Source organism: Pecten maximus, chromosome 17 (assembly GCF_902652985.1).
Source record: "Pecten maximus chromosome 17, xPecMax1.1, whole genome shotgun sequence".
Classification (NCBI taxonomy): Eukaryota; Metazoa; Mollusca; class Bivalvia; order Pectinida; family Pectinidae; genus Pecten; species Pecten maximus.
The window spans coordinates 23,452,949-23,592,948 of record NC_047031.1 but is presented as its reverse complement, the minus strand read 5'-3'; the positions used below and the strand labels follow the sequence as shown (position 1 = coordinate 23,592,948).

Genomic DNA, 140,000 nt, shown 5'->3' with positions numbered 1-140,000 from the left:
GAATTTTAAAACCCCCAAAAAAAAAAAATTTAAAAATTTAAAATTTTTAAAACCCCAAAAACAAAATGTTTGGGAAAAAACAAAAATTTTTTAAAAAAAAAAAATTTTTTTTTTTTTAAAATTTTTTTAAAACATTTAATGAGCAAAAAAATCCTTTTTTTTTTAAAAAAACCCAAAAACTAAAGGAAAGATTTCCCAAAACCATGGTTTGGGACCTTTGGGCCGGTAAATTTTTTTTTATTTCCTTTAAAAAAAGTTTCATTTTTTAAACCATTTATAATTTGTAAAATTAAAAAGACAAAAAACTTTTTTGCCCCATTTTTTTCCTCCCCCAAAAAAAAGGGGGAAAAAAAAGTTTTAGGTATTTTGAAAAATTTTACGCGGGGTGAAAAAAAGGGGCCCCCTTTTTAAAAAGCAATTTTTGAATCTATGTATAAAATTAATTCTATAATAAACTTCGATATAAATATTGAACGGTTTTTATTCTTGAGCTAGAGATCAAATTAAAGTGTTAACGAGATCTATGAAAAAACATAACGAAAGCAATAGTGATTTCCACCAGAAGAGGAAATCGCTTATAAAACGAAGAACGATATTGACTGTATGCTATTCACAACGAGATATTTAAATACAATAACTATCCCTTTGGGAACCCCGCATGATTGCCGTATCGAAACAAATGTACACAATCCAAGATATCACGTTCTACCTAAAGGTTGAGAATCACAAAAACTGCAGTACTGTATAATTTTAAACATATATTAAACCTATCGGAATCATGCTGATCCGAGAGGTCAAGACTCCAAGTAACATGTTATCGATACAAATTCTCAGTCGACGGAAACGAAAAATGTCTGACGTAAGTGCGATACTGTTTAGTATTGTAATAGTAGCCTATGTTGACAACCGACAACACAGATGAATTGTTTGATAGTTTTGAACTGTAAACAATGCCAGATAAACATATATTAATGACATATATGATAAAACATACCTTATAAATGTCCTCCGGTTTAACGACGATGTCCTCCCAAACCGAAAGTAAAAGTTTATGGGTATTTCCACCGACACCTGATTAGGCAGTTAATGAAAGGGGCCTGCCAAGGGGAACATGAAGATGTTTTTTTTTTGTTTTTGATTTTTCTCAATTTCTTGAAGATAGTTACAAGTTCATTATGTCAAGCAATCACACATCGCGTGTAATTTCAAATAATTGATAACTTAACTACAACTCTAAACGCGAATATACATCAAGAATGGCTGGATTTAAAGGACAAATATACCGGTCAATATTTTGTATGTTTACCCAAGGATGCCTGTTACATATTTTAACCATTCTACATAATGTATGTCAATAGACAGAGACGTTTTTAACGACGATATCCTCCCAAACCGAAAGTAGGTTTATGGGTATTTCAAACGACCTCTGATTAGGCAGTAATACGAAAGGGGCCTGCAAAGCGGAACATTATTTTTTTTTTTCTAATTCCTTTAAGACATTTTCAATTTTCCAAGCTATAACACAACGCGTATGATTTCAAATAATGGATAACTTTACTAGAAATCTAGTCGCGAATATACTTCACATAAATTATAAAGGACACGTACTGGTAAGTATTATTGATGTTTACCGAAGGATGTGTGATACATATTTGTTTTATCTAACCATTTTACATAAGATATGTAAATATACAGATACTCTTTCTCTGATGAATTACTAATTAATATCAGCTATCAGCTTATTGAATAAACATATGACCTTACCATGAAAATAAAGTCAATACAACGCATTTATATTCTTGTCATCACATAAAGGAGAGTTATCTTTCCTATGATAGTGGTGTCACCGACGACTTGTGCCTCCTGCCTACACATATTAAATATGTATCAGCGTCCACAGGGGTATACCTCTTACAATCTCCACTCAAATGGAAGTATGACGATCGATTGGAAATCTTTTTTCTCTGGAGGTAGTATTTTATGAGTGTTTATAGCCAATTAAAAAACTATAAGAAACATTTGTGAATACTTAACTTTATTTCATATATATTTTGTTGTATACACAATCCAAGCAGTATCTTTTTAAAAAAATACACAATTTTCACAGCCATTGTTTATTTCTGTTGTAACTGCACAGAGGATGTAACTCGGATGAATGTTGAACAATGAATGTCCCTTCTTCCCTCGGGCTGTCAACAACTGGAATCAACTCAAAGCGATCTTAACTACAAATGACTCGCTAGACGTCTTTAAATACAGCCTTAACAACTCAACATCAACTGGATAAGCCTTCTCCACCCCTCCTCCCCTCCGCCCCTCCTCCCCTCCGCCCCTCCACTCCTCCTCCCCACCAACAATACGAGCAGGAAGTTGCATTGCAGTATAGGCAGGATCATACTCTAAATTTTCGCTGGACCTAACTAACGTTGGCTATCACAGTGTGTTGACTTACCTAGCTAGCTGCTTCAACTGAGTCATTCAGGGGCCGAAAACTGTACTCGTGATAATTAATTTCTGTATTTACATACTTGTTTATGTCAATTTCACTCTGTACATACTAGATATATTACTGTTCTGTTGTGTTTTGTTGACAACCCTACCCCTTGATGTAGCTTATATTTAAGTGTCAAGTATTCTATATTTTAATATATTACATTGCCATTTTTAAACTGTAAATGTATCGATATTATATCATCAATTTTATCCTTATATGCGTAACGAAACAGTCATCGCTCCATGCTAGGAGATATATGCCTGATGTATCAGAAACATTTTGTTACTAATTAATTTCATTCATGAAGTAAAGTAGTATTCGGTCGGTTGCAGACCTTTGATAGGCCGAGTCTGTAGCGATCCGAGTTCTTCGTTATATATATAGAGAGAGACGTGAAGTAAGTATTCGGACACGAACTATTTTCGTTTTATATTAATTTCCTGCATCATAGGTCAGCATTTAAACATTTATGGGTATATAACAAGTTATATTGTTTTTAAAAATATATAGGTCATAATGTTTAAATTTTCCTTTCCGTTATTAATACATGCTCTGGAAATGTTTGTAGACTTTATATTGTTAGGATAAAAGAAATAACGATAACAAGGAATTATATGAAGGACAACGATGACGACGACGACGATGACGATGATGATGATGATGATGATGATGATGATGATCCTCTCGATCCTCTTCTTTATCCTCGGGTGATATGAAGCTCGCATTCGACTCGAATGGTGCTGTGTATGATGGATATGGATAGCTGTGTAATTTAATGGAGGAAACTTTAGAGCAAGTAATTTGCCCAAGTACAATTGTATGATGGAGCTGTCTGGTTAAGATATTGATACTTTGATTTGACTTGTTTAACCCACTGTGACGCTTATAGTAGTTCGCGATTTAACGTGACTATATTAAGTACTCGTCTGTGTTGCGGGGACATCACGTGATTATATTAATAACCTTTGAGGTCAAGAGACGTTTGTCAACCTTTTAATATGTATTTAATATGTCATTGTTAATTTCGATATAACTATGTGCTACCGGCTTCAATGTTATCAGTGATATCTCAGGATGAATTGTGGTTAGGAATAACAACATGTACCTGTACCCCTATATATAACTATGAACAATCGTCTGTATCCCATATATAACGTTTACCTGTAGTCCACAAATAACAACATTTACCTGTTTCTCATAAGTAACTACATCCATCTGTATCCTATATATAACAACCTTCATCTGCATCCAGTAAATTACCATATTTACTCGTATTTCATTGATAACAACATCCACCTGTATCCGATAAATAACTTCATTAGCCTGTATCCCATTAATAACAGCATTCACATGTATTTGATAAATAACAGCATTTACCTGTATCCAATAAATAACTACATGTACCTGTATTCAATAAATAACTTTATTCACCTGTATCCAATAAATAACTACATTTACCTCTATCCCGTAAATAACTGCGTTGAGATGTATTCCTCAAATAACCACATTCACCTGTATCACATTAATTACTACATTTATCTTTATCCCCTTACTTACTACATTTTCCTGTATCCGAAAAATAGCATTTACCTGTATCCGATAAATAACAGCATTTACCTGTTTATCTTAACTAACAACATTAACCTGTATCCCATAAGTAACTGCATGTACCTGTATTCAATAAATAACTTTATTAACCTGCATCCAATACGTCACTATATATTTGCCTGTATCCCATAGATAACTAAATGTGTAGTTTTACCTGTTTCCAATTAATCCCTATATTTACCTGTATCCCATGGACTACATTTACCTGTATCCCATAAATAATTATATTTACTATATATAACTTTAACATGAATCAACACAATGACAGGTCAAAAGTTTACCACCATAACAATTAAGGTATCTATAAAGATCACAATATTCATATAGTTAGCCAAAAAGATACTGTTTAACAGTTTATCATCGTAATCATATATTTAGCCATACAGATATTGTTCAACAACTTATCGCTGTATACATATTGTTAGCCATCAAGATACTGTTCAATAATTAGTCACAATAATGATATAGTTAGCCATCAAGTTACAGTTCAACAATTAATCACCGTAATCATATAAGCTATAAAGATACTGTTCAATAATAAGTCACAAATTCATACAGTAAGCCATACAGATACTGTGTAATAATTTATCATCATCATTAAAAAGCGATAAATATGCTGTTCAATAATAAGTCACAATAATCATACGGTAAGCCATAAAGTAACTGCTGAAATGATAATATCAATATTAATGGTATGATGGTATATCCAGATAGGTCATATTGATATATGTATCTTACGTTAACAGTGTTGGGGTTTATCAATATTTGTATAACCACAGAGAACATTCGTTATATCTGTATCAAAGGAACTTGAGATATATGCCGGGAAAATATGCCAAAACATTTTCTCTTAATGGAAATGATGGGTGTATACAAACAAGCAAGTGGAATTGTTTTAAGGCTTTTCTGTTTAAACAAGAAGCATTTTATGGAAGTTTTTCTCTCTATGAATAAAGGCCCTGCTATTGAAAGCATTCTGCATCTAAACGAAAGGTATCATATTGAGATTGTTGCAAGGGTATAAACAAGGGTCATTCCAATAAAAAAATTGTGTCTAAACGATAGGCATTATATCGAGATTTTACCGTTTACAAATGAGGCACATTATATCGAGGTTTTACTGTATCTGAACGAGAGGCATTATATCGACATTTTACTGTATACAAATAAGGCGCAATATATCGAGGTTTAAGTCTGTATAAACAAGGGTCATTCTAATAAAAAAAATTTTATCTAAACGAGAGGCATTATATCGAGATTTTACTGTACACAAATGAGGGGCATTATATCGAGATTTTACTGTATACAAATAAGGCGCAATATATCGAGGTTTTAATGTATCTAAAAGAGAGGCAATATATCGACATTTTACTGTATACAAATGAGGGACATTATATCGAGGTTTTACTGTATCTAAACGAGAGCATTGTATCGAGATTTTACTGTATACAAATGAGGGACATTATATCGAGGTTTTAGTCTGTATAAACAAGGGTTATTCTAATAAGAAACATATGTATCTAAACGATAGGCAATATATCGAGATTTCACTGTACGTATGTTTACTGTATGAATACTGGGAACATTATATCGAAGTTTTACTATTCATAACTTTAGGGCATTCTTTAACAAATATCTAAACAGGGGCAATATGATGGGATTGTACGGTATATAAACGAGGGGCATTATATTGAGATTTTACGGTATTTAAACCAAGGGCATTGTCTCGAGTTTCTGTTGTTTTTGATGAGATCTACTATACACAATAGCGATCTGATGGTTCCAAACCACACAAGACATGATGTATTTGTGGTTTGTTCACACAATAACATCTTCTGTAGTCGTTTCAAAATTATGAAAATTAAAATCTTATTTAACTGAATATTCGGATAAATATAAGCTCGCAGGTTCAGACAATCGAACATCAATCTCATTTGTTCTTTTTAAATATAAGATAATTATTTTTTAAACTCAATGTTTTAATAAATGCAAGGTCGCATGATCAGATTACCGAATGTTCGAATGATCAAAAGTTGGGATAACTCAACGCTTGGATTGAATTGACAGGTAGGATAATCAACATGGACATAGAATAGACTGCTGATTACGAATGTTATCAAATATAAAGGATAGTATTAGATACCACACCATCAATGAGATAGTAAGATGTATACCCTATCACCGACGGTGTTTAATAGCAAACATTTGCATGGGCAGTTATAGCTTTCAACTCAAAATATGAACCGATGATGGAAAATGTTTGAATAACGAAGATATTTTTGTTTTTGGAACGATGGGAATGCGTCCGTTGTTTGAATCGATAATATTTTCAATATTTTGTTCTGCAGGTAAGTTTTGAATTACTTTTAAGTTGATATTGATTTTGAAAATGTGACGTGATAAAACGCATTTTTAATAATTACTAGCAGTAATTTAGAAACTCAAGAACTGCCAATTTTCATTTAACCTCTTTTCTGTTGCACTGTTTACATTATTAGAGACTAAGTGCATATATGCAGTGTTTGGGATTGTGGCATGTGTTATAACTATATAATATAATATATGTGAAATTGACCTCATTTCAGGTCAATTTCAGGTCAATATTTTATCAGGTAAAATTTACCTCAAAATATTTTGTCTGTATACCGAATACATATGTACAAGTGTCGACTGCTGTACTCTGCCATTCATCCGTCCCTGTCTATAACCTGTTACAGCTGAGCCAATTTAAGTACATATATCCATGGTAGCTCCACTACCTTCAGCTTATACCGACTTTTCCCTCTCGATGTATTTCCTTTAGATACACACAACATTAATAATAGCTTTGATGATTTAAAAAAAATTTTCGCAAAATAAAAAATCAAAGCAAGTAAATGACATGCTCCATTCTTCATTAATTAAAGTTATGGTACCGGATTCCCGGCTTAAAAAAGGATCGTACACAAAATATGTGTAGGGCTGCATTCACCTGATTCCTCCCAGTGATTCAGTCTTAAACTTAAGAACACCTAAGTATTTCATTGATTTTTCGTGAGTTTTATTTATTTATTTATTTTATTTTATGTTATTTTCGTTATTTTAATTTTTTTTTTTTTTTTTTTTTTTTGTAAAATTGCTTGACGACTCTGTATTTACCGCTGTATATTAAAGTGATGCATTACTTATTATATTTTTTTCAGTAGGACTGTCCCACTGCACAATTACAAAGGGAGATCTGATATATTCATCGTCACTACCATTCTCCTATCAGTTTATTTCCGAGCCTGCGACATGGAGTGCTGCTTCTCAGGTCTGCAGAAATTTCAATGGCAGTTTGGTCTCGGTAAATACAAATTCTAAATTGTCCGACGTGAAGAATATAAGAAACAGATTCAATCTAACTAACCAAGTCAACGTTTGGATTGGACTTCACAGTGTTCCTAAATGGATTTGGACCAACAGTAAGTACATACATTTGTATTACATCAAAATGTTGCAGCGATAAAGAGCGACTTTAACTTAGAATTTACCCATGTACTCAATAAATGGCGTTTTCCTGTTTTAGGTTATGAAATAAAGCTTTAATCCATACGTACATGAGAAGGCACCGGAAATTTGTATTTTAATAAAAGGTTTTGGGATTTAGAAATGTGTTCACCTCGATTGATGCTTGTAAACAATGTCACACGGGAACTTTTTTTTCTATACACAGGTAATGAGGTTTTGAATTATTTTGATTGGTATCCAGGACAACCAAACATTACGACCTTATCCAACAAGATAAATCTAAGGTATGAAAGGTTTTTTTTATCTTCTTACACATCGTGTATAATCATCGCAGAAAGATGAAGAAAAAAAATGATAGTTTTACTTGTGTGTATAGGGGATGATATTTTCTAATAAAAACAAGTCTTTTCGTTTAATACCAGAACGATCTCATGTACATATACTTATGGTAAGTAGCTAACTTCAGAGATTTAATATACGGACTGCGTGTTATTTATATTCGTCGTTATGTAATGTTTTTTTCTCTTATCTATTTAATATGTTTTCTGCAGCTTCGTGTACATGTACTCCCAAGTAACTTCGTCATATCATTGGATAGCTCTTTCTGGAAACGAAAAGGTTATCTTCCGTAATGGAATACGGACAACGAACAAATATATTTGTCAAACAAAGTCAGGTAAGTGATCTTGGCGTCTCTAGCCACGTTAAGTATCATGGAACGGTAGATTGAATTTGGATTTTAAGCATATATACTAGGTACTAATATATAAAAAAAACTTCCAAAGGATCCAAGAGCATTGGTAAGGGGCAGCGGTGAAGTCTCCCGAAACTTTATATATACCACTAAACCTCCATCTATAGGTAGCGAATTCGAAACCCACATGGGGCAGTTGCCTGGTACTGACCCTAAGTACAATGTAGGCGTTTTTCTCAGCGGGGTGAAGTTAGCAGCGGATTCGTTATTGGGGATTCGAATAACGAATCCGCTGCCAGTGGTGGTGGGGGGAGGGGGTATAGAGGAGGATATCTAACATTGTATTCAGTAATACCAAATATGTTTCACGAGAGCGGCTTATATTTTGATATTTTTGAAAAACATATTCGCAACATGAGTGAAATATATTTGGTATTACTGAAGATACTGTTAGATATTCTGTTTATTACATTTTATAGCAAAATAGACCGAGGCAGCTCATTCTCTCCCAGAATCCATTGCGGTCCCTTGTCAACGGTTTGTTTTTGTTTAACGTCCTATTAACAGCCAGGGTCATTTAAGGACGTGCCAGGTTTTGGAGGTGGAGGAAAGCCGGAGTACCCGGAGAAAAACCACCGGCCTACGGTCAGTACCTGGCAACTGCCCCACGTAGGTTTCGAACTCGCAACCCAGTGGTGGAGGGCTAGTGATAAAGTGTCGGTACACCTTAACCACTCGGCCACCGCGGCCCCTCCTTGTCAGCGGCTCACAAATATACGCCAAATCGTGACGTTATGTATTCTATCTTGTATTATAACGTCATATAACATCAAATCTTTATTTTCCGCATTGTCGTTTGTAAACAGTGTTCTGATTAGTCAAATCATAAAAAGTGATTTGTTTCACTAGTGAAAAATATCACTTTGATAGAATTGATAATTCTCGATATTTCACTGGTAAAAATGTAATGAATAGTGTTACCCGTGTCCGTCCCGTCCCGCTTCAATATTAAACTAGCATATCTATATAACTATAAAGGTGATCGTCATCAAAATTTGTTCACATAACAAACATGATGTCTACTTGCGCAGCTTATCCTTTTTTACCGGATCAAACATCCATTATTCGAATCCCCAATCTGCTACTGGCAGAGATTCGTATTTCGAATCCCCAATGCTGATGGCAGCGGATCCCTCAGCCCGCTGTTTTAGTCCAGGTATTTCGGCTTTCATCTACTTCCATCGCACGTCCTTAAATTTTCCTGACTGTTAATAGGTGATTAAACAAAATTGTTGAACAATTGTTTTGGATATATATGATTGAAAATTAGTATTTGTTGAGAAAGTATGCCTCATGGGCCTGATTTTATCAAACGAATTCACACTACCATTCTTGCGTCTAGACCTGAAATCATAGATAATGGAACATTTACTTACATGCTACCTAACAAAAACAAGAATGTTGAATGTTTTTTCTTGCCTTGTCATTTTTAGATATATTTCTAACATTTTTTTACAGTCAAGAATTGCAATTTCAAGTCATGTACGTCGAGTAGTGGAGTATGCTTGCTTCATAACGGAATGTGTTATTACTTTGGCGGGAACACATACAGTTCTACATACGATGGTATCACCTGGAGACAGGCAGAAACAAGTTGTAAAGATCAAGAGTTGAAGATTGGAACCAATGATAAACACTTAGCAATAATCAAAGACAATAGCACAGAACAAGCAATAAAGAAGTATTTATTGGAACATAGAAATTTGAACGGGAATTACTGGTTAGGTGCCACACTGAATGGCACACAGTGGATATGGCCATCAGGTAAGAACATCTTATTATTATTATTATTATTATTATAACTTAGTTTAAACTGTGTTTTATTTTTCAATTTCCATTTAACAATGTATATACAACCTATAAATTATACAAAAAGAAATCAGAAACAAGTGTCCAGTTAGAGTAGTTTTGGTGCAGGTGCGTGCGTGCGTGCGAGCTTGCGTGCGTGCGTGAGTGCGCCCGTCCGCCTTCTGTGAGACCCTTGTGTACACGATCTCATGAACCCTTGGGCATATTTAGTTGATATTTACACAATACGATAACACCCATATGTTCTAGTTTAGATTTTGATGGTCATCAGTTTATGTTAAAGGTCCAAAGATTTCGTACACATTGTCTCATAAACCCATGAACAGATTACGTTTATATTCTCATCAAAGCATTGCACAGTCCAATTTTACACCCGAGAAAATGTTGGTGGTCATAAGTCACAGGTCACGCTTGACTACTAATACAACAGCTTTTGTACAAGATATATCTTTCGAGCCCCTGGACATGTTTAGTTCATATTCACACAATAACATCACATCAAGTGGTCATTTTGTTAAAAAAACCTCATTGATGCGAATTTATATTTTAATTTGTCAGTTACATTTTGACTTTAAACTGAGCTATCTCTATAGAGCAGTGATCCTAATCGAATCAGTCTCATTTAGTTCTGTAATTATGTAAAATTAATATAATCAATCTTGCTATAGTTGCAATTGCAACCGACATATTTGTCTCATTTAAGTTATTCAATTCATTTACTCAACTTGTTAGAAGCACTTTTATTATTATATATGATATGTTGAAAAAATTTGAACAAATATACTAAATATTTAATAAAAACTCAATACGCACAATGCAGTCAAATTATTTTAACTTTTGATTTGAGATTAATAATAAAAAATACATGACATATTTTTGCTAGGTGTTCCATATGTTCGTCAAATCGATAGTCACCTTACCAATACAACAGACGGGTGTATGGTCAGCAACCTACAGGACAACATAAAACCTAAAGACTGTAGTGAACAGCATCCACTTATTTGTGAATACGGTGAGTATGACCCTTTAACCCTCATCAACTGTATGAATAATTAATTTTGTTATATATGTGATTAAATGCGTTCCGCATCTATAAGATGTGTACTTGATCTCGAAATTTGTATTCACATTCATCCGGGTCTTTTTCTCAAAGAATCCATGTTTTGGCATAAAGTACAACGCACCATTTAAACAGAATACATTATTCACCTTAACCAATCAAAATGACAACGATATCTATCAAATCAATGATATGCTACATTCGTACGTGATTGTAAATGTCTTATGGATATATATATTTCTAGATTTTCAACGACCACAGTCATCATCAGCTAAGCCAATCACAATAACTTATCCTGCAGAAACTTCTGCGAATCCATCTACGACCCTACTTACGTCAAATCAAACGATCAAATTAGTATCATCTACAACAGCAACGCTGACTACACCACCAACCAAATCCCCAATTTCGCCAACAGTTACCTTTACAACTGAAACCACTGTAACAACCACACCTACAACCACAACTTCGCCCTCTTCTAAAACCTCGCCTACAACCAAACCTAAATCCATACCTACAACCATACCTTCACCCTCTCATTCAACCATAACTTCACTCAAACCTACATCCACTCCTACAACCATACTTACACCCTCTCCTAAACTCACACCTACATCTAAACCTACATTCTCTCATGCAACGATACCTTCATCCTCTCCTAAAATCACACCTACAACCATACTTTCACCCTCTCCTAAAATCACACCTACACCAAAACCGACATTCTCTCATACAACCATACCCTCACCCAAACCTAAAATCACATCTACATCCAAACCTTCATCCTCTCCTACAACCAAAACTACATCCTCTCCTAAAATCACATCTACATCCAAACCTTCATCCTCTCCTACAACCATACCCTCACCCTCTCCTAAAATCACATCTACATCCAAACCTAAATCCTCTCCTACAACCATACCTTCATCCTCTCCTAAAACCATACCCTCACCCAAACCTAAAATCACATCTACATCCAAACCTTCATCCTCTCCTACATCCAAACCTACATCCTCTCCTACAGCCAAACATTCACCCTCTCCTAAAATCACACCTACACCAAAACCGTCATCCTCTCCTAAAACTATACCCTCACCCAAACCTAAAATCACATTTACATCCAAACCTACATCCTCTCCTACAACCAAACTTACATCCTCTCCTAAAATCACATCTACATCCAAACCTTCATCCTCTCCTACATCCAAACCTATATCCTCTCCTACAACCAAACCTACATCCTCTCCTAAAATCACATCTACATCCAAACCTTCATCCTCTCCTACAACCATACCTTCATCCTCTCCTACAACCATGCCTTCATCCTCTCCTACATCCAAACCTACATCCTCTCCTAAAATCACATCTACATCCAAACCTTCATTCTCTCCTACAACCAAACCTACATCCTCTCCTAAAATCACATCTACAACCATAACCTTCATCCTCTCCTACAACCAAACCTACATCCTCTCCTAAAATCATACCTTCATCCTCTCCTACAACCATACCCTCACCCAAACCTAAAATCACATCTACATCCAAACCTACATCCTATCCTACAACCAAACCTACATCCTCTCCTAAAATCACATCTACATCCAAACCTTCATCCTCTCCTACATCCTCTCCTACATCCTCTCCTACATCCTCTCCTAAAATCACATCTACATCCAAACCTTCATCCTCTCCTACATCCAAACCTTCATCCTCTCCTACATCCAAACCTTCATCCTCTCCTACATCCAAACCTACATCCTCTCCTACAACCAAACCTACATCCTCTCCTAAAATCACATCTACATCCAAACCTACATCCTCTCCTACAACCAAACCTACATCCTCTCCTAAAATCACATCTACATCCAAACCTACATCCACTTCTACAACCATACCTTCATCCTCTCCTTCAACCAAACCTTCATCCTCTCCTAAAATCACACCTACACCAAAACCGACATTCTCTCATACAACCATACCCTCACCCAAACCTAAAATCACATCTACATCCAAACCTTCATCCTCTCCTACAACCATACCTTCATCCTCTCTTACAACCAAACCCACATCCTCTCCTACAACCAAACCCTCACCCTCTCCTAAAATCACATCTACATCCAAACCTACATCCTCTCCTACAACCATACCTTCATCCTCTCCTAAAACCATACCCTCACCCAAACCTCAAATCACATCTACATCCAAACCTTCATCCTCTCCTACATCCAAACCTACATCCTCTCCTACAGCCAAACCTTCACCCTCTCCTAAAATCACACCTACACCCAAACCGTCATCCTCTCCTAAAACTATACCCTCACCCAAACCTAAAATCACATCTACATCCAAACCTACATCCTCTCCTACATCCAAACCTACATCCTCTCCTACATCCAAACCTTCATCCTCTCCTACATCCAAACCTACATCCTCTACTACAACCAAACCTACATCCTCTCCTAAAATCACATCTACATCCAAACCTTCATCCTCTCCTACATCCTCTCCTACATCCTCTCCTATAACCAAACCTACATCCTCTCCTAAAATCACATCTACATCCAAACCTTCATCCTCTCCTACATCCAAACCTTCATCCTCTCCTACATCCAAACCTTCATCCTCTCCTACATCCAAACCTACATCCTCTCCTACAACCAAACCGTCATCCTCTCCTACAACCAAACCTACATCCTCTCCTAAAATCACATCTACAACCATACCTTCATCCTCTCCTACAACCATGCCTTCATCCTCTCCTTCAACCAAACCTACATCCTCTCCTAAAATCACATCTACATCCTCTCCTAAAATCACATCTACATCCAAACCTACATCCACTTCTACAACCATACCTTTATCCTCTCCTACAACCAAACCTACATCCTCTCCTAAAATCATATCTACATCCAAACCTTCATCCTCTCCTACAACCAAACTTACATCCTCTCCTAAAATCACATCTACATCCAAACCTTCATCCTCTCCTACATCCAAACCTACATCCTCTCCTACAATCAAACCTACATCCTCTCCTACAACCAAACCTACATCCTCTCCTACAACCAAACCTTCATCCTCTCCTACAACCAAACCTACATCCTCTCCTAAAATCACATCTACATCCAAACCTTCATCCTCTCCTACAACCAAACCTACATCCTCTCCTAAAATCACATCTACATCCAAACCTTCATCCTCTCCTACATCCAAACCTACATCCTCTCCTACAACCAAACCTACATCCTCTCCTAAAATCACATCTACATCCAAACCTTCATCCTCTCATACAGCCAAACCTTCATCCTCTCCTTCAACCAAACCTACATCCTCTCCTAAAATCACATCTACATCCAAACCTACATCCACTTCTACAACCATACCTTCATCCTCTCCTTCAACCAAACCTACATCCTCGCCTAAAATCATATCTACATCCAAACCTTCATCCTCTCCTACAACCAAACCTACATCCTCTCCTAAAATCACATCTACATCCAAACCTACATCCACTTCTACAACCAAACCTACATCCTCTCCTACAACCATACCTTCATCCTCTCCTACAACCAAACCTACATCCTCTCCTAAAATCACATCTACATCCAAACCTTCATCCTCTCCTACATCCAAACCTACATCCTCTCCTACAACCAAACCTACATCCTCTCCTAAAATCACATCTACATCCAAACCTTCATCCTCTCCTACAGCCAAACCTTCATCCTCTCCTTCAACCAAACCTACACCCTCTCCTAAAATCACATCTACATCCAAACCTACATCCACTTCTACAACCATACCTTCATCCTCTCCTTCAACCAAACCTACATCCTCTCCTAAAATCACATCTACATCCAAACCTACATCCACTTCTACAACCAAACCTTCATCCTCTCCTACAGCCAAACCTTCATCCTCTCCTTCAACCAAACCTACACCCTCTCCTAAAATCACATCTACATCCAAACCTACATCCTCTCATACAGCCAAACCTTCATCCTCTCCTTCAACCAAACCTACATCCTCTCCTACAACCAAACCTACATCCTCTCCTAAAATCACATCTACATCCAAACCTTCATCCTCTCCTACATCCAAACCTACATCCTCTCCTACAACCAAACCTACATCCTCTCCTAAAATCACATCTACATCCAAACCTTCATCCTCTCCTACAGCCAAACCTTCATCCTCTCCTTCAACCAAACCTACATCCTCTCCTAAAATCACATCTACATCCAAACCTACATCCTCTCATACAGCCAAACCTTCATCCTCTCCTTCAACCAAACCTACATCCTCTCCTACAACCAAACCTACATCCTCTCCTAAAATCACATCTACATCCAAACCTACATCCACTCCTACAATCAAACCTACATCCTCTCCTACAACCAAACCTACATCCTCTCCTACAACCAAACCTTCATCCTCTCCTACAACCAAACCTACATCCTCTCCTAAAATCACATCTACATCCAAACCTTCATCCTCTCCTACAACCAAACCTACATCCTCTCCTAAAATCACATCTACATCCAAACCTTCATCCTCTCCTACATCCAAACCTACATCCTCTCCTACAACCAAACCTACATCCTCTCCTAAAATCACATCTACATCCAAACCTTCATCCTCTCATACAGCCAAACCTTCATCCTCTCCTTCAACCAAACCTACATCCTCTCCTAAAATCACATCTACATCCAAACCTACATCCACTTCTACAACCATACCTTCATCCTCTCCTTCAACCAAACCTACATCCTCTCCTAAAATCATATCTACATCCAAACCTTCATCCTCTCCTACAACCAAACCTACATCCTCTCCTAAAATCACATCTACATCCAAACCTACATCCACTTCTACAACCAAACCTACATCCTCTCCTACAACCATACCTTCATCCTCTCCTACAACCAAACCTACATCCTCTCCTAAAATCACATCTACATCCAAACCTTCATCCTCTCCTACATCCAAACCTACATCCTCTCCTACAACCAAACCTACATCCTCTCCTAAAATCACATCTACATCCAAACCTTCATCCTCTCCTACAGCCAAACCTTCATCCTCTCCTTCAACCAAACCTACACCCTCTCCTAAAATCACATCTACATCCAAACCTACATCCACTTCTACAACCATACCTTCATCCTCTCCTTCAACCAAACCTACATCCTCTCCTAAAATCACATCTACATCCAAACCTACATCCACTTCTACAACCAAACCTTCATCCTCTCCTACAGCCAAACCTTCATCCTCTCCTTCAACCAAACCTACACCCTCTCCTAAAATCACATCTACATCCAAACCTACATCCTCTCATACAGCCAAACCTTCATCCTCTCCTTCAACCAAACCTACATCCTCTCCTAAAATCACATCTACATCCAAACCTACATCCACTTCTACAACCAAACCTTCATCCTCTCCTTCAACCAAACCTACATCCTCTCCTAAAATCATATCTACATCCAAACCTTCATCCTCTCTTACAACCATACCTTCATCCTCTCCTACATCCAAACCTTCATCCTCTCTTACAACCAAACCTACATCCTCTCCTACAACCAAACCTACATCCTCTCCTAAAATCACATCTACATCCAAACCTTCATCCTCTCCTACAACCAAACCTTCATCCTCTCCTACAACCAAACCTACATCCTCTCCTAAAATCACATCTACATCCAAACCTACATCCTCTCCTACATCCAAACCTACATCCTCTCCTACACCCAAACCTTCATCCACTTCTACAACCATACATGTACCTTCATCCTCTCCTACAACCATACCTTCATCCTCTCCTACATCCACACCTACATCTTCTCCTAAAATCACACCTATAACCACACCTAAAATTGCAATTATTGCATTTATCCCTTCAACCACACTTACACTTAAAAGAACAAGTATATTTTCACCTACTAATATACCCACAATTGCATCTACAATATCACCTACAGCCTCAACGACAACTTCATCTTTACCCACAAGTAAAACTACAAGTACAGTTTCACCTACACGCTCAAGTACAAGTACACCCATAAGCACAGATATATATACAATAACAAGTACAACTACAACAACACTTAAAAGTAAAGATACATCTACACTCTCAATTACATTACCAACTACAAATGCAAATACAATCACAAATACAACTACATTTACTTACACACCTTCAACAAAGCCTGCAGTCGCACATACAACTAGCAACACAATTGCAACCACATATATATCTACGCCAGCCACCATCCCTGAACACACACCTACAACTACGCCATCCATGATCCCTGAAAACACATCTACAACTACGCCGGGAATAAAGAACACATTATACACATATACAAGTAGAGTACCAAAGCACACAGAACAACCAATTCGGACACCAATTGAGACAAGAAAATCTTGGAATGTGACATTATCCTCTACCGGTGTGGAATCTACAACCGGTACGATACAGGGCAGAGACGCGATTAATTCCATTAAAATAGGTAAGCTGTGATGTGAACCATTAAACATGTTTTCCATGTTTAATTGAGATATCTTATAACATACAAATATTCAAGTTTAAGCCATTATTTCTTCAAAACATTGAAACAGTAGCTTCAACTATTTGAGAGAGAGAGAGAGAGAGAGAGAGAGAGAGAGAGAGAGAGAGAGAGAGGGGGGGGGGAGGGAGAGAGGATATTTCTGAATTCGATACTTCCTTTTCACCGAACGAAAGTAAATCTATATCACATGGTATTTCTAAATTAAAAGAGATTAGATTTTCTTGCAATCGTATGTAGCCTATCACGGATTATTTTCTCAGTTCCAAAGTCATCGAAGATTTATCATCTTGCCTGATAATAATCTCCCTGGAAGGTAGACATGATGTGACAAATACAAAAAAAAAATTCTATTAGTGTTTTACAAGCATTTTCTACGGAACCACTATTTAGGAAAGTGTCATGCCAGTCACATTGTGACATGAGATTATTTAACTTAACGCAATCGACCAGACCTTATGCTTATACATATACAGATATATAAAAACACGGTAATTCTGTACTGACAATACAACCTTCATGATCACCGGCTGATCTATCAATAGTTATTATACATGAATCAATGCATGATATAGACTCATAAGATAACTATATCTAGCAAACTAGATCCGGTCTGACCTATACGTGTAGGTGCAAGTATTTCATTAAATTATGATAACTTTTATATCTAAGGAAATATGGTTTTGTGTAACAGAGAGCAAGTCTAAATTATGATTGTCAGTAATAACCAGATTAGGTGAAATTTCGAGAGCAATATGTATGGATGCTCGCAGATTATTTCAAAATGGCGTGACCGCATTTTCGGGTCTATATACACAGGCAATGCTCCTTCACGTGAAATTCACATGAAATCCATGTAATTTTCACGTGAAAAGGGCAAATATTGAAATTCACATGAAATTTTTCACGTGAACGAATGTTGCCTGTGTACGGTACAAATAATAAAATTTGCCTCCTGCATTGTAAGTTGTATCGAAATTGCTTCATCACCAGAATGTTCAAGGTTTACTTAACGACTTACTATTAACAAGCTAGTCACATAAACACACAAACACCACCGGCAAAGTTTCTATTTAATCGTAAGGGGAAAGGAATGAACTTTTTTATTGGTTCTCGCAAGAAGGTATTCGAAAGCATACATTTTTTTTATTCTTAAAGTTCAATTTTAAAAGTGTTTAGTTGTGGCTTCATAAGAGAAAAATAAACAGTTAAAAAGTAAATTTTCCCAATCTTATACGACTCCAAATTGTTACCTCCTTTAACGGACTCGATCAAAGGTTACAATAAGAGCCGTCTTTTTTATCATGGAATAAGGACATTCTTTTAACCTATGAACATGTTTTTTTCGACTGAATAATAAACATATTCTATTAGAGACTTACGAAATTATGATATAAATGTGCACTAAAAGATATTTTTGACCATTAGTTCATAAATTCTAATGGATGTTTTAATGTGTCTGTAATGCTATTTAAATGAGATGTTCCACATGTTTGCTTATGTATCAGTTCACAGTACGTGACTGTATATATTCCACATTAACCCTATGGTATCCCACATTAACCCTATGATATTCCACATTAACCCTAAGTTATTCCACATTAACCCTATGATATTCCAAATTAACCCTATGGTATCCCACATTAACCCTATGATATCCCACATTTACCCTATGATATTCCACATTAACCCTATGATATTCCACATTAACCCAATGATATCCCACAATAACCCTATGATATCCCACATTAACCCTATGATATCCCACATTAACCCTATGATATTCCACATTAACCCTATGATATTCCACATTTACCCTATGATATTCCACATTAACCCTATGATATTCCACATTAACCCTATGGTATCCCACATTAACCCTATGATATTCCACATTAACCCTATGATATTCCACATTAACCCTATGATATCCCACATTAACCCTATGATATTCCACATTAACCCTATGGTATCCCACATTAACCCAATGATATCCCACATTAACCCTATGATATTCCACATTAACCTATGATATTCCACATTTACCAAATGATATTCCACATTAACCCTATGATATCCCACATTAACCCTATGATATCCCACATTAACCCTATGATATCCCACATCAACCCTATGATATTCCACATTAACCCAATGGTATCCCACATTAACCCTATGATATTCCACATTAACCCAATGATATTCCACATTAACCCAATGATATCCCACAATAACCCTATGATATTCCACATTGACCCTATGATATCCCACATTAACCCTATGATATCCACATTAACCCTATGATATTCCACATTAACCCTATGATATCCCACATTAACCCTATGATATTCCACATTAACCCTATGATATTCCACGTTAACCCTATGATATCCCACATTAACCCTATGATATCCCACATTAACCCTATGATATTCCACATTAACCCTATGAAATTCCACATTAACCCTATGATATCCCACATTAACCCTATGATATTCCACATTAACCCTATGATATTCCACATTGACCCTATGATATCCCACATTAATCCTATGATATCCCACATTAACCTTATGATATTCCACATTAACCCTATGATATTCCACGTTAACCCTATGATATTCCACATTAATCCTATGATATCCCACATTAACCCTATGATATTCCACATTGACCCTATGATATTCCACATTAACCCTATGATATTCCTTCCGACAGACATACTGATGTACACGGGTGTAGCTATGCTTTGTGTCATCGTTTTGCTGGCAGTATTGGGCTGTATTCTGAGGTAAGTATCTGATGATTCGTAAGAGGCAACTAAATACCGGATCTTATTTTCAAATTTTCAAATAACGGAAGAATGCATGATTAATATATTTTTGTTAAAATTTGTTTATTCAAAATAAATTTGAGCTGACTAAGTACAGTTATATGATTCGATACGTATTTACATATGCTGTCTATGTCGCTACTACATTTACAATTTGCCTCTAAGTTCCCAAAAGTGGTGATCCAGACCATAATAAGGAAATGTTATCAGCAAACAATTTAGGAAGAGTTTCCATGCATTTAATTTATGTATGTATGTATATATGATAAAAGAGTATAGAACCTAATACCGAACCTTTGGGTACGCCGGCATGAGTAGTTTTAACGGAAGAATTGCTATTTCCAACAAAACCTTGCCGTTCACAATTACTGAGATAGTAATTTAAGCAATCTAGAGTTAGCGAGTTCCACTTTCAGTTCATTGTGCCACACACGATCGAACGCATTATTTAGAAATATCGCAAAAAGGCTAAGCACACTGGGTGCAATTGTTTTCTTAAATTTTTCTGATTTGATACATATTTAATTTCCTTCAAACCCATAAAGGATTAATCACAAGTTAATACAACATTACTAAGGCCTTCTTTACAATACATATTACTTCAATTAAGAAATAGCATAATATTATCACAATGAACACCATCTTTATAAAAAAAAACCATAACAACAACAACAACAACAACAACAACACAACAACAACAACAAACATCAATCATATTACCTTTGGCTGGATTTTATATACATTTTTCACACAGTTTATGATAAAATTCTGTAATTTGATGAACACTAGAATGTCAATATTGAAACCAACATTAGTATTTATATATAAGTGAATTTTCAAGAAAATGGATTGATGAAATATTGTACAACTAAACATACACGTAGCCAACGATACTAGTATCCAATATAGCTATAGCTACTGCGGTGTTTTAACATATTATGGAAATTCCACCATGGTCTATAACTTTATTGATAGATAAAGATTAAGAATATACCAGTACTGTCGTTCAGTAGAAAGTGTATGTCGGATATTGTAGCGTCTGTCCTCAGCTCTACCTTTGGAGTGGCAATGGCTGTAACGTCAATAGTAGAGATGGAAACAAAATGATCATATAATATATTTGATTTATCATTATCGGCCATGCATTTTGGTTCGCGAAGCTCCAGATTTTCACCTATTGCAAAATAAATCAGAGAGAGAAAAAAACTTTTCTATTTCATTTTATTCCTCATTCAGCTTTCATATTATTACTTATATAAAATCTACAAATTAAGAGTTAACACAAAGTACATAACTTAAACAATCAAGGGGAAATACAAAAAAAAAGGAAATATTTTTACCGGGAACAGACATTGAGCGCAAAACGCGGTAATCCGTCTATAACAGAAAAAAAACCCCAGCAATTTAAGCATTTTTATCACATCCGATGACAGCATTTTATCACACCCGATGACAGCATTTTATCACACCCGATGACTGAATTTTATCACACCCGATGACAGCATTTTATCACACCCGATGACAGAATTTTATCATACCCGATGACAGCATTTTATCACACCCGATGACAGCATTTTATCACACCCGATGACAGCATTTTATCACACCCGATGACAGCATTTTATCACACCCGATGACAGCATTTTATCACACCTGATGACAGCATTTTTATCACACCTGATGACAGCATTTTTATCACCATTATTATTCCAGGAAGCGTATGAAAAAACATGAAACTACCTCCTACGACGAAATCGAACTCCCTGTGACGTCAGAATGGATCGCAGAAACACAGCGCCATATCTACGATACAATAGATCGTGGGACTTTCTCTCCTGAGCAATGTCGGCCACCTTCACAATACGACAATTTTGACATATCACAAATACACGGCCCAACGACGAAGTTCAACCCTTTGTTTGACTGTGATTTTGGACCTACATATGATTATGACTCTCAGAAGTACAGATATGCTTCGGGCAACGGGCCGCTGTCCGATTATGACGCGGTTTCTTTGGAAGGGACGAACCATCATCAAAGTTTATCCAATGCCAACGTGAGGTCGTTCGGGTTTGAATCGCAATATATGCCCCCTGTTGATTACAGCTGAATACTGACTGTTGTAATACATAGACTCTTAATAAGTTTTATAAGTGTTATGTTACATTATTTGTAGTAATATGCAAGTGTGTATGAATGTTGGCTTTGTTTTTTTTTTGTCATGTGAGCTATCATATGCTGAAAGTTTGAATGAAATTAAAAAAAAAAAAGTCACATTTTTCTGAAAAATATCTTTTAACTTTTTATCTTTAATACGCGCAGGTTAATTGTAAACATATATTGATTTGTAATAGCTATATACAGGTATATTTACACTTGCAAAGTTTTGTCACTATATAACAATACCAGACCGATTTGTTTACCATTCTTGCATGGAAACATTGACCTTTGAACTTGCGTATGAAAATATGACAGGGTATGGGAACTACTTTCGCCAAACACATGGCTTTGTTTACATTTACAATTTAAGTTACAAAGGGCTATTTTTTATTTGAAATCTAACATGTTTGACAATATTAAATATGATCTATCAAAATGTTTTTATTATTTATGTTAATATCATAATAAAAACAGAACTATTTTTTACCGCGGAAAAAAAGTCTCAATTTGTTGTGAAGCGTCACCATTGGCTGTTCTAATAATTGAATCCTCCCACTGTGTCCGACTTTTATATGATTTTTTTTATTTACAAAGAAAAAATATTGTAATCACAAAGACTGATAGAAACAACATCCGTAAGTGTAAAATATAGGGATTGGATTTCACTTTTATGTTAACCATGCTTTTATGGAGCAATTCATCTAAGAATATATTCTAAATGGGGCGCTAGCGCGCGCCCCATAGAATATATTCTTAGAGGAATTGCTCCATAAAAGCATGGTTAACATAAAAGTGAAATCCAATCCCTATGTAGTAGGCTACTAGTAGCTTTCTTTTGAGAATATCTATTGTTAATAATTTCGCGCTTATTTTGTGCCTGAATTCTAATATCCCAAAAGCAACAAGATTCAAAGTACTGAAAGTATGACATCCTGCTATTGACAATGGTGACACATTTGTGTGAAAATAAGGGTGATATACACCTTTCGACAGAAAATATATACTGGAATCCTGTTAACGACAATGGTGACATAGGAAACAATTACGACACATTCGTGTGAATATAAGATTTATATATACAGTGTACCTTTCGACATATAATTTACATTCATGCCATTTCGTGGTTAGAGTCCAGTTTTGAAAAAGTAGTATGCCTTATAATATTAAATCCAAGTCCCATTTTCATTAACGTTCTTTAACTGAATGAAATTCCTAACCTTTTCCCCATAGGAAAGATATTACCGAATTTAACTTAAAACATCTTCGTTAAGGAACATTGCTTAAATTCTGTGATGACTTCCTCGGAAACATCTCAAGTGAGGAAATATGAATGAAACTGGTCCCTTTGGTTCTAAATGTTAAAGTTTTTTTGGGGGAAAATGTACTCCTTCCGTCCTTTTGACAAAGTGAGTTGCCTCTGTCGTCCTCAAAAGGTTCATCAAAATTCACTCCTGCTGAAGATGTGGAAAGAATACAAGCTGAAAAACAACAGACGAAGCTAAGAATAATTCTAAGAAAGGTGACATAAAGACGAAGTAAATATTTTGTGTGATGAATTTTTCTGTATGTTTCCAAAGTTTCCATACAGAAATATCATGGATCGTCTTCCTCTCAATTCTGCCACTAGGGATGTAGAAGGATATCTGGTATAGTGAAGACTTGGACAATGTAATATTTCCGAATGAAGTGAACGATTTTGCCAACAATTTTATTGGAAAAAGTATTATCTAGAAGTCATATAACCGTCAGAAACAAGTTAACACCCCAGATATATGTCAAAGGTCTACTAAGTATTGAATAAAATGGGGTTAATAAAGTGATCTAGGGGTCATATTCTGGGATTAATTCGATGATCAAGAAGTTGGAAACTGGAATTAATTGAGTGATCTAGGGGTTAGTCCCTGGGGTTAATTGATTGATCTAGCGATCTGACCTTGGGATTAATTGTGTGATCTAGCGGTCAGACCCTGGGATTAATTGTGTGATCTAGGGGGTCAGACCCTGGGATTAGTTTGTGATCTCGGGGTCAGACTCTGGGATTAATTGTGTGATCTCGGCGTCAAACCCTGGGATTAATTGTATGATCTAGCGGCCAGATCCCGGGATTAATTGTGTGATCTTGGGGTCAAACCCTGTGGTTAATTCGGTGATCTAGTGGTCAGACCCTGGGATTAATTGTGTGATCTAGCGGCCAGATCCCGGGATTAATTGTGTGATCTCGGGGTCAGACCCTGGGATTAATTGTGTGATCTAGCGGTCAGACCCTGGGATTAATTGTGTGATCTCGGGATCAGACCCTGGGATTAATTGAGTGATCTAGCGGTCAGACCCTGGGGTTAATTGAGTGATATAGGGGTCAGACCCTGGGGTTAATTCGGTGATCTAGGGGTCAGACCCTGGGATTAATTCGGTGATCTAGGGGTCAGTCCCTGGGATTAATTGAGTTAACGTTGGGTCAAACCCTGGGATTAATTCGGTGATCTAGCGGTCAGACCCTGGGATTAATTTGGTAATCTCGTGGTCAGACCCTGGGATCAATTGTGTGATCTCGGCGTCAAACCCTGGGATTAATTGTAAGATCTAGCGGTCAGAACCTGGGATTAATTGAGTTAACTTTGGGTCAAACCCAGGGCTTAATTCGGTGATCTGTAAATTAGAAACTGGGATAAGTTGAGTGATCTCGGGGTCAGACCCTGGGATTAATTGTGTGATCTCGTGGTCAGACCCGGTGATTAATTGTGTGATCTATGGGTCCGACCCCTTGATTAATTATGTGAGTTAGGGGTCAGGTTTTTAGGATAACTGAGCGATCTAGGTAACAAACCCTGAGATTAATTGTAAGATCTAGCGGTCAGACCCTGGGATTAAATGTGTGATCTTGGGGGTCAAACCCTGGGATTCATTCGGTGATCTAGGGGTCAGACCTTGGGGTTAATTGAGTAATCTAGGGGTCAGACCCGTTGATTAATTGTGTGATCTATGGGTCCGACCCCTTGATTAATTATGTGAGTTACGGGTCAGGTTTTAAGGATGATTGAGTGATCTAGGGTCAGACCCTGGGATTAATTGTGTGATCTAGGGTCAGACCCTGGGATTAATTGAGTGATCTAGGGGTCAGACCCTAGCTGGGATTAATTGAGTGATCTAGCGGTCAGACCCTGGGATTAATTGTGTGATCTAGCGGTCAGACCCTGGGATTAATTGTGTGATCTAGCGGTCAGACCCTGGGATTAATTGTGTGATCTAGCGGTCAGACCCTGGGATTAATTGAGTTAACTTTGGGTCAAACCCAGGGCTTAATTCGGTGATCTATAAATTAGAAACTGTGATAAGTTGAGTGATCTAAGGGTCAGACCCGGGGGTGAAGTTGATTGATCAATGGATCAGACCCTGGGTTTAATTGTGTGATCTAGCGGTCAGACCTTGGGATTAATTATATGTGATTTATAGGGATCATATTCTGTGATTAATTAAGCGATCTAGGGATCAAACTCTGGGATTAATTAAGTGATCTAGGGGTTAGACCCTGCATGGGGTTAACTAAGTGATCTAGCGGGTCAAGCCATGGGATTTATTTAGTGATCTAGCGGGTCAAACCATGGAACGTATTAAGTGAACTAGTGGTCAGACCCTGGGGTTAATTAAGTGATCTCGCGGTCAGACCCTGGGATTAATTAAGTGATCTCGCGGTCAGACCCTGGGGTTAATTAAGTGATGTATTGGTCAGACCCTGGGGTTAATTAAGTGATCTAGGGATCAAACTCTGTGATCAATTAAGTGACCTCGTGGTCAGACCCTGAGATTGATTAAGTGATCCGTGTGAATGGTCAAACCAAAGGGTTCATTTTTCGTTATGGGTCATAGGAACGTGTCGAGCCCCTGTGACATATAGATAACAGGCTTCAATTCCGAGTGTTCATTAAGTTTTTGGCTCGATATATACATTGTAGGTTCGATTAGACGAAGAGGGTGTAATTCAGTTGACTTTTTCATATGAACTGTGATAATTAAGTTCATTGCTTTTGATCAGTCCTTCTTCAATCAATCTAGTCTCTTGATTTCATGAAGTTATGTCGATCCATAAACCAACGAAATTTATTATAGAAGATAATTTTATACTTTATAAAGATTTTACTATAATAAATGCGATATCTTATACACTAGATCGGCATTGCTTTGTGAATAAATGACAACTTTGCTTATCATAGGCGGTGGCTGATATTTCGTCACATAACAGCGAGAAAGACCATCTTAAAACGCTTATAATAGGCCATTACAACATAATACTGTGCTGTATATATTGGACCTTCCCCTGCATGACTGGTACAACGACATCATATTGTGATGTTGCTCCCTCCCCTCTATGGCCGCTAAAATAACGTCACATTGCGACTTTTTCATTAGTTATTAATCCAAAGAAAGTTAGTTTCTTTCTTGTGGAAACTCTCAACTATTATTTTTCTGTCTACTCGATAAGCGGTTTGAAAGTTTCCGGACCGCCAGTCAGCAGGCTGATTTAATTATTAGTTTGCCCGTTGTTGTTATTGCTATGGTGAGCGTACACACAACGTCACTTCCGTAAATAAGGGTGGACGGCTGCTAGAATTTTCCGCTGATTCGACTGGAGTCTTCGCTGCAACATTCCAATTTAAAACACCAAGGTAATTATATATCCTTTGATAAATAGCCTGATGTGTAAATGTGATTCCTCAAATTACTAAAACTACCGTAACATAGGGCATTTACAACGGGCACCTGTTCAGCAGACAGTGACACTAATGTAACCTCGTTCATGTTTCGGTATTTTTTTATAAACATGGCCCCTGGATTATTATGAATATCGAAGTGTCTTTTAGGTCAGTAGTTTACGGTTATTATGTCCGGTTGCATCAAAAATTATCTTCTTGATTAGTCTAGCATCAGTGTTAACGTTTAATGAGACGCTAAGCGGAAGTCAAGTGACGCTTGATTTCCTCAAACTAGGCTATAATTAACCATCCGGTGTGATAATGATTTTGTGTTTCGTCACACCTGTAATTTCATGTTTTCCCTAACTACATAACATATTTAGAACAGCACATTAGCAACAAAATTATAGATCACTTTAGAAATCTTCATCAATATATTCACTGTTCAGACCAGTTTATCTAATTACAGTATGTAATATTAATTAGTCCAGGCTATTGCGAAATACATGTGCATTCATTTGTAAACATGTCCATTTATATTTCGAAATATATTCTAGAGTTTTTGTCTGATTGCATTGCGCATGTCCTGCCCTGTCGTGTCCGTCAGTGGTCAAACCAGTTTATCTCAGATATCAAGTAAAACCAGTAACAAATTCGATACATTTAATATATTTATTAATGGCGTATGTTTTGGCCACAGCTTCCTGACTTTTAATTGGACCGCCGCCCTTCAATAGGTATATGGCAAGTCCCAATCAATCAATCAAACAATCAATCAATGCAAATCAATAATCCATACAAATCAATCAATCAATATTTCATCAAATTATTAAGCTCTGAACCCCGTGATATTTACAGGTAGCTCTGAACTTCAGTATCCATACAATGTTAAATAATATTATTCCAAGTGTTAAAATTCTCAAGCTCTGAACCCCGTGATATTTACCGGTAGCTCTGAACTTTGAATGTCCAATGTCAACGCACTTGTATCACTGTATAACCAAATTGTTATACCACAATTTTATTTCATTGTTTATGTTTATATCTTGTGTACGCGCCATCGCCATATGAATGGCCATTGCTCAACTTACTAGATAAGCAATGGACATTCACCGCCTTCCGTCAGTGGTCAAACCAGTTTATTACAAACATACATCACACGAACATACTCTCCGGACATTCACGAACCACACATACAAAGCACATAACTGACAGCTACCTGTAACACAGCATAGGATACACACTGCGTGACAATCACACGACGAGTACAGAACATTTACCTAACAGCCACAAACACGACGTGGGATACGAACAGCACAAATACAACACAACGAGCAGTAATAAAAGTGATTCAGTTAAAATAACCAAAATTAACAGGGTGCCACATAATCAGTGATTAAAATATCATATTGATAAAATTATTGTATATATATCAATAAAGAACTTTTTTTAGATACTAACAGCATTATATATAACTTAAAAAAATGATTGACCTAGATAAGTTCGAATATTGATGTAGAGACATTAAAACAAAGTGCATACTGATTAAACTTGGAAATGTTTTGTGTAAAGGGTTGCTACATATTGCCTGTAACATTAGCAGGGATTTTCCTACAAAATTACCCGCACATTCCCCTAAAAATATTTTGTGAAAATTCCCAATTTGTCACTGAAAAATTCCCAATAGAAGTCTTTTTTGAATGATTAAGTTCGTTTTATATACAAAGACCTATATAAAGGTAATTTGAAAAAAAAAAATAAAACAGCAACAAATAACAAAATGAAATCAAAAAATAATATAAAGGCAATATTCATCCAAGAAAAACTATATAAATTTCACTATTTTCTGTTTTCCCAATGTCACATTTTGTCGCATAGAAATTCCCAATTCAATGGACCGTGGACTCAGTTGAAATGTAGGAAAATCCCTGAATTGTGGAAAAATGCAACGACCAGATTAGTACAGTCCTCAAACCCAGGATCTCTGACCTCTAAACTCTAAACAGATGCTGTAACCATTTAAACTACCTGGCCACTCCATGTTCAACAAAGCCAGGCCACACAATGTTTAACCAAGCCAGGTCACTCGATGGTTAACCAAGCCAGGTCACTCGATGGTTAACCAAGCCAGGTCACTCGATGGTTAACCAAGCCAGGTCACTCGATGGTTAACCAAGCCTATAGCCACTCAATGTTTAACCTAGCCTGGCCACTCGATGTTTAACCAAGCCAGGTCACTCGATGGTTAACCAAGCCAGGTCACTCGATGTTTAACCAAGCCAGGTCACTCGATGGTTAACAAAGCCAGGTCACTCGATGTTTAACCAAGCCTGGCCATTCGATGGTTAAACAAGCCAGGTCACTAGATGGTTAACCATGCCTGGTCACTCAATGTTTAACCAAGCATGGCCACTCGATGTTTAACCAAGCCTGGTCACTCAATGTTTAACCAAGCCTGGTCACTCGATGGTTAACCAAGCCAGGTCACTCAATGGTTAACCAAGCCTGGCCACTCGATGTTTAACCAAGCCTGGCCACTCGATGTTTAACCAAGCCAGGTCACTCGATGTTTAACCTAGCCTGGTCACTCGATGGTTAACCAAGCCAGGTCACTCGATGGTTAACCAAGCCTGGCCAATCGATGGTTAACCAAGTCTGGCAACTCGATGGTTAACCAAGTCAGGTCACTCGATGGTTAACCAAGCCAGGTCACTCGATGGTTAACCAAGCATATAGCCACTCAATGTTTAACCTAGCCTGGCCACTCGATGTTTAACCAAGCCAGGTCACTCGATGGTTAACCAAGCCAGGTCACTCGATGTTTAACCAAGCCAGGTCACTCGATGGTTAACAAAGCCAGGTCACTCGATGTTTAACCAAGCCTGACCATTCGATGGTTAAACAAGCCAGGTCACTAGATGGTTAACCATGCCTGGTCACTCAATGTTTAACCAAGCATGGCCACTCGATGTTTAACCAAGCCTGGTCACTCAATGTTTAACCAAGCCTGGTCACTCGATGGTTAACCAAGCCAGGTCACTCGATGGTTAACCAAGCCTGGCCACTCGATGTTTAACCAAGCCTGGCCACTCGATGTTTAACCAAGCCAGGTCACTCGATGTTTAACCAAGCCAGGTCACTCGATGGTTAACCAAGCCAGGTCACTCGATGTTTAACCAAGTCTGGTCACTCGATGTTTAACCAAGCCTGGCCACTCGATGTTTAACCAAGCCAGGTCACTCGATGTTTAACCAAGTCTATAGCCACTCGATGGTTAACCAAGCCAGGTCACTCGATGTTTAACCAAGCCTGGCCATTCGATGGTTAACCAAGCCAGGTCACTCGATGGTTAACCAAGCCTGGCCAATCGATGGTTAACCAAGTCTGGCAACTCGATGGTTAACCAAGTCAGGTCACTCGATGGTTAACCAAGCCTGGTCACTAATGGTTAACCAAGCCAGGTCACTCGATGGTTAACCAAGCCAGGTCACTCGATGGTTAACCAAGCCAGGTCACTCGATGTTTAACCAAGTCTGGTCACTCGATGTTTAACCAAGCCTGGCCACTCGATGTTTAACAAGCCTGGCTACCCGATGGTTAACCAAGCCTGGCCACACAATGTTTAACCAAGCCAGGTCACTCAATGTTTAACCAAGCCTATAGCCACTCAATGTTTAACCAAGCCAGGTCACTCGATGGTTAACAAAGCCAGGTCACTCGATGTTTAACCAAGCCAGGTCACTCGATGGTTAACCAAGCCTGGTCACTCAATGTTTAACCAAGCCAGGTCACTCGATGGTTAACAAAGCCAGGTCACTCGATGTTTAACCAAGCCTGGCCATTCGATGGTTAAACAAGCCAGGTCACTCAATGTTTAACTAAAGCCTGGCCACTCGATGATTAACTAAAGCTTGGTCACTCAATGTTTAACTAAAGCTTGGCCACTCAATGTTTAAACAAGCCTGGCCACTCGATGTTTAACCAAGTCTGGTCATTCGATGGTTAACCAAGCCAGGTCACTCGATGGTTAACCAAGCCAGGTCACTTGATGGTTAACCAAGCCAGGTCACTCGATGGTTAACCAAGCCTGGCCACTCGATGGTTAACCAAGCCAGGTCACTTGATGGTTAACCAAGCCAGGTCACTCGATGGTTAACCAAGCCTGGCCACTCGATGGTTAACGAAGTCTGGCCACTCAATGTTTAACCAAGCCTGGCCACTCGATGGTTAACCAAGCCTGGCCACTCATTGTTTAACTAAGCCTGGCCGTTCAATGTTTAACCAAGCCTGGCCACTCGATGGTTAACCAAGCCTGGCCGTTCGATGTTCAACAAAGCCCAGTTCCTTTACATGTTCCTTATAGTTAGACAATATTTATCATCAATTTCAATCCTTATGGTTAAATTCTAAAACTAAAAAGCAAATCTTCCCTAAAAAAATATATTTGATTTTCTACATGAAAAGCATTTTGTCTGTGATGCAATGATTTACATGTGTAAAAACTTAATTACGTCGTATTGTAGACAAAATTATAATTCAGTTGACATATCAGCATTGCCTTGCAGGTTGATTTGTCATGTGATATCAAAATAAAACAGCAATTTACAAATGTAGTTTTAGATAAAAGGGAGACATCCGGTATGTATATTAACCCAAGTTTGAAGACGCGTGCTAGTTAGAAAAGGTACTTTAAACCAATTGGTATTCAGGAAGTCTGGTCGTCTTGTCAAATAATTTGAGCTGTGTATATTGTATTTAGATTTTAACTTTTTATTGATATTTTTTTTTGTTTACACAGATTTAATTGGAACTTCTCGGTGCTGACAACAACAAACAACCATGGAAATATCTGTGGAAAAAATCAACAAGTACATCACATTGGACAACCAGATTCATGAACTGGAGTTAAAAAACACACGGAAGAAGTTTGAAGATCTTCAGAGACGTCTGATAACTCTTCAGGAACAAAACAAAAGCCTGAAAGCTGATTTGGCCAAAAAATCTAAAAAGATGTATGCATATATCCTTCCATTTTTCCCTAGACCAGAAAAAAAAACACTTTTGCAGTGTATTCCTGTTTTCATTTGTAACCTTGCTATTTCATTTTAAGTTTCACAGAAAAAATAACATTATATAGATAAATATCAAATCAGATCAACTATTAAATCAAAACTTAACACATTTTGTTGAAAAATGATAATGGAGCTAAGCAATATTAATGGGATAACTAATAAGCTAGCGAGCCAGAAAGTTTGCTGCGCAAGGGTTTTGCTTTGTTTTGTTAGGTCAACCACAGGGGCATGTCTAGTTTTATGTTACAAAAAATAGTCAGAAATACCTATATATATTGACTATTTTTGTGTCGCCTTTGAAAAAGGAGACATATAGGTATTACTTTTCGGCGTCGTCGGCGTCGTCCGGAAAATGGTTTTCGTGCGATAACTTTAGTAGTTTAGAACGGATTAATTCGAAACTTCATGGGAAGGTTCATTACTATGATAGCTCGGACAAGTTCGATAACCAAAATTATTCGCACCATTTTAAAAGAGTTATGGCCCTTTAATTTTTTGCGAAAATGGTTTCCACTCAATAACTTGAATAATTATTACTGGATTAATTTGAAACTGCATGGGAAGGTTCGTTACCATAATACTGTGGACAAGTTCGTTAACCAAATTTATTCGGACCTTTTTAAAAGAGTTATAGCCCTTTAATTTTTTTTGCGAAAATAGAATGTTCGTTACCATAATACTGTGGACAAGTTTGTTATTGTTTTTTTTTATTCAAGTCCTAGTTTTAAAGAGTTATGGCCCTTTAATTACTGGAATTAATTCAAAATTTCATGGGAAGTCTTTCGCAAGTTTTTAAAAGAGTTATAGCCATTTATTTTTTCAAGTCCTGATTTTAAAGAGTTATGACCCTTTAATTATTCGCATACACAGGCGACACCTCCACTTCCGTGGAATTCTTGTTTGTAATATAAAACTAGACATGCCCCTGTGGGTCAACTGTCGCTGAGCATTTGGCATTGGGCGGTGTCTGTCTGTCTGCCGTCTATTAACATTTGCTTCCAACTGCTATTACCGATAGTAAAAAAGTCCTTAATGGAATTGAACCAAATTTGGTCAGAAAGATCCTTGGGGAAGCTATAGGGAACAGATTTTGCATAAGTGGTGGCTCTGACCCTGTTGGCGCTGGAGGAGTGGGGCCCGATAGGGGAAATTGAGGTATTGTTCTTTAAATCACTGCTAGTCATAAAGTACTGAATTTATTTGAACTAAATTTGGTCAGAAGATCCTTGTGAGAAAGGGAAAGGTAAATCCTTTTAATCGCTGCTTGTTGCAAAGCGCTGAATTGATTTTAACCAAATTTGGCCAGAAACATCCTTGGGGAAAAGAGAACACGTTTTGCATAAATGGTGAATCTGACACCCCCTACTGGGCCTCAACCCTCTGGTCAGGGAGGAGGGGTAGGCTACCCCTCCCCCATGACCAGAGGGGTGAGGTCCAGTGGGAAAATTGAGATTAATCCTTTAAATCCCTACTTATCCTGATTAAGTGAATGAATTTCGATTAAATTTGGTCTTATGCAGTATTCAGCAAGATATTTAATGTTGTACAAACAGAGGTTGTGGTTCTCTTGGGTCTAAAGCCGAATAGGGAAATTGCCTAAAATACTTTTTAAATGGCTGCTATTCCTGAGCAATTTGAAATGATTTCAATGAAATTTAGACTGGAGCATTATTGGGCCAAAAATATCTAATGTTGTATATACAGAGGGGTTTATATGTCCCTTGGGACCAGAGAGAGGGGCCATATATAGGGAAAAACCCTCCTTCTTCCTTCTTGTTGAATGACAGAATTTGGGTTCATATTTGGTTTAAAGTATAGTTATAAGATGAGTAAAAAAGGCAGAAAAATGATTTTAATGTAGCCCCAATTTTATTTTCATTTTTTACTAAGATAACTGAAATAACCAGGGTAGGGATACAGGCACTTTGGCCCTCTTGTTTTGTATTTTTTGATATTTTGATATCCTATTAAACCTCTTAGGTCATGTAAGGATGGCTAGCGCCCCCCCCCCCCCCCCCCCTTGTTTTTGTATCCTTGTCATAGCTAGCACAGAACTGATCCTCACTCAAGCATACTGCTGGAGACCAATTCTCCGTACAAGGACCCGCTTGCACAAAACTTCTTAACTCCATTTTCAATGCTAATTAACTTTGAGTTTATAGAATTTAATATAAATAAATGCTATAAAATTGGATGCTTAAAAAAATTGATTATCCATTTTCAAATCTAAAGTTGAGAACAAACTGATATTTGAGAACTGTCCTTATGCATATATATTGACTCGGGACTCGGGGGAAATCAACAATGGCATTGATGGATTCAAATGAGACTGCATGCATGAATTTGTACACAACCCACTAAAACATGAAATTTTCTCGTTTACAGTTCAATTTCATGATTTCTTAGATTCTAAAATTATCTGCCTTATTGTTTCTAAAAATACAAATTTCAATGAAAAAAACAAGTGTTTTGTGTGACTTCAATACAGCTGTCACTTTCCTGCAGTGTTGTTATTGTCCACGCTATATTATATCATCGTGGGTAATTATTACACGGTTTTCTGTGGTGTGTGTAATTTTAAAGAGGTCTGCCTCCGATTGCTTCATACCGGTATTTATTCTTGTTTTAATTTGTTTATCTGGCAGGGAAGCAGAGAAAGCAGATGTTGACAATCTCAGTAAGGCTATGGAACAGACAGTATTAGCTAAAGGAAAGGATGGATACAAAGAGGAAATGCAAAAAGAAGAGGTAATCTTTTATTTTTTATATACATGTATATCATTTTATTATCTATGTAATGCGGAAATGACATATTTTTTATAACAAATGATTTAGACAAAATAATTGGTTGTTAAACTTAATTATCCTGAATATTGTAGTTCGGTTTGTGTTGTATTAATACACTGATAAGTGTAGCGTGTGATGGATAGCATTTAAAAGTACATTGTACATCAATGCCAGAGCTCTCAAACAGACTATATAGTGACAATGCCAGACAAATGTAAATATATATAAATATACTAAGTGTATATTTGTCAAGTAGTGATAAAGAGAGTAGAGACAAGGAAATTGTTGAATTTTCGAGGCAATCTGCCCCTTTATCAACACAGGTAAATTACAAATGATCACATATAGACATAGGACAGTTCTATATGTAATCGTTTGTAATTTACCTGTGTCTTGATATTAAGGGGTCGATTGTCTAAAAAACTTTACAATTTACTTGTCTGTACTGTTGTTATTACTACTTGACAATTATCTATTTCTAGTAATACGCATCCAACGAACATCTGTTTGTTAGGATCCAGTACCTATATTGGATTATACGATTGTTATTAATTACTAGACCCTATATACTTAAGTATATAAAATAAACATTATATAAAATGAAACGGGGGTTAAGAATACGGGACAAATCCCTGTGCTATTTGTTGGTTATCTGATAGGAAGGTATCATACATGTATTTGTTTGATTGAAGGCAGAATATTTGGAGGCGTTGGCCGCACAGGAAACGACCCATAAATTTCTGACTCAGAATGAGGACGAAATCAAAATGATTGAGGAGAAAACAGCACAAGCAAAGATAGAATTTGAAAAACTGGACAAGTTATGCCAGGAGCATGAAGAAAATATCAGTATGTATACATACAGTTATTGACTTGATATGAAGTGAACTTAGACATTTGTTAACCTATAATTCAAAATTAAATTGAAGATACAGACAAGGAAATCAACATCACTGTGATGTAGGTGTCAACCATCCCGGATTACGTGGGAAGTGCCCGGAAAATCATTAAAATTTCCCCTAAATCCCGATTTGGTACATTTCCCGAATCGGGGTTAAATTTCTCCCGGATTTGAGCAGTCTTCCCTCATAAAACCCCGGAAATCTCAGACACTTTGACCCTGAACTGATTATGTAAACAAAACACCCTTACCACCTGTGTATACGTAGCTGCCCTGGCCTGGGGCTTGGTGAGAGAGGGGACTCGGTCACTGGTCACCATATAATTGACATATGCGTGCCTGTCGACTGGTGTATACATTATAACCCATGTGGCTTCATTTGACATGGTCAATTAATTTTGTGATTACAACTAGGATACATCACTTCAAGAACAAACACTGATACTATCTGTCAACAAGATTTACTCACATGAAAGCCAATAATGCCTTTCTTAATCGTAGCTGTCAGTACTAGCGTTTGTACTGCCGCCATCTTTAATTGGACAATTATATAATATAAAGTCGTAAACTGCCACAAAAATCCGGCTTTCAATTTGAGTCAGAAAAAAATAAAAAGACTTTTTAAGAAGTTTGTTTAATGTCATAATAGAACTACTAGTAAAACAAAAATTAATAAATTACTGTGTAATTATTATTTGAGTAAGGAAGGGAGATAATTTGATAAATACATTTAGAAATATTTCAGAACAAAATTGAAAATAATAAAAAAAAATTCAGGAGATAAGTAGTTGCTTTGTATACTGGTTGCAAATTTCAAGTGACCACATCATTAATAATATAATTCACTAAATACAGTTTTTAAATGAATTTATCTTTTTTTTTTTTTTTTTTTTAAATATTATTATTCTTTAAAATTAACCATTGTTGTCGAATTTGAATATCAAAATGTATAGCCTGAGGTAATTTACACCTGCGCAAGCCCATGAGGAACATCACCTAAAGTAACAAAAATGACGCGATTTTTTTTTCACGCACTTTCTCCTCATTTTGGATGTGGAATGAGGGAGATCTCCCTCATTGGAGGTTTCAGAGGTTGACATGATCACAAAAAATCATAATTATACCATAGTAAATCCACGGGGTTAACACATCAAAACTGTGATACAAGTATAGCATGTGGGTTATTGCATTTGACAGTAACAAGGTATTTCTTAGCTTGCATATTTTTTCATGATTATATAAGTGAAATCATATAGCTCTGCAACACATTATGGCACATTGTAACCTATGCATTCCAATTATACTTCAAAACTTTAATATATTGTTGTAGTATTGAAGCTTTTGTGCCAGGAACATTACTGTCATAAATCTGTGTGCAGATTGAAATGGTGCTCATTTATGCTAAAATCTTTTAAATGTGTTCTTGAGGACCAACAAAAAGAAACAATATATATTTAACCTATTACATACTGGAATGAACACACTGACCTCATATTCAAGGTTACAGGAATCATATCTTCTAAAATATCTAAATTGTTAAGGCCATATGGGCCTCTTGTTTGCATAGCATTGTCACAGGACCTCCTCAAACTGTCCACTTCCAATGTGTGTGAAAAGATCGGCCCATTTATGCACAATAAGTATTTAAATGACAGCTGCACTATTGTTTTCCAGATTCCATCTTCAAGGGAAGCTATGGTAGTACCCTGGAAAACAAACTTGAGGCAGACCTTGACATGTATCTGGGAAAGCAACGTTTAATTGGCATTGCTCATTATAAGTGGACAAATGGACGAGTGTTACTTAAGCATTCTTATTCTCAACTATCAATGGCCACAAAAACCTGGGAGAAAATGAAAACAGTTCCATTTAGGTAACATATCGATCCTATCGTAACAAACTAAGTCGTTGCAAACAATATGAACCCCCTCCTGTGCTTAACATACCCACTGATATTCTGCAATAAGCCTTAAGACAAATTAACTAATGCAAGGTATCTCCATTGCCGGATATCGACTTGACTTCACTGCGCTATGCTACACTTGATCTTAGACCCTGAAATACATTCTCTTTTGATGTATTCTCATTCTTGATTCCATGAAGTTTGATCAAAACTAGTTTAATAATAGGAGACACCGTGTGGCCTAGTGGTAGGACACACGGTTACTTGACAAAAGGGTAGCTATTTGGAGTCCCTGCATGGGTGCTCTGTTACATCCTTGAACAATATACTCTACTTCCGTTGTGTTCCAGTCGACTCAACTGTAATTGAGTATGTGGTAGGGCAGTGTAAGAAATGTACGCTGTTAGAACAAAATGGCAGCTCCGACTGCATGCTCCCAATGGAGTATAGGATTTGGTTTGGTTTGTTTTTGTTTAACGTCCTATTAACAGCCAGGGTCATTTGAGGACGTGCCAGGTTTTGAAGGTGGAAGAAAGTGGGAGTACCCGGAGAAAAACCACCGGCCTACGGTCAGTACCTGGCAACTGCCACAGGGGGCCCCTTATATAGGAAGACATTAGCTAGTTGCTAAAGGCCCAATAACCTCAGCAAATGATTTCTGAATTGCGTTTAGACAGCTGTGTTGCTATGTGATATACCTAGCAGTATATAAACGTACTCCAAAACTTCATTATTATCATTATAATGATGTCGGTAGATTGACGACGTGAAGGAAACGCACAATACCAACAAAAGGTGATATTTCTTCTCTAATTTCGCCTTGAGGAAATGATAGAGGAAACTTTTTAAACTCCCAAGAATATTTAGGCTGATCATCATTCCTCCTTCATGTTTGTAGTACGCGACGAACGTTCTACCCTAAACAAATTATTCACAAGATATAACAACAAATCCTTTCATGGTTCATAGATAATTATTCCTGCCACACAGTGACCTTATTAATATGAATACTTATTTTGCTGTTAACCTTTAGATAAATAACAAAATTTGAATAAATTTCTGAAATTATTTTTCTGCTTCGATGGTGGCCAAACTGCGGAATATTAAAGGACCAGTCCACAAAATTTTTCCATTAAACAATTATTATTGATTTATAATTAACTTCTATCCTTGGCCATTAATGCCCCTGCCATGAAATAGGAGGGTTTGTAGTGTTACCTATGCCCATGCAGTCCCGTCCCGTCCCATCCCGTCCCGTCCTAATCTCAGGAACTGCTGATACAATCCTTACAGACTTTTTCTAGTTTTATTAATAAAAATGTATAATATTTTCTATTTTGTTACATAGTGACACAAACAAGCGATACCAAGAAGCAACCAAAGTGCGGAACAACTTGATCGCGGCCATCTTGAACATTACCAATACTCATTCCTATCTTGATAAAATCAAGTTTCCTTACTTGAGTATTCAAGAAATCCAAACACTACAAAAGGCGACAGATAATATTTACGCAGATATGACCAATCAGGATAGGGTTGAGCATGCATATAAATGCTACGACACAACACTTCAACGGTGTGATGCACTTCTTCAATGGTTTGAAAAGGTAAGTATTTCATCAACTTACTTATACACAAGAATAATTTCTGGTGTCAGAGCCAGAGGAAACTCGGACAAGCTTATCCGTAGCCTGAGTTTCCTCTTAACACCATGTCTGGTGTCAGAGCCAAAGGAAACTGGGGCCAGCTAATCTGTAGCCCGAGTTTCCTTTTAACACAATGTCTGGTGTCAGGGCCAGAGGAAACTCAGGTCTGTTAATCTGTAACCTGAGTTTCCTCTTAACACCATGTCTGGTGTCAGAGCCAGAGAAAACTCGGACCAGCTAATACGTAGCCTGAGTTTCCTCTTAACACAATGTCTGGTGTCAGGGTCAGAAGGAACTCGGACTATCTAATCTGTAGCCTGAGTTTCATCTAAAGACCATGTCTGGTGCATCAGGGCCTAGAGGAAACTCGGGCTAGCTAATCTGTAGCCTGAGTTTCCTCTTAACACCATGTCTGGTGTCAGGGCCATAGGAAACTCGGGCTAGCTAATCTGTAGCCTGAGTTTCCTCTTAACACCATGTCTGGTGTCAGGGCCATAGGAAACTTGGGCTAGCTAATCTGTAGCCTGAGTTTCCTCTTAACACCATGTCTGGTGTCAGGGCCAGAGGAAACTCGGGCCAGCTAATCCATAGCCTGAGTTTCCTCTAAACACTATGTCTGGTGTCAGGGCCAGAGGAAACTCGGACCAGCTAATCTGTAGCCTGAGTTTCCTCTAAACACCATTTCAGGCATCAGGGCTAGAGGAAACTCGGGCCAGCTAATCTGTAGCCTGAGTTTCCTCTAAACACCATGTCTGGTGTCAGGGCCAGAGGAAACTCGGACCAGCTAATACGTAGCCTGAGTTTCCTCTTAACACCATGTCTGGTGTCAGAGCCAGAGGAAACTCGGACCAGCTAATACGTAGCCTGAGTTTCCTCTTAACACAATGTCTGGTATCAGGGTCAGAAGGAACTCGGACCAGCTAATCTGTAGCCTGAGTTTTCTCTAAACACCATGTCTGGTGTCAGAGCCAGAGGAAACTAGGACCAGCTAATCTGTAGCCCGAGTTTCCTCTAAACACCATTTCTGGCATCAGGGCTAGAGGAAACTCGGGCCAGCTAATCTGTAGCCTGAGTTTCCTCTAAACACCATGTCTGGTGTCAGGGCCAGAGGAAACTCGGACCAGCTAATACGTAGCCTGAGTTTCCTCTTAACACCATGTCTGGTGTCAGAGCCAGAGGAAACTCGGACCAGCTAATCTGTAGCCTGAGTTTCCTCTTAACACCATGTCTGGTGTCAGGGCCAGAGGAAACTCGGACCAGCTAATACGTAGCCTGAGTTTCCTCTTAACACCATGTCTGGTGTCAGAGCCAGAGGAAACTCGGACCAGCTAATTTGTAGCCTGAGTTTCCTCTTAACACCATGTCTGGTGTCAGGGCCAGAGGAAACTAGGACCAGCTAATCTGTAGCCTGAGTTTCCTCTTAACACCATGTCTGGTGTCAGAGCCAGAGGAAACTCGGACCAGCTAATCTGTAGCCTGAGTTTCCTCTTAACACCATGTCTGGTGTCAGGGCCAGAGCAAACTCGGGCCAGCTAATTTGTAGCATGAGTTTCCTCTAAACACCATGTCTGGTGTCAGGGCCATAGGAAACTCGGGCTAGCTAATCTGTAGCCTGAGTTTCCTCTTAACACCATGTCTGGTGTCAGGGCCATAGGAAACTTGGGCTAGCTAATTTGTAGCCTGAGTTTCCTCTTAACACCATGTCTGGTGTCAATGCCAGAGGAAACTCGAACCAGCTGATCTGTAGCCTGAGTTTCCTCTTAACACCATGTCTGGTGTCAGAGCCAGAGGAAACTCGGACCAGCTAATCTGTAGCCCGAGTTTCCTCTAAACACCATTTCTGGCATCAGGGCTAGAGGAAACTCGGGCCAGCTAATCTGTAGCCTGAGTTTCCTCTAAACACCATGTCTGGTGTCAGGGCCAGAGGAAACTCGGACCAGCTAATACGTAGCCTGAGTTTCCTCTTAACACCATGTCTGGTGTCAGAGCCAGAGGAAACTCGGACCAGCTAATCTGTAGCCTGAGTTTCCTCTTAACACCATGTCTGGTGTCAGGGCCAGAGGAAACTCGGACCAGCTAATACGTAGCCTGAGTTTCCTCTTAACACCATGTCTGGTGTCAGAGCCAGAGGAAACTCGGACCAGCTAATTTGTAGCCTGAGTTTCCTCTTAACACCATGTCTGGTGTCAGGGCCAGAGGAAACTAGGACCAGCTAATATGTAGCCTGAGTTTCCTCTTAACACCATGTCTGGTGTCAGAGCCAGAGGAAACTCGGACCAGCTAATCTGTAGCCTGAGTTTCCTCTTAACACCATGTCTGGTGTCAGGGCCAGAGCAAACTCGGGCCAGCTAATCTGTAGCCTGAGTTTCCTCTAAACACCATGTCTGGTGTCAGGGCCATAGGAAACTCGGGCTAGCTAATCTGTAGCCTGAGTTTCCTCTTAACACCATGTCTGGTGTCAGGGCCATAGGAAACTTGGGCTAGCTAATTTGTAGCCTGAGTTTCCTCTTAACACCATGTCTGGTGTCAATGCCAGAGGAAACTCGAACCAGCTGATCTGTAGCCTGAGTTTCCTCTTAACACCATGTCTGGTGTCAGAGCCAGAGGAAACTCGGACCAGCTAATCTGTAGCCTGAGTTTCCTCTTAACACCATGACTGGTGTCAGGGCCAGAGGAAACTCGGACCAGCTAATACGTAGCCTGAGTTTCCTCTTAACACCATGTCTGGTGTCAGAGCCAGAGGAAACTCGGACCAGCTAATACGTAGCCTGAGTTTCCTCTTAACACCATGTCTGGTGTCAGAGCCAGAGGAAACTCGGACCAGCTAATCTGTAGCCTGAGTTTCCTCTTAACACCATGTCTGGTGTCAGGGCCAGAGCAAACTCGGGCCAGCTAATCTGTAGCCTGAGTTTCCTCTAAACACCATGTCTGGTGTCAGGGCCAGATGAAAATTCGGACCAGCTAATACGTAGCCTGAGTTTCCTCTTAACACCATGTCTGGTGTCAGGGCCAGTGGAAACTCGGACCAGCTAATACGTAGCCCAAGTGTCCTCTTAACACCATGTCTGGTGTCAGAGCCAGAGGAAACTTGGACCAGATAATCTGTAGCCCGAGTTTCCTCTAAACGCCATGTCTGGTGTCAGGGCCAGAGGAAACTCGGACCAGCTAATACGTAGCCCAAGTTTCCTCTAAACGGCATGTCTGGTGTCAGGGCCAGAGGAAACTCGGACCAGCTAATCCGTAGTCGGGCCGGCTGGGATCATCCATGTGTCAAGTCTCAAACCCTTTGTTCATTTAAGGTATGGCACGTTTAATTAATGTTTGTGAATAAAATTACAGACAATCACTTCAAAAATAAACACTTATAATGACTGACAATGATTTACTCACATAAAAATGATGAATGTGGAAACATAATACTGACAGCAACAAGACATTTCTATCGACCGCCATCTTTGACTGGGTAATTGTAAAAGAGCGAGAAGCCACTATTAAGTATTCAGTTCCAGATTTTTTATATCATGTTTAGATAGAGGGAGTTGATTAAAAAAATAGATAAATGAGAAAGATATCTTAATAAGATAGAGAAAAAAAAACATTGAGAAGTTAAATGATTAAAACAATCATTAGTTAAGACCAAAACTAAAAATTAAAAAAAAAAAAAAAAAAAAAAATACAGTAATATTGCATATCAAAAGCATGTACTGCAGCAGTAGGTATAGGCCTATATGTAACTGCTTTGAATCAGATACTGATCATTAAAAATGCATGACAAAATCACTTTTTTTTCTTAATATCACTTACCTTATGGCATCTAGATGTGTATTTTAAAATATTTAATTCTTAATTATGATTATTTTTCCATACTATGTTTGGATCATTATTTATTATTATTTCTAATACTTCTTTACATACATTTTATTTATTAATTTCATGTAGGTTATCAACGACACAATAGAGATGGACATGAAATTAAATAAGGAGCAAGTTGAAGAGACTCAGAAACATCTGAGGGCCGAGAGGATGAGACTGATGAAGGAATTGGCTGACCAACACCAAATAGCGTTTGATGTGGACCAATCAGGTAATTATGTCTGAAGTCTTAACTAAGGCATTGGCTACCTACTTATAACATTAATAATACTTTTTATAATACTAGCTGAATTAATGTTTTCATCATTCCCATTCATTTTAATTGAGTCGTCTGTTCAAAGGTCAAGGTAAGTGGGTCAAAGGTCAAGGCCAAGGATCTCTCAACTAGTAGGTATTTGCTTTGACAACATGATCAATCTATATATTCCAACAAGTTATTTGACCAAATTCAATGTCATTACTGCAAATCTGTTAAACATGGCAGTTTGTCAATTAGAGGCACAGTTTGTTGTATCCAAACAAAAGTTGACTTGATTAAGCATCAAGGTCAATTCAATTCAGGTCAAGGTCCTCGAAATCATTGTTTTTGTATCACATAGCATGTAAACATTATGGTAGGACATTATAAAGTAGTCTTAAGGATAAATGTAGTCAATATTAATTGATCTTTGGTCAATATACCTCAGAGTATGTCAGCTGCCAACGTGAATTTCTACCTCGAAATTGAAGCAGCTGTACTAGGTGCTGCTCCGTGATCATTGAGGATACCAGCTAGGCATATGTTTGATTAATATTAATTTTCAATGAAGAGATATAATGTTTTATTATTAGTCCCCTGCCGTTTGAAAAACGGGGGGACTATAGGTTTACCCTCCGTCCATCTGTCTGTCTGTCACGCAATAGTTGTCCGGACAACTCCCTCTAAAGTACTACTCCGATTTTAATGAAACTTGGTATACATGATCAGTATAACATGTAGTTGTGCATCCCACATTTTTTTCTTCGAAAAACCAATTTTCAAAATGGCCGCCAACTTCTCATTGGTTGAGATTTGTCCTGACAACTCCTCTTAAAGTACTACTCAGATTTTAACAAAACTTGGTATACATGATCAGTATAACATGTAGTTGTGCATCCCACATTTTTTTTCTTCAAAAAATTATTTTTCAAAATGGCTGCCGGCTTCTCATTGGTTGAGGCTTGTCCGGACAACTCCTCCTAAAGTACTATGATTTTAACGAAACTTGATATTCATGATCAGTATAACATGTAGTTGTGCATCCCACATTTTTTTTCTTCAAAAAATTATTTTTCAAAATGGCTGCCGGCTTCTCATTGGTTGAGGCTTGTCCGGACAACTCATCCTAAAGTACTAGGATTTTAACGAAACTTGGTATTCATGATCAGTATAACATGTAGTTGTGCATCCTACATTTTTTTTTCTTCGAAATTTTTTTTTTCAAAATGGCCGCCAACTTCTCATTGGTGGAGGCGTGTCCGGACAATCCGAAAGTACTACTCCGTTTTTAACAAAACTTGGTATACGTGATCAGTATAACACATAGTTTAAAAAATGGGAAATAAATAGTTGCACTCCTGGTTCAGGCAGGGGACTTTGTATTGCTGTTGCAATACTATCCATCCTTGTTCTATTACTGCCATTGAGATATAACAAAGCCTACTAATATTTTGTTTTAACTCGCTTTTCTTTTAATTTTATTTGAAAATAAAAATCAATATTTGATTCAAGCTGCCATATATGTACTGATAGAACTTGAATTATAACTCTTTTTTCATCCACTGTGAGAATGTTGATTTCCCAAAATTACTTCTAATGCTTTAATATGTTACTTTAAGCTTTTGAGATGGGAGGTATGTATTTAGCACAAGCTTTTGTAGACATATTTCTGATAGCAAACCTTTTTTCATATTAATTGTCGTTTGTGCATTTCATATTAATATCATAGATCTTAAGGAGTTTCTAAATACTTCTTGCAATCAGCTAATACAATCAAAATTCTTTTTCTTTTAGATTTTGTTTCCCTTCATTTATTCATTTATTTATTTGTTGTTTGTTTTTATTTTGTTGTTGTAATTTGTATTTTTTTAATTAGATTTTGAAAATTAAAAAAAAATCTTATAATAGAAACAGCCATTTCTATAGAAAAGTGAATTTCTTGTATACTTGTATACTCCCTTCCCAGTTGTCTAGTATAATTGACAAGGTTTTGGGTACTCCCTTTCCTGTTATCTTGTTAACTGACAAGTTTTGTTACTCCATTGCCTGTTATCTAGTTAACTGACAAGTCTGGTTACTCCCTTCCCTGTTATCTAGTTAACTGACAAGTTTGTTTCCTCCCTTCCCTGTTATCTAGTTAACTGATAAGTCTGGTTACTCCCTTCCCTGTTATCTAGTTAACTGACAAGTCTGGTTAATCCCTTTCCTGTTATCTAGTTAACTGACAAGTCTGGTTAATGCCTTCCCTGTTATCTAATTAACTGACAGGTTTGTTTCCTCCCTTCCCTGTTATCTAGTTAACTGATAAGTCTGGTTACTCCCTTCCCTGATATCTAGTTAACTGACAAGTTTGTTTCCTCCCTTCCCTGTTATCTAGTTAACTGATAAGTCTGGTTACTCCCTTCCCTGATATCTAGTTAACTGACAGGTTTGTTTCCTCCCTTCCCTGATATCTAGTTAACTGACAAGTTTTGTTACTCCCTTCCCTGATATCTAGTTAACTGACAAGTTTGTTTCCTCCCTTCCCTGTTATCTAGTTAACTGATAAGTCTGGTTACTCCCTTCCCTGTTATCTAGTTAACTGACAAGTCTGGTTAATCCCTTTTCTGTTATCTAGTTAACTGACAAGTCTGGTTAATGCCTTCCCTGTTATCTAGTTAACTGACAGGTTTGTTTCCTCCCTTCCCTGTTATCTAGTTAACTGACAAGTCTGGTTACTCCCTTCCCTGTTATCTAGTTAACTGACAAGTTTGTTTCCTCCCTTCCCTGTTATCTAGTTAACTGACAAGTTTGTTTCCTCCCTTCCCTGATATCTAGTTAACTGACAAGTTTGGTTACTCCCTTCCCTGTTATCTAGTTAACTGACAAGTTTGTTTCCTCCCTTCCCTGTTATCTAGTTAACTGACACGTTTGGTTTCTCCCTTCCCTGTTATCTAGTTAACTGACCAGTTTGGTTACTCCCTTCCCTGATATGTAGTTAACTGACAGGTTTGTTTCCTCCCTTCCCTGATATCTAGTTAACTGACAAGTTTTGTTACTCCCTTCCCTGTTATCTAGTTAACTGACAAGTCTGGTTACTGCCTTCCCTGTTATCTAGTTAACTGACAAGTCTGGTTACTGCCTTCCCTGTTATCTAGTTAACTGACAAGTCTGGTTACTCCCTTCCCTGTTATCTAGTTAACTGACAAGTTTGGTTACTCCCTTCCCTGTTATCTAGTTAACTGACAAGGTTGGTTACTCCCTTTCCTGTTATCTAGTTAACTGACAAGTCTGGTTACTCCCTTCCCTGTTATCTAGTTAACTGACAGGTTTGTTTCCTCCCTTCCCTGTTATCTAGTTAACTGACAAGTTTGTTTCCTCCCTTCCCTGTTATCTAGTTAACTGACAAGTCTGGTTAATCCCTTCCCTGTTATCTAGTTAACTGACAAGTTTTGTTACTCCCTCCCCTGTTATCTAGTTAACTGACAAGTTTGGTTACTCCCTTCCCTGTTATCTAGTTAACTGACAAGTTCAGTTACTCCCTTCCCTGTTATCTAGTTAACTGCCAATTTTGTTTCCTTCCTTCCCTGTTATCTAGTTAACTGACAAGTTTGGTTACTGCCTTCCCTGTTATCTAGTTAACTGACAAGTTTTGTTACTGCCTTCCCTGTTATCTAGTTAACTGACAGGTTTGTTTCCTCCCTTCCCTGTTATCTAGTTAACTGACAAGTTTGGTTACTCCCCTTCCCTTTTATCTAGTTAACTGACAAGTTTGGTTACTCCCTTCACTGTTATCTAGTTAACTGACAAGTTTGTTTCCTCCCTTCCCTGTTATCTAGTTAACTGACAAGTTTAGTTACTCCCTTCACTGTTATCTAGTTAACTGATAAGTTTGTTTCCTCCCTTCCCTGTTATCTAGTTAACTGACAGGTTTGTTTCCTCCCTTCCCTGTTATCTAGTTAACTGACAAGTTTGTTTCCTCCCTTCCCTGTTATCTAGTTAACTGACAAGTTTGTTTCCTCCCTTCCCTGTTATCTAGTTAACTGACAGGTTTGTTTCCTCCCTTCCCTGTTATCTAGTTACCTGTCAAGTTTGTTTCCTCCTTTCCCTGTTATCTAGTTAACTGTCAAGTTTGTTTCCTCCTTTCCCTGTTATCTAGTTAACTGACAGGTTTGTTTCCTCCCTTCCCTGTTATCTAGTTAACTGACAAGTCGGGTGAATCCCTTCCCTGTTATCTAGTTAACTGACAAGTTTGCTTACTTCCTTCCCTGTTATCTAGTTAACTGACAAGTTTGTTTCCTCCCTTCCCTGTTATCTAGTTAACTGACAAGTTTGTTTCCTCCCTTCCCTGTTATCTAGTTAACTGACAAGTTTGTTTCCTCCCTTCCCTGTTATCTAGTTAACTGACAAGTCGGGTTAATCCCTTCCCTGTTATCCAGTTAACTGACAAGTTTGGTTACTTCCTTCCCTGTTATCTAGTTAACTGACAAGTCTGGTTACTCCCTTCCCTGTTATCTAGTTAACTGACAGGTTTGTTTCCTCCCTTCCCTGTTATCTAGTTAACTGACAAGTTTGTTTCCTCCCTTCCCTGTTATCTAGTTAACTGACAAGTCTGGTTACTTCCTTCCCTGTTATCTAGTTAACTGACAAGTTTGTTTCCTCCCTTCCCTGTTATCTAGTTAACTAACAAGTTTGGTTACTTCCTTCCCTGTTATCTAGTTAACTGACAAGTTTTGTTACTCCCTTCCCTGTTATCTAGTTAACTGACAGGTTTGTTTCCTCCCTTCCCTGTTATCTAGTTAACTGACAAGTTTGTTTCCTCCCTTCCCTGTTATCTAGTTAACTGACAAGTTTGTTTCCTCCCTTCCCTGTTATCTAGTTAACTAACAAGTCTGGTTACTGCCTTCCCTGTTATCTAGTTAACTGACAAGTTTGTTTCCTCCCTTCCCTGTTATCTAGTTAACTGACAAGTCTGGTTACTTCCTTCCCTGTTATCTAGTTAACTGACAAGTTTGTTTCCTCCCTTCCCTGTTATCTAGTTAACTGACAAGTTTGGTTACTTCCTTCCCTGTTATCTAGTTAACTGACAAGTTTTGTTACTCCCTTCCCTGTTATCTAGTTAACTGACAAGTTTGGTTACTCCATTCCCTGCTATCTAGTTAACTGATAAGTTTGGTTACTCCCTTCCCTGTTATCTAGTTAACTGACAAGTTTGGTTACTGTCTTCCCTGTTATCTAGTTAACTGACAAGTTTGTTTCCTCCCTTCCCTGTTATCTAGTTAACTGACAAGTCTGGTTACTCCCTTCCCTGTTATCTAGTTAACTGAAAAGTTTGTTTCCTCCCTTCCCTGTTATCTAGTTAACTGACAAGTCTGGTTACTCCCTTCCCTGTTATCTAGTTAACTGACAAGTTTGGTTACTTCCTTCCCTGTTATCTAGTTAACTGACAAGTTTGTTTCCTCCCTTCCCTGTTATCTAGTTAACTGACAAGTTTGTTTCCTCCCTTCCCTGTTATCTAGTTAACTGACAAGTCGGGTTAATCCCTTCCCTGTTATCCAGTTAACTGACAAGTCTGGTTACTCCCTTCCCTGTTATCTAGTTAACTGACAGGTTTGTTTCCTCCCTTCCCTGTTATCTAGTTAACTGACAAGTTTGTTTCCTCCCTTCCCTGTTATCTAGTTAACTGACAAGTTTGGTTACTCCATTCCCTGCTATCTAGTTAAGTGAAAAGTTTGGTTACTCCCTTCCCTGTTATCTAGTTAACTGACAAGTTTGGTTACTGTCTTCCCTGTTATCTAGTTAACTGACAAGTTTTGTTACTCCCTTCCCTGTTATCTAGTTAACTGACAAGTTTGGTTACTGTCTTCCCTGTTATCTAGTTAACTGACAAGTTTGTTTCCTCCCTTCCCTGTTATCTAGTTAACTGACAAGTCTGGTTACTCCCTTCCCTGTTATCTAGTTAACTGACAAGTTTGTTTCCTCCCTTCCCTGTTATCTAGTTAACTGACAAGTCTGGTTACTCCCTTCCCTGTTATCTAGTTAACTGACAAGTCGGGTTACTCCCTTCCCTGTTATCTTGTTAACTGACAGGTTTGTTTCCTTCCTTCCCTGTTATTTAGTTAACTGACAAGTCGGGTTACTCCCTTCCCTGTTATCTAGTTAACTGACAAGTTTTGTTACTCCCTTCCCTGTTATTTAGTTAACTGACAAGTTTGGTTACTCCCTTCCCTGTTATCTAGTTAACTGACAAGTCTGGTTACTCCCTTCCCTGTTATCTAGTTAACTGACAAGTTTGTTTCCCCCTTCCCTGTTATCTAGTTAACTGACAAGTTTGTTTCCTCCCTTCCCTGTTATCTAGTTAACTGACAAGTCTGGTTACTGCCTTTCCTGTTATCTAGTTAACTGACAAGTTTGTTTCCTCCCTTCCCTGTTATCTAGTTAACTGACAAGTCTGGTTACTGCCTTTCCTGTTATCTAGTTAACTGACAAGTCTGGTTTCTCCCTTCCCTGTTATCTAGTTAACTGACAAGTCTGGTTACTGCCTTCCCTGTTATCTAGTTAACTGACAAGTTTGTTTCCTCCCTTCCCTGTTATCTAGTTAACTGACAAGTCTGGTTACTTCCTTCCCTGTTATCTAGTTAACTGACAAGTTTGTTTCCTCCCTTCCCTGTTATCTAGTTAACTGACAAGTTTGGTTACTTCCTTCCCTGTTATCTAGTTAACTGACAAGTTTTGTTACTCCCTTCCCTGTTATCTAGTTAACTGACAAGTTTGGTTACTCCATTCCCTGCTATCTAGTTAACTGATAAGTTTGGTTACTCCCTTCCCTGTTATCTAGTTAACTGACAAGTTTGGTTACTGTCTTCCCTGTTATCTAGTTAACTGACAAGTTTGTTTCCTCCCTTCCCTGTTATCTAGTTAACTGACAAGTCTGGTTACTCCCTTCCCTGTTATCTAGTTAACTGAAAAGTTTGTTTCCTCCCTTCCCTGTTATCTAGTTAACTGACAAGTCTGGTTACTCCCTTCCCTGTTATCTAGTTAACTGACAAGTTTGGTTACTTCCTTCCCTGTTATCTAGTTAACTGACAAGTTTGTTTCCTCCCTTCCCTGTTATCTAGTTAACTGACAAGTTTGTTTCCTCCCTTCCCTGTTATCTAGTTAACTGACAAGTCGGGTTACTCCCTTCCCTGTTATCCAGTTAACTGACAAGTCTGGTTACTCCCTTCCCTGTTATCTAGTTAACTGACAGGTTTGTTTCCTCCCTTCCCTGTTATCTAGTTAACTGACAAGTTTGTTTCCTCCCTTCCCTGTTATCTAGTTAACTGACAAGTTTGGTTACTCCATTCCCTGCTATCTAGTTAAGTGAAAAGTTTGGTTACTCCCTTCCCTGTTATCTAGTTAACTGACAAGTTTGGTTACTGTCTTCCCTGTTATCTAGTTAACTGACAAGTTTTGTTACTCCCTTCCCTGTTATCTAGTTAACTGACAAGTTTGGTTACTGTCTTCCCTGTTATCTAGTTAACTGACAAGTTTGTTTCCTCCCTTCCCTGTTATCTAGTTAACTGACAAGTCTGGTTACTCCCTTCCCTGTTATCTAGTTAACTGACAAGTTTGTTTCCTCCCTTCCCTGTTATCTAGTTAACTGACAAGTCTGGTTACTCCCTTCCCTGTTATCTAGTTAACTGACAAGTCGGGTTACTCCCTTCCCTGTTATCTTGTTAACTGACAGGTTTGTTTCCTTCCTTCCCTGTTATTTAGTTAACTGACAAGTCGGGTTACTCCCTTCCCTGTTATCTAGTTAACTGACAAGTTTTGTTACTCCCTTCCCTGTTATTTAGTTAACTGACAAGTTTGGTTACTCCCTTCCCTGATATCTAGTTAACTGACAAGTCTGGTTACTCCCTTCCCTGTTATCTAGTTAACTGACAAGTTTGTTTCCCCCTTCCCTGTTATCTAGTTAACTGACAAGTTTGTTTCCTCCCTTCCCTGTTATCTAGTTAACTGACAAGTCTGGTTACTGCCTTTCCTGTTATCTAGTTAACTGACAAGTTTGTTTCCTCCCTTCCCTGTTATCTAGTTAACTGACAAGTCTGGTTACTGCCTTTCCTGTTATCTAGTTAACTGACAAGTCTGGTTTCTCACTTCCCTGTTATCTAGTTAACTGATAAGTCTGGTTACTGCCTTCCCTGTTATCTAGTTAACTGACAAGTTTGTTTCCTCCCTTCCCTGTTATCTAGTTAACTGACAAGTCTGGTTACTGCCTTCCCTGTTATCTAGTTAACTGACAAGTTTGTTTCCCCCTTCCCTAATATCTAGTTAACTGACAAGTTTGTTTCCTCCCTTCCCTGTTATCTAGTTAACTGACAAGTCTGGTTACTGCCTTTCCTGTTATCTAGTTAACTGACAAGTTTGTTTCCTCCCTTCCCTGTTATCTAGTTAACTGACAAGTCTGGTTACTGCCTTTCCTGTTATCTAGTTAACTGACAAGTCTGGTTTCTCCCTTCCCTGTTATCTAGTTAACTGACAAGTCTGGTTACTGCCTTCCCTGTTATCTAGTTAACTGACAAGTCTGGTTACTTCCTTCCCTGTTATCTAGTTAACTGACAAGTTTGGTTACTTCCTTCCCTGTTATCTAGTTAACTGACAAGTTTTGTTACTCCCTTCCCTGTTATCTAGTTAACTGACAAGTTTGGTTACTCCATTCCCTGCTATCTAGTTAACTGATAAGTTTGGTTACTCCCTTCCCTGTTATCTAGTTAACTGACAAGTTTGGTTACTGTCTTCCCTGTTATCTAGTTAACTGACAAGTTTGTTTCCTCCCTTCCCTGTTATCTAGTTAACTGACAAGTCTGGTTACTCCCTTCCCTGTTATCTAGTTAACTGAAAAGTTTGTTTCCTCCCTTCCCTGTTATCTAGTTAACTGACAAGTCTGGTTACTCCCTTCCCTGTTATCTAGTTAACTGACAAGTTTGGTTACTTCCTTCCCTGTTATCTAGTTAACTGACAAGTCTGGTTACTGCCTTTCCTGTTATCTAGTTAACTGACAAGTTTGTTTCCTCCCTTCCCTGTTATCTAGTTAACTGACAAGTCTGGTTACTGCCTTTCCTGTTATCTAGTTAACTGACAAGTCTGGTTTCTCACTTCCCTGTTATCTAGTTAACTGACAAGTCTGGTTACTGCCTTCCCTGTTATCTAGTTAACTGACAAGTTTGTTTCCTCCCTTCCCTGTTATCTAGTTAACTGACAAGTCTGGTTACTGCCTTCCCTGTTATCTAGTTAACTGACAAGTTTGTTTCCCCCTTCCCTAATATCTAGTTAACTGACAAGTTTGTTTCCTCCCTTCCCTGTTATCTAGTTAACTGACAAGTCTGGTTACTGCCTTTCCTGTTATCTAGTTAACTGACAAGTTTGTTTCCTCCCTTCCCTGTTATCTAGTTAACTGACAAGTCTGGTTACTGCCTTTCCTGTTATCTAGTTAACTGACAAGTCTGGTTTCTCCCTTCCCTGTTATCTAGTTAACTGACAAGTCTGGTTACTGCCTTCCCTGTTATCTAGTTAACTGACAAGTCTGGTTACTTCCTTCCCTGTTATCTAGTTAACTGACAAGTTTGGTTACTTCCTTCCCTGTTATCTAGTTAACTGACAAGTTTTGTTACTCCCTTCCCTGTTATCTAGTTAACTGACAAGTTTGGTTACTCCCTTCCCTGTTATCTAGTTAACTGATAAGTTTGGTTACTCCCTTCCCTGTTATCTAGTTAACTGACAAGTTTGGTTACTGTCTTCCCTGTTATCTAGTTAACTGACAAGTTTGTTTCCTCCCTTCCCTGTTATCTAGTTAACTGACAAGTCTGGTTACTCCCTTCCCTGTTATCTAGTTAACTGACAAGTTTGTTTCCTCCCTTCCCTGTTATCTAGTTAACTGACAAGTCTGGTTACTCCCTTCCCTGTTATCTAGTTAACTGACAAGTTTGGTTACTTCCTTCCCTGTTATCTAGTTAACTGACAAGTTTGTTTCCTCCCTTCCCTGTTATCTAGTTAACTGACAAGTTTGTTTCCTCCCTTCCCTGTTATCTAGTTAACTGACAAGTCGGGTTAATCCCTTCCCTGTTATCCAGTTAACTGACAAGTCTGGTTACTCCCTTCCCTGTTATCTAGTTAACTGACAGGTTTGTTTCCTCCCTTCCCTGTTATCTAGTTAACTGACAAGTTTGTTTCCTCCCTTCCCTGTTATCTAGTTAACTGACAAGTTTGGTTACTCCATTCCCTGCTATCTAGTTAAGTGAAAAGTTTGGTTACTCCCTTCCCTGTTATCTAGTTAACTGACAAGTTTGGTTACTGTCTTCCCTGTTATCTAGTTAACTGACAAGTTTTGTTACTCCCTTCCCTGTTATCTAGTTAACTGACAAGTTTGGTTACTGTCTTCCCTGTTATCTAGTTAACTGACAAGTTTGTTTCCTCCCTTCCCTGTTATCTAGTTAACTGACAAGTCGGGTTACTCCCTTCCCTGTTATCTTGTTAACTGACAGGTTTGTTTCCTTCCTTCCCTGTTATTTAGTTAACTGACAAGTCGGGTTACTCCCTTCCCTGTTATCTAGTTAACTGACAAGTTTTGTTACTCCCTTCCCTGTTATTTAGTTAACTGACAAGTTTGGTTACTCCCTTCCCTGATATCTAGTTAACTGACAAGTCTGGTTACTCCCTTCCCTGTTATCTAGTTAACTGACAAGTTTGTTTCCCCCTTCCCTGTTATCTAGTTAACTGACAAGTTTGTTTCCTCCCTTCCCTGTTATCTAGTTAACTGACAAGTCTGGTTACTGCCTTTCCTGTTATCTAGTTAACTGACAAGTTTGTTTCCTCCCTTCCCTGTTATCTAGTTAACTGACAAGTCTGGTTACTGCCTTTCCTGTTATCTAGTTAACTGACAAGTCTGGTTTCTCACTTCCCTGTTATCTAGTTAACTGACAAGTCTGGTTACTGCCTTCCCTGTTATCTAGTTAACTGACAAGTTTGTTTCCTCCCTTCCCTGTTATCTAGTTAACTGACAAGTCTGGTTACTGCCTTCCCTGTTATCTAGTTAACTGACAAGTTTGTTTCCCCCTTCCCTAATATCTAGTTAACTGACAAGTTTGTTTCCTCCCTTCCCTGTTATCTAGTTAACTGACAAGTCTGGTAACTGCCTTTCCTGTTATCTAGTTAACTGACAAGTTTGTTTCCTCCCTTCCCTGTTATCTAGTTAACTGACAAGTCTGGTTACTGCCTTTCCTGTTATCTAGTTAACTGACAAGTCTGGTTTCTCCCTTCCCTGTTATCTAGTTAACTGACAAGTCTGGTTACTGCCTTCCCTGTTATCTAGTTAACTGACAAGTTTGTTTCCTCCCTTCCCTGTTATCTAGTTAACTGACAAGTCTGGTTACTTCCTTCCCTGTTATCTAGTTAACTGACAAGTTTGTTTCCTCCCTTCCCTGTTATCTAGTTAACTAACAAGTTTGGTTACTTCCTTCCCTGTTATCTAGTTAACTGACAAGTTTTGTTACTCCCTTCCCTGTTATCTAGTTAACTGACAGGTTTGTTTCCTCCCTTCCGTGTTATCTAGTTAACTGACAAGTTTGTTTCCTCCCTTCCCTGTTATCTAGTTAACTGACAAGTTTGTTTCCTCCCTTCCCTGTTATCTAGTTAACTAACAAGTCTGGTTACTGCCTTCCCTGTTATCTAGTTAACTGACAAGTTTGTTTCCTCCCTTCCCTGTTATCTAGTTAACTGACAAGTTTGGTTACTGTCTTCCCTGTTATCTAGTTAACTGACAAGTTTGTTTCCTCCCTTCCCTGTTATCTAGTTAACTGACAAGTCTGGTTACTCCCTTCCCTGTTATCTAGTTAACTGACAAGTTTGTTTCCTCCCTTCCCTGTTATCTAGTTAACTGACAAGTCTGGTTACTCCCTTCCCTGTTATCTTGTTAACTGACAGGTTTGTTTCCTCCCTTCCCTGTTATCTAGTTAACTGACAAGTCGGGTTACTCCCTTCCCTGTTATCTAGTTAACTGACAAGTTTTGTTACTGCCTTCCCTGTTATCTAGTTAACTGACAAGTCTGGTTACTGCCTTCCCTGTTATCTAGTTAACTGACAAGTTTGTTTCCTCCCTTCCTTGTTATCTAGTTAACTGACAAGTTTGGTTACTTCATTCCCTGTTATCTAGTTAACTGACAAGTTTTGTTACTCCCTTCCCTGTTATCTAGTTAACTGACAAGTCGGGTTAATCCCTTCCCTGTTATCCAGTTAAATGACAAGTTTGGTTACTTCCTTCCCTGTTATCTAGTTAACTGACAAGTCTGGTTACTCCCTTCACTGTTATCTAGTTAACTGACAAGTTTGTTTCCTCCCTTCCCTGTTATCTAGTTAACTGACAAGTTTGTTTCCTCCCTTCCCTGTTATCTAGTTAACTGACAAGTTTGTTTCCTCCCTTCCCTGTTATCTAGTTAACTGACAAATTTGGTTACTCCCTCCCCTGTTGTCTAGTTAACTGACAAGTTCGGTACTCCCTTTCCTGTTATCTAGTTAGTTAATTGACAAGTTTTGTTACTCCCTTGCCTGTTATGTAGTTAACTGACAACTTGTGCTACTGCCATCCATGTTGTCTAGTTAACTGACAAGTTTTGTTACTCCCTCCCCTGTTGTCTAGTTAGTTAACTAACAAGTTTGGTTACTCCCTTTCCTGTTATCTAGTTAACTGACAAGTTTTGTTACTCCCTTCCCTGTTATCTAGTTAACTTACAAGTTTGTTTCCTCCCTTCCCTGTTATCTAGTTAACTGACAAGTTTGGTTACTCCATTTCCTGTTATCTAGTTAACTGACAAGTTTGGTTACTCCCTTCCCTGTTATCTAGTTAACTGACAAGTTTGTTTCCTCCCTTCCCTGTTATCTAGTTAACTGACAAGTCTGGTTACTGCCTTCCCTGTTATCTAGTTAACTGACAAGTTTGTTTCCTCCCTTCCTTGTTATCTAGTTAACTGACAAGTCTGGTTACTTCCTTCCCTGTTATCTAGTTAACTGACAAGTTTGTTTCCTCCCTTCCCTGTTATCTAGTTAACTGACAAGTTTGGTTACTTCATTCCCTGTTATCTAGTTAACTGACAAGTTTTGTTACTCCCTTCCCTGTTATCTAGTTAACTGACAAGTCGGGTTAATCCCTTCCCTGTTATCCAGTTAACTGACAAGTTTGGTTACTTCCTTCCCTGTTATCTAGTTAACTGACAAGTCTGGTTACTCCCTTCACTGTTATCTAGTTAACTGACAAGTTTCTTTCCTCCCTTCCCTGTTATCTAGTTAACTGACAAGTTTGTTTCCTCCCTTCCCTGTTATCTAGTTAACTGACAAGTTTGTTTCCTCCCTTCCCTGTTATCTAGTTAACTGACAAATTTGGTTACTCCCTCCCCTGTTGTCTAGTTAACTGACAAGTCTGGTTACTCCCTTCCCTGTTATCTTGTTAACTGACAGGTTTGTTTCCTCCCTTCCCTGTTATCTAGTTAACTGACAAGTCGGGTTACTCCCTTCCCTGTTATCTAGTTAACTGACAAGTTTTGTTACTGCCTTCCCTGTTATCTAGTTAACTGACAAGTCTGGTTACTGCCTTCCCTGTTATCTAGTTAACTGACAAGTTTGTTTCCTCCCTTCCTTGTTATCTAGTTAACTGACAAGTTTGGTTACTTCATTCCCTGTTATCTAGTTAACTGACAAGTTTTGTTACTCCCTTCCCTGTTATCTAGTTAACTGACAAGTCGGGTTAATCCCTTCCCTGTTATCCAGTTAACTGACAAGTTTGGTTACTTCCTTCCCTGTTATCTAGTTAACTGACAAGTCTGGTTACTCCCTTCACTGTTATCTAGTTAACTGACAAGTTTGTTTCCTCCCTTCCCTGTTATCTAGTTAACTGACAAGTTTGTTTCCTCCCTTCCCTGTTATCTAGTTAACTGACAAGTTTGTTTCCTCCCTTCCCTGTTATCTAGTTAACTGACAAATTTGGTTACTCCCTCCCCTGTTGTCTAGTTAACTGACAAGTTCGGTACTCCCTTTCCTGTTATCTAGTTAGTTAATTGACAAGTTTTGTTACTCCCTTGCCTGTTATGTAGTTAACTGACAACTTGTGCTACTGCCATCCATGTTGTCTAGTTAACTGACAAGTTTTGTTACTCCCTCCCCTGTTGTCTAGTTAGTTAACTAACAAGTTTGGTTACTCCCTTTCCTGTTATCTAGTTAACTGACAAGTTTTGTTACTCCCTTCCCTGTTATCTAGTTAACTTACAAGTTTGTTTCCTCCCTTCCCTGTTATCTAGTTAACTGACAAGTTTGGTTACTCCATTTCCTGTTATCTAGTTAACTGACAAGTTTGGTTACTCCCTTCCCTGTTATCTAGTTAACTGACAAGTTTGTTTCCTCCCTTCCCTGTTATCTAGTTAACTGACAAGTCTGGTTACTGCCTTCCCTGTTATCTAGTTAACTGACAAGTTTGTTTCCTCCCTTCCTTGTTATCTAGTTAACTGACAAGTCTGGTTACTTCCTTCCCTGTTATCTAGTTAACTGACAAGTTTGTTTCCTCCCTTCCCTGTTATCTAGTTAACTGACAAGTTTGGTTACTTCATTCCCTGTTATCTAGTTAACTGACAAGTTTTGTTACTCCCTTCCCTGTTATCTAGTTAACTGACAAGTCGGGTTAATCCCTTCCCTGTTATCCAGTTAACTGACAAGTTTGGTTACTTCCTTCCCTGTTATCTAGTTAACTGACAAGTCTGGTTACTCCCTTCACTGTTATCTAGTTAACTGACAAGTTTCTTTCCTCCCTTCCCTGTTATCTAGTTAACTGACAAGTTTGTTTCCTCCCTTCCCTGTTATCTAGTTAACTGACAAGTTTGTTTCCTCCCTTCCCTGTTATCTAGTTAACTGACAAATTTGGTTACTCCCTCCCCTGTTGTCTAGTTAACTGACAAGTTCGGTACTCCCTTTCCTGTTATCTAGTTAGTTAATTGACAAGTTTTGTTACTCCCTTGCCTGTTATGTAGTTAACTGACAACTTGTGCTACTGCCATCCATGTTGTCTAGTTAACTGACAAGTTTTGTTACTCCCTCCCCTGTTGTCTAGTTAACTTACAAGTTTGTTTCCTCCCTTCCCTGTTATCTAGTTAACTGACAAGTTTGGTTACTCCATTTCCTGTTATCTAGTTAACTGACAAGTTTGGTTACTCCCTTCCCTGTTATCTAGTTAACTGACAGGTTTGTTTCCTCCCTTCCCTGTTATCTAGTTAACTGACAAGTTTGTTTCCTCCCTTCCCTGTTATCTAGTTAACTGACAAGTTTGGTTACTCCATTCCCTGTTATCTAGTTAACTGATAAGTTTGGTTACTCCCTTCCCTGTTATCTAGTTAACTGACAAGTTTGGTTACTGTCTTCCCTGTTATCTAGTTAACTGACAAGTCTGGTTACTCCCTTCCCTGTTATCTAGTTAACTGACAAGTTTGGTTACTGTCTTCCCTGTTATCTAGTTAACTGACAAGTTTGTTTCCTCCCTTCCCTGTTATCTAGTTAACTGACAAGTCTGGTTACTCCCTTCCCTGTTATCTAGTTAACTGACAAGTTTGTTTCCTCCCTTCCCTGTTATCTAGTTAACTGACAAGTTTGGTTACTCCATTCCCTGTTATCTAGTTAACTGATAAGTTTGGTTACTCCCTTCCCTGTTATCTAGTTAACTGACAAGTTTGGTTACTGTCTTCCCTGTTATCTAGTTAACTGACAAGTTTTGTTACTCCCTTCCCTGTTATCTAGTTAACTGACAAGTTTGGTTACTGTCTTCCCTGTTATCTAGTTAACTGACAAGTTCGTTTCCTCCCTTCCCTGTTATCTAGTTAACTGACAAGTCTGGTTACTCCCTTCCCTGTTATCTAGTTAACTGACAAGTTTGTTTCCTCCCTTCCCTGTTATCTAGTTAACTGACAAGTTTGGTTACTCCCTTCCCTGTTATCTAGTTAACTGACAAGTCGGGTTACTCCCTTCCCTGTTATCTAGTTAACTGACAGGTTTGTTTCCTCCCTTCCCTGTTATCTAGTTAACTGACAAGTCGGGTTACTCCCTTCCCTGTTATCTAGTTAACTGACAAGTTTTGTTACTGCCTTCCCTGTTATCTAGTTAACTGACAGGTTTGTTTCCTCCCTTCCCTGATATCTAGTTAACTGACAAGTCTGGTTACTCCCTTTCCTGTTATCTAGTTAACTCACAAGTTTTGTTTCCTCCCTTCCCTGTTATCTAGTTAACTGACAAGTCTGGTTACTCCCTTCACTGTTATCTAGTTAACTGACAAGTTTGTTTCCTCTCTTCCCTGTTATCTAGTTAACTGACAAGTCTGGTTACTCCCTTCACTGTTATCTAGTTAACTGACAAGTTTGTTTCCTCCCTTCCCTGTTATCTAGTTAACTGATAAGTCTGGTTACTCCCTTCCCTGTTATCTAGTTAACTGTCAAGTCTGGTTACTCCCTTCCCTGTTATCTAGTTAACTGTCAAGTCTGGTTACTCTCTTCCCTGTTATCTAGTTAACTGACAAGTTTGTTTCCTCCCTTCCCTGTTATCTAGTTAACTGACAAGTTTAGTTACTCCCTTCCCTGTTATCTAGTTAACTGACAACTCTGGTTACTGCCTTTCCTGTTATCTAGTTAACTGACAAGTCTGGTTTCTCCCTTCCCTGTTATCTAGTTAACTGACAAGTCTGGTTACTCCCTTCCCTGTTATCTAGTTAACTGACAAGTTTGGTCACTGCCTTCACTGTTATCTTGTTAACTGACAAGTTTGTTTCCTCCCTTGAATTCCCTGTTATCTAGTTAACTGACAAGTTTATTTACTCCCTTCCCTGTTATCTAGTTAACTGACAAGTTTGTTTCCTCCCTTCCATGTTATCTAGTTAACTGATAAGTCTGGTTACTCCCTTCACTGTTATCTAGTTAACTGACAGGTTTGTTTCCTCCCTTCCCTGTTATCTAGTTAACTGACAAGTCGGGTTAATCCCTTCCCTGTTATCTAGTTAACTGACAAGTTTGGTTACTCCCTTCCCTGTTATCTAGTTAACTGACAAGTCGGGTTAATCCCTTCCCTGTTATCTAGTTAACTGACAAGTTTGTTTCCTCCCTTCCCTGTTATCTAGTTAACTGACAAGTCTGGTTACTCCCTTCCCTGTTATCTAGTTAACTGACAAGTCTGGTTACTCCCTTCCCTGTTATTTAGTTAACTGACAAGTTTGGTTAATCCCTTCACTGTTATCTAGTTAACTGACAGGTTTGTTTCCTCCCTTCCCTGTTATCTAGTTAACTGACAAGTCGGGTTAATCCCTTCCCTGTTATCTAGTTAACTGACAAGTTTGGTTACTCCCTTCACTGTTATCTAGTTAACTGACAAGTCTGGTTAATGCCTTCCCTGTTATCTAGTTAACTGACAAGTTTGTTTCCTCCCTTCCCTGTTATCTAGTTAACTGACAAGTTTGGTTACTCCCTTCCCTGTTATCTAGTTAACTGAGAGGTTTGTTTCCTCCCTTCCCTGTTATCTAGTTAACTGACAAGTTTGTTTCCTCCCTTCCCTGTTATCTAGTTAACTGACAAGTTTGGTTACTTCCTTCCCTGTTATCTAGTTAACTAACAAGTTTGGTTACTTCCTTCCCTGTTATCTAGTTAACTGACAAGTTTTTTTTCTCCCTTCCCTGTTATCTAGTTAACTGACAGGTTTGTTTCCTCCCTTCCCTGTTATCTAGTTACCTGTCAAGTTTGTTTCCTCCCTGTTATCTAGTTAACTGTCAAGTTTGTTTCCTCCTTTCCCTGTTATCTAGTTAACTGACAGGTTTGTTTCCTCCCTTCCCTGTTATCTAGTTAACTGACAAGTCGGGTTAATCCCTTCCCTGTTATCTAGTTAACTGACAAGTTTGGTTACTTCCTTCCCTGTTATCTAGTTAACTGACAAGTTTGTTTCCTCCCTTCCCTGTTATCTAGTTAACTGACAAGTTTGTTTCCTCCCTTCCCTGTTATCTAGTTAACTGACAAGTTTGTTTCCTCCCTTCCCTGTTATCTAGTTAACTGACAAGTCTGGTTACTCTCTTCCCTGTTATCTAGTTAACTGACAAGTCAGGTTTCTCCCTTCCCTGTTATCTAGTTAACTGACAAGTCTGGTTAATGCCTTCCCTGTTATCTAGTTAACTGACAAGTCTGGTTAATGCCTTCCCTGTTATCTAGTTAACTGACAAGTTTGTTTCCTCCCTTCCCTGTTATCTAGTTAACTGACAAGTCTGGTTACTCCCTTCCCTGTTATCTAGTTAACTGACAAGTCTGGTTACTCCCTTCCCTGTTATCTAGTTAACTGACAAGTCGGGTTAATCCCTTCCCTGTTATCTAGTTAACTGACAAGTTTGGTTACTCCCTTCACTGTTATCTAGTTAACTGACAAGTTTGTTTCCTCCCTTCCCTGTTATCTAGTTAACTGACAAGTCTGGTTACTCCCTTCCCTGTTATCTAGTTAACTGACAAGTCGGGTTAATCCCTTCCCTGTTATCTAGTTAACTGACAAGTTTGGTTACTTCCTTCCTTACCATAACATACATGGTGTGACAATAATTCAGATGCAAATATGGAGGAAAGTTAGATGATAAGGATAACAAAAAAAAATTATTCTCATCCTAAACGCCTGCATTTTTTCTCTATTCATCTTTTGTTTGTTAGAAAACATTAAAATTTGTATTCAAGTTAATTCTGAGATGATATCTCGAAGCCTGAGTATCATATGGAGTTTATAAAACACATGTAGATAGAAAATGCACCATCACTAATACCGTGTATAAATAAATACAGAGGATGTTCTCGTCTGAAAGGGGATTAATTACTACTTCTTTACTTTCGAGCCAATTTAAAATTTGAGATGTTTTTTTAATGTCACATTTAGTTTCAAGGAAAGGTTTTAAACTATGGGAACTATATTTTGATTTTACAGAGCCAAAGAAAGATGATCAAGAACAGGGTATGCAGGGATTGGACGTTAAACCTGCCGGTGATCTGGTGAGTGATATTACTTCAGCTCACATGCTGTAGGTATATAACTACATAGGTATTATACACACATATGCAATCAATATATATATATATAGAGAGAGTGAAAGGAAATATAAACTAAACATATAGATTTGTTAGATTGTTTTGATGAATTTACAATCCATAGAACAAAAGCAAATATAAATAAAATTGATAGATTTGTGAAACTGTAATTATAGATTCACAATCAATGGAGCAAGTCAAAGGAAATATGAACAAAATTTATAGATTTGTTTCACTATAACTAGCAATCCAAAAATAGATAAAATAAAAGCAATTTCGAACAACATGTATAGATTTGCATTCACCATTTAAAACATACGAGGATGATTAAAGACCAGGCGTTCCAGGATAGTAAGCATCTTCTGTTTCATCAACAACAACCACCAAGTAAATCTAGGTCACATTCGCAGTGTGATTGGTCCCTTTCTGATGGAGATGGAAATTATTCATTTCAATTTTCAAACAAAACTTGACATCAAAATCACAAGATGATGATGATGATGATGCAAACAATGTACGTTAATATATCTTATAACTATGTTAATTTCAGTGATGATCAGTGTACCCATCCAAATCCATTATTTCAGTGTGTGAAAGAAAATGTGTGTGTGGATCTTTATGTAATGTACATAAAAAACTTTGGAAAAATAAAAAAAAAAAATATTTGAAAAAAAATCACATTTTAAATTTATCAAAATTTTATTTTGATGCTTAAATGCCAGAGTTATGAAGCTGACTTCTTCAATTTATCAATCTAAATCAAACAATTGAACAACATCGCATATTCATCAAAAACAGGTATGTAGTAATGTCAATAAAACTTTGATTTAATTCTCAATATCATTTATTTCATTCTCAACATTATTGTTTAATTCTCAACATTCTAAACCAATATTTCCTAAGGTTTTCATAGATTTATTTACAAGGTTAATGGTTTAACTATATTTATATCTATTTTTAAACCTCCATTATACATCTGAAAGAGGCTGAGAGTGTCTGATTTCTGTCTTCAGGAGCAAGAGAATACCTCGGCCCCTGTACAAAGAAAAATTGCTGATTTACCATCACAGGACCAAATCTTTGGTAAGTCACGGTTTTACTTTTAGAAAAAGATTTGTTTTTTCTTTTAAATCCAGGATTTCGCTTATATAGAAATGTTGCATGGAATATCTTAACAAAGGTTAATTCTGGTTAGGTCAGAAATTTGGAACTTTTGTTTTGTTTTTCTTCACAATCTAATACCATTGTCTAAGTCCATGTCAAACCTCACAAAAAAAGCTAGAGTTGTTTGTGTTTTTTATCAGGTGATATGGAGATGATAAAAAAGATGCATGACGAAAGGATAGATGAATACCAGAAAGTTGTAAACTTGAACAAAGCTCGTGTGGACCAGGGATTGGAGGAGAAACTGGCTGAAAGACGTCAAAAAAGAAAGATGCAAGAGGCATCCTGATTGGTTGAAAATATGTAATAAATATTAGACTACAAGACGTCAAAGAAGAATGATGCAACAGGCATCCTGATTGGTTGAAAATATATAATAAATATTAGACTGCAAGATGTCAAAGAAGAACGATGCAACAGGCATCCTGATTGGTTGAAAATTATATGAGACACACAGTTACTGGGTATTGAGATTTACTCTTGGCAATTGAAAAAAAACAATGGTAGACATAAATGTAGAAAATGTAGTTATGAACAAAATACAAAAAATGATCTGTGTCATCGTTGTGTATAAAACATCATAATTGCATTATTTTCATTAGTCAAAACTCATCATGAATACTTTGAGTCGATTACACAAGAAAATAATTAATGATGTAATACGTACAGCTTATAAATTAATTAATCTTCACAATTATTTGTTTTCATGGTTCTATCATTGACATTTCTTTTCATAATTGAATGTTCTCTTAAATATATGAAAAGGGACCATTACATATTTCTGATGTTATTGAGTGAAAACATATTCATATTTAAATATAAGAAGATTGATTTGTTTAAAAGCATTTCTCTGGTGAAATTAAGGCATCTTATTGTAATTAAATTTGCTAATTTATCAAGTGCTATTGAATTTAATTGAATTCTCAAACATTATTGAATTCCCAAACATTATTGAATTATTTGATACATTATCAAATGTTAGAATCATGTTATGATCTTGGTGACGTTAATAGCCTCATGTTGATGATGATGATGATGATGATGATGATGCACTTGATAAGCGATGTGATGAACAATTATTCAAATTATAATCCCTAGCAAGCTGAAATAACATGTCAAAAAAAAATTAAAAAAATACAAAGACAATGATGAACAATGTCAATGTTATGGTAAACCATGCTTATCAGAATCATCAGTTCATTATGTTACCTTCAATGAAGGAAACTGGATTATTCGTTTAAGCCTTGGTCCACATAACAGCAATACAATTAATCTAGTATCAAAAAGCTAGTCTACTAGCTGGCTATACAGCCTATATAGTGCATACAGTCTTAACTACATTTCAATCAAATTTTTGTTTCGCAGAAATAGCCTTTATGTGACGAACTTTATTTCTATAAAACATTCTAAAATAAATGAAATGATATATAAAAATGTTTATTACTTAGAACAACGTTTGTAACAAGTGTTTTTATTGGTCACTTAATTGTCTCCATCATTATACAAGTATTACAGTTTCCTGTGAAATATTTGGCCGAATAATTGATCAATTGACAGTTACAACTGTTTCTCTCTTTAATTCCAAATAAGAATACTTTATATAACTTAAAGTGTCTAACTTTATTAGGTATAACTTTAAATTTCTTGTAGATATTTTTAAAGAAATCTGAGATACGTGACTGCTTCTGTTTTTATTAATGATTATATCACATGTATCATATAAAGGGTAAAGGATGATTTGTTGTGTGAGACCTATAAGATGATTTGTTCCCAATGAGTTTCCCCCCTTATGATTCAGTTAGGAGATTATAGATTGAACTGTGTTATCATATATATTAGGAAATTCCTACTGACCAAAGAGGTACGACTGACAGAGTGATCTCCCTTGACAAAGCTTTTGAGAGTAAAATGCTGCCATCGGCTATTTTATCATCTCAAATTGTTGATCTGCCTTCTGAAGTGTGTTGACTGAACATACCAAGCTTTTCAAGGACCATGTTATAGGAAAACAATACATTTACCCCAATCGTCTAGCTCTTCATAAGGGAATATTTTTGATAAAAATTAATGGTTTTGATTTTTTTGTGTTGTGTGCAGCATGTGAAATTCTATAACTATAGTGACTGTAGACTTAATGAAACATGTATTAAAATGTAAATGTACGTATTTTAGAGGTGGTTTTATGTTTTGATAAATTTCGTGCTTTCAATAATGTACATTAAACGTATGACTTCCCAAAGTTATATTTCTAATGCATTAATATGTTGATCAAATTGAATTTATTGCCTCTAAAATAAATGTATTTACAGTATTTTTATATACAAGGTATCAGAGTCTGATAAACTGTTCCGTCCAGGGTAGAAAATTATAGAACAGCAGTGTAGATTACTCTAGGCTATTTACTATTTTAGAACAACAATACAAACAGATTGCTTATTTTTAATGTTTATGTCTGATTTGAATTTTCTTGTTGTTTGTAATAGAATAATTGTTTTTAAATTTCACTTGTTTAAATATGATCATATATTGCACTGATTTTTCTATAGTCATTTGTGTAATTAATTCACTGAAAAACAGAAAGAAAAATTTTCTGTAATTAATTCACAGAAAAACAGAAAGTCAAATGTACAAACCTAAGTATAATCATCAGAGTAGATGTGAGAATGTATTGTCCTGTACCAAAGCATCTTTTTATATAAGTTTAACAAAGTGTCCATGATTTCATCAATGAATCTAGGAATTCAATTGTAACAGTCAAATGGACTATAACTGTAAAAATCAATAATGGAAAATATTATCAGGCGTAATATTTTATTTTTTTTTAAATATCCTAAAACTACATATAACACTTTCCCTTAATTACGAAAATTAAGTGTCAGCAGCAGTGTTTAGGAAATACCGCGACTAGCGCAACACAATTTGGTAGGTCCTACAACAATGCATGTGTTGCCGCTCGTTAGCTCGTAAGCTTGTGACTCCTTTCGGCTTTCTGCGTGTGGCATTCTTTACGAACATCAACTGAGGTAAAACACTTTTAAAACTTGGAATTAAATATTCGTGAATACATTTTTATGGTATAGATCTGATCGTACATCGCTATATCTTAACATGATTTTACTCTTTATAGGAATAAATCACCGTTTAATGATTATGAAACTATTATAGTCAAGTTAAGTAAGATTAGTAATTACAATAGAAATTGTACTGTATACACAAACACCGTTGATACAAATTTCAGCCTTTTACGAATATATGTTCATGTACAGAAGATGTATATGAAAGTTTCGAATTCGGCTCAACCTTACATTTTTCAAAACAGTATAATGCATTTTGGATATAACGAAATATGTACTCTCGTCCCATGTAATTCATTATTAACGAGATTTATTGTGCTTTTTTTCTGCCTGAACTCTACTTTTGGTGACAAGAGTTTTTAATTAGATAGTAACATAAACCTGTTAATCATGTTTGACTTAGTAACCAAGGTTACGATATATCCATCTGACTCATCTCTAAGAATGTATATGATAATCGGACATTATGTGCTCAATATCAATGTCAACACCTAAATGTGATATATCTTTACATAAGTATTTTATTTTAGAAGATTTTACAACTTTTTTTTCCAAATATACATTCAATTTAAGTAACATGACTTCTGAAATATGTATTTTATATTGTTGGTAGTCTATTCTTATACTGTATACAGTCAAGTGTATAACCAATCGGTATGTTATATGGTAGACTTTTTATTTTGTGTGTAATTTTAGTAATATATTTGCATTTTATTAACAAAATAAAATCATTCCAACAAAACTGTAAATCTAGATTTTGTGTTATGGAATGTCTGTTATCCCCTGTACACTGTCCATTTCTATGTACCATTTTTTTCCAGCATTAAAGGTAACATCTACTGTTCTGTATACTTTGTTGTCAAGGTATTTGCGGTAATTCATACCAGTGTTTCTATTCTTACTGATTTTTCTACTGTGGTAGTTTAATCATTTGTTATTAGTAAAAGCATTTTCTGTGGAAACAGGTTTTTTTTTTTTTTTTTTTGTCTTCAATTTTAGCTCACCTGGCCCAAATGGCCATCCGGCGTCTGCTATCAGTCCGTCCGTCGTCCATCATCATTTGCTTCTAATTGCTACTATTCAAAAAGTCCTAAGATTTGAACAAAATTTGATCAGAAACATCCTTGAAGGAAGGGGAACTAGTGGGATCTTGCATAAATGTTTGCTGTGAGGCGGGGCCCAATAAGGGATATAGAAGCAAATCCTTTCAATCGTTACTAGTCATAATTACTGAATAGATTTGAACCAGATTTGGTCAGAAACATCCTTGGGGGAAGGGAAACAGATTTGCAAAAATGGTAGTTGTTACTCCCCTCTGGGGCCTGAGGGACAGGGCCCAATAATGGACAGAGAAGCAAATCCTTAAATCGCTCTTAAAGTACTATATGGATTTAAACCAAATTTTGTCAGAAACATCCTTGGGGGAAGAGTCTCAGGAACAGATTTTGCATAAATGGTGGCATTATTGGGAAAGGAGGATCAGATGTTGTATAAATCGAGGGGTATGGGTCGCTTGGGGCTGTGGTGAGGAGGCTTTACACACCCTTATACTATTGTAGTATACATACTCTGTAGCAAGTATAGTGGCACTGTTGGCCATGGCGGCCATCTTGGATTTCGGACCGACCCGAAAAATAACAACACTTGGTCTGGACCATCTAAGGAACATTTCAGATAAGTTAGAGCTGAACCCCACTGGTGGAACTTGAGAAAAAGTTTGAAATAGGTGTTGTTCAGGAAAACCATGATTGCACAATCATGTTACAAAATGGCCGTCGTGGTTGCCATGTCATTGCATGTCAAAGTTTTTACAAGGCTGAAAAATAACAATACTTTGTTGGCTCTCCTTCTTTAACATCCTCACCAATTTCAAGCTCGATGGCACCAGTGGAACTGGATATCGAAGAAGTTTGAAATGTGTTTTTCAAGATGGCTGCCACGGCGGCCATCATGGATTTTGGATTAACCCAAAAAATAATATATCTTGGTCAGAACCATCTCAAGATCATTTCAGGAAAGTTTCAGCTCAATCCCACAGTTGGAATTTGAGAAAAAGTTTGAAATGTGAAACAGAGCTTACAGAAGCACCGAGAGTTTCAGAGTAAAAACACAGTTCACAGAAGTACTGAGAGTTTTAGAGTAAAAACACAGCTTACAGAAGTACTGAGAGTTTTAGAGTTAAAACACAGCTTATAGAAGTACTGAGAGTTTTAGAGTGGAATGCCTTCGATGGAGCAACAAGTCGAGTAGACTTGGTCTGTTTCTCTGTACTCCTATATAACAAACGCCAAAGATAAATTATAAAGTTGGAATATCTTTATTAGTCTGTAAATGAATCACACGTGTCTTTGTTCCACAAAATATATAAAAAAAGACAAAACTGACTAAATGGCAAACATAAAACAATATTCACACATCGGTATCGAGAGGAAAAAAGAGAAACTATTTTGACACAATATGCTTCGGGAAAATGACATTGTCAGTCATGTTAAATCTAGGAGTTCAGTATAATCTACATAAAAATGTCAACATTTTAATCTCAAATTTGCTCAAATGCTTGAGAACAAAAAGTATTCGCATTTAATAATGGGTGTATAAATAGAGAAGGACTGTCTTCTGTTGACATACTAAATAATTAATAAATAATGAGGATGGAGTATCAACATCTGGATTCTGTAGTTTTATTAGCAGGTTGACATGTTTCGGCTAGCTAGGCTAGCCGTCATCAGAACCGGGACGTTGGTTCTCTCGCCCTAATTCAGGGAACTTTATTATCACTAAATAATTGTTAGTATATACATATCTAAAACAGAATTGATTGAAAACAGAAGTAAAGTAATTGCATTGTTTTCTCGTACATTAAATTTACATTCTCATTCAGAATCATGAGAGTTCTTCGATGAAATCCAGCATTTCTATACAAATATAATGCATTTACAACATTTCCATCTGGACATTCTGTGAGACAAAACCTCTTGGTCACTTTATTCTGTCTAATGAGACTGCCTACATGCCACAATGGTTAACTTCCATGTATCACACATGGTCTGTATCAAAACGAAAGGCAAATTAAGATGTATCATTATGTAACAGTAGAACAAAAATATTAAATATTAATGCTGATGTAGCTCAGTATAGGAAGAAGTTACGACTAGAACGTGTAAAGGGTAACCTGATTAAACGGTTAATGCTGATGTAGGTCACTGATGGGCAGGCATTCCGACTTGGTTCTCACAAGAGTGCTATCATTGTCTGGTAGCACAACAAATACGAAAAATTTATAATCTGTATACACGCCCATTCGATCATTGATAATATATGATTACACGCACTCAGTCATGACATGCTACGATCGTCTGGATTTTCCTGAGTCTCCAGCCTCATTTACATAATTTCATGATTACACTATGATTGTTCTGTCAAATCGGATGTTCTACGAGAACTTTGGACACAGACCGGAGAAGTATTAACAATATACATCGTATGTATCGACCTCCTGCTTTCATGTCCAACACATCTTTTTAAGTCAAGTTCTGGGTCAGGATGTTTGTATGTTAATCATTAATACATGTGCCGGGCTGACACAAACTAGATTTGACGATACAGAAATTTCAGATATTCAGAAATAAATGAAATGAAATAAATAATACATGAAAACAAAGTAGAGGTAAACAGATAAAAGATTGCCAACATATCTAAGTTAACATTTTGAAAGTGTATACGCTATCTTACACCTTACACTGGTGATCTCTGATATAATTCTCTCTCTGATAAAAGTCTGTCGGTGAGCGATTTCCTATGGTTGTGAATTCCATGGATGAAGTGCTGTAAACTGAAACAGGTATAGCTCATAATGACTCGATGATAACAAAATAACCAGCAACAAAATACAATTTTGACGCAAAAAAAAAAACACCAACCAGATAATGCTTACTCGTTTATGCTCAAAACGAAGCTGAATATAATTGACAAACATTTAAACAATGACCGGATATCATTCCATTTCTTATAACTTTCATTAACATTTATCACTTTCATGTATTTTAACATTTTCCTTTGTGGCATTACACATATAAAACTACTAATGTGCATCGCACTAATATCAGACCCTGGTTACGTTAATTTTCCTTAACATCAGAAAATTCTGTAACCAAACATTTTCCATAACAAAGCATCATTTGATTCGAAGGGAGAATCTCGGCTTAGAAACTTTCCTTACATTCTGTAATCCTTTCATATGGAACAAAAACACTACTGTTACAGAGTTTCCTTAAGCTAAATAGATGAAACTGGGGTCTGCAGGTCCAGTGTCATCAAGGTAAATAATTAATAATTTCAAACAATACTGTAACAACACCATATATATTCCTTGTGTAATACTGTGAATTTTGCTCTCCAACACATCTCTAATTTATGATAAGTAGCAAAAAGGTGTAAATAAAGATTATAACTTTAGTAAAAAGGTATGGCATCACCAGACTAGTATTAACACTAAATCCTGACACATAATACTGATATCGTGAGATGTTGTACTTACTAATTTTCATGTATATATATATATAATCACATCCAGCTTCTGTTAAGGATGATTTTGATTTTGTGAATTTATGTATGGCAAATTATCGGGCAAAATGTGTTTTTCTAATCTACTTCTCCAACACTAGAATTAAGAACTTTATGAATCCTGTTCACTCATTCACACAAAATGTTCTTAGTTTTACCACTTACTAAATATACGCTAAAACTTTATAAGTTGAAGTATAGAGATCTAGATTACGTTCTAGCTATATAAAACCAATGATATAATAACACTATTTTTTACAATTTTGTAACCTAATTTGTATGGTTTGACTGAATTACAAGGACATCTTATTTACAGCTTATCACACACACAAAACACGGGAATAAATTAAAAAAAACACACACACACTTTGAAAGAGATGGGATAATGGAACTAATATTTGTATTTCTTTGTTGCAGAGAAGTCTTAAATGTTTCATTTGAAGAAATTTCTGTGTTAACTAAATACAGAACAAACCGACTGCAAACTGTGATTAAATTTAGATATAAATATCTATAAAGTATTGAATCTTACTTTTCGTCAACAAAAGTAAAATACATTAAAAAAAGTGAATCAGAAACTGCATGTCATACGCTGAGTTGTGATATATATATTACAAAGACACTCTATCAAGTTCAGAAGTACATCAAGCAAAAATAAAACGACACAAAAATAATAAAAATAATAAAATATCAATAAACTAAATAAAAAATAATCCCGATTTGACACATATAACGTGGGATACTAGGAAAATGTGTGTACAATTAAAATCCTATCACATTGGGTTTTCCATCCTCCACGGAACAACCCCTGTTCCCTTAACTACAAAAGTTCCTGATTGTTAACGAATACATATATTAAATAAGGAATTATATTGTTACGGTCACAAAATACATGTTATTGTTGGTGAGTGAGATAGCTGGCCCCTACTTGTTTTGTTCTGAAAGCATATATATTACTGTATATCTGTTTCTTACATACAATACACTCAGTTACCATCAAGATGGATTTTTTCAATAATTAAAATATTCATCATTTTCCAAGTAGTTTGCTGCAAAAATATATTTTTTTCTAAAATCCTGAAATCTTTTCAAGGTATCGTCAATCTACTTTAGCGATATATAGAACACTTAAAAAATAGCAACTGTTACAGTATATCTAACAACTCACTTTCAGGGACGAATCTCATCAATTACATGTAGCCAATAGATATCAATATTTTTACAAAAACAGAAATGGACTGCGTCACTAAACTGACTCAATAAATATGAAAGAATCTTTGGAAAAAATAGACATTACATTGCTCGCTTGCTTTTCAACCTTTAAGACTAAATTCTACGTCTACAGATTTTCTAAACTCGTTTTCTTTTTATTGTTCAACCTTATTTAAAGTTGACAGTGCAAGTTAAAATGCTTTCAACTTGGGAATACAAAATGAAATTTATTCTGAATATTTCAAGGATACTGTGAGCATCAATTGAGGAACATAAAAACTATCATGATATTTAATAATAAGTTCTGCCAGACAACACCTGTACCAATGGATGTTGTCTGGTTGTCTGTACTTATCGGTCAAATGTTTCATGTACCGGACTCGTGTATTCTATTTGGAATCCATCCTACCGTACGTACAGAACTACCTATACAGATTGTTGGATCTCGTTTTCTTTGTATGACATAATATTTGGAGGTGACCCCAAAATAAGTTTTCTCCTATACCTAGCCTGGCCCAACCCGAAGATTTGTCATGGTTGTCTCGGACAAACATCCCCAAACATGGACTAGAGGACACAGCGATATGGTACATGTATGGGGTTACTGTGACACTGACATTATAGAATATCAGTAAATATACAGTCAAACTTCGTTATCCTGAACTCTGATAAAAACTTCAGATCCGACAGTAACAATTCTATATAAAGTTATTTTGTCGAATACTCAGGATAACTCCGAGGTTCTTTTCATTACCTCACTGCCTATAACATAATGATGTTCATCTTCAAAAAAAATATCCTACCTACATTAAGCCATGTTTATAAAACCTCCCAGCATGACAGTGAAAAAGGTATTAAAATTGTACAATATGCATAATAATAAATCACAATTCAATGTATATATAATTTAAATCATAATTTGTTTTAAAAGATGTCATGTTATATGAATATGGTTGTCTTGTGGTCGGGTAGTGGGTATCTCATAGGTTTAACACAGAGACCATGAGGGTTGAAATGACTTAGGGTCACCTGCTTGACTACATTAACTCCCCTGGGGACACCAGTTAACTTTACACATTCAGATCCCTACAATATATCATCCTGGACTATAAGAGTGATTGATCTAGGTTTTAAAACTTATTTTTGTTTAAAATAAAAATTAATGTATTTTCATAATGTTAAGGTCAATATTTATAGTGGCATAAATTAAAAGATACATAAAATTAAAACCATGATTAATATCAATTGATGTTAGAAACAGATATAAAGTTATCAATAGTATTGTCTATGAGTGCATACCAATTAAAAATGCTTCAAAAAGTTCATAATTAGTTAAAAAAGATATATCTTGTTCCTACATGTTCAAAGTTGACATCATGATGATAGTCCGTTTTTGTCAGAAAACATTTCCCGCATTTCGTGGAGAGTTTCAAAGAGTTGGTCCATGAATTTTCTGGCGCTTGTTCCTGGTGTAGAGTTCTTGGCAGAAACATGAAAAAACACTTTTTTGTCCCCTGGTATCATGTAGGATACACCATAACCATCGTCTGATACGGGACCAAAACCTCCTCCTGGACACAGCTGGAGAAAAAATGTGGATTAAGAAATTGTCATCTGCAATCACAGCCGATATACATATTCCATAATACACTCAAAATATAATTTTTTCCTATTTTCACATCATTAAATAACACAGAAATCGTGACAAATTGTTATATAGAGCCAATTGCTTCAATGCGGGAAGTCTTTTGGGTGTGTGAACTTCAAAGTCGAGGCTGAAATTTATTTTGTTTTATGGATAAATCGGTGAATGTGAGCTGTGTGAGAGTGATTTGTTAAGTGATTTATCTTAATTGTTTATTTTCTTTTAACAGTATGTTGATTTCTGTTGCAACTGAAGATTCTAACTAATATTAATTTTGAATATGTAGCTTACCAGACACAAGATGAAAACTTTGTTCAGGTACAAATAGCATACAGTTATGATAACTTGAGTTTTTCATCATATTTCTTACTCTTATATACATGTTTGTTATCAAAAAAAATATCTTTATAAAATATCTGTCCAATCGTTGGGTTGAGCTGTCCATTACATTATCATAAAGAGCATCATATATTACTAGATTATTGCTGTCATGTACTGTAAAAGTGGATATTCACGCCCATTGAAATTGTTCACGATGTGGGTTTTTTTGCATTGTCAGTCATACTCAAAATATATTTTATTTTGCGATGTCATTGGGCATGCATATCTGTCAGTACTGTCCTTCATTTCGTTCAACATTTTTTTGTGCCATAGTAGGTCTATACTGTAGAATGTATTTACGAGATCAACATTATTTGTACTACAATAGGTCTACCTGTTCAATGTATTCATAAGATCAACATTTCTTGTGCTGTAGTAGGTCTATATTGTACAATGTATTCATAAGATCAACATTTCTTGTGCTTTAGTAGGTCTATATTGTACAATGTATTCATAAGATCAACATTTCTTGTGCTGTAGTAGGTCTATATTGTACAATGTATTCATAAGATCAACATTTCTTGTGCTGTAGTAGGTCTATATTGTACAATGTATTCATAAGATCAACATTTCTTGTGCTGTAGTAGGTCTATATTGTACAATGTATTCATAAGATCAACATTTTTTTTTGTGCCATAGTAGGTCTATACTGTAGAATGTATTCATGAGTTCAACATTATTTGTACTATAATAGGTCTACCTGTTCAATTTATTCATGAGATCAACATTTCTTGTGCTGTAGTAGGTCTATATTGTACAATGTATTCATAAGATCAACATTTCTTGTGCTGTAGTAGGTCTATATTGTACAATGTATTCATAAGATCAACATTTCTTGTGCTGTAGTAGGTCTATATTGTACAATGTATTCATGAGATCAACATTTCTGTTCTTCACACTGTAAGTGATAATGTTTGAGTACAGCTGATTAATTAATATCAACTTGACTGTTCAAATTATTTAAAGAGTTTCTCTGCAATTAAATGTTGCACATCTCTATATCTATAGTCTGAAATCTCATTCATTTATCACTTTTAGAATTAGTATATAGTTTTATCTCAAACACTTGACCAACCATATGTATGACGTTACATAACATGGACGACATGATGCTTGAGTGCTAGGTCGAACTGGATAACCAGAATGGGCCATGAGATTCCTTTTCGAAATTGGTGGCAGCGGTGGGATGATTGATGTGCTTTGATTTGGAATTTTACATCATGTTCGAAATTGGTGGCAGCGGTGGGATGATCGATGTGTTTTGATTTGGAATTTTACATCATGTTCGAAATTGGTGGCAGCGGTGGGATGATTGATGTGTTTTGATTTGGAATTTTACATCATGTTTGATAAGTCCACATAAAACAAATCTTTTCTTATAACTTCTAGGTTCCTACTGTGTTTATACACACAGTGAGGGTCACAAGATGGGCTCTGTAAAATCTAACTACAGACAATCACAGAGTCAACATACCATATCCTTGAACTCAGGTAGATTACAGTCTGGACTTCGGGCTATCTGTTGTTGCGGCTGCTGACTAGTGGAGAGTGTCCATGGAATTGTTAATGCATTCTTCAGGAAGTCACACTCCTAAAACATTTAAGAAGAAATTCAGGAGTTTGTAATTAGGCTAGACAATAAGGTATCATATATGGCTCAGATTGCCTTAAAATCAACACACTGTTAAAATGATAAATAAAATAAAACTCCTTAATGATAATAAATATAATAGAATCTTAAAATGAAAAAAAAAATATACCGAGTGAGTTAGAGAAAAATCATAACTTAGAATTAATTCATATTCCCTGGTAATATAACTTTATATTAAGGATAAAAAGAAAACAGAAATAATTACTCAATGGAAAATCTTAAATGAAAAATTAATCACGACCACAGGTACTTTCAATATTGTGTATAAATCGGTTAAGAAGGTATGGAGTATTTGTCTGGACAATTTCTATACCATTATCTATATTGAAAAGGTAAATTCATAACTTCTTAACAAGGAAAAACACTGATGACAAGCTCAGACAGTCAAAATACAAGATGACCACCTATTGAAAATATATAGTAATAGCACTAACAAATATTGTTTAATAACAGACAAACCATGTTGAGCAATATTAACAGCCCCACTCTGGTAATAAAACAATATTCAAATACACCACCACTATATCCAGCTAGTGTACAAATTTTCACAAAATTAGGTTCAGAGTTATTTTTGGACAAATTTCTGTTAACTATATAGGTGGACATATATAACTTGTTAACTATATCGGTGGACATATATAACTTGTTAACTATATAGGTGGACATATATAACTTGTTAACTATATAGGTGGACATATATAACGTGTTAACTATATCGGTGGACATATATAACTTGTTAACTATATAGGTTTGACATATATAACTTGTTAACTATATAGGTGGACATATATAACTTGTTTACTATATATAGGTGGACATATATAACTTGTTAACTATATTGGTGAACATATATAACTTGTTAACTATATCGGTGGACATATATAACGTGTTAACTATATCGGTGGACATATATAACTTGTTAACTATATCGGTGGACATATATAACTTGTTAACTATATAGGTGGACATATATAACGTGTTAACTATATCGGTGGACATATATAACTTGTTAACTATATCGGTGGACATATATAACTTGTTAACTATATAGGTGGACATATATAACGTGTTAACTATATCGGTGGACATATATAACGTGTTAACTATATCGGTGGACATATATAACTTGTTAACTATATCGGTGGACATTTATAACTTGTTAACTATATAGGTGGACATATATAACTTGTTAACTATATCGGTGGACATATATAACTTGTTAACTATATCGGTGGACATATATAACTTGTTAACTATATCGGTGGACATATATAACTTGTTAACTATATAGGTGGACATATATAACTTGTTAACTATATAGGTTTGACATATATAACTTGTTAACTATATAGGTGGACATATATAACTTGTTAACTATATAGGTGGACATATATAACTTGTTAACTATATCGGTGGACATATATAACTTGTTAACTATATCGGTGGACATATATAACGTGTTAACTATATAGGTTTGACATATATAACTTGTTAACTATATAGGTGGACATATATAACTTGTTAACTATATAGGTGGACATATATAACTTGTTAACTATATAGGTTTGACATATATAACTTGTTAACTATATCGGTGGACATTTATAACTTGTTAACTATATAGGTTTGACATATATAACTTGTTAACTATATAGGTGGACATATATAACTTGTTAACTATATCGGTGGACATATATAACTTGTTAACTATATAGGTTTGACATATATAACTTGTTAACTATATATGTGGACATATATAACTTGTTAACTATATCGGTGGACATATATAACTTGTTAACTATATCGGTGGACATATATAACTTGTTAACTATATCGGTGGACATATATAACTTGTTAACTATATAGGTGGACATATATAACTTGTTAACTATATATGTGGACATATATAACTTGTTAACTATATAGGTTTGACATATATAACTTGTTAACTATATATGTGGACATATATAACTTGTTAACTATATCGGTGGACATATATAACTTGTTAACTATATCGGTGGACATATATAACTTGTTAACTATATCGGTGGACATATATAACTTGTTAACTATATAGGTGGACATATATAACTTGTTAACTATATATGTGGACATATATAACTTGTTAACTATATAGGTGGACATATATAACTTGATTACAGAACTCTTCCCTCCCTATTTCATCTGATGGCACTTGGAATGTATTTAAATTATTAATACAAGAGGCCCAGAGGGCCTGTATCGCTCACCTGGATTTCATGAGATATGAAACAAGAATGATGATTAAGTATATTGTCACTGGTATTGCTATGTCAATATATCATAGGCATTTTATATGGGTACGTGAGGTTTTTATGCCAAAAATGCATTAATCCATGAAATGAAATTGACTTTTGGCGCAACCCCAGATGCTACCACACAAATGTGAGCGATATCCATTGCTTAGTTTCAGAAAAAAAGTTGTTTAAACCAATTGAACCCTTTTGACTCCGCCCTCTGCACCCTGGGGTCAGTTCCTTCCGTTATAAAATTTTGAATCCCTAACCAAAAGGATGCTACCAGTCAAATATGAGCTGTTTCATAGAAGTTGTTCATATCAATTTAGCCAAATTGACCCTTTTTGGCCCCACCCCTAAGTCCCCTGGGGGGGGGGGTCAACCCCAAAATTTGTACAATTTTGAATCCCCACCCCATGACCATGCTACCATACAAATGTGATATCCATTGCTTAGTTTCAGAGAAGAAGTTGTTTATATAAATTCTGCCAAAATGACCCCTTTTGGCCCCGCCTCTTAGCTCCCCGGGGGTCAGCTCTGTCATTTATACAGTTTTGAATCCCTACCCCGGGGGTTGAACCAGGCAAATATGAGCGATATCCATAGCTTAGTTTCAGAGAAGAAGTTGTTTATATCAATTTAGCCAAATTGACCACATTTGGCCCCGCCCCTCAGGGCCCAGGTAGGTCGGCCCCACCATTTGTACAATTTTGAATCCTGGCCCCAAAGGGATGCTCAAAGTCAAATACGAGCAATATCTATTGCTTGATTTCAGAGGAGAAGTTGTTCATATCAATTTAGCCAAATTGACCCCTCTTGGCCCCGCCCCTCAGGCCCCCGTGGGGTCAGCCTCACCATTTGTACAATTTTGAATCCCCACCCCATACTGATGCTACCAGGCAAATATGAGCAATATCCATTGCTCGGTTTCAGAGGAGAAGTCGTTTATATCAATATAGCCCAATTGACCACATTTGGCCCCGCCCCTCAGGCCCCCGTGGGGTCAGCCTCACCATTTGTACAATTTTGAATCCCCATTTCATAGTGATGCTACCAGGCAAATATGAGCAATATCCATTGCTTGGTTTCAGAGAAGAAGTCGTTGATATAAATATAGGTATATTGACCCATTTTGGCCCCGCCCTCAGGCCCCCAGGGGGTCAGCCCCACCATTTGTACAATTTTGAATCCTCACCCCATAGTGATGCTACCAGGCAAATAGGAGCGATATCCTTTGCTTGGTTTCAGAGAAGAAGTCGTTTATATTAATATAGCCAAATTGACCCCTTTTGGCCCTGCCCCTCAGACCCCTGGGGGGTCAGCCCCACCATTTGTACAATTTTGAGTCCACACCCCATAGGGATGCTTCTGACAAAATTTCGTCAAATTCTGATCAGTGGTTATGAAAAAGAAGTCAATTGTTGACGGACAGACGGACCAGGTGAGCTAATAATTGTTGTGAATGTACCTAACGAGCTGATTACTCAGTGTGAGGTTTTTATGTCGGCTCGTCCTGAAGGTGATATTTGGCTGATTATGTACCCTGTACTAGTCCGACCGTAGACTACACCTGGTCAAGCTTGTATACGGACATATTTATATACCTTGCTAGCCTGACCGTAGACTACACTTGTATACGACATATTTATATACCTTGCTAGCCCGACCGTAGACTACACTTGTATACAGACATATTTATATACCTTGCTAGCCCGACCGTAGACTACACTTGTATACAGACATATTTATATACCTTGCTAGCCCGACCATAGACTACACTTGTATACAGACATATTTATATACCTTGCTAGCCCGACCGTAGACTACACTTGTATACAGACATATTTATATACCTTGCTAGCCCGACCGTAGACTACACTTGTATACAGACATATTTATATACCTAGCTAGCCCGACCGTAGACTACACTTGTATACAACATATTTATATACCTTGCTAGCCCGACCGTAGACTACACTTGTATACAGACATATTTATATACCTTGCTAGCCCGACCGTAGACTACACTTGTATACAGACATATTTATATACCTTGCTAGCCCAACCGTAGACTACACTTGAATACAGACATATTTATATACCTTGCTAGCCCGACCGTAGACTACACTTGTATACAGACATATTTATATACCTTGCTAGCCCGACCGTAGACTACACTTGTATACAGACATATTTATATACCTTGCTAGCCCGACCATAGACTACACTTGTATACAGACATATTTATATACCTTGCTAGCCCGACCGTAGACTACACTTGTATACGACATATTTATATACCTTGCTAGCCCGACCGTAGACTACACTTGTATACAGACATATTTATATACCTTGCTAGCCCGACCGTAGACTACACTTGTATACAGACATATTTAATGTGTACCTTGCTAGCCCGACCATAGACTACACTTGTATACAGACATATTTATATACCTTGCTAGCCCGACCGTAGACTACACTTGTATACAGACATATTTATATACCTAGCTAGCCCGACCGTAGACTACACTTGTATACAGACATATTTATATACCTTGCTAGCCCGACCGTAGACTACACTTGTATACAGACATATTTATATACCTTGCTAGCCCGACCGTAGACTACACTTGTATACAACATATTTATATACCTTGATAGCCCGACCGTAGACTACACTTGTATACAGACATATTTATATACCTTGCTAGCCCGACCATAGACTACACTCGCCTTTGTTGGAATAGTATACCCTGTTGTATATTGTATTGAGCCTTCTATAATTCACAATATAATTTAAGTATAAATTTGTACACTTACATATCCCAGTCCCTTGCTGACAACATAAAGGGCGAAGAGATGTCGATCGCTGGCCTGGCCTGTCATGGCATCCCGATACATTTTCTGATGAACTGTACATGCCTTTCTGAACATCTCCAGTTTCTCCTCCTTAGATATTGATGGATTGTTAAATGCTCTGTTAATATTTTAAAAATACATGATTAACAAGCATACTGAGTATTACTTAATCAATACATGCCCCCTTGGGGCCTCTGCTTAATATAGTAACAATGACCTTGACTTTGACCTTAAAACATTGAAACTGGAAATCTTATGAGATATTATAATCCTTTATCATTGTGTGAGGATAAAAAGCCCTTAAAGAGGCTTACCCGCAGACGGACCGGTAAACGGCACATCTCCGATCACTAAATAAACTTCAGTACACGTTTCTATGTGACAAAATTAGAGGCTTTCCGACTTTATTTCTTGAAAACAATTACAGAATATGTATTTAAAAGACGTTTTAAAACTCAACCTGAGAGGGAAATGTATGGATATAACGGCAAATCTTCTTTGTAAATTGCCGCTGCCTTTGAAGTTATCACGGTGCGGCACTGTGCACGTGCTTGTTTCTTTGATGTGCCAATCAAATTAGACTCCACTTTATAGCGGGGACTTATTGCGGGTTGCGATTAAATAAATAATATTTAAAAAATGAGGTTTTAATATCACTTTTCAGAATTTTATAAGGAAAATAAAATGAAAAACTCAACAATTCCAACAATCTGTCATGTGTAAAAAATCTTTTTCTATTAGCCAATTTTTCTGATCTCTCTGCGGGCAAGCCTCTTTAAGGAGTGAGACCTCTAGAGCACTGACATACACAAACTTTGATGTTATGTACGTACATACAAGACAAATGGAGAAGAAACCTATTGTCCCCCCAATTTCAATGGTACAATGTAGGTATAACTAAACATACAATGCCCCCTGATTTTGCCAGTAGGGGTTTAATAGAACTACTATGTGGAAAAGAATTAAATATAACAGATTTAATACAGCACCAATATTAATCCAGACCACTTTTTCTCCAACATGCAACAGAATCTGAACTACTTGTGTGACATGCAACTTGTTTATTTATGCAGAATAGAATAAATCACTTTTATAACAAATATGTGCTACAGGATGAAAAAGATTTCTTCTTGGAGCATGCAAGTTAAAATGTGGCCTAGTTCTGATGATTTAATCATGCTTACCTCACAAATTCCGCAGATTCACATGTCAATGACCTTACAGTCTCTGTGCGACCATTGAGGTAAAATCGTGTCATGGAGGACTCGTAAGTCAGAGCAAACTTCCCAGCATTCTTGTGATAGGTAATTTGTAGCGCCATCTGGATGTATGCATCTGGACTGACCTGCACGAGAAAGGTAAGATTTCAGTTAGAGTAAGGTGAGGATGTTAGAGTAACTACAGCTGTAGAATCACATGCTAAATCTTTGTACTTATATTATAGTTATTTTAAAAATCCATTTAAAATATGATTTGTTTGTTTGTTTGCTTTTGCTTAACGTCCTATTAACAGCCAGGGTCATTTAAGGACGTGCCAGGTTTTGGAGGTGGAGGAAAGCCAGAGTACCCGGATAAAAACCACCGGCCTACGGTCAGTACCTGGCAACTGCCCCACATAGGTTTCGAACTCGCAACCCAGAGGTGGAGGGCTAGTGATAAAGTATCGGGACACCTTAACCACTCAGCCACCGCGGCCCCTTGTACAATATGAAGCTGAGTTTTGTTGCTGTTTCTGGTAATAGTCAGGTTATGTAATTTAAGTTGATATTCATTATAAATGATCAATGAAGTCATAAAATGTTTAAAGGGTTTAACATGTGAAAATAGGTAAAATAGAAAAAAAAAAAAAAATTCCATTGAATAAATGATGTACCACAGTAGAATCCATCAGCATAAATATGAACATCTCCGTGCTAATATCGAAGGTTTTGGCTATGATCGTCAAAATTCTGTGTCTACAGACATGTATGTATATTGATGAATGGACCTGATTACAGTTAAAATTTAATTACCAGTAAATGGTCTCATATCTCACCTTGCACATTTTCATGAATCCTTTACCATAGGAATCATGGTCCCTTACACAAAGGTCAAGGTCATCTATTGCCTGGAAAAAAGGTCATTTTAAGGTTAGAAATGCAGAAGAAAGCTCAGAGGTCATATTAAATGAAAAATATATGGAAGGTGGGAGATCCAACGTCCGTGTAAACAGGTCGGTGTGGTTCTGTGTTACCCAACGGATTCCACAAGAAATACAAGAGTCTGGCCGTAAAGTTGAATAGTCAAAGGGTTAAGATGACCATGACAACGTCGTGTCTGTGTTACCCAGCCGACGGATTCCATAAGGAATACAAAAAAAATGTTACAGTGCTACAGTTTATAATTTTATCTTTACATGAATTGTATATGTTAGTTTATAGTGTGTTTTCTGTACTGGTTAACACCATGTACCTGTAGAGTCCATGTTGTCATTGTGTGTGATAGTCCATGTTGTCATGTTGTGTGATAGTCCATGTTGTGTGATAGTCCGTGTTGTGTGATAGTCCATGTTGTGTGATAGTCCATGTTGTGTGATAGTCCGTGTTGTGTAATAGTCCATGTTGTGTAATAGTCCATGTTGTGTGATAGTCCATGTTGTCATTGTGTGTGATAGTCCATGTTGTGTAATAGTCCATGTTTTGTGATAGTCCATGTTGTCATGTTGTGTGATAGTCCATGTTGTCATTGTGTGTGATAGTCCATGTTGTCATTGTGTGTGATAGTCCATGTTGTGTGATAGTCCATGTTGTCATTGTGTGTGATAGTCCATGTTGTGTGATAGTCCATGTTGTGTGATAGTCCATGTTGTCATTGTGTGTGATAGTCCATGTTGTCATGTTGTGTGATAGTCCATGTTGTGTGATAGTCCATGTTGTGTGATAGTCCATGTTGTCGTGTTGTTTGATAGTCCATGTTGTGTGATAGTCCATGTTGTGTAATAGTCCATGTTGTGTGATAGTATACAGTTATCAAATGGATATGAGGGCGATAGTAATTTTGTCCGCCCCGAAGCAACAACTGTTGCACGAGGGCTTTATATAGAGAAATAAACTTAAAGGTATAATAATCCATGTTGTGTGATAGTCCATGGTTTGCGATAGTCCATGTTGTCATGGTGTGTGATGTATGTTAGCTGTGTCCATGTATGTAGGTGTAAGATTCTTTTGAGAGCCTCGTTTTGGTTTTATTGCATTAGGAGCTATAAATCACTCGGACACAGAGGCCTTGCATTGGATGGTTGCGAACTACTCTGCAAACTTCAGTCCGTAAGAAAATGAATGTATTATGTATTTGCAACACTTTTATTCATTTATCTAACTTAAAGAACTAATATTTACTGAAATGCTATCAAATATTACCTATACCAGTATGAATATATTCATATTTTTATGAAGTGTATTTTTTTGTTTTATTTTTGAAAAATAAGTACGTATCAAGGCACTAGGCAATGAATTTCGGCAGAACATGTACATGTAAGATATATATGTACATGTATATTATAATATCAGATGTAGGAATTGAATTCTTCATTTCATTGGTAAGGGCTGTTCCAAAGATATCCATATGGGAGGGGTGGGGGACATTTTTTTCAGAGACACCATCACCCTTAAAAAATTAAAATACATTTAGCATAAAGAATTTTAGATAAATGGGGATTTAACACCAATGCCAACAACTATTTAAAACATATTTAGGCCTAGTATAACGAATTTTAGAAAAATCTGGATTTACCCCACCCATTACCCTTCAAAAATCATAATTTATCTAATATAAAGAATTCAAGAAAAAATAACATTTACCACCAATACCCATCAAATATTTAATATAAACAGTACTAGAAACATGGGGATGAAATACCACTGAATATCAAATATTACAAGAGCTGTTGGAGAACAGCATAGCTCGTCTCGCAAATGTTTGTCAATACATATTTAAAATATATTAATTGGAATGGTTTCGCAAATTGCATTAATAATATTTATATTGTTTACTTGATCAGATTATGTTTTGTGAATTCATGCAATTTTCAAAACCATACCAATTTATATATATATAAATTATTTATTGACAAACATTCGGGAGACAAGCTATGCTGTTGTAGATTAAATGAATATATTAAAAACAAATGTAATTGCTTTTGGACATATTTCTTCAATTTTTTGACACAATATTATCCTAATGAGAGTTGTCTCCCTTGAAAACTGTGGACCAGTATAAATTGTCAATTGTGAGCATTTTCACATTGTTGTATTTTCAGTTTCACCCCAAGAAGGGATAGTGTAACTCCATAGGGACTCTTTTACCAAATATCAGCACCCTAGTACAATCATAAAGTGATGTGTTTATAGCTTTCAACATTTGCACAAAAATTTTAAAAAAATGTATTTTTTCCCAAAAAAAATATTTCAGTTTAACTCTGGCAAGGGATAGTTTAACCCCCACAGGGAACCTAATACCATGTATTACTATGCCTTTCAACACTCACAACATAAACTTAACACAAAGTCCAAAGATTTAAAAAAAAAAAAAACCAAAAAAAAACCCCAGATTTAAAAAAGAAAAAATCCAATTTTTAAAAAAAAGTTTTACTCCAGGAAGGGATTGTCTTACTCCATAGGGACTCTATTGCCAAATGTCAGCACCTTAGTACAATTATAAAGTGATGTATTAATACCTTTCAACACTTGCACCAAAAACTTAATGCAAAAATATTCTAAGTCCACAAATGAAAATTCTGGTTTTTTCTCAAAACAATCTTTTAGTTTAACTCTGGCAGGGGTTAGTTTAACCCCAGAGGGACTCTATTGCCAATTATCAGCACCCTAGTACAATTATAAAGTGATGTATTAATACCTTTCAACACTTGCACCAAAAACTTAACACAAACATTTTCTAAGTCCAAAAATTTTCAAAAATCTTTTTTTTTCCAAAAAATCTTTTAGTTTAACTCTGGCAGGGGATAGTTTGACCCCACAGGGACCATATTACCATAAATTACTATGCCTTTCAACACTTGCACAAAAAATTTTACATTTGAAAAACCAACGCCGACGCCGGAGTGACGACATAAGTTCTCACTCTTCTTCGAAGAGACGAGCTAAAAACACATTAAGTATAAATAGTACTAGAAACATGGGGATGAAATACCACTGAACATCAAATATTAATACAAGTGCCTCTTATCTCTGCTACACAGATAATTCTACAAATATTTGTAACAATTCAGATGCAAATTATGTAAGAGTAAAAGTACAGCATATCAAACATGATTGTTTTATGTTTAAAACTAATCACTTTAATATTCTACTCATTTTTTTTTTCTTTGTAGAATCTTACCATGACTTTAAACATAACCAATTTTTACAATAATTCAGAATCTGATGTAACTTATAAAAAAAACTGAAACCAAATATTAGAAATTAAATTATAGATAATTTAGATATTTTAAACATATATTTTGTTTGTATAATCTTGCCATGAGTGTTGTATACATGTAAGTGACATATGAAGAAACCGATTCTTTGTTACATACCTTGGTGACTGTGCCCACAGCTCCTTTGATGACGGATGCTAGCGATCCCTCCACATCCCACAGGAGTGATGAGGGTGTGGTCCTCTCCTGGAAGGTTCCATCCTCCGGCTGTGGTTTGCAATGGCCGTCGGGCATGTATGGGTCATCAGAGATCCTAGAAGGACAATTTGAATTTGTTCTGCTATATCAGACGACAAGGAATATATTCTCTAAATAATGTTTAATAATCAAAGAATACATTTTCTTAAATTTCAGATCAAAAGATGCAGTGTATCATGAAGTATGATATTTCAGAAATTACAGAGACAGAGATATACCAGACAACATGAGAGGAAGTCGCTAAATCTTCAGATAAAATGAAGCTACAAAGAATCATGAATGAAGTCTCTAATCTTCTCAGATAAATACCAGACAACATGCAAGGCAGTCTCTAAATCTTCTGATAAAATGAAGCTTCAAGCTTAGGATTAAGAATAAAGTCTCTAATTTTCTCAAATAAACACCAGACAACATGACAGGAAGTCTCTAAATCTTCTGATAAAATGAAGCTACAAGGATCATGAATGAAGTCTCTGATCTTCTCTTACATACCAGATTACAAGATTTTTTAAATCTTGAATGCCTCATATAGCCCCAGTACCAGTTATTAGAAAACAAGGAAGGCAGTCTGTAAACCTTCAGGTAATACGAAGTTAGAAGGATCCGAAATGAAGTCTCTGATTTTCTCTCAAACTTGTATGGCACTGCTATGTGTCCAACAGTGTATCCATGTTCCAATTAGAGAAATAATGACCTTGACCTTTGAAACATGTTAACTGTACTCACTCATTGGTCATATTGAACTCAGACAGGTGACCGATCACTGGGGCGTCCGCATAGGAATGTTCACAGTTGAGTCCAAATCGTCCGTTAGGAAAGGTGATGATGTTGATGGACTTGTCAAACCAAACCGACTTACTGGTACCGCCCAGCAGAAGTCGACCCCGTTCTGTCAGGTCTTCATACGAAAAGTCATGGAGATTCACCTAAAGTAGCAAGTCAAATTAGTTTAACAGTCACTTATCATTTTTTTTTTTTTTTCACAAAAAGGAGATAAATCGGTAAGGTACTTCATTAATGTATATTCCTCAAGATGACTTCAGAAATAAAGAAATTCTATCTATGGTTTTAATCAAATCACTTCTTTAGGCAGCTCCTGTTAGACAAACCTTGAGTCCTCCCATTGGGTATATATTTGACGGGAATAGCCCTAAACGATAAAACAAGAGGCCCAATGGGTCTGTATTGATCACCTGGTATTCACTTGTTTCATGATTCTGCCTTTCATTCAGTCAAAAGAACTTCATTCTAGGTTTTTTAGATCAGAATATATGGTTCAAAGGTCATTTCTTATTGCAAACTTTGTTGGACCTTATTCAAAGATCCAATCACCCAATTATCATGACTCTGACAGTTTTGGTTATTGAGGAGATGTTGTTAAGATATTTTAAGATATTTGACCACTGTGACCTTGAATATGGGTCAAGGTCTCTTCTTTTTGCAAAAATTCCTAGGGAATCTATCAGCCAAATATCATTACTCTGAGAGTCTTAAATAGTGAAAGTATGTCATTTAAATGTTTGAAGGAGTTTTTATGATTATAGGTTATAAAATATTTGCCCCCTGTGACCTTGAACATGGAGCAAGGTCATTTTTTTTTCGCAAAATTTGCCAGTCCTAATCCAGAAAACATATTACCCAAACATCCTGACTCTGGAGCTATTGGTTATAGTGAGAAAAAGTCGATTAAATGGAAAGGTTTATGGCTGACATACAACAGAGGACTCAAGCCAGATGGGTGGACAATGGAGACTGCACCAATGCATAAGCTCACTTGGCCCTTTGAGCCAGGTGAGCTAACTAGATATTGTGAAAGACACAAATATTTTAAAGCTCTTTTTCTTAATATGTAAATGAACAACATGTAAAGATTTCTACCAATTTAGAATTTGAAAATAGTTACAGCGAAATCTTGTTAATATCTGATGTATAGCTATAATGGTATGCAGAAAATAAATTGATTAAATAAACTTAAACGGAAAGAGAAACAAAGGGAGGTAACTCACAAAGAAAATAGCCTTCTCCACCGTATCTAAAGATTCCTTGTTGATGCCATCAGAGAAGTACTCGGAGCGGATTTTATACCAGGACGTCCTGTCTATCCCTGTCAGGGCAGGAATACTCTTTTCTGCTTCACTTGTGTTGTCTGATTAAAAATCACAACCAAGCACAAATCAGAGCTGTTTCAAAATCTCACAAATGAAAACATCCTTTATCTCGGCTGGAAAATTTCATATTTATTGATTCAAGAACTTTTTTCAAATATATTTGTCAGTGGGTACAGGTATTGTTGCTATTTGTAAAACATTAAATGAGTAATAAATCTATAATTAAGTGAGATTGAATGGGATTCTAAAAAAAAAAATGTCTTTTAGGGTTAATGATTCTCTCATAACATATGGTTTTCCGAACACTTCATTATACATTGTAAATATTGTCAAAAATGTAAATGTAAATAATTCATATCATCAAATTCAAACTTTTGACTCCATCTCATGACATTTAACCTCACCAATCACTTAGCCTTTGAACTTTAACCTTTGACAACTTATCAATAACCTTTAACCCTACCAACCTTATGCCCTGACCTTTGTGAATTCCACATACAACTCACCTGTTTGTGTATCTGCGTCCTCTATGACCCACTCCAGTTGTTTTTCTAACTGTAGAGGTGTGAGTAGCTTCCCTTTCTTATCAAACACGCCAACCTTGTATATGATCCCCTTCCTCAGGACAGCCACGTGCTGAAGAAAATGTGTCTTGTTTATATTCATGGTAAAAACGGAAATCGGTTTAAAAGTATTAATAATGGTAATACATGGTAAAACATACCCAATTTTAACTTTCAATTGAAATACCCATAAATATACCAATTCTTGTCATAAATTATACTTTAAAAACATCTTCAGTCAGTGTTTTGAGTTAGGAAAATGACAAAAAATTCAAAACTCAACTGATTAATTTGCTTATCAAGTTTGACGTCAATTAACGGTTTCATTTCATTTTTCAATTATTTTCTATCATTGATCAATCACTTGTATGGTTAATTATATTATATATGCCATATACATGTATACGGGGTAGAGTAAACATCTATTAAATATTTCACGACAAGTTTGAAACAAATTATATCAACTTTATGAATGTCGCTTGTTGGCCTGGATGGAATCTGACAGGGAGTCAAGAGCAGTCTTAGAAGATATTTTGTAAAAACACATTTCCTATCTATAGGAACTTAACCTTTAAACATGATAAACAAACAATGTATGTGATTTCAGTAAACAGGGACCTGTAATGGCATTGTTAATTGCCATGGCTTTTCTTACTGGTTGTCTCATTTTGGGAAGAAAAGTGGTGAATTGGGAAAGATGTGTTTGGGGTAAACTGCATTTTTGTTTCTTAAATTTGGCTTAAATATGAAATAATTTCAATTGGTAATGGGGCCCCATTAACAATCTCCATGAGCCCTGATTGCATTTAATTTATTAGTTCAGATACCAAAACCAAATGAATATAGGTCCATATTTGTTATCTTTTTATATATGTAAATGACCTTGACCTACACGTACCTTGGACTCTGATGAATCACAATGTAACCAAGAGTCACAATCCTCTCCAGGAATTCTGAAACAAAAATCACACAATACTGTCAAATTATGAAATACCACAACAGGCATACGTTTAGTTACTGGGAAGTGGACATTTGAGGTAATACTTCTTATTTTTTTCAACTACTTAATGATGTTGATTAAACAGAATGACCTTGAACATATTCAGTCATGGAGAATGACCTTGAACATATTTAGTCATGGAGAATGACCTTGAACAGATTTAGTCATGTAGAATGACTTTGAACATAATTAGTTTCGGAAAATGACCTTGAACATATTTAGTCATGTAGAATGACCTTGAACATAATTAGTTTCGGAAAATGACCTTTCTTGTTTCAGAGAATGAATTTAGTCTAAACTTGTTGTGAAATGGGGGACCTTGACCTTAATTTAATTTAAGAAACATCCTAACATTACCTTAGTATGGAAAACTACTTTAATCATATTATTATGAAGAATGACATTGGTCATACTTTGTTGTGGAGAATGTCATTGACCTTTTTTGTTGTGGAGAATAATTGTACATAATTATATTTTGGTTTGGAGAATAAACTGACCATGACTTGTGAAGATAAACGTTTAACTAACAATTTTGTTGAGAATTACATTGACATTTCATTGTTGAGAGAAATTTGAACTTATGTTGTTATGGAGAATAACCTTGACCTTTACTTCTTGTGGAAAATGGCCTTGACCTTACCTTGTTGTTGAGAAAACCTTTTCGTACTGTGCCATACAGATTGGTATTGTATTCCTGATGACCAGTGGCTCAAGACGTTCGTGGTCAATAAGCTGCTTGAAGGTCAAGAACTGGTACATAACATTGGCTGTCCTGTAAAGCATTATCATCAATGTTAATTAATTAATTAATTATGAGTTACTAAATGGGTACTCTTCAGGCTTAATGGTATCATTTTTTTATTTCAAAATATTTTTATTCAATCAAGCATTTGAATTAATTTACATACAATATTTCATAATACAGATAGAATTTAGATATAAAAATGGAGTGGACAACAGGCTAAGCCTATACAGGTCCTTTCCGTACTTCCGTTATCATAAATATTATAAATAATCTTAGTGGTATAGTTGTATTTCTAATTATGTAACAATATATATATCAAATGTTATATGTTTATTATCAGTTAATGGAGGAAAAGAAAGATCATAATTGAGAGGAAAGTTTTGCTTTATAATAGAGAAGATAATTGATTGAAGAGAAAGTATAACAGAGAAGAGAAAAGGCCAATAAAAAATAAATAAATAAATAAATAAAAAATGAATAATAGATATAATAGTAAATAAAAGAGATGCTGAAAAAACAAAACAACAGATAATGGTATCATCAGATCTATCTGAGGGGACCAAATCCATAAACAGTTGAAACTAGACAATGTCTCCAGGACATAAATGCCCCCGCTGCCACTTGACACCCCGAAACACAGTTTGGTGAGGATCGCTTCAGCAGTTCCTGAGATTAGCTAGTTACACTGCATCGGGATGGGAAGGGGCGCAACGGGACAGACATGATATGGGTAACACTATATGCCCCCATTTCATATTTGGAAGGGGCATAAAAAGCAGCAGGTTTATGACTATTCCTTGACAATGAATTTGCAGCTTTAGTTAACATTTCTAAAGAACTGTTATGGGTAGGCTTATAACAAGGTATGGGCTTATTATATGGGTGTTCCCCCATGGAGTTTCCTCCAACAGACAACATTTATTCCCATAGTTGTGTCGTAATACCAAATCTACAGAGCTTATGTTGATAATAAACTTGTAAACGATGTGATACAAGCATACTGGGTATCACTACTGGCTAACAGCCTCTGCTAACAATAGTAACAGTGACCTTGACCCAAAAACCCTGAAACTCGAACTTGTTTGAGCTATTTCATATGAAGTTTGATAAAAATTCCCCAAGGAATGAAGCAACAAGAGCACTGACAAACTTTAGAGTTACAAGTATACATAGTACAAACATTAATATGTATAAGACAGACAGAGAGGAAACCTCAAGTCCCCTCGGCTTCACTGGTAGGGGTTTGGTTTGTTTTGTTTAACGTCCTATTAACAGCCAGGGTCATTTAAGGACCTGTCTGGATTTAGAGGTGAAGGAAACGCCCGGAGAAAAACCACTGACCTACGGCCAGTACCAAGCAATTGCCCCATGTAGGTTTCCAACTTGCAACACAGAGGTGGAGGGCTATTGATAAATTTTAAAGTGTCATAACACCTTAACCACTCAGCCATCGCGACCCCTACCTTTGGAAGGGACAAACAAAAGTTATGTCCATTTCATTATCATAATGCCGTACCTGGCCACCTGTAGTCTCGACCCGATCCAGTAACTTTGGTCCATGATATAGTAGTTACTGTTGATCAGTAAAGTACTGCGACTCTTCAGGTACACATACTTCTCCCTGAAATAATTCACAAGTTGAATCAATTTTAAATACTGCTTGGATTTTAAATTTTATTCTTCTTCAAATTGTTGATATCCCATATCATAAAGCAAAGAACACAGAAAAAATGCATCAATTTACAAATATGGAATGAATCTTTCAGAATTATTTCATTTCTAAATGCATCTTCTTTCATGAAAAGCAATATAATGAAAATAAAAGAAAGAAAAAATTTCAGGTTCAGGTTATCACATTCCACTACTTACCACCAGTCAGTGACATAGTTCTGGGCCCACCAGGATTTCAGGACCAAAACTCGTTGCAACTTTGGGCCGATATTTTTTTCGAAATCCTGACGATCCTTTGCAATTTTCTGCCATTTTTCTGTGTCCTCGCCATACAGTGGTTTCAGTGAGAGCATGAGTGTGTCGAGAGTCTGGCTGAGAGATGGCACGTTCATTCTAGGTAGGGACTGCTGACAACTGTAGAGAAGTGGATGATATCCAAACACACAGCGCACAGCTAGGCCCCACAATATAGTGGTCAATGATTGGGTCTTAGGCTGTTCATCTGTCAAAATACCATTGTCAATCATTACTACTATTTGCTTTTGAAGTGATGGCCTTTAATTCTTATTACAAATGCTATAATTGTATACACACATCTAGGATATTTCCAGCTGAGGGAATAAAATTTTTGTATCGTAAAAAAAAACTATAATTTTAATCGATCGTGCCATTGCTTAAATGGCCAAAGGGTCCGAGACCTGATGCCTCTCCAATCCGAGCCAGGCCCAACTAGCCCACTCCTAATTATGTCATTGGCTTATTGTCTTCACATCTCCTTTCTGTACATAAAAAGACATAGACCTATAGACCTAGTGTTCTAAGGGCCAGACAGGATTGAAATAGCAGGCACTGCAAAGATTCTATACAACCTGATATATTAGTGATGACTTGACACGGAGGTAGAAACTGATCAGAAGTCTAATTTTAAAAAAGATGTAAATAATCAAGTTAACCTTATTTGTATTACAATGATTGCAAAAACAAGTTATATCAACTTGTATTACTCATGCTTGTTGGCCATGATGAAATCCTGATGATCCGTTGCAATTTTTTCTGTAGGAGGAGACCAGACTATCTGTGGAAAGCCTATGTGGTCGAGCAGGTGACCGGATACCTTTTCAAGTGGGACCGAGGAATCAAACACGTCTAGGTGAAAGGCAAGGGTGTTCCTCATAAGGTCATAGTTCAAGCTCTTACTAGGTATGATACATGAGAAGAGTCCTTATAAGGTCAAAGTTCAAGCTATCAATAGGTCCCTAATCAGAATGAGCAGACTCCTAGTAAGGTCATAATTCAAGCTCTTTAATTACTAGGTACGATACATGCGTAGACTCCTAATAAGGTCAAAGTTCAAGCTCTTACTAGGTATGATACATGAGCAGACTCCTAATAAGGTCAAAGTTGAAGCTATCAATAGGTACCTAATCAGTATGAGCAGACTCCTAATAAGGTCATAATTCAAGCTATCAATAGGTACCTAAACAGTACAGACTCATCATAAGGTCAAGTTTCAAGGTCACGCTTGCCTTCAGTGTATACTTACATATCCATCCTGAATACGACAGCAGAGAACGCAGGATGAATCTACGTATGTACAACAGGGCAACAAAGAAGAGGAAGCCAGCCAAAGAACTCGTCAGGAATACTCGGATAATTACAGGAAACCCTATAACAGAGAAGGCAGTTATAATGTCTAGTTGAGCACAGCAAAGAAATCTACAGCACACAGGTCTACTAGCCATATATAAAGGCCATGAATGCCCTATGTTTTACTGTAAATCACCTAGGTATAATTTCGAGAATACTTTATTTCACGAACTTACCTCTTTCGACATATATATTATACATGAATACAATTGTACATGATTTCATGAACGCTGATCTAGAAATTACTTTAAATTTGTGAATGATGAGTTAATAGAATCAGGAACTCTGCAGTGATTCCTATATTGGTTACCAATAGCTTCATCCAGAGTTGTGATTTTTATACAAACAATCTCAAAGGAATTGAATTCACAATTGACTCTCCTCGCACATTAATTCCAAAATAAATTCTGTTGTGTATTAACGTAAAAATAAATTCCATAGGAAATATAAGTGATTTGCAGTATTGAACAAGGGATATATATGTGCGCATGTCATCAGTCTGAATGATTCTGATTGATGACCTATATACAGCTATCTACTTTTAATACAGTCACTTCAGGTGAAATAAATTAATTAGATAGATAGTCAGAATCATTTGAACTAGCATGCAATGGTATCAGCTCACTTACCACTAATACCCTTCAGAAATATCAGTCCTCAATCATACATACATACCTTCTGGTATAGACAGTGTATCGGCCAGGGTCCAGAGTCGGGAGGTCAGTCCCTTACTGACGTCCCAGTCCCCGATCATACATACCTTCTGGTATAGACAGTGTATCGGCCAGGGTCCAGAGTCGGGAGGTCAGTCCCTTACAGACGTCCCAGTCCCCAATCATACATACCTTCTGGTATAGACAGTGTATCGGCCAGGGTCCAGAGTCGGGAGGTCAGTCCCTTACTGACGTCCCAGTCCCCAATCATACATACCTTCTGGTATAGACAGTGTATCGGCCAGGGTCCAGAGTCGGGAGGTCAGTCCCTTACTGACGTCCCAGTCCCCGATCATACATACCTTCTGGTATAGACAGTGTATCGGCCAGGGTCCAGAGTCGGGAGGTCAGTCCCTTACTGACGTCCCAGTCCACGATCATACATACCTTCTGGTATAGACAGTGTATCGGCCAGGGTCCAGAGTCGGGAGGTCAGTCCCTTACTGACGTCCCAGTCCCAATCATACATACCTTCTGGTATAGACAGTGTATCGGCCAGGGTCCAGAGTCGGGAGGTCAGTCCCTTACTGACGTCCCAGTCCCCAATCATACATACCTTCTGGTATAGACAGTGTATCGGCCAGGGTCCAGAGTCGGGAGGTCAGTCCCTTACAGAAGTCCCAGTCCCAGATCATACAGCAGCTCATTATTATAACTACAACGCCCAAGTTGTACAGGGAAGTTGGCCACAAACCATTGTTGATCAAATTTCTGTAAAAAAAAAAATTAATTAAGTATCCTCAGAGCCCAAGCAAATTAAAGTGGTTATGGAAGGTCAGAAAGGCAGTTGGATGGATGCAAGACTCATTCATCGTACTTTTTTTCTTAATTATTATTCATTTCACACACCACAAAAAGTTTTCAGTAAATTATTCATAATTATTTAAAATCCAGTAATTGTATATGTTCATTAATAATTGTATTAAGTTTGCCAAAGGGAAGTCAATATAAATATATATTCTTTAAAGAAGAGGCTAGACATTTTAGAAATTTTGAGCATGCATTATCACCCAGGGCTTCTTATACAATGTATTAACGCCCCCTCCCCCCAACACACACAGATTTCATGTAGGTCTTAAGAATATGATTTTGGACTCCACAAAGTTAGATTTTCCGTGACTGAAGGGACATTGACCTATGAGTCAAGTTTTGACCCTTCAGATTTCCGGCTCTGAAATCATTTTAAGGCAAGCCTAATGTTCCATTCCATTTGAATTTTAATAAGGTTGCAATATACACATTATTCTATAATACAAGCATGTTTCTGTCAAAACAGTTACTTATTTGATAAACAGTTTTTTTCGTATTTTGCTCCATTACATAACGACAAACTTCCCCTTTAGACTGTAGATATGTTATCAATGTCTGCTTTGACCTGTAAATATTTATATAGAGTTCGCAGGCACCGACAACTGACATGTACGTGACATATTTACTACACTGTACTGATGTGACTATATACCCAGTAGTGGATGAACTTTGTAACATATGCATGTTAGTACGTTAATCATATCTATATGTTTATCATGGTGATCTAAAAACCTCTGTCTAGACTTAAAAGTTTACAGTATTTATCCGGCAAAGATCATGGTGATTAAAAAATGTACACCTCTGTCTAGAGTCGCTAATTAGTTTTACTGTATTTATCCTGCAAAGATCATGGCGATCTAAAACACCTCTGTCTAGACTAAAAGTTTACCGTATTTATCATGCGAAGATCATGGCGATCTAAAACACCTCTGTCTAAAGTCTTAAGACTTAAAGTTTACCGTATTATAATCCTGCAAAGGTCATGGTGATTAAAACACCTCTGTCCAGATTTAGAAGTTTACCTTATTTATCCGGTGTAGATCATGGTGATTAAAACACCTCTGTCCAGATTTAGAAGTTTACCTTATTTATCCGGTGTAGATCATGGTGATTAAAACACCTCTGTCCAGATTTAGAAGTTTACCGTATTTATCCTGTGTAGATCATGGTGATTAAAACACCTCTGTCTAGATTTAGAAGTTTACCGTATTTATCCTGTGTAGATCATGGTGATTAAAACACCTCTGTCCAGATTTAGAAGTTTACTGTATCTATCCTGTGTAGATCATGGTGATTAAAACACCTCTGTCTAGACTAAAAGTTTACCGTATTATAATCCTGCAAAGGTCATGGTGATTAAAACACCTCTGTCCAGATTTAGATGTTTACCGTATTTATCCGGTGTAGATCATGGTGATTAAAACACCTCTGTCCAGATTTAGAAGTTTACTGTTTTTATCCTGCAAATTAAAGATCATGGCAATCTTAAAGATCAGAAGTTAAAACAAAATAGCAGACTCCATATGCATTTTTGGTGTGCTTTTTTAATTTTCATATAAAAACACAAAGTTTAGTGATATCATTGTACATTGTTGGGAAACATTTACGCTAAATTAGATCTAGATGAGGTATTGAACACTATACAATGTCCTAGACAGTGATATCTAAAACGAAAATGTAGCAAGTCGCCATATTGTTTACATTAACAACCCATTCAGAAAATACCATCAATTACTCTGACACAAAAAAAAGTAACCTGAAATAAACACAAATTCAGCAACCAAAATATTAGTTTTAGAAGTCTTGGACATCATTTATATATGTCATGGTATCGGATTATTGCATGTGTCGCGGTTGTTTTCAACAAATACATAATTACACACAAATACACTTAAATAATGTTAGCTTGGCCTGTCAACTGTTCACGAAAGCAGGGGAGATGGATCTTGAAATAATGTCAACTGTAGTTGACAACGGTACAGAATTTGAAGAGTTAATATCACTCTCACCAAAAAGCTGCTTGTACACATATACAATGCTGTATAAACATATATGGATGCTTCTGCACCAGTGCAGCAGAAAATCACATGTAGCTTGGGCAGATGAGCTAATATAGATAAGCCTTATATCGGTAATAATCATGTACATGTACTGCAAAGTGTGCATGCTGTATTATATATATATTATATTTCCAAAATTGAGATCAAGACCTAATACATTTTCTAGTAGGTATTGATTTTTGTGACATGAAGTATTAAGATATTATACATTTCCACATGCAACATTAATCAGATTAGATGTCCTAAAACAAGGCTGAGTATTGCAAGCAAGCCATAGACGAAGTACCGGTATACTCCTCAAAATGGAATTAAAGGGAAATAACTCTGTTTATATTGGGTTACTGCATGATGACCTCATTTTGTAAGTGATACATCATGACCTTGTCTCAGGCCAAACTATTATTGATAAACATGGACAATAACTATGTTGGGTAACATTACTGATGACCTCATCATTGATACAGAATTTGACAAATGACCTAATCCCTCCTGAAGGCCAAACTTTCTTATAAAAATAAACAAGGGAAAAAACTCTGTATATGCTGGGCAAGTACGTACAATACACCGAGTTTTAAATGACATGTAGATTTAATTTTATTGAAATAGGCTGTATAGAGTAGTCTAACAAGTTGAATTCTAGTTTTATGATCAATAGCAGTTTGAGTGATGCCTAGCCCCTATCAGTTTAGGTTTAAATTCAAATCAGCTTTATTTTGTAAGTTTTACAACTTATTGCACTACTGTCAAATTGCCCATTACAAACCCATCAAAAAGCCATTACATATGTTGGGATTACTTTTGTACACCTTTAATGGCCCCTAAAGTAATGGCCAAACCCATTACAAACCCATTAAAGTTTTTCACAAAGTAATTGCCATTACAATGTAATAGGGCCATCAATAATTAGTTTTCAATGTAATGGGCATTAAACATTATGGTGTAATGGGCATTAAACATTTTGGTGTAATGTAATGGCCATTAGGTTTGGAGCAAAACCATTTTTGTAATGCCCATTAACGGTGTCATTACTTTCTGAAGTGTACTCTGTAATGGCCATTACATTTCGTCAGAAAAGGTGTAATGGCCATTAAAGGTGTACAAAACTAATAGACCCATTACAAGAAAATACACTTTAATGGCCATAATTTTTACAAATATAATGACCATTACTTTTAAAGTTCAAAAACTGTTCAGAGATCAACATAATTGTAATGGCCATTACGTTTTTACAAACAAAAGTGTAATGGCCATTATATATATACAGGTATACAAAATTAATGGACCTACATGTAACCATTACATGAGACACATTCAGAAAATTTAAAAAAATGCATTTTACCACTTAATTTCATCAAAGTTCGTCATGAACTGTATCACTATGCATGTTTGACAATATCCTTGTACTTGTAGTCCTTCCATTAAAAATTGCATTCAAATTGATCCATAATTTGTTTCAAATTTATAACTGCTTCAAAAATGGATATTGCACACAATCATGTGGACCCAAAATCCTTTTAATATTCTTCAGATACATGTAAGAGTGATTTATGTTCATTATTGCATTAATTCTCAATGTGCATATGATGTGTGTTTGTACAATTTAGATAAATAGGCAATACAATTTAAGAAATGGCAAAGCTGTTTGAATATAATGTACACTATGTAAATTTAGGTCACATGCATGGTGATTGGTTTTAAGTTAATTCTTACCTATAAACAGGTTGACATATTTCCAGAGTTGAATAAATCATTTCCTGGTAGTCTTGTATTAATCATGAACCAGGTATTAAAGATAAATACTTCCCTTCATTTGTAAAATAACATGTTGTTCATCTGTGTGAGAAAAGCCTCATGGCTGCCATGTATTGGAACTCTCCTGCTTTAAGTTATTGGGCGGGAAAAATTTGGCGGGAAAATTTGGCGGGAAATTTGAAGTTTTCTTATTGTAAAGGGGTTTAGTAAGCCTGTACAGTTTCCTTATTCTTCTTTAAAGCTAACAACAAAATTGTAATATAGACATGGAATTAAACAATAACAATATAATGAAAAATAAGATACTGAAATAATACATTAATTTAAGGCCAACAATTCATGGTAGTATATTGAATATTGTCATAATTATGTATTACAATATGATGTGATGATATTTGTAACAATTGTAATGGCCATTACATGAAAAAAATGTTACTTATGAGGAATTGCATATCAGAATAAAAAAATGTAATGGCATTACATAAAGGCACCATTCAGTAATGGCTATTGCATTATGACCATAATTTGTTATGGTCTTTAAATGGAAAATGTAATGGGCATTACATGAAGGTACCAATAAGTAATGGCCATTACATTGTGACCCTAATTTGTTATGGCCATTAAATGGAAAATGTAATGGGCATTACATGAAGTTACCAATAAGTAATGGCCATTGCATTGTGATCATAATTTGTTGTGGGCATTAAATGGAAAATGTTATGGGAGTACATAAAATCCACAGTTAGTAATGGCCATAACATTATGATGACTCCACTCTAATGGCCATTACAAACAGAATAAAGGCCATTAAAAAAAATACAAAACATGAAGTAATGGCCATTATTTTGTTAATAACCATTACAAAGAAAATATTAATAGGAAAGTAATCGAAATTTAGAAAAATAATGCCCATTACATTACTTACTCCAGGTTTGTCCCAAAAAAGGAAACGAGAAATAATGGCCAATTTTAATGGAAACAGTGTTTTTAATGGGTTTGTAATGGGTTTGTAATAGATTTGTAATGACTTTGCTGGGCAGTAGTGTTGGATAACAGACCAAAGGCACCCACTCTTACATAATCAAACATTCATTCTACAAAATAGATCTTACTGTCATCTTATACATTTACATTTAACAAAATAATTCTTACTACTGCCAAAGAACAATCACAATAAATATATTTTTGATTTAATAAGATTTGTTACATTGAAACAGAGTAGAAATAATCATTAAAAATGAATAAAACATTCTAAACAAAATTTTATAAAAAATCTTTCCTATGTTTATTTTTTAGTGATAAATATTTTCTTTTATATTTTCTAAGTTGGAGTAACTATACTACGATTTTAAAAGTAATACATGGTTTACACTGGGTGCTCCATAATCGGAGTTATATTTAGATTAATTGGGGCCAACGTCATTCAGTATAGCTTGAATAGACTTCCTGAAAAATAAGGAGGTCCTTTAGATTTGTTTCCTTTAAAAGCCTGAAGCTCTAGCTGTCAGTGCTATATCCTTAGAAGAATTTAACCAGTGTCTTATATTTCATTTAAATCAGAAATGCTATCAAATAAACATACAGCTGACCATTGCATTTTCATCTAGTCCAGTCCTAATTAATAGATATAGCTAAACATATTGTGAATTGTGTAAATTTGAAGGATATTCAACTACCATATTCAACCTACCATAAGCGAAGCTGCCCCTGTAAAAAAATGTAACTTTAGTTTATCTACAACAATTACGAAACAAGTTATATCAACTTATATTAATGTCTCTTGTTGGCCTGGATGGAAGAATGCAAGGGATCTTTACTTTGGGAGGTAACCGGAGTACCCGGGCTAAACCCATGTGGTTGGGCAGGTGACACACTACCTTTCCTCGTCCCATTGGGGAATCGAACCCACTGTGCCACCTAACCACCCAATGGCCAACACGACCCACTCTAGCCCGAGTTTCCTCTGGCCCTGACACCAGACATGATGTCAGGGCCAGAGGAAAGTCGAGCTAGACCCGCCCCTGCACACACCCATTTTTTTCAGAAGATGATGATCAGTACACTAAAGAAAAACATATAAAAAGTTCTTACCTCACTGATCTGACATATCATTTTAAATCTTTTAACCAAATTGTTTTCATTACATCAAGGTTTGTAAATGAAAAAGTAATTATTTTTTCCCATAAAGATTTCAAATGTCGACTTTTTGTACTGTAATATGTTCAGTAGCAGTTTGTATAATTATACATAGAACCTGTAAATCACCATATCTACATGTACACATTAACGTTAGCTAATTTGCCAGTAATTAGATAGACCTCGGTTCTCTAAACAACTTGGATGTTATCTAAACCATGTTCATGTAATACTAGGTGTATTCAATTATCTTTGTGTAGTTCTAATTGATCTGGTATTTGTGTGTGTTACTGTGTAAGACTTCAGGTCATGAACCCCATAACCATATTAAGTCGGGGGAAATCTATCTGACCGGCCGACGCATATTATGATAAAAGAATAGCATTTCGTTCATACTAATGGCACTCCTTCCCGTGATTTGCACGGACATGGCACTCCTCCTGTATTCGTACAGATACAACACCTTCCTGCATCTATAAACAGAGGAACCAACAATCGACGACTTTGTCATTATTCTACAACTACTCATCTATACTACAATATTCACCAAGAATTATTATACTTCATTTCATTTTCCTGTATATGGTTGTATCATGGAGTGCTATGTACAGAGGTTAATCTAGCCCATTTTTACTACCGAAATAAGGTAGTATTCCCCACTGATGTTGTTTTCCCCAATGAATAAATACAAATTCCCCATCAAGAAAAAATGTCATAAAACAGGGGAAAATTCTCTAAAACAGGGGATCTCCCCCAAATTTTGATGAAATATGTAAGAATTATAGCAAATAATAGCTGTCAAATGTTAAAATTTCAAGAATAATTCAAGACTCTATATGGCCCCTTCATTTCCCCTAAATTTTATAATAGGTAGTATTCCCCAAATCCTAGATTAGCCCCTGATGTATGTTATACCATTTCGTGTTTTTGAGTGCACAGTTCACTCATTTGGTCAAATGTGGTATTTATTACAGTAGCCTAGTGAAATTTTATACCAGCAGGTATCCTATTTTTACATGACTGCGTGTTTGTTTAGTGATAACAGCGAGCCATGAATGTTATATACAATAAAAAATTCAATGTTTTAAAAGAAAGTGATTGTTTTTTTCCTAATGATAATGAAACTTTACATCCTAGTTTTTGATGATCTCTGAAATTTTAATGTTTAACAAAAAAAAAAAAAAAAACCCGCAATCTTGTCTCGAATTTGCTCGAAGTTATGAATGGCGATGTCCCAGTAGATAACCTAAGGACTTTAACCATCTGGGACAAAGTCTACATAAATACAGGAAGTGTTTCATGTATACACAGCCAGGATATATGGGTCATACACAAGTGTGGTAACTAGTTCACATATTAATAGGTCAGTTTATAGTAACAATCATATCCTTGTAATGTTACATATATTTTAATGCACAAATCCCCTAATTTGCCAAGTTTAATACCAGCTAGCAAAATGTCTGGCAAAAAACACAGAGAACAACTTGCTTAAGATATATTCTCCTGCATGACAAATTAATAAATCACGGTCAAAATCTGTTAAAAAATCAATTTCTAGTGACTATGTTTTATAATCAATGACCAAAATCTTTCATAAAATTACATATTAATATACATGTATATGTCATGAACGGATAATATTTTCATACACCTTCAATTCGCTTTCAATTAATTATTTATTTATATATATATTTCATTAACTTTTATGACTATAAATTAAGTTGAATTGGGATCAGAATTTATACCTGTCTATATAATCTCTACCCTAAAAATTGAATCCAATTATTAACATTCTATTCCAAATATGGTTTATTATTCTTGGAATCCAGAAGTATGTAGCTAGATAGTACAATGGACAAATGTGATGTACTCCAGCTCCCCTCCAGGAAATAGCTAGTCCCATATTTTCATTGTGTAATTTATAAATACTCATCCAACAATACAATACTTGACCTAATTATCATACTGTGTACAAGGACATAAAAGGGATGTGCTTTATAAAATATGAACACACAAATTCTGTGCGAAATATTCGGGTGGGAAAAAATCACATTTCTTTCATTTATAACGTTATTTAAGTGTATGCATCATAGCTCTTTCCTGAAAAAGGTATATTACAGGGGCATGTGCAGTTATTAGGTTGAATATGGTATGTATACTTTACCAATATGTTCCTGGCCCCTACTTGGTTATTGAAAGGGTGATTAGCATATAATCAATTGATTAGGGAAATCTCATTTCTCCTTCACTTCAAAACCTGCATGTATATATATATGTAATCATTAAAATAGTCAGGTAGAAAGAAACTGACGAGTGTTATATTTTGATAAAAGTTTGTCAAATTGATTTAACCAGAAACCACTTCATCAGGGTTTTTAAATTTTTGTCAAACTCTGGTAACTTAGCATGATCACAATTTTAACATATTGGCCCTGATGTCAATATTAGACTGAGTGTTTCCACTATTATTTGTATCCTCCAGGTTACACGATTTTCTGCACTTATGCCCCATTGAATGCACCAGCTTAAAAAAATTCTCACTACATGAGTTAGTAGAAATTTGTTACTAATTTATTTCACAACTTAACCATGGTGATAATAATACAGACCTGAAAAGTACTATTATATGTAATAAATGATCATGTTTGCAAACTTCTAATGAAGCTCATTACAACTTAATCCATGAACACATAACTGTTACACCATGAACTAATAACCATGTACATTTGTATATTGCTTATTTTGATGAATGCCATGGTCAAGGTTTGGATAAGGAACTATAAATCGGTGACTGGCTGTAACATATGGTCACATTGCTCTATGTTGAGGTATTGAAGATATGAGATCTATACAATGTACATAAAACCAAACATGAAATTTATAAAACAAATTTGAGGGGTATTTCAGAGAAAATGTATACTAAAGAGATTTTTTTCAAAAATCAAGGCCCAATATATATATATATATATATATGTTACAAAAGCCAGGGGTTCTTCCGCATAATTTTTCAATTTTACATTCAAAATGCTATGGAGACAGTTTCAATGTAGATACCAATGGTAAACATTTTCCTTTCAATTTTGGATAGGCTCATTAATATTTGATGATATGCAAATGGTTTAACAAATGCCCAACAATAGTTAATATCAAGTTACTGTCACTTTGTCCTAATAATATGTTAATCAATTTTTCGATTCCTTCAAATGAAACAAAACTACCAGATCACTATATTTACTGATGATTAAATGTAATGCTTCTGGCTTAATCAATAGACTTACACTTAATTGATCAAGCTATATATACATATATTGCAGATGCATGGAATACAACTCACCAGGAAGTTTTTTTTTTTTTTTTTTTTTTAAATTTTCTGCAATGTTAACAAGTGCATTTTCATATCCTATTACATCCCCTTAATAAGGTCAAAGGTCCATTCAGGAGAGACAAAACAAAACAAATCACCTAGTAAGTGATTGCAAATTATTCATTTTCTGTTATTATTTTAAGTTTGTAGTTTCAATTATATCTATTTTTAATCAAATACGTTTTTAAAACATAGTGAAAAAAAAATTAAACTCCAGATTGGTAGCCTAGAGAAACATAATTATTGATTTGAGCCTACTGATTAATATTCCCTTCAGGCTTGAATATCGTTGCATTTCGAATTGTTTTATGTTTATATACCACTTTGATCCCTTGATCCCTGATTCGATCTATTTTCAATGTAAAATTACATAATTTACCAATCGTCAAGTTTTGTTTTGATTTTTGATTTTGTATATGCATCTTCTTCAGAAAGATAGACTTTGTCAACAGATAGACGCCAGAGAGACATTTTTGACAACAAAGATACAAAAAAATAACAGTTTTTTTTTCCACGTAGTCAACAGTAACAATCTCACCGTGTTCTGTAAAAACGACGTGCAATAGAGCGTTTCCATTCTTGAAATATATCGCGTTTTTGTTCCTCTTCAGATATAACATGAGAAACTCTAGGCTCTTCCACTGCACAGCGAGCTTCGGCCATCTCTCCTGACTCCAACGGAGAAAACACTAAATTCTGTTGTTTGCCTGTCTAATGAGGTCTAAAGTTGTCTGCTAACAGTTTCTAATTAAAATTTATAGGATTTACAAATAATTGCGGACGAGAAATTGTTATGATATGTTTCATGTTTGATCACTATTTTGAAGAAATCAGTATATATTTTTTTATAAATTCTACTTGATTATGGACAAGTGACATATTTCCTAAATAAATTTAACATATGTTCTTAATATATTACAAAACTATTCCGTTCAAATACTAAATTCTGTAAAATAATTTACATTTTGCAGGTGTCTGTGTCTATATCGGTTAAGCGTTTGTATGAAAAGCAAGTCAACCTGAGCTAAAATTAGCGTCAGAGAAACCAAGAAAAAGCCAGAATAAAACTCTCGATACCAAAGTGAAATGATCGATTATCGAAATATCCAAAATAACATCGACTATGCTTTTCAAAAACATTCACATTTAAATATGATTAATATCGAGTACTCCTTTTAATTTGCAGTGTGAAACATGTTTTTAACAAATGAAAATATTTATATCAACTATAGTCACGTGACTTTTGGTGATCGGAAGCTGGCGAGCACGGTAACAACCGAAAGGGTTTTATTGTAATTGTTCGTTAATTATGCATTGATTTTTATTCTTGATATTGCAGCACCGTACTTTTAAACTTAAACTATATGCTTTATACACAAATTACGCCAGATTATGATGTCACCTTGCAAAAAGCAACCTTGTTGTGATGAGAGGGGGTTTATTATTAATCGCCATCTTGAATAATATTTCTGTTATTTTTACAACGATTCCGCCAATTTCACATTCTTTGAGATCGGTTTTCTTCCTCCAGGAAATATTATTGTATTTAATTCCCATGATTAAGTTTTTGAGGCTATGATGTAGATTTATGGTTTCCAACTGTTTGTGAGATGGTGTTTACCTAAACCATAACATGGTAAAACAATGGGAGTTATGTCCCTGTGACCTACTTTTCTGACACATTTTAGAAAATTGAAAAATATTATTTTTTTGTGTCATTTGACAAGGACTTGTTGATTGGAATTGATTTTATCATGAATAAATACACTTTTTATTAGTTATTGTTCTACTGAATCTTTTTATGTAAAAGACGGTAATTTTTTTCCGGAAGTCCGTGGTAAAACATATTTAAAAAAAATGGAAACAACATTTTAAAAAGACAGGTTATGGATAATTCTCTGTTGTGAACACTTTCTCTAGAATTCCCTTGTAGCTTGACAATGTAATGTATATGTTCGTATTTCCTATGAAAGGGAAATCACTTTGCAAATTGGCGATAGGTATTCGTAATTAGTAATCTTACCCAAACTGGTACACAAGTGATAAAAACAATTTAGTGTTGAAAAATTCATGTGACTGAGTGTTAATATTAATTAATAATTTTTGTCTTAAAATCATTATTGAAACCTCTGTTACTAATTTATATTATTGCAAGTTTGTCCATGTGAAATTAAGTTGATTTTATAAGACAGTCAAAAGTAATTATGACAATTTGCTATCAAAGTTGTCACAATATTTTTATTAGACCAAATAATAGTTGACCAGAATTGCGATTTAAATGCTATTTTAGGAAATACTGATCAATAGAGTTATTATTTTGCATACATTTTTAACAACTGACACTAGGTGACTTCTATAATGTTAGTGATTTGAGAATAATCAGTTTATTTCACTCTATTCTATTTGTTTATTTATTCTTTTAATTTTGAATTCTCATGAGGTCCGATATATGTCCTTGTAAATTATTTTGATAAATGCTCATAAATTGTACATAGATCTATTTTTAGCCAGCATGCATTTAAATTAGATTAAATAAAGTAAACAATGTCTAGTTATTTGCACTTGATTTAGTATATATAAAATACTTTTTTTAAATCAAATATTATCGAAAATTAGCCCCACACTAATTTTCATTTAAATTAAAAAAAATCATCTTTTTTTCAGATAATATGATTTGCAATTATTCTATGATGTAGAGGCATGGCCCCTTTCTTCTGAACGTCATTGACCAGATCTGACCATTCTTTGATATAATTTGGGCGGAAATACCACAAAAGGTAAGTATATCATGTTTTTGGCGGGTACTTAAAATATCTTTCCTCTAGTATACACTTAAAAAATCACGTTATGTATGTGATTAAAAAATGATTGAGTATATTTTTACAGGTGTTTGGACTATCATAGGTTGATGGCCATGACTAATTCTAACAGTATGCCCTGGAGAATTTTATGTAGGGCTGGGAGTTGTGTGACAGGAAAGCCTTGCCCAAAATTGTCAATTCGTAACCGGAAATCGGATACGACTCCATACCCAGAATACCTTGCCAAACCCCTGCTTTTAGACTAAGAGCTAGTGCTGTGTATCGGCAACAATGTCACCATACGATACGTATCGTTGTATCGTTACAGCACTACTAAGAGCTATTACAGAATTATCTTTGTGGGAGACACCTGTATTAACATTTGACAAATTAATTTGACAAAGTCCAGGCCCAGGGGAACTATAGCTATTGCATTGCTATACCCCTGATATCATCAACAGCCATAGAAGTCTAGATTGAAGTTTTTATAAAACAGTGTTGTGTCAATATTAATGAGGATACTGCTGAGATATTTGGCCTACTTACCATGTGCATGACCTTTGACCTGCTTTTAAAAAACTGTCTTGAACTTTGGCCACTGTGTAGGGCTTTCATATTTGACGTCTTCCTTGTGACAAGAACTTCCATTGTTACATTTGTGAGCCTCTCAGCATTAGAAAATGAATTCCGAATTACAAACCACTCTAAGAGCTATGTTGTCTTCTGATAAGTCTTGTTTCCTTCAATACTAAAATATATTTCAGTATTTGATGGTTGGAGAAATTTGATGGATGATGGGGTCTGACTCCCTGAAAAAAACCTTAAGACTGCATGGGTAAATGTCCAGTGAATGCCTGTCTGAATATTTTGGGAATTCTTGTCACATGACAGGGGATTTCCCCTGAAATTGACTGCAGTATGTCTGCTTTTTGGAAAATTAAGCAATATATATTTCTGTTATTAGGAATACATTCTTAGCCATTTCTTCATTTTGGGAATTTTAAGCCTAGAGAAGTGTTCTGTATTGAAGGTTCGTATTTGTGCCCCTGCTTTTCCAGGCTAGAGGCAAAGGTATACCTATATAAATGTTAATCCTGAATTTATAGAAGATACAGATACAAATTTGTAACTTGGTATAATGATAGTGTCAAGTTTTGATTAGACTGACCTTTTTTTTCCTTCTGAGTTACAGCCATTTGACATTTTAAGAATTTTACCATATTTTACCTGGTATAAGCCCATGTTCAGGGGATAAGCCTATCCCCCCCCCCCTTTTTTTTTTTACATTTTCCCTCCATTCTGTAATAGGCAGAGTATCAAAATTTTTACCAAAAGCAGTGTGACCGAAATTGGAGAGCCTTGATCATGAATAACTATTGGGAATTAAAAAAATTGTAGTGAACTACTGTAGAATCTCTTGTTGACCATTCATTATTGTTGTTCCAATTTTTGTTACCATGTACTTCTTCTGAAAGGTCATGCAGCATGTAATAACAGTGTTTTTGCTTTATATTTTGGGAAAATGCCAATTAGCCACATTTGGAAAATTTCATGCGAAGACAGGGCATCCATTAACCCGAGACCTTGGGTCAATGACGCAGCAAAATTTAATTTGACGCACGACTTTTGCATGCAGTGCGTCAATCTGACGCTTCACATTTTGACCACCACTGTGATTAGTCTATGTGTTGTCCGATACCCAGGCTCAACAAAGGGTATATTTGCTATGGTCGGTGACACTAATTAGTAGAATACCCCTAGGAGTCAATTAAAAGAGCCACTCAACTGTGACTAATCCAACGGTCGCTGCCGTATCCACTGTACCTACCTGTAGAGGCCGATCTGCACTTTATTCTAAGCAATAACATTTTAATAATTGAAATAAGTAAGCTATAGTAGATTCCCATCCCAACAAATAAATGTAACATATGTTTTTGACAACTTTCAATCATGTACATAACAAGAATGAGATCGTAAGCAGGCCTAGTTTGCATCATGCCAACACAGGCGGCAGCCATTTTGTTGTTAACCTGAATAACCTTACATGTACATGACCTCTGCAGTGCATTTGACAGGGTGGGAAGCGTAAATCATTCCTGTTACATTTTGGCGGCAAATATGAAAACATGATATGCATACAAAAATAACCTCTAGAGGCTGAGCAGATAAAAAAAAAGAAATAAAAAGATGGTTTTACAAATTATGCTTAACCATTGTAACACATTTAAACATAATTTCAGCAAGAAAACTGTGATACAAGTTTTTTTTGTTAAAAGATTTACAAGAAATTTATTTCAGTGATTAAATTAAATAAAAAAATAATAATTATGTTTTGATTGTACTTTATTCAAACAAAAATATATAATTAAAAGAAAAGTTTAAATTTTTAAAATACTTTTTTTTATTTAATATTTAAACAAAAATTGGATAATAAATTAAGATGAACTAAGTTCTTTTGAATTTTCAATTAAATATAATGTTAAAAAAAAAGACGCTTTTATCAGTTTACATTCGGAAACGATTAACCCTCAAATTTGAGAATTTCATATTTTGACTCTCAGGATTTTGATTTGACTCTCAGGATTTCAAAGCTGAGGGTCACTGACTCTTGAGATTTTAATCCTACTGGATGCCCTGGAAGATGGTATTAAAAATTAACGTACCAATAACTGCTCAATGAGTGGCATGCTTATACCAGTTCAATAATGCAGAGTAAATTTTAGCTTTAAATGATGGCACACACCAATTTTGTTGATATACTGTCCGTTTTGTGATATATTTGCCATTGTATGATATTTGAGATTTTTGGGAGTCATATATAATTTAATCAGTCTTCAAAATTATGAGATTTTATTAAGTTCATTTTGGGGAAAATAAGGCTAAAATGGACTGGCAGTGGTATTTTTTATGGCATGGACATATCGTTAAACCTCAAAGATTATGATTTAAAGATGTTATTCTTTCTTTTACAGTCAAGATGGTGAAGAGAAACTCTGGTGGCACTCGCAATATGCCACGGCGGAGCAGTGCACGATCCATCGGACTGGAGTTGATGATGGATTGCCAGAGCGAGGATCTATCGCCAGCTCAGATTCAACACATGAAGAAATGTCGCCTTGAGTTTGATAACGCCATGGCGATGATCAAAGCTGCCCAGGCGAAGGCGCGGGCGGGAAAGGCAACCGTTTCTGTTCAAAAAGTTCACATGAAAAACATTCCACCTCCAAAACCAATTCCTGTTCTGGTCAATCAGCAAAAACAAGGTATGTATACAAATTCTTAAACTTTGTCAGGTAGCATAAAGAGAGATTATGATTAATTTGTCCAAAATAGCACTGATTTCAGTGGAATTGTGCCCACGGCAGGTACATATGTAGAGGGATTGAAAACTCACCCAGTTTGGAGACAGACGTCGTAGCATGTGCTTTTGTCATATGTGCACTGAACCATGAAAGAGTACCTACCACTATATCACACTAGTAGTACTATATTTATATCACACAGACATTAGGCAAAATTGGATATATTTCATCAGAGTCTGGTTTCATTTATGCAAAATTTAGTTAACTTTTTCAAATCTTTTGTTATTAATCTTGATCAAACAATGTAAAATGTAATCAGCTTTTAATCGATACAAGAATTTTTTTTTAAATGTTGACAAGTATTTTTTGAGAAAAGTGGGTCACCAGAAGGTAGTATATTTCGGTATTACTTACTACCAACTCTTAATGGCAATTACGTAAATTTTATGATTATTTTTGCACAAATTGAACTTAACTTGCTACTAAAACTTAATCAATGCCCATGGAATTTATTCAGCTTTGTACTAATTCAAGAATTGAAACAATTGGACGAGTATTTTTTGAGAAAAGTGGTGCACATTATGGTAAAATAAGTGTATATCGAGGACCTAATTAGATCAAACACTATCGTTTTTTTTCACACAAAACTGTTGTCAGCGAACTTAAAAATATTATGTCAATCATATCTATAAATAAATTCCTAGTTTACATGTAAAGATTTAATCTATGAAATGTTGTTCAAACAGCTGGTATAATATAAACATATGATATTATAATACTCGGTTTAAATGACTTGTTCACAAGCCAATTGGTCATGCTTTGCTATAGTGAGTGAAATCACGAGAGGCCCAGTATAAACAGGGGAAATTAACTCAATGTCATATCCCTTTGTCATTACTAGCAGATAGTGACAATTTCCAATCCCCTGTTTGTCGGGTGAAAAATGTTCTACCATTGAATACAGTATGTCACTATAGTGACAGTTGCACTATTATTAAGTATTGTAACTCAATCAAAGATGGGGGCAATAAACTGTGTCGGTGGAATTTTCCCGAGAAGTACACTGACTACAATGTTTCTGCAAAGATTAACATTGCAAAGGCAAAATGTGATGAATTGAATAAAGTGATGATGTCATCAAACGTAAACTAAAATGAAGTTCCGAGTGTTTTTGGGAGATGTAAAAAAAATCAAAGTTAACATTATATTGTTGTGTGGAAAAGTGTTCTTGCAGGGCTATTTTAGTGGTCATAGGGCCTTAAATTCAACATTGGCAACTAGTTATTGACCTATAAGGCACCTGCATGGCCTCTAAAAAATTGTGTAAATTTGCGATTTGGTTAATCTTTCAAAGGTTGTATTCAATTCTAACATGACTTTCACAATCGAAAAAAGTTACATGGATGTTATACCGATCTTAACAATAAAACAGAGTTTTTTTTTCTCAAATTTACGACAACTAGGCCGGGTGACTAACTTTTCCAATTGGCGCCTAAATGTTATTACTTGGTAGCAAAATAAGCCACCTGGTAAAAATATCACTTAGAGCCCTGTCTTGTTATTACAGAATGTTGAAATTGACATCATTTAAAAAAAATTACCTTGTTTTTTTAAGTTTCAAAAATTCACCTTCCTGTCTCATATTTTTTTGAAAAAAAATTGGCAGGAGAAACTAATGATGAATATATAGTTTTTTTGCCTTATTAAAATGCTTTGATCATCACGAGGATTTGAATATGTTGGGAAGTTTACCTAAGTCACAAATCCTCGAATCAAATACCCACTGTGTGTAGTTGGATAGAGTTTATATGGTAATTCTGATCAATTGAGTCGTGTGCAACTTAATTTGTAGAATTAACCTAATAGTATCAACTATCCCTGATGAAATTAATGAAATATATCAGAATGATTTAATCTACGTGTATTTGGTGACTTTTTACATTAAATTTTGGCTCTCATACCAGTATGCTTTGGCACACATTTATGGTTCATTTTTTTCCCATTTTGAAAAGATGACTTCAGATTTTGGCAACAGGGTCAACTTCACACTTTCAGTTAAAAATTAACATGTTATATTATGATTTAAAATAAAACATGAACTTTTTCTTTTGTAAAGCCCCACGATCAACAAGCCCTGATGTGATCTTTGTGGGTGAGAGCCCGCCCCCGCCAACTCCGAAAACTACACCAAAGCCAGCAGCACCACCGCCCCCACCACTGGTGGCTAAACCTCCTGCCATCACTACTACAATGCAGCCATCTACTCCATTGATAACAAATGTACAAGGCTCTCAGCAGTTTATCATCAGGGGCAACACTATAGGAAATACTGTGGTAGGTTGTCAAGACTCAGGGGAGATAATTTTACGGTCACTTTGACGAGGGGAGATAATTCATTCTACTATCAGGTTAACAAGAAGAGATAATCCATTATAATGTTAATTGAACAAGGGGAGAGATAAACCACAGCAGTCTAGTCTAAGGAGATAAATTCTACTGTCAGGAGAGATCAAACTTACTACGGGGGAGTGGATAGTTAGTTTATCAAGGGGAGATAATCAGTCCCATTGACAACTCTGTTAGTGGTTGCTTGCCCTAACTCCAGAGAAGATTCCAGATCTGTTTGAGGCAAAGGCTGGCTTAGTTGGTATGCTCTGTACTAACATCCTCACACCTTTTTGTGATATGTAAGTAAGATATTATATAACATTATGGACATTTCCTTCCCAGCAAGGACCATTACGACTTGTACCTCTGAGCTCAGTAGGTCAGTACCAACAGCAGCCACCTGTCCCCGTACAGTTCCAGGTGTCAAAACAAATTACAGCACCTCCAACATGTAAGATGCTTTATATTCAAGTGTGGTAATATGGTAAAATTTGCTGGTGTTTTTACCTTTAAATTGTATTAAACTTGTTAACACAGCATAAAGTCTGCAATGTGATAATGATTATCAGAAAATACCTAGACTCTGAAATCCATAAAATTTAGAAAATGCATAGACTCAGAAATACATCTATACACTTGAAAGATGCATAGACTCAGAAGATCCATAGACTGGGAAAATCTATAGACTCAAAAAATACATAGACTCAAAAATACTTAGAATCAGAAAATACATAGACTCAAAAAATACATAGACTCAAAAAATACATTGACTCAGAAAATACATAGACTCAAAAAATACATTGACTCAGAAAATACATAGACTCAAAAAATACATTGACTCAGAAAATACATTGACTCAGAAAATACATTGACTCAGAAAATACATTGACTCAGAAAATACATTGACTCAGAAAATACATAATTTAAGTGTACACACTTCCCCTGTAAGACATAACGGTCACAGAAAATAGTTTTAAAAGGTGGTTAAGCGAGGTAAACACATTCAATGGTCAATTATTAAAATTTCAATAATACATTTTTTAGTTATGATTATGGCTTGTAAATTTGCACGTCTCATTACATAATGGAGATATTTATGTTTGTAGCAGCCCCGAGAATTTCTCAGGCTGGAATGGTATCTGCATCTTCCATGCTTGTCAACAGTGCCATCATGGCAAAACGTCATCTAGAAGGTACACAAGATAGTGCCGGACCAGCCAAGAAGAAGCTGAAGAAACCAGGCGAAGTCATGGATAATATAGGTAAGAACTTTTGGTTTAAATATGGCCCCTTTTCAAAGGACCTGTTAAATTCAGGCCTATGGACTCATCATCAGTTGGCCATGGTCACCGGTCTTGTGTTGGGCTATTAAAGGGACATTCCTTCGTTCAGACATCAGAAACATGCACAATTTCTAATGATGAATCCTATGTCCGAACGATGTGAGTTTTATTTAGCTCAGTAACATGATTGTCTAGACAGTTGCTAGTCCCATCACATCCAAGAAGTTCAGTAACATGATTGTCTAAAACTGTGGATAACTCTGTCCAGGGTAAGAGAAAAATTAATCCCACACAGGGTAGGGAAAGACAGCTGACATGTGCTATTGACGCCACTTTTGTTTGTTTGTTTGTTTTTGTTTAACGTCCTATTAACAGCCAGGGTCATTTAAGGACGTGCCAGGTTTTGGATGTGGAGGAAAGCCGGAGTACCCGGAGAAAAACCACCGGCCTGCAGTCAGTGCCTGGCAACTGCCACACATAGGTTTCGAACTCGCAATCCAGTGGTGGAGGGCTAGTGTTTAAGTGTCGGTACACCTTAACCACTCGGCCACCGCGGCCCCACGCTATTGACGCCACTAACAATGGCATCACGTCATCATTTTATCAAGTGTAACTAGTGGTGTTCCGATTAATCAAGTTCGTCGAGTATCACTTGTTTGAGACGTTTGATCAATTAATCGAGTAAGAAATATGTAATCGAGTTTCGTCGGAAGTGCCCTACTTCAGGTTTTATGAAAATATATTCGCCGATTTCAGATAAACATCCGCAAGTTCAGCTTGACAATGCAACAGTCGCTTGCGGGAAATGGTTATGCTTGTATCATACAAAATCAAGCATCGCAATAACTGGTACAGTGTTGTAATACTAGGAGGAATGCAAACGTACCGATGACTAAGATTATGTTTGTGAGAACATAAGCGACTAGCTATGGAAGCAACGTCAATGTATACAATCCTTCTTCCCGGTAAACGCACAGGGTCTATTTTATGGAAACATTTTGGTTTTTAATGAAAACAAGAAGCATTAGGTCTGTTAAGTACTGATACCTTAAATATGACAAAAATTATTTATAAAATGTGCAGAAAGTCGTATTCCTTCAATGGTAAGTCACAGTTCTACTTTTGTTTTCAAAGTATATTAGACTTTCGATAACGGATGGATTAAAGCATTTTACAGCCCGTGCAAAAATTTCCAATGAGCTAAATACTCCAATGAACAATCCTTTTGTTGTTGTTTTTTATGTGTTGGATAAAATTATTAAAAAAAAACAATTTTGGTTCATTTTTATCTGTGTAATAAACAAATAAACACACAGGAAGATAGTATACATGTAGCTATATAGGTATAACAGTTATTAGTTACTGAAATTGTTGTTGAAAGCATTTCACAAAATATTGAGACATGAATACAAAATATACATTTGGAAATTAATCGATTTTAATCGATCATCGATCGGTTACACACAAGTGATGATCGATCACAAAAATTCAACCGATTCCCAACACTAAGTGTAACTATCTCACAATTTATAATATCATCAATTACTGTTAACATTTTCATAATGGTTTGATGTAAAATATTCAGAGCACTTTACATTTTGTTACTTTGTTACTAAGTAGAATATGTGAGAAAAATGGACCTTTACTGTGGACAGGCCCAAGTAAGATTCTATTAATCTGCACCCAATAAAAATTGTCTTGAATTCATGTTTTATCCCCTAAATTTATAGTGTTACTATTAGTAGTGTTACTAATAGAATCTTTCATCCCCTTGGGGATGAGACCAGGGAATCTCAACTAGAGGGGAAGATTCTTATGTTGCCAAACACTTCCATGGGGGTGAATGATTATTTTTCTCTTACCCTGTTTACCATCTTATGTATCTAATATGGACATAACATCAATGCAATGAAATGTTGGCATGACATAATTGAATTGTCAACGTGACGTCATTGTATTGTCGCTGTGACATCATGGAATTGTTTATGTGACGAAATGCAATTGTTGTAGCTTGTCTCAACCTAGGGTGAGACAAAACCTCACAGCGGTAAAACTGCGGATATCCCTTTCCAGGGTAAGAGAAAATATAGTCCGGACAATTCTTTGTCCTTATTGGTCAAGAATTCTCCCATATTAAGACAAAGTGACAAAATAGTTGCTGATAGAAGAGCAGTGTACTATTACTTATTACATGTTTTGAGGTGTGGCTATTTTCATATTTTACAGGAAGAGTGGTATATTCATTACATGTTTTGGGGTGTGGCTATTTTCATATTTTACAGGAAGAGTGGTATATTCATTACATGTTTTTGAGGTGTGGCTATTTTCATGTTTTACAGGAAGAGCAGTATATTTATTACATATTTTGAGGTGTGGCTATTTTCATGTTTTACATGAAGGGCAGTATATTTATTACATATTTTGAAGTGTGGCTATTTTTCTGTTTTACATGAAGAGCAGTATATTTGTTACATGTTTTGAGGTGTGGCTATTTTTCTGTTTTACAGGAAGAGTGGTATATTTATTACATGTTTTGAGGTGTGGCTATTTTTCTGTTTTACAGGAAGCTGGGTGCCCCTAGATGAGTACTACTATGGTAAAATGGAAGGTGACCCTTCTTATGTAGAGGACAAAGGAGAGTACAGATTCAAGGTTTGTCAGGCTACACTCATCGTACCCTTTTAAGGCAGGGTTTTCCCGGACGCAGGTTTTCTGCGTCTAGGACGCAAAAAAATCACGAAGGACTCGCAAAACAAATGTATTTGCGTCCGTGGGACGCAATAATAAATAGACAAACGTCTAATTAAACTACATATTAACCACATCGCTAAAAAAATAACTTTTTGTCGGTATTGTGCCGTGTTCATTTCTCGCTGGTATCAATCGATGTTTTTACAAATCTAGGCCTGGTAATAGCTATAAATAGGTCATTTATGATCAGGGTAAATCCGAGTCTTCTGCGAGTTTTAAATGGTAAAAGTCTTAAGTTTGGCTAATTGAAGCGTCTAAACAACTATGATGTAGACAAAGTTTGTAACCATGCAGCGAACGATTGGAAGTTTCTTTGTTGGCTGTAACATTAACTGTTTTTACAATATTCATTATTCAGTACACATGACAATTTCACAAAGTTAAAAAAAATGGGACTCCTGAATTTCTGCTGGGACTCCATTGAGGAGTCCCTGGGACTCCCTAAAACAAAATGACAGGGAAAACCTTTTAAGGGCAGGTGTTTGATTGTACATATTTCTTATCACCTTCCACTTTTAAACCAGAGATTCCAGTAGACCCTTTAAGATCATTTTGACCCCCAGAAATAAAATTTGACTCTTGGGTTTTAGGGACATGTCTTTTTCGGTGATGGCAAAATGTTGTCCGAACAACGGAAAAGTCCAATAAAAAATATTGAATTTTGCCACCACCGGTATTTGGCATATGTTTTGACTCTTCAAATTATTGAGAAATGATTATTTGACTTCTGATATTGCTAAAGGTGAAGGGTCAAGAGGTCAACACTTTTGAAAATAGATTTTATCCTACTTTTTTTGAGGGTAAAGATTTTCACTGTCCACTTTTGATGAAGGGATTTTCACCACTCACTTTTGAGGGTTGGAGTTTTCACCTTCTACTTTTGACGGAAATAATTTTCATGTGTTAATTTAAAGACTGATATTTTCTTCCATGCTTGTTAGAGGGCAGGGATATTCACCATCCACTTAGGAGGGGATGAGATTTTCACCATCCACTTTTGAGGGGATTAGATTTTCACCATCCACTTTTGAGGGGATGAGATTTTCACCATCCACTTATGAGGGGATGAGATTTTCACCATCCACTTTTGAGGGGATTAGATTTTCACCATCCACTTATGAGGGGATGAGATTTTCACCATCCACTTTTGAGGGGGTGGAGATATTCACCATCTACTTATGAGGGTTGGGATTTTTCACTGTCCCTAATTTACGTAATATCTGTTAATTTGAGAAATCTTGCCTTTACAGTGCTGGTACTGCTCTAAGATGCTCTACAATAACATCAAAGCTATGATGCACATTCAAGGTCATATTGACAGTGGCAAACAACATAACCTTGACCTTAGTGATCTCACCCAATGTAAACACTGCTACAAGCAATTTGATACGCCGTTCGAGATGCAGACCCATGTGGAGAAGGTATGATATACTGTTCAGAATCAGTTTGAGTGTCGAAGTTAATCATCCGTTAAAACTGAACTATTTTCAGTTATGTTGAATATTCAAATTTTTCTCCCAACATTTTATAAGATTTTGATTAATATGACCTGTTAATGACTTCACTTGTTAACTCTAGTAGTCTAGATAACTACATTTCATAGTTTTTTCTGGCCTCATACATATATATGCATGACAAAGAAATTTAGAGTTATTGATTATGAATTTTTACTTCCTATATACTAAATTAGTTCTTATTAACTGATTAAATATCTATAATAATCCAAAATTGGCCACACACTAGACATCTCTATATCTAATTGATTGATATTTGTGCTATATTTTGGTATCATTTTGTAAATCATTTTGTCTAAATCTTATTTAAACACTAACTGCAATGCAACCATTTTGCTCAATTATGATAGAAAAAAAGGAGAGTCTGCCTATATATGATTATTCTTTGAAAAAACTGTTTAATTTTGGTGATGCACTAGGTTCGAGAGTGGCAAAACTTTCAAGTGGTTTACGGTAATTGTAATGTATGGTAATTCTTTGAAATATCATGATAATTTTAAAAATGTTTTTTTTTTTTAAATAATTACTAGCTACAGAGTATTTATCTTAACACTTGTAGGTACATATGAATGGAGCGAACGTCCTCCTTTGTCGGATCTGTGAGCGTGACCACGAATCCCGTACTGCGCTCACCCATCACATGCGACAGAATCACAATGCTTGTGAGATGCCATATATCTGTCACCTGTGTAACTTCCGGTCGTCCATGTACAGTGATGTTGTGGACCACTTCAAAAAGGTACTGCCACGGCCTCATGGTCGTATTGTCATAGCTGGAAGTAGAACGATCAATTTGACTCTAATCTGTTCTAAACTTTGAAGATTTTTGACAAAATGTCAAATTCTTTTACCAGGTTTTAGAAACCTTTAAGTTTACATGCATTTTAGACCATATCTGTGATCTCACTGTGAACAAATGTTTCTGTATCTAAAAATTACTATGAAAAAAAATTATATTTCAATAAATTTTCTTTTGTGAGTTAACCAAGCTAAAACATTATTGATGATAATCTTCATTACAGAAACATGACAGTTCTCCCCATATTCTTTGTCTGTATTGTCTGAAAGTATTCAAGGTCAAGTTTGTGACCTTGGGCTGGGGTCAGACACAGACGTACTACGGCCATCTCCTAAAGCACCAGTCGAAGGCGTCGACAAAGAAATGTACACTGTGTCGCCTCACCTTCTACAACGTGCCTGATGTCAAGGCTCACAAAAAGAAAGATCACCAAGCCAATCACAAAGGAGTGTTAGGTAACTGCTGAAAAGTTCATTTTACTTATTTGGCGATTTCAGTAAAAATATCTACTCAACAGAAGGACTCCAGGTTTTTCAAACTGAAAACTCCCAACAATATTATTTCAAACAGTCTCATTGAACAAAATATATCATAAGCCAAATTTATTCGTGCTTACACCATTTATGGCAAGTTAAAATTGGCTCAACCTTATTTGTCATCTACCGGTTGTTTACAACGGTAATAGTCGGTATTTCAATATCCAATTTTGGATATGACGAACACTTTCCTCTGCTTCCATGAAATTTGTTGATAGTAAGTTTTGCTGTATTTATAAACCTGTTTACATTTGTGACAGGCCAGAACAACAGATACTCTACCCCTGGACAAGTAATGATCAAGGTCCCCGAGTCTGGTCTGCAACCAAAGCCGCAGAGTGTCAAGTCTCTTAACGCGCCCGCAGTCAGTAAAGTGTTGGACTTCGGTGGGACACGCTTCCCGACAATGGTCAATTATCTGACCTGTCTGGAATGTAAGATGTCCATGGGTACACCTGACCATTTCAAGTAAGTACTGCTTTGACCGAAGACATTGTAATACCAAATATTGTCTGGAGATAATCTCTATTTAAATTATTTGCTTGCCATTCTGAATTGGTTGAGCGTTCACTCATTATAACGATAGATGACAGCACGGTAATATTTCAATTACAGGAAATATATCGAGTGTTCCATGTGTCGGTTTGCCACAAGTTGCAGCATCGCCTACGCCAACCACATGATGGGATTCCATTCCTGTCAGGTGTCCAGTCTCAACCTAAACATCCCCTGGGAGCGCAGAATGGAATCTCCTATGTATTGTTTGTGTGGATTTGGGTCAAGATATGGTAACAAAATAGGTAAGCTGGTGATACGCAGTATCTATCTATAGGTACTTTGATATTCTATTACTTGCGATTTCAAAGCTCATACCATATTGATAATTATATATCATCGAATAAGCCCTCTCCCTGGAAAGTTAAGTATTAAAGTTTGTCGAGGGCTTCTATATGAACCCTTTTTAATTAATATTGTAAAATTGATGATTTTGCGAAATGAATATGCACATTGCTTGAGGACAGGGTATTTTTTGCAGATATGTAACTTTGAAAATATAATCTAAAAATGAAGAGCTTGAATTTCAATTCTTAGCCCTTTTGGAGGATTTGAACAGGATCACAAAAACGAAAAATAATAAGCAATGACATTATTTATATCTTTTCTGTGCTTGTGCTTAATCAAATCCCATCAAATGATTACTTCTAGTCGCTGATCTGCAAAGATAATCTTAAGTCATTAAAAACTTCAATTTCTATTAAAGAAATATTGGGGAAAACGTTTGGAACAGAAATTGAATTTTAGGTCACCTGAAACAAAGTCTTAGCTGACTTATTCTAATCACCTTTTGTCTGTCATCATCCGTCTGTAAACAATTTACATTTTCTACTTCTCATAAACCCCTAAACGAAATATTTAAGAACTCAGTTGACCAGTAAGGCCCTTGGGCCTCTTGTTGTTAATGGAACCATTAAAGTGATTTATAGAGTAACATCCTCTCTGTATGCACTCTTTATGATTGTTAGTTTTCTGGAAAGTGATGTTTGCAGTATAAAAAAAATATTCAATACTTTCATTATAGCAAACCATCTGGTGTATTGTACCAAGCGGACATGTTACGTGGATAAACCCTGATGTACCCATGCCTGAGGATGGTGCTGATGGTAAGATACTGCTTGATAACCGTATGGTTAGCTATTAACTGGACAATCGACTGTCATTAATAACCATGGCTTAGAAATAAATCTCACAAATCTGATAAACAGATAAGCTGTGTCCTGGTGAAGGCCTGGCATTAGTCTGAAACAGGTTGGCAATCAGCTGTAAAAGAAATTAGAATGTGCAATCACGTGCTTTTTGAAAACCTGGGTTCTAGAGTTACTCCTCTTGTTTATTATATGTACTTCAGTTAAGAGGGTTTGCATGCCAAGAATCAATGCTAAAATTACATTTATCAACAGGTTTTACAAATTCCTTAACAAAAAGTTAGCAAGAAAAAAAATGATGTAATTCAGAACAAGGTCATTACGATACAAAACTGATGATATGTTGGACATTGAATACAAAACTGATGATATGTTGGACATTGAATACAAAACTGATGATATGTTGGACATTGAATACAAAACTGATGATATGTTGGACATTAATTACAAAACTGATGATATGTTGGACATTGAATACAAAACTGATGATATGTCGGACATTGAATACAAAACTGATGATATGTTGGACATTGAATACAAAACTGATGATATGTTGGACATTGAATACAAAACTGATGATATGTTGGACATTGAATACAAAACTGATGATATGTTGGACATTGAATACAAAACTGATGATATGTTGGACATTGAATACACATGTTGAAAGGCACACAAATCTTTTTTATTCTCGTTTACAATTATGTATAGGAAACTTTGGTATGAAGTAAAAATCATAACAACCTGTCGCTTAATTGAAGCTACAGTTATAGATGTGTTCCATGTCAATTCCAATCAATTTTGTTGTCATAAAACATATAATTTAATTTTGTATGAAACACGCATTTTCATTGGCTGAAATAATTTTGTACCTCCATAACACAATTTTTGACGTTGCGAAATGTAACGTCATTTTTGATTGGCTGATGACGTTGCGTAATAATTTATCACAGAAAAGAGTTTGCCAAAGAAAGTGAAATATCTTGGTGTGTATAAGACGAAATTAAATTGTAAGAATTAACATAAATTATTTTTTCTGTTATACAGTCATAACATAAAAAACTGGAGTGTACTCTCTTCATAAACCGCTTCGCGGTTTATTTAGAGTACACTCCAGTTTTCTCTGTTATGACTGTATAACAGAAAAAATAATTGATGTTAATCCTTAAATATCAAAAACATTGTTAATGAGACAGAGCCTATGTAAGCCATCTCCAAAATGTAGATTTGTTGCCTGTAGCAATAGCATTTAAACAATTTCAAGCTATCTGATAATTTCTCTTTAGCCTGATATAAGACCTTAGTCTTTGATGATTTAATGGGGGGCATTTGTAATGACAAAACCATAAATTTCCCAAAAGTTTCATAGAAAAGTATTTTTCAGAAGATATGGACCCAAGGAGAAAACCTGGAGCATCCATTTTAGATGTCCTTGGTCTGGTGAAGAAAAGAACAATAACTCCAAGTAAGTAGTTCTATTATGTTGCTTAAAATGATCTGACAGAAAGGTCCAAGAATTTATGAAAAATAATGTCTTATTCAAATCCTTAAGACTTTAAAAAATAGAGATTGCTGTGACAGTTATGACTTTTGATGACAAGACTTTTGAAAGTACTTTGCTTTCAGAAGTTTTAACCAAGAATAAAAAATGTTAACAGTTTTCAATATGTAACTCTTAAAAAAGATATCACTTTCAGGAAATATCCTGATTTCTAATAAAAACGTGTCTTCTGTATATATACATAAGGAACCATACTCTGGGCAAGAATTATTTTTTTGTAATTTCTGAAAATTTTGAAAAGAAAGTAAGTCATTATTTGATTTCTAGAAATATTCCTGTAAGGATCCTACTTTGGTATAAAAGACATTTTTCAATTTTTTGAAATACATATAACCAAGGATCGTACTCTGATAAAGTTATCATTTGATTTCTGCAGAGGAGGAGGTGCCACCTGGTAAGCTCTCTGTACATATATCATGCTTGCTGGTATTTCACTTCATGATAGCTAGTTCTCCAGCCATCCTATCATAGTTACTGGTGTAGGAGATCACATCGTTAAATATCATGCCTGCCGGTATTTCTCATCATGATAGCTAGTTCTCCAGCCATCCTATCATATAAATATAGTTACTGGTGTAGTAGATCATATTCTCATTATAAGTATCATGCTTGCTGGTATACTCATTACAATGTAAATATATATATCGCTATAGACTGGCCTTGGTAGTTGGTGTAGTAGACCACATTCTCACAATAAATCATGCTTGCTGGTATACTCATTACAATGTAAATATCCTGCTATAGACTTCCTGCTTTGGTAATTGGTTTGGTAGCCTGTGCTCTCATTAAGTCCATTTATCAGCCATTTTGTATCTTGCATTGAAATCAGTCATGACTATTTTTGTTCTATTTATAGCATGCTAGCTTACATACTGTTTAAATTATCTATTTAATTAATGTTTCCATTTGCTCTGCATTGTCACTATATAACCTTACCAACAAAACGGAAAGTTATCAAAGCGGGTTCAATTTGTCTGGAATCCAGTAAGAATGGTACGATAATTTCCCCAAGATGGCAGTCTAATAAGTACATAAACTCGCCCGTATAAACTCGCCCGCCCGTATAAACTCGCCCGTATAAACTCGCCCGTATACATATTGCTATACAGTAGAAACGGAGGGGGCCACAATTGCTCAGTCGGTTAGAGCACAACCCTCGTAACATAAATTAAAGATTCGAGGTGCGTGGTTTGATGCTCCCTAGCCAATTCAGTTTGTGTTTCTTGGGAAGCTGAGAAACGGGCCAGTCTGTGCTGTCGTAGTTGTGTCCTTGGGCAAGACACTTTACCCTTTTTGCTCTGGATGGCATGCGACGGGCCTCCTGAATGTTGTTCAGTGAGGTAGTCACCAACAACTACAGGGAGACCCCGACTCAAAATAGCCCTGGCTATATATTCACTGGCATTAAAAACCCAGTAAACAAACAGTAGCATGCATATTAATGGGTCTTTCATTGTCCTGTAATGTTAGACAACCCATAATAAGTTGTTCTTAGTGCTGCTATCATAAGCAGGGAAACCCCCTATTTAATAATGCCGTTGCTCCTGTGTAAAATTTTAAAAAGGACATAAATTTTGGCCTGATCCAAACCAGATTTAAGTTTACATACTGGTACAGTAAGTTAATCCCCACATTCCTGTCTGTCTCTCTGTCTCCACATCTTTTGATTTAGAATTCATTTTAATCTAGTATTATTCCATGGCCCCCTGAGGAATTGGTTATTATCGGATTGAATAAATTTCAGTTTTGATGGCTCCAATCCATGATCTTCTCAAGAATTGGTTTTAATCAGATTAGATAAATTTGAGTTTAGATGGCTCGAATCCCAGACTCCCTGGAGAATTTATTTTAATTGGAATTAGATTAACACATTTGTACATAGATACTGATTACTGCAGATTGGCAACTTTGTAATGCTTTACTGTATACAAGTATTTTCTTTTTCCACTTCATCTTCATTCCTTGCTTCGTAGAAAATCCCCATAGTACAAATTCTACTATCTGTCTATCCTATGTGTATGTGTTTAGTAGCACCCAGATACCATTGTATCGCTATATACACCTCAATAAATCTTTAAGTAGCACTGATGAAATGAATTCTAGCTACAACAAACAGGGTTTCAGTTGATCAATCACAATGAACATCTCATGTCAAATCACTATTTTTCTGAAATCTGACTTTAATGTTAAATAGACATGTCTCTTCAAACCCTGGGTAAAATGACTTTGATCGGGAGTCCAGAATGTACGCAGTGTTTTTAGCTCACCTGGCCCGAAGGGCCAGTGAGCTTATGGCATGGCGCAGCGTCCGTCGTCTGTCGTCCGTCGTCCGTCGTCCGTCCGTCAACTTTTCATTTAAATCGCTACTAGTCCTAAACTACTCAGTGGATTTTGACCAAATTTGGTCTGAAGCATCCTTGGGTGAAGGGGAACCAATTTTGTATAAAGGGTGGATCTGGCCCCCCAGGGGCCTTAGGGGCGGGGCCCAATAGGGGAAATATAGCAAATTCTTTAAAATCCTTCTTCTTCTGTAGAAATGAAAGGATTTGATTCATATTTGGTCTGAAGCATCCTTGGGTGAAGGGGAACCAATTTTGTATAAACCGTGGGTCTGGCTCTCCCAGGGGCCTTAGGGACGGGGCCCAATAGGGGAAATATAGCAAATTCTTTAAAATCCTTCTTCTTCTGTAGAAATGAAGGGATTTGATTTATATTTGGTCTGAAGCATCCTTAGGTGAAGGAGAACCAATTTTGTATAAACGGTGGGTCTGGCCCCCCAGGGGCCTTAGGGGCGGGGCCCAATAGGGGAAATACAGCAAATTCTTTAAAATCCTTCTTCTTCTGTAGAAATGAAGGGATTTGATTCATATTTGGTCTGAAGCATCCTTGGGTGAAGGGGAACCAATTTTGTATAAACGATGGGTCTGGCCCGCCCAAGGGACTTAGGGGCGGGGCCCAATAGGGGAAATAAAGCAAATTCTTTAAAATCCTTCTTCTTCTGTAGAAATGAAGGGATTTGATTTATATTTGGTCTGAAGCATCCTTAGGTGAAGGAGAACCAATTTTGTATAAACGGTGGGTCTGGCCCCCCAGGGGCCTTAGGGGCGGGGCCCAATAAGGGAGATATAGCAAATTCTTTGAAATCCTTCTTCTTCTGCAGGAATAAAGGGATTTGATCCATGTTTGGTCTGAAGCATCCTTGGGTGAAGGGAAACCAATTTTGTATAAACCGTGGGTCTGGTCTCCCAGGGGCCTGAGGGGCAGGGCCCAATAGGGGAAATAAAGCAAATTCTTTGAAATACTTCTTCTTCCGTAGGAATAAAGGGATTTGATCCATATTTGGTCTGAAACATCCTTGGGTGAAGGGGAACCAATTTTGTATAAACGGTTGGTCTGGTCCCCCAGTGGCCTTAGGGGTGGGGCCCAATAAGGGAAATATAGCAAATTCTTTAAAATCCTTCTTCTTCTGTAGAAATGAAGGGATTTGATTCATATTTGGTCTGAAGCATCCTTGGGTGAAGGGGAACCAATTTTGTATAAACGATGGGTCTGGCTCTCCCAGGGCCCTGAGGGGCGGGGCCCAATAGGGGAAATAAAGCAAATTCTTTGAAATCCTTCTTCTTCCGTAGGAATAAAGGGATTTGATCCATATTTGGTCTGAAACATCCTTGGGTGAAGGGAAACTAATTTTGTATAAACGGTTGGTCTGGCCCCCGAGGGGCCTGAGGGGCGGGGCCCAATAGGGGAAATAGGGTTAATCCTTTAAATCGCTACTAGTCATAAAGTTATGAATGAATTTGAACTTAATTTGGTCAGGAACATTCTTGGGAGAAGGGGAACAGAGTTTGTATAAATTTTTACTCTGAACCCCCAGGGGCCTGAGGGGTGGGGCCAAATAGGGGAAATAGGGGTTAATCCTTTAAATTGCTACTAGTCGTAAAGTTATGAATGAATTTGAACCAAATTTGGTCAGGAACATCCTTGGGAGAAGGGGAACCGTGTTTGTATAAATTTTTACTCAGAACCCCCAGGGGCATTAGGGGCGGGGCCCAATAGGGAAAATAGGGGTTTATCCTATGAATCGCTATTTATCATAAAGTTATGTATGGATTTGAACCAAATTTGGTCTGGAATATCCTTGGGGGGAAGAGGGGAAAGAAAGTTTATGTAAATATTGACTCTGACCCCCAAGGGGCCTGAAGGGTGGGGCCAAATAGGGGAAATAGAGATCTGTCTTTATATCGCTCCTAGTCATAAAGTTTTAAATGGATTTGAACCGAATTGGTCAGAAACATCCTTGGTGAAAGGGATAAACACAATTCTGATGTAAAAAATAGGCCCAAGGGTCTTTCCCCACCCTAAGGGACTTAGTTTCTTCAAACACAATTAGGTTGTAAAAATAATCCATAGGGTATTTCAGTCCCTTAGAGAGTATGTGTATTAACAAATTGAACATGAACATTATCTTGACATTTGGTCAAATCCAACCAGGTGAGCGATACAGGCCCCATGGGCCTCTTGTTTGGGATGTTTGAATCCCGGGCTCATGCTATTCCTGTAGAATTTTGAGTAATCACAAAAAAATCTAGTATTTGGACTTTCGAGATATTAGAAATGGTGTTCTGGACTCCTCTGAAAAAAATTCAGACAAAAGTAAATGGTCATCTGAGAGTTCTAAAAGAGGTTTACTATTTCAAATATCTGCATGTCTAATCTAAACATTTAAATATAACAATTTATGTCTCCCTTTAAGGATACCTGCCCCATATATCAGACCATAGGCATATACATCTGATTAGTATATATGGAAACAAGGTGTAACACATGAAAGTTGTGCGACAATGAGTTAAAGATGAGAAAATGGACCAAAAGTGGTCATGATGGCAGATGATGCATCGATTGTGGAATAGAGGTGGGCTATATATTTTAGGATGGTTTTCCAACAGTTTGTCTGATTTGTTGATAACAGCCCTTAAGATAGATAGCCTTACTTCTATATGCCACAGTCAAAGCATTGTCTTATCTTCAAGTGTTACACTGTGTTGATATAGTAGCTAGGAGAAGGGGCGAATTCATTTTCTATAAATACTAACCAGATGCAGACATCTGTGATCAGATACGTTTGTCTCTAAAACCTTTAAAGATCATTACCCAGCTGTAAATCAGACGAATTTATGACTTCTGTCACCGTTGTAATTTATGTCTCCCTTTAAAGATGCTTACCCCGTATATCACACACATGTATGTCATCTGTCACCGGTGTAATTCATATATCCCTTAAAGGATGCTTACACTGTATATCAGACACATGTATGACTGCTGTCACCATTGAAATTATGTTCCTTTAAGGATGCTTACCCCATATATGTATCATCAGACACATGTATGACTGCTGTCACCATTGAAATTATGTTCCTTTAAGGATGCTTACCCCATATATGTATCATCAGACACATGTATGACTGCTGTCACCGTTGTAATTCATGTTCCTTTAAGGATGCTTTCCCCATATATCTGACACATGTATGACTGCTGTCACCGTTGTAATTCATGTTCCTTTAAGGATGCTTACCCCATATATGTATCATCAGACACATGTATGACTGCTGTCACCGTTGTAATTCATGTTCCTTTAAGGATGCTTTCCCCATATATCTGACACATGTATGACTGCTGTCACCGTTGTAATTCATGTTCCTTTAAGGATGCTTACCCCATATATGTATCATCAGACACATGTATGACTGCTGTCACCGTTGTAATTCATGTTCCTTTAAGGATGCTTACCCCATATATCTGACACATGTATGACTGCTGTCACTGTTGTAATTCATGTTCCTTTAAGGATGCTTACCCCATATATCTGACACATGTATGACTGCTGTCACCGTTGTAATTCATGTTCCTTTAAGGATGCTTACCCCATATATCTGACACATGTATGACTGCTGTCACCGTTGTAATTCATGTTCCTTTAAGGATGCTTTCCCCATATATCTGACACATGTATGACTGCTGTCGCTGTTGTAATTCATGTCTCAGTTTTTCTTAAGGATGCTTACCCTGTATATCGGGCACACATATATGGTAGCAGTCTCTCTTCATGCACTGTATTTGTCTGTTTTGAAGATGGTTTTTTTTTTTCGGGACATTTGCATATAGCTCATAGCTATTTCTGAAACAATTATTGATAGAGCATGGTCTTAGCCTTAGACTGAAAAAGAAATTGTTTGTGGCCACTTATATGCTATAATGTTTTGTGTAGAATAACAATTTAGATGCTAGTTAGTGTTGCTGTATTAGAAATGCTATTTCAATGTCATATATGATCAAACATTATACTGTAGCTATCTGACAAGAAAACCATTGCCTGGAAATAAGCCTATCTATGTTGATTGCAGTTCAGAACATATACTAACAAGTGCTTTTCATATGTGGTGCTTGCAAACTACTACTGTATTGACATAGAAGTTTGTTTGGTAGTTTTGGGGAAAATACAGAAATTTTAGTGAATTTTTGAAGTTTGAATAAATCTTACCATACTGTCACAGCGGGAAACTAAAAAAAACAGCAATGTTAGTGAGTTTTGAAGATTAAATGAATGTTGCCATACTGATACACAGACATTTGATTGTGTTTTGAAGTTTGAATAAATGTTACCATACTGACACAGCAGGGAAAAAAACCCAGAAATTTTAATGAATTGACGCAGCGGGACAGACAAAGACATCTAATTGCTTGTAATATGTGTGTTGGGTTTAGTAACAATGATAAGCTTTAGGAAAAACATAATATGTACTCCTGGTTCACAAGAGTCTTGTAAACTAAATATATAAATTTTGGTTTTTCAGAAGTGATCCGACGTTCTTCTTGGGATGATCCGCCTATCCTTACAAACATGAAGACTCTGGACGCTGTTGACCCCACCCCCTCACAGAAAACTGAGAATGAAGAGATTCCACCAGAGTTGACTGGAATGCAAAAATGGACAACAGTTAAGATTAAAGATTCAGCAATACCATCAAAGACTGCTGTATTTTTGGGGGTATGTTTCTTTTATTTTAGGGAGTACGTTTCTGTATTTTTGCAGGGTACGTTTATGTATTTTTGGAGTATAATGTTTCTGTATTTTTGGTGGTATGTTGCTGTATTTTTAGGGGTACGTATATATACATTGATGTATATTTGGGGGTACGTTTCTGTATTTTTAGGGGTACGTTTCTGTATTTTTTGGGGTATGTTTCTGTATTTTTGGAGGTATGTTGCTTTATTTTTGGGTACGATACAATGTTATATATTTCAATGCTATTTTGAAAAACTGAAATTTGAGGCCACAAAAATACATGATTTTACAGCAGTGCAGCTGTTTGGTTTCAAAAGCAAACAAGACCAGCGTTCAAGTCCAGGAGATCTTCTGGCCCCTTATAAATCTAAATGGTGCCGGGCCGAAGGGCTTGGGGTTATTTCTACTTCTGTTTGAGAGTATTTTATAATAATAGCTATCTGATCTGTTGTGTACTTTCTTTCCTCTAGGTTGAGGATGTTAAGATGAGTGAAGAAGAAGATGAGGATATGGATGTTTCTTTATCAGATGAGTTAAAGGCAACATTACAGAATATTGTGGATGACAATATCGATGAAGTCAAATCAGATACCAAAACAACACACGACAATATTGACGAAGTCAAATTGGAAACCAAAACAACACACGACAATATCGACGAAGTCAAATTGGATGCCAAAACAACACACGAGAATATCGATGAAGTCAAATCGGATATCAAAACAACACACGACAATATCGACGAAGTCAAATTGGATGCCAAAACAACACACGAGAATATCGATGAAGTCAAATCGGATATCAAAACAACACACAACAATATTGACGAAGTCAAATCAGATACCAAAACAACACAAGACAATATTGATGAAGCCAAACAAGAGACAAATTCATCAGATTCAAAATTAGTAGATTCTGCAAGTTTTACTAACAATTCTGAAAAATCAGATGAGAATGAACTCACAGGTGAAACGATTAAAAACACACCTGAATCAGGTGTGAAATGGTCGTCACAAGGTTTAGCAGGAGAACCTGACAAATCACCTGATAGGCTGTTAGAGGATACTTGTGAAGACAATGTTACTGAGGTTAGTGAAAGTGAACAGGGGGAGAAAAAGGTTAGTTCTGATACTGAGCAGGATGAAAGTACTGTTGTAACAAAAGAAAAATTAAAAGAAGACGATGTTGATAATTTAGATGACAATGAAATAGATGATTTATTAAAGGACGATGTAGGTAGAGAAGAAACAGAAACAGTGGTTGATTCTGAGGATAAGGAAAATGAATTGTTATGGGATTCCGAGTCACAAGTGTGTTCAGAAGCAGGAGATATATCACAAAACAAGGGAGATAATTCAAGTATTGAAGGGAAGGACAGTATAACTGCTTCCTCACAGGAGGAGTTAGGGTCAACTTCAGCAACAGTTGGAACTCAAAACCAGAATGAATTAAGTCCGGAAAGTTCAGAGGATAAAACAGCAGAGACAGAGGAAATCAATTCAACTAAAGAAGACTTAGATGAAGAAGAATCTGATGCTTTTCAGATAGATACAGAAAGAGAATGTAATATTTCAGAAGATAAAAAAATGGAAGAGACAGAAGGTCTATCAGAAAAGGTTCCATCACCAGAAAAAGCAACAGAAAATGCAGATGATGCAGAAACAGGCTCCCCAGTACACATGGAGGCAGAGTCATATCCAAGTGAATCTGAAAATAAAGATTCATCAGAGGAAAAAGTGGAAGAAAAACCAAAGAAGGAAAGCGAAGACAGTAATATTTCAACTAATAAAGGAGATGATTCATCTTCTGATGGAAAGGGAGACAAATCACAGGACAAAGGAGATGATTCGTCTTTGAATGGGAAGGAACAAGAAAAGAGAGATAATTCTTCCTCTAAAGGGAAGGGAGACAACTCTCAGGATAAGGGAGGTCATTCATCTTCTGATGATAGGAGAAACCATTCACAGAATACAGAAGGCAGGGGGGATAACTCAAAGCGAGATGACAGAAAGGGCTATGATGGTGGTGGCGATAACTACAGACCACATTCAAGGGAACGGGTGTGTATTTCATTGTTGTGATATGCTATTATGTTTGTTGTATGTTCACCTTTTACTGGGTAATTATAAATATAAAAAAAAAAAATTATTGTCCAAAATTAGTTTCACTTGTATTCTCATCAACATTAGTTAAATGTCATATTGTATTAATTCATTAAACTCATTCAATTCATTGATTCATAAGTCACATATTGGTCCATTGTGATTATTGGTAGTTTTCCATTATTATCTTGTCCAGCAGGTAGGGTAAGAATTGGACCTGCTGTCTCATTGCATGATCTTCATAGGCGACTAAATTCAGGATCTTTTCTCTTCCTTCCAACAACTACATACTTCCTAATGTCTCCCCTGACAATGCCTCACTTTTGGCCTTTAGTTTAGCATTCGCTCCTGAGAGGAAGGCTTTGGGTTCTGTCCCCGGCCAAGATATACCAGGGTCTATAAAATGGTAGTTGCTACTCAGGCTAAGCACTCATCAATTTTTGGGAGTAGGACAACTGGTTCACCCATTGTCATTATAATGTGGCTTTGGCAGTACACTTCAGTGAGGTAACACTATAATAGCGGCATCAGTTCTGCGCTATCACAAGGAGACAAACATACTGCAGCCTCCCAAACCTCACATACATTCACCACACGCTTACATCTCACACACAAGAGTGGACATCCTTATAAATGACCTTAGCTGTTGATAGGACATTTAACAATGCAAAACCAAAGCAAACCATAGGGATTTTCTTGTATTTCAATTGATATGCTCCTCAAGAAATTTACAGGTTCAGCAGCAGCCTGAAAGTGCAGGAAATTTCATTATCATACATATTTATCTAATGAAATTTGTTTTTTGTTATTTTTCAGGATCGCTATGATGACAAGGAAAGATCAAGAAATAGAGATTTAAGATATGATGACAGGTCTTCAAAGTCTGATTATCGGGACAACAGATCACAGGGTAACTACAGGTCTCATGGGGATCACCATGGAGACCGGTCACATGACAGAGACTGGGACAGGAATCACAGCAGATCTAACAAAGATGACAGGTGAGGTTTTTTGTCATACTTTGTTCAGAATTTATCGGTTTGTGTAGTTAAGTTGTCATCACATTGTGTAGTTGTCACAGTTTGTCTTCCCTTGTGTAGTTGTCACAGTTTGTCATCACATTGTGTAGTTGTCAAAGTTTGTCATCACATTGTGGAGTTGTCAGTTTGTCATCACTGTGTAGTTGTCACAGTTTGTCACAGTTTGTGTAGTTGTCACAGTTTGTCATCACTTGGTGTAGTTGTCACAGTTTGTCAACACTTGGTGTAGTTGTCACGATTTGTCTTCAATTGGTGTAGTTGTCAGTTTGTCATCACATTGTGTAGTTGTCACAGTTTGTCATCACATTGTGTAGTTGTCAGTTTGTCATCACTTGGTGTAGTTGTCACAGTTTGTCTTCCCTTGTGTAGTTGTCACAGTTTGTCATCACATTGTGTAGTTGTCAAAGTTTGTCATCACATTGTGGAGTTGTCAGTTTGTCATCACTGTAGTTGTCACAGTTTGTCACAGTTTGTGTAGTTGTCACAGTTTGTCACAACTTTGTGTAGTTGTTGCAGTTTGTCATCACTTGGTGTAGTTGTCACGGTTTGTCAACACTTGGTGTAGTTGTCACGATTTGTCTTCAATTGGTGTAGTTGTCACAGTTTGTCATTACTTGGTGTAGTTGTCACAGTTTGTCATCACATTGTGTAGTTGTCACAGTTTGTCTTCACATTGTGGAGTTGTCAGTTTGTCATCACTTGGTGTAGTTGTCACAGTTTGTCATCACATTGTGGAGTTGTCAGTTTGTCATCACTGTGTAGTTGTCACAGTTTGTCTTCCCTTGTGTAGTTGTCACAGTTTGTCTTCCCTTGTGTAGTTGTCACAGTTTGTCTTCCCTTGTGTAGTTGTCACGGTTTGTCTTCAATTGGTGTAGTTGTCACAGTTTGTCATCACATTGTGTAGTTGTCACAGTTTGTCATCACATTGTGTAGTTGTCAGTTTGTCACAACTTGGTGTAGTTGTCACAGTTTGTCATCACTTCAAGAAATCTCTGATCAGCTTGAAAATAAATCATTTTCGTGTATGTTGTCTTTAAAGCCAAGAATAAGTTAGTTTTAATGAGAATTGCTGTGAACCGATTAATGTGTTTCTCTTTTATTATTTTTTTTAGGAATTGGAGACATTCAGACAATAGGAGTTATCATGGCAACCAAGATCACCATAACTATCAAGGTCATCGTGACAACCGTAGTTACCATGGAAACAGTCAGTATTCTAGAGACGACAGAAGACAGGGGAATTATCATGACAATTATCAGTCTAACAGAAACTACAGAGGTGGCCGTGGTGGTTACGGAAACCATGGAGGTTACCAGGGAAACTACCGGTGATCTGGTCATCAGTCGATAGAACAACGTAATTATTGGAGATTGTGATTCTGTAGCAAAGGTGGTTCTTTTTAAAAGTGCTATCATGTCAAAAGATCTACTATCATATCTTAGTTACAATGGAAACTCTTGGTAACCATCCTAGAACTGACTGATAGGAGGACTATAGTGAAAAATGAGTCACCGCAAGAAACCAAAAATATACTAAGCACAAGTTTCCACAGGAAAACACAACGTGAGTGCAGAGATTCTAAATTAGAGTCTTTTCATCTTGCTCTTAGACAATCCCATGTTTCTGTGAAATTTTGGGGAAGGTTCATCTGTTAAATAGAGTTTGTGTGAATTTCTGTCACAGGATGTAAACAAAGCCTGCAATAGATCTGAGGGTGTGAAGGGTTTCCAGGGAAACCAACCTAGCCAGGAATGTACATTTTATATGAAATTTTTATAGATTTAAATCTATTTCTCCAGTGATCTTCTGAATATGAATGATCATTTGATAGTGGCAGGATCTGTCTATATTTAAATGTGATGACAAAGTTAATGTGACACGATGGAGAAGTAAAAAAATTTAAAATAAGATCTGGAATGTTATTGACAAGTATTGATATTTTTTGTAAGCTGCTCAAAATTTGCTTGTAGAGAAACCCTGTAAGAGGTTTCTTTTATTTCATACGCTAAGCTGTATATGATGTTAAGTATTTCTTGTGTAGTTGAATATATATATGAACGATATTTTAAAATTACAGCTATGTGGTGAATGAAGTTGCTGAATTGAGCCTAAATACATCAACTGAAAATGTATTTTTCAATGAATAGTTCGAAAAATCATAAAAATGCTGAAGAATTTTTTTTCAGCAGCTGTACATGTTAAGACAGAATCTGTTAAAGTCATTTTTTTCTGTTAATTATGAAGAAAAACCCCGGTACTAGACAATAGTATAATGTTCCAGGAATACCTAATCGTAAAATTATATTATGTAATGAATACGCAAATTTTTATAATGTATGAATAAATCAGATATCTTGATCAATGATCATGGTTGTCTTTTTGTTTATTTGTGACATAAGATATACATGTTATTCTACTGAAGTAGAAACTATTATACATGTAGTGCATTGGTGCCACCTAGCTTGTATATCCAGGTCACTCCAATCACTGCCTAAAATTGGTAACTGCGACCTACATTTTGACTTTTCACTAAGTAAAATTTTAGAGCTGTTACAATCTTATTAAAACTAGACTTGTATTATTTCCGCTCCTCAACGATTACAAACTGCAATATATTTGCCAAAATTGATCACAGTTTTATTCACCATTGTAAAAAGTTTAAAATGTCTAAAATCATTCTAACAAACCCTCTCAATATGAAATAATATGAGAAATATTTAGGGAAAATATTGCAGTGTATCATAGAGGAGCAGAAATTACAAGTGTTTTAATTAGATTGGACCTGTTACTAATATTACTTCATTTCATGTAGAGTCATCAAGGTCTGTTAGCAGACGGACGTGTGTTATGTACACGAAGACCCCTGTCATGGATGTCTCCTGTGTACTAACTTCGAGATCACCCCGGGGGATATCCCTTGACATGATTGATCACCACATCTTCTGATCACCACATCTTCTGTATGTAATTAGCATAGTAACTGAAGATTAACGGGATTCACCATTCTTGTCTGTATATACCCGAACTCTACTAAAACAGCTTCACTACCATCCTACAGACATCCACACATTAACATTGAGAAATTCTGCTTCTTGCTTCATTCTGTAAAATTTGTTTCTTTGAAACTCTAATAACATTAGAAATGCTTGCAATTACTGGCATAAAGACATACAAATATTAAAAAATTTGTTTTCGGCATATTTGTATTAATGTAATTATAAGAAGCTGGACGCATATTTCTCACTCTGACTCTAAAACATGTCTACAGTAGATGTGTGATGCATTTAAAGGACCTTTCAAGTGAGATAAAGATATTGAAATAACCTTGTTTTAACAAAAGTCAATCACTGATGCTGATAGTGTAGACTTAATTTGAGCAAAACTCACTTTTTTAGCTCACCTGGTCCGAAGGACCAAGGTGAGCTTATGCCACTGATCAGAATTTGACCAAATTTGGTCAGAAGCATCCCTATGGGTAGGGGACTAAAAATTGTACAAATAATGGGGCTGACCCCCCAGGGGCCTGAGGGGCGGGGCCAAAAGGGGTCAATTTGGCTATATTGATATAAACGACTTCTTTTCTGAAACCGAGCAAAGGATATTGCTCCTATTTGTCTGGAAGTATCACTATGGGGTGGGGATTCAAAATTGTACAAATGGTGGTGCTGACCCCCAGGGGCCTGAGGGGCGGGGCCAAAAGGGGTCAATTTGGCTATATTGATATAAACGACTTCTTCTCTGAAACCGAGCAAAGGATATTGCTCCTATTTGTCTGGAAGCATCACTATGGGGTGGGGATTCAAAATTGTACAAATGGTGGTGCTGACCCCCTAGGGGCCTGAGGGGCGAGGCAAAAATGGGTCAATATAGCTATATTGATATTAACGACTTCTTCTCTGGAACCGAGCAATGAATATCACTCATATTTGCCTGGTAGCATCACTTTGGGGTGGGGATTCAAAATTGTACAAATGGTGGTGCTGACCCCCAAGGGGCCTGAGCGGCGAGGCAAAAATGGGTCAATATAGCTATATTGATATTAACGACTTCTTCTCTGGAACCGAGCAATGGATATCACTCATATTTGCCTGGTAGCATCACTTTGGGGTGGGGATTCAAAATTGTACAAATGATGGGACTGACCCCCTAGGGGCCTGAGGGGCGGGGCCAAAATGGGTCAATATAGCTATATTGATGATACCGACTTCTTCTCTGAAACCGAGCAATGGATATCGCTCATATTTGCCTGGTAGCATAACTTTGGGGTGGGGATTCAAAATTGTACAAATGGTGTGGCTGACCCCCGGGGGGCCTGAGGGGCGGGGCCAAGAGGGGTCAATTTGGCTAAATTGATATGAACAACTTCTCATCTGAAACTAAGCAATATATATTGCTCAATTTTGACTGTGAGAATCCCTTTGGGGTAGGGATTCAAAATTGTACAAATGGTGGGGTCTACCTCCCTGGGGGCTGTGGGGCGGGACCAAAAGGGGTCAATTCGGCTAAATTGATATAAACAACTTCTTCTCTGAAACTAAGCAATGGATATCACTCATATTTGCCTGGTAGCAACCCCCTAGAGTAGGGATTCAAAATTGTACAAATGACAGGACTGACCCCCAAGGGGCCTGAGGGGCGGCGCCAAAAGGGGTAAATTTGGCTGTATTGATATAAACAACTTCTTCTCTGAAACCGAGCAAAGGATATTGCTCCTATTTGCATGGAAGCAATCACTAAAACACAGCAAAACACTTGTTTCATATCTCATGAAACCAGGTGAGCGATACAGGCCCTCTGGGCCTCTTGTTCTTCTTCCAGTTGACAGGAGCAAATATGACAAATTTTAGAGAAATACAAGTCTACTATTTGCCTTTCTCTATTGTGACAGACTCCTGGTTTACTCATTCCAATGTACTTGGTTGCTGTAAGTTTGATCAAAATTTCTTCATTGAGACACAAGAAATATTTTCTATTTCATCTACAGGGTCTGGGCTTGGCCAGGGTCATTTGAAACTGAGGAAACAAAACAAACCAAAGCAAAAGCATGCAAAGAAATAGTAGAAAACACAGGGCATAGACTCCTGTGTGTTACTATTTGGACAAGTTATCTAATTTGGCCTTT

The 140,000-nt window shown here is 36.4% G+C and overlaps 3 protein-coding genes across 5 annotated transcripts; 2 read left to right on the top strand and 1 right to left on the bottom strand.

Moving 5' to 3' along the window:
- The first annotated feature begins 9,865 nt into the window (after nt 1–9,865).
- On the top strand, nt 9,866–22,935 carry LOC117315233 (mucin-2-like). Its single transcript, XM_033869379.1, has 6 exons — nt 9,866–10,109; nt 11,038–11,166; nt 11,459–12,649; nt 13,464–17,729; nt 20,505–20,577; nt 22,333–22,935. The coding sequence occupies exons 1-6, from the start codon at nt 9,866–9,868 to the stop codon at nt 22,727–22,729; spliced, it is 6,300 nt and encodes a 2,099-aa protein (XP_033725270.1). The 3' UTR covers nt 22,730–22,935.
- A 4,396-nt stretch (nt 22,936–27,331) lies between these two features.
- Nucleotides 27,332–68,054, top strand: LOC117315358. Of its 2 annotated transcripts, XM_033869513.1 has the most exons (11): nt 27,332–27,440; nt 32,266–32,479; nt 35,185–35,287; nt 36,019–36,175; nt 37,902–38,100; nt 39,479–39,737; nt 43,716–43,860; nt 45,507–45,521; nt 62,869–62,933; nt 63,983–64,052; nt 64,274–68,054. In XM_033869513.1, the coding sequence occupies exons 2-11, from the start codon at nt 32,307–32,309 to the stop codon at nt 64,420–64,422; spliced, it is 1,335 nt and encodes a 444-aa protein (XP_033725404.1). In that variant the 5' UTR covers nt 27,332–27,440; nt 32,266–32,306; the 3' UTR covers nt 64,423–68,054. The 2 variants fall into 2 exon arrangements, with proteins under 2 accessions (XP_033725404.1, XP_033725405.1); XM_033869514.1 differs by lacking the exon at nt 45,507–45,521.
- Nucleotides 68,055–69,508: 1,454 nt separating this feature from the next.
- Nucleotides 69,509–106,767, bottom strand: LOC117315361 (carnitine O-palmitoyltransferase 1, liver isoform-like). Of its 2 annotated transcripts, XM_033869517.1 has the most exons (16): nt 106,573–106,767; nt 96,469–96,623; nt 95,096–95,218; nt 93,751–94,054; nt 93,398–93,502; nt 91,777–91,908; nt 91,035–91,089; nt 90,080–90,209; nt 89,472–89,611; nt 88,192–88,391; nt 87,367–87,520; nt 83,830–83,901; nt 82,979–83,139; nt 81,756–81,912; nt 76,483–76,599; nt 69,509–74,563 (listed from the first exon to the last, which is right to left on the bottom strand). In XM_033869517.1, the coding sequence occupies exons 1-16, from the start codon at nt 106,695–106,697 to the stop codon at nt 74,357–74,359; spliced, it is 2,337 nt and encodes a 778-aa protein (XP_033725408.1). In that variant the 5' UTR covers nt 106,698–106,767; the 3' UTR covers nt 69,509–74,356. The 2 variants fall into 2 exon arrangements, with proteins under 2 accessions (XP_033725408.1, XP_033725409.1); XM_033869518.1 differs by lacking the exons at nt 96,469–96,623; nt 106,573–106,767 and adding an exon at nt 95,875–96,020.
- Between the last annotated feature and the right edge of the window lie 33,233 nt (nt 106,768–140,000).

Bases quoted from the DNA above. Each gene is read 5' to 3' on its own strand.
- LOC117315361 (XM_033869517.1), bottom strand. From the start codon at position 106,697: ATGGCCGAAGCTCGCTGTGCAGTGGAAGAGCCTAGAGTTTCTCATGTT. The intron at 87,521-88,191 runs GTGAGTACAGTT...TTGTCCTTCTAG, and splicing joins GAGTTCAATATGACCAATGA to GATCTCTGATGACCCATACA. The intron at 83,902-87,366 runs GTATGTAACAAA...CCTTTTTTCCAG, and splicing joins CTGTGGGCACAGTCACCAAG to GCAATAGATGACCTTGACCT.
- LOC117315233 (XM_033869379.1), top strand. From the start codon at position 9,866: ATGTGTTATTACTTTGGCGGGAACACATACAGTTCTACATACGATGGT. The intron at 17,730-20,504 runs GTAAGCTGTGAT...TCCTTCCGACAG, and splicing joins GATTAATTCCATTAAAATAG to ACATACTGATGTACACGGGT. The intron at 20,578-22,332 runs GTAAGTATCTGA...TTATTATTCCAG, and splicing joins GTATTGGGCTGTATTCTGAG to GAAGCGTATGAAAAAACATG.
- LOC117315358 (XM_033869513.1), top strand. From the start codon at position 32,307: ATGGAAATATCTGTGGAAAAAATCAACAAGTACATCACATTGGACAAC. The intron at 32,480-35,184 runs GTATGCATATAT...TTTATCTGGCAG, and splicing joins GCCAAAAAATCTAAAAAGAT to GGAAGCAGAGAAAGCAGATG. The intron at 36,176-37,901 runs GTATGTATACAT...ATTGTTTTCCAG, and splicing joins GGAGCATGAAGAAAATATCA to ATTCCATCTTCAAGGGAAGC.